The 108716-nt window shown below is 41.7% G+C and overlaps 2 protein-coding genes across 3 annotated transcripts; one reads left to right on the forward strand and one right to left on the reverse strand.

The window, feature by feature from the left end:
- Positions 1-5068: 5068 nt before the first annotated feature.
- Positions 5069-41141, reverse strand: DTL (denticleless E3 ubiquitin protein ligase homolog). Of its 2 annotated transcripts, XM_038761253.1 has the most exons (16): positions 41063-41141; positions 37052-37177; positions 35338-35436; positions 34674-34735; positions 34435-34555; positions 33299-33364; positions 31946-32061; positions 28768-28841; positions 27644-27747; positions 27175-27279; positions 22772-22884; positions 15757-15846; positions 12398-12533; positions 11099-11158; positions 6084-6925; positions 5069-5174 (listed from the first exon to the last, which is right to left on the reverse strand). In XM_038761253.1, exons 1-16 carry the CDS (start codon positions 41112-41114, stop codon positions 5076-5078), a joined length of 2265 nt encoding a protein of 754 aa, XP_038617181.1. In that variant the 5' UTR covers positions 41115-41141; the 3' UTR covers positions 5069-5075. The 2 variants fall into 2 exon arrangements, with proteins under 2 accessions (XP_038617181.1, XP_038617182.1); XM_038761254.1 differs by lacking the exon at positions 11099-11158.
- Positions 41142-41465: 324 nt separating this feature from the next.
- INTS7 (integrator complex subunit 7) lies at positions 41466-88826 on the forward strand. Its single transcript, XM_038760750.1, has 20 exons — positions 41466-41559; positions 45266-45395; positions 46683-46829; positions 50625-50762; positions 52740-52786; positions 54455-54654; positions 57305-57427; positions 61063-61180; positions 62182-62316; positions 64172-64269; positions 65548-65787; positions 67237-67374; positions 68365-68571; positions 72995-73189; positions 73997-74100; positions 75393-75461; positions 78010-78142; positions 81211-81309; positions 83951-84136; positions 87706-88826. Exons 1-20 carry the CDS (start codon positions 41466-41468, stop codon positions 87991-87993), a joined length of 2889 nt encoding a protein of 962 aa, XP_038616678.1. The 3' UTR covers positions 87994-88826.
- The last annotated feature ends 19890 nt before the right edge of the window (positions 88827-108716 follow it).

Here is a 108716-nt window from a genome sequence, read left to right on the forward strand (position 1 = left end):
AATAAAAGGAAATACTTCATAGCTGGAACTTTTTATTCATTTCCACAGGAAATTGTGCCCGCTGACAATACCAGTTGTTTCAAGGAGTTGGATAAATTCATGGGAAGGCCCTAATGAATTATTAGGGGGAAAGTTAGAAACATTAGACTGGACATTGCGTATAGCCACCACAGGGTTTCTCTAGACCTTCTGCTGCCAATGTTAGCAGGAGGACAATATCCTGGATGGATAATTAATAATAATAATAATGATGGCATTTGTTAAGCGCTTACTATGTGCAAAGCACTGTTCTAAGCGCTGGGGAGGATACAAGGTAATTTAGGTTGTCCCACGTGGGGCTCAGTCTTCATTCCCATTTTACAGATGACGGAACTGAGGCACAGAGAAGTGAAGTGATTTGCCCAATGTCACACAGCTGACAAGTGGCGGAGCCTGGATTTGAACCCATGACCTCTGGCTCCCAAGCCCGGGCTCTTTCCCCTGAGCCACGCTGCTTCTATTGGGAGTGCTACACTAGGCTACATTCTCAAGCAATGTAACCTAGTGTTAAGAGTAGAGGACCTGGCTTCTAATCCCAGCTGCCATATGCCTGTTGTGTCACCTTGGGCAAGTCACATAACTTCTCTGGGCCTCAGTTTCCTCATCTGAAAAATAAGGATTTGATATCTGTGTTCCCTATGTCCGAACAGATTTATCTACCCTAGCACTTAGTACAGTGCTTGACACCCTAGTAAGCATTTAATAAATACCATCATTATTATCTGATCCAGTAATCGTAGTTTTTAAATGTTCTTAGGAAGAGATGAAAATGCATCTTCTTTCATGTCTCACACCCTCCTTTTAGAACACACCCCAAGGTTCTAGGCACTACTATTGCTTCTATACTCTTTAAGGAGGTTTGAATCCAAATGGAATAAAATTGGATAAAGCAAATGTAAAAAAAATTCTGGGTAGGGAGCATGAGTTATAGGAGTAAGGGAGTCTAGTCATGCATTCCTGAAATCCTCCCTCCTGGCTTAGGCTTTCGGGAAAGAAGTTAAAATTTGATCCAAGTTTGTTCATTTTTTACTGTTCAACAATATCTTACTTCTGCACTGCTGCTGTGCTCAGGAGTTCCAAGCAACCAAAGTGCACAGGATACACTCAGTTCTCCTAAAACATGGGGTGGGGTGATGGTTTGCAAATTCCTTATTAAAAAACAAACAAAAATCCCCACTATAGTATTCTTGGTGCCCAGTGCTGTGCACACACGTACAACCTGTTTCTTCTGATACTGCGGTATCCTGCTTCTAAGCAGGCTCGTGTTGTTGGATGAACACTCCCTAATTCCTTACCAACAATCTAGCCAAAATGCGCAGTGAAAACATGTGTTCTGGCAGAACTGGGTGTATTCTCTTGTTCTCTTGGTTCATAGCTGTCCTAAAGCCTTCCTCAACACTGCCCACAGGTTTCTGTGTTCAGTCAAAATGCAGCTCAGAAGAGAGCTGACCCAACAAGTTTTTCCACTATGCGGGTAACAAATAATTATCTTCGCAACAAGTCTGATTTGGAAACTGTATTCCAGGCACCTGATGCAATGAGGCTTTAAAATGTGCCGTATACCGAACCAGTATCCAGGCACTAGACTTGTACAATTTCTCCTGAAGTGACCATTCTAATACTTAGAGACCAGGTATATATAGGAAACACTTTAGTGGGAGGCCGTGAGGCTTAGTGAAGAGAATATGGGACTGGGACCCAAGAGACCTGGGCTCTATAAACCCCCCTCCAGTACTTGCCTGCTGCATGACTTCTCAATACCTCAGGGTCATTATCTGTAAAATGGAGATTCAGTACCTGTTTTTTTCCTCCCTAGCTTGTGAGCCTCATACGGTACAGGGCTGTGTCTCATCTGATTAATTTATATCTATCCCAGCATGGCACTATACCAAGTGGTTAATAAGTACCACAGTTATTATTATTACTAGTGCTAGTGCCCTGGCAGGAGAGGTGCATGGATGTATTTTGTAGCTCTCTTTCAAGCGAACTTCAAAACAAACTAAAGATAAAAAACAAAACCAAAAAACCCACCAACAAAAAACTAAGCAGCTCGGAACAGTCGAAGCAGGCTGAAAACAGGGCTATGCATCCTGTAAGCACTTGTTGACTGAATAAAATGTGCAGGCAAGATGAAGTTGGGCTTCCTGAAGAGAAACATTCTTAGACACTAATTAGTGGCCCTCCTGATAAGCTAATTGGTTGTCAAGTGCAGCCAGGAGGAAATTCTAGCCCAAGGAGGCAGAACTGGGGCTTGGAATGGCAGAGTTAGTAAGGGAAATCCTTCCCCTCACCCTCCAAATATTTCAGACTGAGTTGGCCTATATGCAAGATACATTTTCTGAATTCTTGCTTGGGAACAAACTTTACTCCACCATAACCAACAGCAAGGAGGAATGGACGATGGTTCTGTACAGCAAACTGAGGATAATATTTTCCAAATCCAACTAGGCAATCTTCTGAAAGCAGTACCAGATAAAGTATTTATTATGATCATTACTCAGGACCAACAAAAAGTTTGATTCTTATACATCATCTGGTAACAATTATTTCATGACATTTGATCTCTGGTACCCCTTTTAAAGCAGTCTTTTTTTTCCATGTGGGACAGATTAAACCTTATAAATTGCAGGCAGCTTCTGAGTTATTTCATCGAGCTCACCCACCCTCTTCCCTCCAAAAGTTTTTCTGTTGGCCTTCAAATCAACACTGGTGGATCGTATCCCTGGCGGGTGAGTCATAAATAATACCTTCCCAGGCCCAGACATGCTATCTTAGTTGCCTTTTTGGGTATAACAGGAAAATTGTTATTCAGCAACCTGAACAAACAGTGATATATATGCATACAGTGCCCTCCAACTGTTCTTTCTGCATGTCATGACAGCCTGATGTTTCCCCTTATTTACAACCTGGGTCCAAAGCAATATCGCTACCATCTTGTACTGATAAAGCATCACTGTTCCAGGTGGTTCAAAACACTTTCATGCGTGAAAATGCATACAATTCACCAAATTGTATGTCTGTTCACCAAAATGCGTGAAAATGCATGAAAATCTTCACCAAAAGTAGAGGTCAGATCATCTGTATTTTACAAGTGGGAAAATAAAGAAAGCAAATGATGTCTTTGACCAAGGTCAAATCATGAGGGAATGGTAGTACGTAGGAAGTAGCTCTCTTCTCCCATTTGAAGCCCTCCTAAAATCCCACTTCCTCCAACAAGCCACATCAATTTGGGCACCTCTAGCACTTTCATTTTTTTTTTTTTTGCCTCTCCTCAACACTTGTGCATGCACGCTAAGTCAATTATGCATTTTGGCTACTCTATTTGTAAGATTTTTTAAAGTATCTGCCTCCTTATTAAAATTTAAGATCATTGTGGGCAGGGAACAACACAGTTTATTCTTCTGTTAGATTTTTCCAAATTCATTATACCAGAAGGTGCTCCATAAATGCCATGCTACTACTCTCTTTACTACATTTGAGGCTGAGATTTACCTCTCCACAGAGCTATCCCAGAAAGAATTAATCTGGGATAAACAATTCAATCTCTCCGAATGCCACGTAGCCCCATACCTGTGTGAGTATGAAAGCTCACTGCTGCGCACTGGCACTGACTCTTCCTCTGGAGCATAGTTTCCAGCAAGCGGAAGACAAGAAGACTGATGAAGACCCAAGGAGTCACTGACACAAAGACACTGGATATAGAATATAAAAGATGCCATTTGCTTTCAACTTGCATTTTGCCTATTAGTGCTAATTCTCTCCTTTTGGACTTTAAGATCTCTCAGAGCAGGGCATATTCCTTCATCATTCCTCACATCACCAAGAACGAAGAATATTCAAGACTAATGAAATCACTTTTACAAGTACAGAAAACATTAGAAATATAATTTAAGAGATCCAGTTGTGTGGTTAGGCTATGCAGGAGAAGAGACACATTTTGTAGGGGCTGGGTCTAACCTGTGGATCTCTAGACTGAATGGGATGGCCGGTTGGCTTCATGGCCCTTGGTTTAGAGGTAAGTTAAGAGCAGAAGGGCAGTAGCTTCCTGCTACTCTGCTATGGCTGGGACCAGGATGAACCACGATGCAAGGCTACGGGTGAACAACCCCAGAAAGGAGGCCTGGGATGCTTGTTGCTTCTATCAGGAGTCCATTTGGAATTTGATTCTCTGAAGTGAAGCAGGAAAAAAAAAGTCAAACATATGCACCTTGCCTTCATCACTCACCCAAGAAAGTGGTGTATATATTCATCACCATCCTTGTAAGTGCACAGTGACCAGTCCTAAACATTTTCACTAGCCAACTCTTTCTGCAGAAAGAACGCTGTTAGTAGAATAAATGAATCCAATACACATATATCCTAGCCCACTTACTGGAAAGGATGACTTTTAAGGTATTTATCAGGGAATAAATGAACAACAAAATGAAAACATCTTTCAGAGTATATTGAACTATTGTATTTACAAGTAGCCACTTTACAAGATTCTTGCTTAAAAAAATTTAAAAGATCAGTGCTGTACAAAGGAATATGATAAATCCATCTAATGTGAAAAGGTTATGACATCAGAGAATCTTTCCACACTGCCCTATTTTGCTGCTGAGCTTTATGTGCTTGCTTTGATCTGCGGCAGCAAGGAAGGGGAGAACTGAGCTCCCTATGCCTAGATTGAGCTATTTTGTCCTTACTGTAAAGCTGACAACCTGCTTCCTAGGTGAAAACTGTAATCATTCTGAATGCTTTATAAAAAGTCATCAACCGGTACTTTGTGAATTTGCATCCTAAAGCAGCAGCATCTAATTATACTCCCAGAGATGAATCAATTCCATAGCATTTCATGCTGAATTGAATGAAATGAGCTAAGAAGAATGGCTTTTAAAAATTAAAAAAAAACCCTCCAAAAACCCCATGTTACCTTTATTAAAGACCCCTAAAAGTATGAGCTCATTTCTGTTGCCGCTTCCCTCAAAAGAAGCAAAACTCAAGTGTCACATCCCCACCCTCCTCCCCCCGCCACCCCCAAGTTCTCAGATTTAAATCTACAATTCCTTTGACTGCTCAGGGCTACCATAGTCGTCCTGGGACTTTCGGTGGAAGTAGGTACAGATCTTCCTCATGGAAACTGGAGTGGTTGCAACCTAAGAAAGAAAGCAAATTTAGAATTTAGATTAAATAAAACATACTAAGTGGTTGTATTGTCTGCTTAAATCACTTGCCCAAATCAAGTATTATTAGCCTGATTCTGATTATATTAGAGTTTAAGCTTTGGTGGAACTACTGTTCTGTGGGGAAAGTCAAAACAGATGGGTGGCACTGGGGATGAGCCCAAGCCCTGCTTTGGGAATTTGGTCTAGGAGGTCACTGGCTTTGCTCTCAGTGGAATCACTGGGTCAAGTCTGCCAAACAAACAACTCTGTCAAGGGATTCTTTTCAGGCTGTCGTCCCTAGTCCATGAACAGATACCAAATCAGTGCCCTTAGTTAGCCTGGCCAGGTGTTCCTTGAGGACACTGCATAATCTACTTGATTTTGGGTCACTGGAACTTAATGCTGTGAGCGCTTGGATGCTGATTAGATCGATCGATCAATCAGTGGTATTTATTGAGTGCTTATTATAAGCAAAGCACTCTACTAAACTCTTGGGAGAGTATACTATAACAGATGATCTGGTACCTAAAGTCCACTACTTGTATTTGAGACAAAAATTAGACAGCTGGGTAAGCAAGCTGTTGTTCTTGCTAGTGTAGAGAGGAAAGTTCCTTCTTAGTTTTTGGTGAGGTTTCAGTTAGGCACCCAGGACAGTCACCCAAGTGATCAATATACATGGGGGACATTTTCTGTATGTTGTCTCATCCCACCTTATACGGTGGGCTCCTAAAAGGACAAGGGCTGTGTCATTTTTAGTTCTCAGGATTCATTTAAACAACGTTCCTCTACTTTGTAGGCCAACAGATCTTGAGAAACTAGTAGCTCTTTCCTGCCACTGAAAACCCCGTCTCACAGCTCACAACACACTGCATATATAAGACCTCCCTCTGGTTTACTTACAGGGCCTGGCGAATTCTTCCCATCCTGCCGTCTAGCATTAGGGGTCTGAGAGGAGGAAGGACTGTTGGAAGATGGACTGCGGCTTCCAGCTTTCTCAGTTCGCCGTTTTGCTCCCATGGCAGCCAGCCAATTGGGGGAACTATTTTCCTTGTCTGTCACTTCAGTCCCTGTTCCACGAGGCGATTTGGAAGGAAGAGTGGGTGAACTAAAGTCTGTCGGGGAAAGGGGACTAGAAGGAGAGGAAGGATCCTGCAAACTCTGGCTGGTTCCTTCAAGTCCATTTAATTGAGTGAGGCTCAGACGGTCCTCCCCACTGCCTTGGTTCCCTGCCAGGCAACACAGATCTAGCTTGGCTTTCTTAACCTCAGCATCAAGCTCCATCACACAACTGCAACTTTTTAAACACTTTGGCTCATCGCTGTCCGGACGGCTCGAGTCCAACCGCCTCTTGGCTTTTGTTCCAGATGGAGTGGCTGCCTTGGGGACGGTCACCACCTGGGACAGAGTCTGGGTCACAGGGATGAGGATTTTTCTGGGAGACGGCGTCTTTGTTTTAGTCGCAGGCGGAGTTGAGTAAGGAGTCCGGGTCACCCAATTTCTAATTGACATCTTGGAGGAGGAAGGTGGCTTGGGAGAAGAGGCGGAGATGGACTCCCTTCTACGGACTGGAGTCTGCGTATTGGCAGGTGGAATTCTGAAGCTGGATGTGGGCGTATTGGATGAGAGAGGGAGGTCCCCAGTACAGTTTGGAGCACAAGCTGCGGACCGTGGCGAGGAAATGGATGGACTGCTCTCCACCCGGGGGGCTTTGGCCGGAGTGCTCTGGCTGCTTGCTGTTGTTTCTGAAGAAGAAAATGAACAGGAATGACCATAGGAAGTGAAATAGCTTCCAGGAAAATAGCAAACTGGTAGCCAGCATCTGGATTTTTTTCAGCCTTTTGCTCGCCTCCTTTTTTCCTTCTGTAATCTATCTTTTGGCCATTTCCCTATTCCCAATGACTTCAATCAGAGAGAGCAGGAATAAGGAGAGAGGAGAAAAGGTGGAGCATGATGAAAAGGTGGGTAGGAATTAGGTTTTTGGACTACCTACGTACTAAGAACTGCTTATGGAAGATCAATTAACTTCCTACAGTACACAGTTACCGAGGCCCCTAAATCACAAAGCCCCTCATTTTGAATGACAGATTAGCCACATAAACAGTCTACATTGCTGAGTTTGAATGGCAAAAGAAAACACAGTGCTGGGTTTTAGAGCAGAATCCCACACAGACAGAAGCCTGCAAAACCTTTTATGAACTCACTCCAGTCATATATGAAAATGAAAAATTTGAATGCACACCAGTTTTTATGGTGGAAGGCCCATGTCTCCCTTAAGCGAAGCAAAATTACTCATGTGGCCAAATGTCATCAGGGATAATATGGACTTCCACCTTCAATCCGAGAACTCTGCCTGGGCCAGATACAGTCTAGAGTTCTGTGAGACTTAAGCAGGAGTACCTGGGTCAGGCCAACACAAAACTAAACCCACCTCATCCAGGCTGGGGAGGGCCCCGCTCTCAGGCCAGCCTTGGTCACCAGCAGCCAGAAACAAGGCTCCATGCAGGGGCTGGCAGTGGGGTGGTACGGACTGACACTCACTGGGAAAGCCGGGGGGTGGTGGGGGTGAGCTCCAAAGTGGGGAAGCATCTATAGACAACACTGCTAGGAATGAGGACTGCACTATGCATTCCTTGCCGCCACAGCCTTGTCCACTTGCAGTCGAGGGGATACTCCAGGGAGGAGGAAGGAGACCTCGGGTCAAAGCAGGAGGGACTTAGGCAGCTCCTACATCCTTTGGGCAGCCTGAAGTCTGTGGGTCTGCAAACTCTGCATTTATGGGGAGAACCATCCCAGGGGCAGTTTGGAGCGGGGAGAAGGGTGAAAGGGATAGGGGCCTTTTCTGGAGTCTGTCCCCTGATCAATCAATTGTATTTATCGAGCGCTTACTGTATGCAGAGCACTGTACTAAGCGTTTGGGAGAGTACTACGCAATAAACAGACACATTCCCCGTCCACAGCGAGGTAGAGGTGGTGGAGAAAATGACTTTGGGAATATGGCCCAGCACGTGACACCATCATGTTTGTCATGTGCCCAGCGTGAGACCATGAGCGTTCCGGGTAGAAATGTTTTTAAGTTTCAGCACTGCCATCAAGTAACAGGAAAGAAACTCAAACAGCTCTCTTGCTAAACAGGAAACCTTTTTAAAATGTTTGGGCTTTGGGCAGGCCAGACCCCAGGCCAGGTCTGGAAAATCTGTCCTCGATTCCCAGTGACCCAAAATAATAATAATACTGGTGGCACTTGTCTCACACACACACCAGGTTACACTTATGAAATGCAATACCTTCAGGTCAGCTGCCTGTAAATTATAAGGAGGCAAACATAAGACACCACAGCTTTTAAGATTTCTGGAGTAAGACAAATTTTGGGGCCTTACATATCCACCTTACCCCCACGGCTAAGGTCAGTCCTCCCTCCGTCAAACCTCATCCCTCCTGAGTTCCCCAGAGTTCACACGGCCAGGCTTTTACCATCAAACACTGCTACAGCCCAGAACCCCTCCTTTCATTCTGTGATAATGAGCCTTCTAGAGTGAGGCTCCACTTATAACTCAGCTTTACTACAGAATTTGATCGTCCACATTTAAGGAAGTTCAGGGCAGGACCATGATTCAAGTGTGGCCCCTAACCTTGCCCCCAAATTATTTTTCAGGGCTGATCTAATTCAGGGACTCTGTTTTCCTGAAACCCAGTGCTACTTGTGGCTGAGGCAGTGCTGCTGCAAATAGGAGGATTCTTCCAATACCCACTCTGCTCTCATATTCTTGTTTGCCAGAGGGAAACTGCTGGTGACTTGGGCACAGGAAGAGAGATGAGTGGGCAATAAAGTAGGAGAAAAAAAAATCTATAGAAGTCTACAAGAAAGATGGAAATGAAAATTAACAAAGCTCATGTCCAAAAACCACAGATCAGAAAGCAACCTGCATTTTGTTGCCTCAAGTGAAATGAAGCTCTTTAAATGGGAAGGAGTAGGGAGAATTAGTGATTCTAATCACTGGAAAAAAATTTTGTCATACTTCCAAGACTCAGCTTGTTCTGTCTACTTGCAACTCTTCTTCTGGATTAATTAACCTAAAGCCCAAACCTCTCCTTCAAGCTATAAGGGAAGATGTTAGATCAACCGAGAGCGTTAGCTAAAAATCCATTTAATAGCAAATGCACATGCACTATTATGTTAAAAGAGTCAAAAGTTATCAACAACCAGATCCACAGAATTTCCTGGTTATACAAGGCTGCTTCTCACATTCACGTCTGGGAGATGTGTGCAGTTATTATTTCGGGGGAAGGAAGTTTTCCTTTGCTGGGAGCTTCAGTAGAGGTCAACAGTCACTGCACAGCCACAACAGTCATTTGTTCCATTCGAGAGGGTGGGAGGCAAGCTGGATGCAGTTAGGCAGCTCTGAAACATTACTGAGTTGGACAGTTTGCAGCGTGGGGAAGGAGAAGGGGGGTAAAAAGAGAAAAGCCAGGAGAGATACAGCTCTGACTTACAATTCGCTGATGTTATTGCAGCGTGCTTGATGTTTCCATATTCAAGGTTAGCAGGAAATCTGTTGTTGTGTTTACAAGCTTGGGGCATTTCCTTTCCTTTGGGGAGTTTGAACGTAGTGAGAATGGGGAGGGAAGAGGGGTAAGGAAAAGCAGGGAATGAGAACATTTGGCCTAGAAAGATTGTAAAACCTAGATTAAGAAAAAGAAAAGAATGCTGGCCTGAATATATTGATATGCTGCTTGACTTTCCAACCACCAGACTCTCCCAACCAACTCACTGACCCCAGATGGGGAGTGACCTCCAGAGCTGAAAGAACTGGCACAGGCTGAGCTATTGTCCTGAAGGCTTCCTGAAACGCAATTCCCCACTGGTAAAAGAGAAAACTCACATGTTGCAAGGAGGCAGCCTTCCACTCCTTTCTTGGGGAAAGACAGGGAACTGTGAGAAAAGTATTTGGAAGCAGGAAATTTGACTAGCGTCTCAGCTTCCCCCCTTCTCTGAAGCAACAGAAAGGACCTGGGTTCTAATCCCGGCTCTGCCATTTGTCTGCAGTGAGACCTTGGGCAAGTCATTTTATTTCTCTGACTTGACGGCATTTGATGATGATGATGTGCCTCAGTTCCCTTATTTGAAAAAGGGATTAAGATTGTGAGCCCCATGTGGGATTTGGACTATGTCCAACCTGATTATCTTGTATCTTAGTACAGTGTCTGGCATATAGTAAGCACTTCACAAATGCCCATAAAAAAACAATATATATATATATCTTGCAAGCTGCAAAATTAGGATCTCTTAAAAATGTACTATCACTGAAACAACAGCATTTATTCAGTGCCTACTATAATAGTATTTATTAAACATTATGTGCCAAGCAGTGTACAAAATCTGGCGTATATTCACAAGATAATCAGGTCAGGCAAAGCTCTTGTTTCACATGGGGCTCACAGTTTAAGGTGGAGGGAAAACAGGTATTTAATTTCCATTTTAAATATGAGGGAACTGAGGCAAGGAGAAGTTAAGCGAATTGCCCAGGGTCACACAAAGTCACTGAGCTGGGATTAGAACCCAGGAACTCTCACTTCCAGGCCTGGGCTCTTTCCATTAGGCCATGCTGCTCCTCATTAGAGCACTGAACTAAGCTTTTGGGAAAGTATAACTGAGTAAGAGACCTGGCCCCTCTCCTCAGTTTTATTTTAAGATTAATTGTGTTACTTTACACAAAGATCTAGTGGACTATGGACGATTCCAAGCCTCACTGGTGCTCATATCAGTCGTTTTTACTGAGTGCTTACTGTGTGCAGAGCACTATACTAAGCGCTTGGGAAAGTACATTACAACACAGTTGATATATATGTTCCCTGCCCACACCGAGCTTACAGTCTAGAGACTCATATACGTGCATTCTACTTCATACTAGTCTCACCTTCTAAAACAGGTTCTGCTCTCAGTCCTGTGACGTCCTTCCTTATGTGTCCTTCCTTCACTGGAAAATTGAGACCCTGATTTATCTCTCATAGGGAACTTGTTTGAATTAGCTCGTTATCCTTAAATAAAATATATTTACACACACATACACACCCCCACCCCCCACCATTTACTCAAGACCCTTGTAATAATCTCAGACCAAAGCAGCCAATACCACAATCAACCCTTCCCCCAAGGTGTACTCATGAATTGCAATAGACTGTAATCTCCTTTAATAAATACTGGCTGGTGATCTAACATTGCCAGTGCAACTCACTGAATGGCTGCAGCATCATGACAGTTGGCACTTCTAAATATTTACAGAGACAGAGAGTTTAGTAGAGAACTCTGTGGTATGAGACAAATAAAAGCCACACTCAGTTAAGCCACAAAGAATGCTATGAAGTAGTTGGGTTCCTTACACTGGAGGCCAGGAGCTGCAGTATAAGGGACCAAACTACTTGAGCATTCATTGTGGTTCAGGACCTGCTGGAGAGAACCCCCCCGCCCCCTCCTTCTCCAGTCAAGAGGGAGAGGAAGCCAAGGGGAAAAATGAGAGTCCACAGTCAGCCCTCTCAATCTGTCAGGGGTATTTGAGAGCTTACTGTGTGCAGAACACTGTACTAGGCACAAGGGAGAGTACAATACAACAGGTTTGTTAGCACGTTCCCCAACCACAGGCTTACAGTAAGAAGGGGAGACATTAAAATAAATTTTAGGTATGGACAGAAGTGCTGTGGGGCTGAGGGTGCAGTGAATATCAAGTGCTTAGAGGGCATAAATCCAAGTGCAAGGGTGATGCAGAAGGGAGAGAGAGTGATGAAAATGAGGACTTAGTTGGGACCTGCTGCCCAGGAGAGAGGCCATTCCCCACAGTAGTGGAACTCTCATCAGCCTCTCCTTCTCCATCTCAGAGTAAGGAGCAGTGACAGCGTGCTTTTTCAACTTTTGGAAAATTGGGAAAGCCGTGACTGCGGACCCTAAGCTGTGAGAAGCCCCAAACTCTGATCCTATAGCCCAAACATCCTATTCCTCTTGTTATCTTTATTCTTGTCCTTTATATTGTTTTTGTATTTTTATCATTTTATCATTCCTTGTTTCTGCCACCCACCTCCTCTCTCATTTTCATTCTTAAGATTGTGAGCCCCTTGGGGGCTAGGAACCATGACTAATTCTCACCCATGTATTTTTTTCCCAGCACTTAGTACAGTGCTGTGCACACAGTAAGTGCTTAGTAAATACGATCACTACTACTTACCCAATTTAGCTCTCTCCTCTGCTTTCTTTTGATAGGCCCAACCCACTAAGGCGATCTTGCCTGGAGTCAGCTTCTCTTCATTGCCACGTTTCAGGCGCCAAACCCTCATAGTATTATCATCAGAACATGTAGCAATCTGGGAAGGAAAGTCAACAAGGGGAGAGAGTTGTTAGAGTGTGCTTTGTGCAACAGACAGTGTCTACAAAACAATGCAGCTATCAGGTCTTTGATTAAAAAATGAATAGGGTTAAGCCCTTTTGGGCCAGAGGGAGCCTTAAAAAATAATAATAATAATTTAAAAAATCGGTGCTTATCAGCCTTTTGGGATGGGAGTATACCTAAAACATAAGTAGACTCTGAGTTCATTATGGGCAGGGTAGGTGTCTGATAATTCTGTCCCATTGTACTCACAGTGCTCTGCACGTAATAAGTGCTCAATAAATACCATAGATTGATTGATTAGTGCATGGACACTTTCCTCATCTCCCTGACTGCTAGAAGTCATTAAGGGAGGGGAAGAGATAAGAGGTGCCTAAAGACTGTATGTCATGTGTGGTCTTTTTTGGCCTACTGCTATTTTTAATTTGTCAGAACATAAACTGATAGTACTATTATTTTATTAAAATTATTAGGTGCCTACTATATGTCCAGCACTGTTCTAAGTGTTGGCCTAGACAAATTAATCAGGTTGGACACAGTCCCTGTCCCACATGGGGCTCACAATCTACGTAGGAGGGAGACTAGGTATTGAATCCCCATTTTACAGATGGGGAAACAGGCACAGAAGTTAAGTGACTTGCCTAAGGTCACACAACTAGCTATTGGCAGAGCCAGGATTAGAACCCAGGTCCTCCCAGCCCCATGCTCTTTCCACTAAGCAATGCTGCTTCTGAGATTAACCCTTACGCAAGGGAATGTGCCCAGACATGTTCCCTGAACTAAAAGATGGTGACATTCTCAAGTACTTTGGGGGAACACGAGGAGATTCTCAAGTCACACCAGTATGTTGCAGTATATCAGTTGGGAAGTTGTTGGTTTTTTTTTTTAAATGGCATTTGTTAAGCACATACAATGTGTCAGGCACCCTATAAGCGCTGGGGTAGACACAAGATAACTGGGTTACACACAGAACCTGTCCCACATAGGGCTCACAGTCTTACTCCCTATTTTACAGATGAGGTAACTGAGGCACAGAAAAGCTAAGTGACTTGCCCACCAGACAAGTGGTGGAGCTGGGATTAGAACCCAGTTCCTTCTGACTCCTAGGCCTGTGCTCTTTCCACTTGGCCATGCTCTTTTTCTTCCATCTCTTCCTTCAGCAAGTCTACATCTAAAGCATTCTGGGCATTTGTGAATCCATTACATTTTATAAAACCTTTTAAAGACCCCTAGAAGTCGATGCCACAGCTTCTTTCAGTAACCCTGTCAAACTAGTATCAACACATTGTGGGAAATTCTTCTTTCTATCTAACTTTTATCCTTCAGGGTGCAGTGTAAACTCATTTCCTCTTGTTTGGCCACATCACAGATAGATAACAGTTGATCACCAGCCTTCCAAATTCTTTTCAAATATATGAAGGCAGTTAACAAGGCATTCCTCCACCCCTTTTCTAGTTTCTTTCAACTTCTCCTTATGAGTGCTATATCCAAGTTATTGAATCGACTTCATGGGTTTTGACCAAATCTTCTCCTCTTCCCTCTTAAGGATGGTAGTTCAGGTAAGCACTTTGATACTCACCCCAGCAGCACAGCACTTACACCTGTGTCCTTATTGTTTACTATTTCCCCTACCTGTAATTTATTTTAAATGTCTGTCTCCCCCACAGACTCTAAGCATCTTGTGGGCAGGGATTGCACCTACCAACTCTCTTGTATTGTACTTTCCCAAGTGTCAAGTATAGTGCTCTGCACATAGTAAGTGCTCAACAAATACTACTGACTGATTGATTAAAGGTCTGATTGGGGCAGAATAAAATCAGAAGATTCACTACTTTCTCCCACTAAAGGTACAAGAGCAGTCTGAGAAACAAAGTTGCTGGCTTTACCCCTAAGAAAATTTAAAAAAACAAACCATGCCCCTTTAAAAATATCTGATTTTTCTATAACCCAGGCCTTTTATGGCAGAGAAAGTCAAGTCTGCTGTTTTGCCCTTGTGGAGTGTGAGGCAATTGTCCACTTTTTTTTTAAACAGTTTTCATAATTCAATCATCTAAAAAACTCCACATGGGCTCCAAAGTTTTGGCTCCCAAGGGACCATTTGCTTTTTTCTTTCTCTGCAAGGGGACTAGAAGAAGATAAAACTCAGAATGGCCTGCTCTGGAAATAATACCTGGTAGTTCATCATTCCCCTCCCTACAAGAGCCTATATCTTGGAATGAAATATTGTCAGTGAGCTTTGCCATGGTGGGGACCAAGATTCACAGAAGTATTTAAAAAAAATTAAAAAGTTGAGAAGTGGGGGTGGGTGCAATGAAGCATTCCGCACTGCCTTGATGAGGGTCTTTTGAATACATTATGACAAAAGTAATTCTTTTCAGTAGTTAATTCTAGAAAGTTGATTATTAAATATTGTTGAAAAGAGATCTGTTTGCTTCGAGCCTAGTGAATTGTCACTAAGATCCTCTCCAATATACCCACAATAGTAGCTGTTCTACTTTCTAGGGACCTTCTGACCACAGAATCTCATCCGAAAGGAAGAATGTTGCTAGGCAATCATGTTGAATAGCAAGGGAAAAAAAAAGATAAACTCAGCTTTAACATAAGACAGCTAGCAATGCATTTAGACTAGATGGGTGTACTGGGTTTATTATACTCTTCTCACACTCGCCACATTTTTAAGATGTGCTTGAAAACCTAGTTTGGGTTGTAAACAATTGAAATATCTCACTGTACTTTTTCCAAGTCCTTACTACAGTGCTCTGCATATAGTAAACACTCAAATACCATTGAATGATTGATTAATGGTGTCACACAGACAATGTGTGGTAAAATGCGGGGGTGTGTGTGGGGGAATCACCACTCTGGGTTATGGTTCCAAATGTCTAAAACGTATACTAGGACTCATAATATTAAAAAATAAAACTGGCTTCCAGCTTTGTCAACTCTTAAAGACACTTGTATTTGTTTTGTAAATGAATGGGAAGAGGCATAGAAATTTATTCCTGTTCTTTGTTGGGCAATAAATCAGTCAGGTATATGAGCAGTAATAAAATCTTTCCATAGGTTGTTTACACAGCTCTAGTTCAGATCCTTCATTACTCTTTTCATAGAGAAGTGGATGATAAAATTAAGTTTAAGTAACCCCTCAATTAACCCCATGACTAGTTTTTAATGATATTTCCAGAAAGTTTGTTACAAACCTTAGTAAAATCTGAAGGACACCAACACACCGTTGTAACTTCTTGAGAATGGCCCAGGAGCAAAGTAGGAGGATGCTGGGGCTCCGAGATCTATTCTCCAAAACATAAAAGAAACAAGTTAAAACAGAAGTCTTCTTACGGGCTTAATCTTAGCATTTTCTCAGCTTTGATCTCTTGACCATGTCCTCCCCTTAGCCCTGGAAATCCCTCCCCATTCATAGCCAACAGTTCATCACTCTCCTCACCTTCAAAAACCCTCTAAAAATAATATCTCCTCCAAGAAGCCTTCCCTGATTAAGCCCTCATTTCCCCTATCTGCTCTCCCCTCTGCGCTGCCTATTTGGCTGTGTGCCCCTTAAGTGCTTTGTTACATACCTGACCCCACAGCACTTATGTGCATATCCTTATACTCTACTTTTTCCCCATCTGCTATTTATTCTAATGTGTCTTCTCCTGCAGACTGTAAGCTCCTTGTGGGCAGGGGTTGCAACTACCTACCCTACTGTAATGTACTTTCCCAAGAAATTAGTACAGTGCTCTGCACATAGTAAGTGCTCAATAAATATGATTCACTGATTTCAGATTCAGCAACTGCAGCCTATCATCATAGGCAGAAATCCTGGAGCACAGCCTGACTTGAGCTATTCCCCACAGTGTGGTCCTTAACCCTATCCAACCTTACCCTCTTCACAGGAGAAGGAGGCTCAAGGAGAAGGAAGGGAAGAGTAACGAAGAAAAAAAAATAGATAACATCTAACTTCTGTTCCTAATTTTGGGAAGAGAATGAACTTCACCCCATTCGATTTCATCTCAGATAATAATAATAATGATGATAATAGTAATAATAGTGGTAGTTGTTGAGCATTTACTAAATACCAAGCACCAGACGAGGGGATCTTGCAATGAATTAGTATTCTCAGAATGAGTACCTCAACTAGAACAGTAAGATGTACACTGCAAAAGAAAACCTTTCCTCACATTCTCTAGGTCAGAGCTAAATGGTTTGGTAGGGAAATTGGAGGGAACTTGGCTCTGCTTCTGTAGAGGCTGTCTATTTTTACGTGCTCTCCAACAGCTACTTTTATGAGCACAAACCTGACACAAACTCTCTTAGGAAAACTGGAAGCCATGATGCTCTATCAGTTTGGAGGGAACAAAGTACTGTAAGCTCCTCCTCTAGACTCTACATTCCTGGTGGGAAGGGAATGTGTCGACCAACTTGGTAGACACTTATACTTGTGTGACATTGTCCCACGTGCTTAATATAATGCTGTGCACACAGTAAGTGCTTAATACCACTGACTGAGGACCCAGATTTACTGATTTACCTCCCAGCCCACAATCAAACTGAAGTTTTGAACCTAGAAATGGTAGGGGCTGCCACTTTCCCACTGGCATCTTAAGTTCTTCCTACCCAAGTTAGAACACTTCCATTAAAGTCCTTTCTGACCATTGGCTTACCAGTGTTTTTAAGCCAACAAAATGCCAGAGCTAAACTCGAGTGCAGTCCAAAGAGAGTTGCATTCCCCTTGTATGCAAATCCACACATCAATTAGGAAATTTGGCTCCTTCACCACATTGGGTACTATTTGTGATGCATCCAACATAGATCATGGGAATAGAAATTAGCACAACTCAGAGAAAAACCGTGATTATTATTATTAGCCTTTTCAATTTGCAATCACAAGTTGAACTAGGTGGGGTTAAGGGCAAAGGAAAGAAACAGAGTTTCCTCTTTCATCATCCTGAGGATCTGAATCACCCCTTACATCGAGAAAGTGGAGGTGACTTTGGAGGGGATATTTGGGATGATGATTAAACAAATACATTTCTCACCTCATATTGAGAATGACTTTGCCCACAATTCACCAAATTATATTTTAATCAGCTAATTTTTTTGAGGAGATGGGGAGGCAGGGATGGGACTTGATCAATTTCCCCACTCCGTAAGTCATGTATCCAACATGTATCATGTATCCATAGAGCTACAGATGGGAGTTAGAGTTAAGAATCCAAAGATGGCTAAAACTAAAGATAACAGAAGTAATTTATTGCTTAGCAGTGTTAGTCAGTACACACCCATTTGAAAAACATCCTCATTGCCAAAAGTCTGCAGAGCCATAGAAATGGTGATACCATTTCTTTCCCATGGTTTCTTCAGTGAAGTGTGTGCTGGACTAATAACCACTTATTTCTGTGCAATATGGCATTTAAGAATTTATGAGAATTTATGAAGGAATAAAAATATTATTGCTTAAAAAAAGAAAGTCCAAATTGGACTGTTTATATTGTCCTCATCTTAAGTTCCTAAAGACACAATTATTTGTCCTTTAGCTAATTCCAGCGATGTCACCAGAACCCTGACAAGTGGGTGCCACCCTGGAAAGCAAATGACTTACCCATTTAGGCCTATCTCTGGAATGCTAGGTTTGGCACTAACCCAAGAACAAGCCAACTTGCGGCAATCAGACTCAAGGGCCTTTTAAAAACAATTTATAGAGGGTGGGGGGTGAAATTCATTACAGTAAACCCTTTCCCTCTACAAGAAAACTCAAACATTTTTTTTAACAAGACATATATTTACTCCCCCAAATAGTTCTGGAATATGCTAGAGGACATGACTGGAGGGAATCTGTAAAGAACCTTTAGTAATCAGATCAATCAACCATATTTATTGAGCGCTTACTGTGTGCTTGGCTGGGTACAATATAACAATTTTGGAAGACATGTTTTCTGCCCACAAGGAGCTTATGGTCTAGAGGAGGAGGCAGACATTAATATAAATTACTCATATGTACATAAGTGCTGTGGGGTTTAAGGTGGGGTGAACAAAGGGTGCAAATTCAAGTGCAAGGGCTATGCAGAAGGGAGTGGGAAAAGAGGAAACGAGGGCTTAGTCATTACAAAACTCTGAAGAGAACATTAGAAATCAGAGATTCAAATCCTTAGTACTGTTCAATCGTGTAAGGGGTTTTCCCTGCTCTGACTCTAGTCGACAGACCTTCTCAAATCACCTTTCATTCTTGAGCATATAAAATCAGCACCTACAACCTTTTAAGCCTGCCCAGTTTGAAATCAAGACTATTCTTTATTTCTGCTGTGAGATCATTTACACAATGTTGCCAATCAGTGACAGAGTCTGCAACGGTGCCAAAGCCATTTATTTATAGTCACATCTATACTACTCAATGGCTGCACTGGAAAAGAGTCTTGCTTTGAAAAAGTAAAGGAAGCGAGAAAAAGCTTCCACAATTTGCTGATGAACCCACTTACTCTTCTGGGGACGGTTAATATTAAAAAGCAATGCAAAGATTCAAGTTTCCTTTAAATTCCTGGTTCTAGAAAGCTTTCATAGTGTGAAGAGTCTATCAATGGTCAAGGACCCTTAATTTCTGGAATTTCAGATTATGGAGACAAGTCAACCAATATCCTGAAACAGCTTGCCCTATATAGTGTTTGCTTTTGCAAGTTTCTGACCTCTTCTGATCTCCTATGACCTAATTAGACTGTGAGTCCCATGTGGGACAGGGACTTCTTCCAACCTGATTAATCTGCCTCTATCCCAGTTCTCAGAACAGAGTTGACAGAAAGTAAGCACTTAATAAATACAGTTATTGTGAGAAAAGAAGAGAGAAAAGACACACCATCTGCCACCCAACCAAGCAGGTTCAATTTTAAGAGCCGCAGCAGCAACTGTGCCAGGGTCTCAAGTATCAGAGACTGCATACTGAGTTATGTGTGGACAGCAGGGCAAGCATCATGTCTGAACCACGTCATTCAACACTGCCATTAGATTGAGCCATGGAATTAACTAGGCAACACACAAGGTTGCTGGCCACTGATTGGAGGCTTGGAACCAGGTCACATGAGGCACAGGCATCTCCTAAGAAAATAGGTTTCCAACCCCTATTCTCCAGGAGACAAATAAATAGGCCTATGGCTCAAACTTTTTGAGAGCAGGAAAGAAAATCTGGCTGGCAACAATCCTGAGCAGACTGGGAGCCAGAATAAGGAAATAAAAGTGGGAAAAGGAATGTAGATAAGATTGAGAGGGGGAGGGAGAAAGCAAATAAAAGGATAAGATAAGATGGCACAAAACTAAGTTAGAAACTCAAATGATAAAAAAAGGGCCCAGAGGAACTGCTCTTGTCCTCTCAAAGTGAGAGAGAGAGAGAGAGAGAGAGAGAGAGAGAGAGAGAGAGAGAAGGAAGAGAGGCACTAAGCAGAGGTAGGCTGGGCAAAAGCTCAAGTCAATGGTGAGAACCCATTTATTCTATAAAATTTAATTTCAGGTGAAATGAGAATTTTACAGTAACTTAATTTATAATGAGTACGAGCATTAACAAGGAAAGCCAGGACAGCCAAACATTCTCAAGTTTTTGCCTGAAGCACACTTTTCCCCCCAACTTACTGGAGCAGAAGTAACCAGAGTTAGTGAAAACAGAAATTGATTTTGCTGCCACTACAGACATCTCCCCAGAATTCCTGCTTCTAGGGCTTTGGAATCCTTATTCCCAGCAGAGGCATGAACTCCCCAGTGGCTGTGGAAGTAGGAAAGGATTCTCTTTTCATCTGTTCCAGTTATTGCTAGTCTGCTGAACTCCCTGGAGTTCCTGTCTCCTTATGGCACCAGCAAGAAGCTGTTCAGTAGCAGCAGGAACCACTACTGTCAATATTATAATGGCCAACCTCCCAGAATCCTCTGAAGTATCCTCAGGGAGTTTGGGGATACCACTGTCAGAAACTGCTGCTCTTAATATCATTCTAAAGTTCTTCCACCTGTTCCTCACAAGCCTCATGAATTTTCCACATTTATAATGGGAAGAAAACCTAATAGGACTTCAGTCTGTGACTTCAGAAAAATTTAGACATTTTCAGCAGTTGTTTCGTCTATTAACCTTATTCACCTTAAATGTTTTATTGGGGGGTGGGGGAGAGCCTCCTCATGAAAGTAATCTAAGAAATTATAAGACATCCTTGGCTGAATGTTCAATTTAGTTCTCAAATAACCAGTGCCTCAATCAAAAGCCATCAACCACAAGTAGGACAAGGACTGTGTCCAACCTGTGTCTACCTCAGTGCTTAGTACCGTGCTTGGCACATAGAAAGCGCTTAATATCATGATAATAGCGGTAAATGACACGACCCCTCTCCTCACAGAGTTTACAATCTAACATGGGAGACAAATAGAAAACCCTTTACATATAGGTGGAAGAAGACAGTGGAAAAATGGGTAAGTGAACAAATAAGTAAATAAGAGAATGTAAATCAATATATTAAAAAAACTTATGGGTGCTTAGAGGGCATAAGGGCTCATATGGTTGGTAAGAGGACATGACTTTGGGAAGAAAATTGACTGGGGAAAGCCTCCTGAAGGACTTGAGATTTCAGAAGGGCGTTAAAAATGGAGAGGGCTGAGGTTTGGTGGATTTGAAGAGGGATGGATTTTCAGGTAGGAAGGAGAAAGGGCATGAGCAACAGGTCAGGAGGCAGAACAAAGCACAGTAAGAAGGCTAGCTTGGGAGGAAGTGAAGAGGGTGAGCTGGATTGTAGTAGGAGAATGGAACGGATAAGAGGGGGAACTGATGCACTGCCTTAAAGCCAATGGTCAGAGTTTCTGCTTGAAAGAATGGGTATTCATTCCAGATTTTAGAGTAGAGACATATGCAGAACAACTTCCCATTCCTTGAACTCTCTGACAGATCTGGAACCAATTTTCCTCTCCAAATCTTTTTCTCAGCAGCCAGGAAATGTTCGTCATTTCGTGGCATTTGTATTCTCTCCACAGGATGTCAAATGGCCTTAAGCTTCTCAGCTGTCAGCAACCCATTTGGAATTGCTCCTTTATACAAAAGCTTTACTCTAAACTAAGCAGGAGAAAAATCTTAGAACTTATAAACTGGGTGGGGGCCAGGAGGTTATATCCCTTACAAAATATTAGAGAGCTCTAATGTTTTCTGTTGCTATTACAAATGAAATGAGGGCTCTCCTGGATGCCAAAGGATGCAGAACAGAGAATGTTTCATGCCCATTCTAACAGTTTGAAGGGATACCATCTCTCTGTGCCTCAGTTACCTCATCTGTAAAAGGGGATGAAGACTATAAATCCTGTGTGGCTCAGGGACTGTGTTCAACCTGATTATCTTTTATCTATCCAAGTATTTAGTACAGTGCCAGGCACATGGTAAGTGCTGAACAAATACCATCTAAGAAAATACCTCATTTGTAAAATGGGGATTAAGACTGTATGCTCCATATGGGACATGGATTGTGTCCAGGCTTTCCCAGTGCTTAATAAAGTGTATGACATGTAGTAAGCGCTTAACAAATACCATAAAAAATGCTGAGTTCCCTGAGAGCTCCATATATTGAGGTCACAAGTCACCTTACAGATCGAGCAATAAAAACAAGAAATGATGTTATTTTATAAGCATTTATTAGGCGCCACTAGTATTCTAAGCACTGGAATAGATACAAAGTAAATCAGATTTTATCCCCATTTCACAGATGGGGAAACTGAGGCACAGAGGAGTTCAGTGACTGGCCCAAAGTCACAAAGCAGGCAAGTGATGGAACCAAGACTAGAATCAATTCTCCTGACTTCCAGGCTTGCGTCCTCTTTCCACTAGGCCACTCAGTATGCTGCTGACTAATCCCTACACCATTTTTCTATTCTTCTAACTCCTTGCCACTCTTGAAAAGCCCCTGTGAAGCATGTAGCATACCAAGCAGCTCCAGAAATAGTTAAAAATCGGACTGTGCTCGAAGCAAGGGGCAGGCTTTGATTAATCCATAGTTTCATATGTATGGGAATTCTACTAAGAGCAAAGCATCACATTTATAGATGATAGACTGTAGTTTCAATTTTATAACCCTCTACTGCTCTGAAAGTAAGGGTCTTGAATGTAAAAATGGCACCAATTCTTTGGGGCAGACCCCAGGACAGTGGTCTGAACCTTTTGGGTCCTTGATAACCCTTCTTGGTAGCTGAATTTTCTGGCAAACACACACTTACCTTCCAGATATAGGCAGCCTCATCACTGGAACCACTGACCAGGAATTGATCATCGGGGCTAATACTGGATTTCACGTAAAAGGTGGAGTTCTGATGTCCACTGAAGGTTGCCACTGCCAAAGGGGGAAAAAAAAATGAATTCCAGCCTCTGTTCATTCTGGGGCTCTTCTGGGTGCACAGTCCATATTTATCCTCCAAAAAAGTAGTTTGACAGGCAATTATCCCAAACGGTGTTGCTAAACCAGTCTCCCCACCTCTTTAATGTGAACAATTATTAGGTTCAGTTCAGTTGTTCAAGTATAGATGTTGGGCTTCTTACTACTAGTTTTCCTATCTTCCTGCTTTCTTGGTTCTTAGTTGGGCCAAGCCATCTTGCCTGGCCTCAATTAAATGGTATGGGTCGGAGATAAAGGGCCTCAGGACACACTTTCTGCCCCATGTATGCCAGGTGAAATTAATAGTACCAGCAGCAGCAAAAGTATCTATTGAGTATGCACTGGGCACAATGCACTGTGCATTTCTGGAGGTGAGCCAGGTGGAAATAGAAGGTGTAAGGTTTCTCAATGTTGAATCTGTGGGCAGGGATCCAATCTACCAACCCTGTTGTACTGTACTTCCCAAGTGCTTAGTAGCAATCAATGTTATTTATTGAGCACTTAATGTGTGCAGAGCACTGTACTAAGCACTTGGGAGAGTACAATATAATAGACATGTTGGTAGACATGTTCCCTGCCCACAATGATAGTGCTCTGCACACAGTAAGTGCTCAATAAATATCACTGATTAATTTAGTGACTGGACCTGGAGGTCCTGGGGGCTGAGTTGATTGGGGAGGGGGGCACCATCGGAGCAAAGGTGGCTTAAAGCCCCCGGGGTCTCAGGTGAGTCCGGTCACTTGGCTGGTGGGAAGTGGCTCAGTGGAAAGAGCCTGGTCTTTGGAGTTAGAGGTCATGGGTTCAAATCCCAGCTCCGCCACTTGTCAGCTGTGTTACTTTGGGCAAATCACTTAACTTCTCTGGGCCTCAGTTACCTCATCTGTAAAATGGGGATTAAGACTGTGAGCCCCCCGTGGGACAACTGATCACCTGGTAACCTCCCCAGTGCTTAGAACAGTGCTTTGCACATAGTAAGCGCTTAATAAATGCCATTATTATTATTATTATTGTTACCTGGAGATCCATGAAAAATCAATTTTTGTGGCAGGACAGAATACTGAAAGAATCTCTTTTACCTCTACAGATTTTACTAGCCTTGAGGTTGGCTCTTTTGCTACTGGCTGGATGGCTCACTGAGCATAATCTACTATGTTTTCACACCCTCTTCAACCAAGGTAAGAAAACTGCATTCTTTTTATTTGTGTTTGCACCACTTAGTTTTAGGATGTAATCTCCCTGAGAACAGAGGCCATATCCTTTTTGATGAATTCTGTATGAGGCCTAATATACCCTATATCGGGACACTCAAGACTCACTCAAAACCAAACTACTATAGGTGCTAAGGCAGGGCATCAAAGTTGTTTGATTTTCCTGTTCTCATAGGTGAGAATACTAGTTGCTCAAACAGAAGCAGAACTGGAAGGGCAAGAAATGGACTCTAGCCATGAGAGCTTCATGTTTTGACATTTTCATTAGCTGGGTGTGGAGAATGAAGGCTCAGGAGCAAGGAGCAGGGGAAATTTTTATTTTATAATTAAAGCCTCAAGAAGAACACGTTCTCAAACAAATGATGAAGTGGATTATTTCAATTTTTTTAAAAAAGATTTATTACCACCACATTTAAGATTCTGAAACCTCTTCAGCCTAGCTAGAACTCTGACAAACAACAGAAATACCAACACTTATAGGAGAAATGGAATATTCAAATAGGGCCCTCAAACCAGACCAAGCCAGGTCTTCAGGTGCTGGACTTCTTGCTTTCCAGGATGAAGGGTTAAATGACCCAATTTAGCACCAGCGTGTAACTGGTCCTTCTATTCCCAGGAGTACGATCAAGGTGGCACACTATCAGGAGACACCAAGTGGTCATATTAACCATTTTTGGAGGAGAATTTAAAAGAGCACTTGATTTTCACAAGGCAATGAAATGACTGAAAAACTATCTAAAGATAGGCTGATATTATTTTTGCTGAAAACTAGGGCATCAGGACCCCATTCCATGGCTGCACGCCAGGAATGAACTCCAACCTGCTGGGATCCCACGCATGGGGTAGATTTAGTTGCTCCCCATTTTCTTTTTAATAATATTAACAGAAAGAGCCATACAACTTATCTTGGAAGACAAAATGTTGCAACCTTCCTGGATACTGTTCCTAAATTGGGGATATTTGTCATATAATACATGATTTTTTTTTTCCTATTTAAAGGCCCCTTAAGTGTAGCTGATTTAGCTTGTACCTAAATCCGGCACTGCTGCATATTTCCCAGCCCCCTTTCTCTTAACAACTAAGTGAAGGGAAAGGGAAGTATGGGACCTAAACTGAGCATGCTCCTGCCTGAATGTCAAAGTATTTAAAGTGAACAAGAGCACCTGGGCTTGAGGCAAGATAGGCTGGCCAGTTCAGCTGGGGCTGGTTCAATCCTAGCCAGTTGCAAAATTTTATAAAATTGCTCAGGACAGTCTTAAAAGATACGGTTCTAAGGCTACTTCAAGATCTTCTTTTCAGGCAACAAAGATTATTTCTTTTTAAGGAAAACAATAATAATAATAATGGTACTTGTTAAGCGCTTACTATGTGCAAAGCACTGTTCTAAGCACTGGGGGGGATACAAGGTGATCAGGTTGTCCCATGTGGAGCTCACAGTCAATCCCCATTTACAGATGAGGGAACTGAGGCACAGAGAAGTTAAGTGACTTGCCCAAAGTCGCACAGCTGACAATTGGCAGAGCCGGGATTTGAACCCACGACCTCTGACTCCAAAGCCCGGGCTCTTTCCACTGAGCCATGCTGCTTCTCTAAGGTAATGGGTAATAAATAGGTAATAAAGTTGCAAAAACACCCCAGAAGGGAGTGTGAAAAAGAATCAAGCGGGATGTTAATCAATCAGGTACACACAATACAATTAATGGGACAGAGATCACCACTGAAAACAGGCTCCTTCCTCCTAAATCATCCTGAATCCAGTCTCACCCCCTACCCCATCTATGTCTATTCTCTAAACGTGATCCCAGGGAGCATATTTCCCAGTAAGCCTACAAGGGTTTGTTGCCCTCTGCTGTTTTAGAAACAACAGTCTTTCCTCTAGAGTTCCAGGTTAACCCGTGGCTCTGGAAAGGAGTTTTAAAGACTCCCCAATCAATTCAGAGAGGTTTAACACTTTTGGTTGTGTTCATTTCCGAATTTCAGGCTAGTATTAATATTCATAATTTACCTTCGCTAGCATAAAACACAATTATCAGGGCCTTATTTGTGCACACAAACACAATTATCTAGGCTTTCTTACAGGCAACAGAGCCAAATAAATGACTTCAGGCATTCAGGGGCCCCCTTTAGCCATGGTCTAAGATGGGGTCTGATGAAGGCAGGAAGGATAAACTAAGGAACCAAAGTCCTTTCTACTGTTATGTGACTATGAACGAGGGATGAATCAGAGCAGTTTTACATGATGAAGCTCTATGTGGAGACCAGATTATCTGAAAAGCCTAATAATAGATGGTTCCTCTTATAAAATTAGAAATTGCTACAGATTGAAATTCCGGTTCTATTCAGGGCGCTAATCAAATACTCCCACTTATTTCGCGTCTCCGTGTATGGGCAACATTAGATTTATATCAGGCCATCTGAAATGCTTTTTGAGACAATCAAGCCCTAAATAACAGCTTGGGGGGAGTCTCCACTGGAAACTTTCATGAGTTCAGCTAAAAATGCTCAAGTTCCTTGCTATTTTAAGGCTGCTTGTTTATCGCCATATCTGTCTTTATTTTTGGTGGGGAATGAGAGGCTCTGGGGATTCATAAAGGAATTCAGATTCTTGGCTCTACCGGGCAAATGAATAGTGACTAGATGCCTCACACCTAGTGCCTGTTGAGGTGGGATTTGGTGGTCTTGCTTTAGTTTCCCAGAGTGCTGAGGGAATTGATGCTTTTATGACTTGGACATCAGGTTCCTCTGAATTCAGCAGTTCAAAACTGGAGTTGTGCACCCTTGCCAAAAAAAAAAAAAAAATCTAAAGTTTGGGGACAAAGAATCCCTAGGGAGGTATCATTCTCCAAGACTTCAGCTTGAATACTGGTTTAGGGAGTAAGGAGGTCACGTGTATAGATTCAGAGCAGACGTTACAATTCCTGCATGTAACAGCCAATGATAAACTTTGTCCTCAGTGACTTTACTCCATCACTTCTGAGCACCCAATGCTTTCTGCTCTTTATAAGTGACAGCCATTTCATTAAGGACTTCAGTGTCTTACCTGGAGTGGTCTGTAAGCCTGTCATATTGAACATGTAGATATTGTCATCTGTGCAGTTAGCAAACAGAGTGGAACAAGTGGAGTCCATAACGAGACTTGAGTATCCTGGAGAAAAGAATTCCAAAAATATCAGTGGGGCGAGGGGACAGGCTGAATGGAGCTGATTGGGTGACAAAAATATAAAATGAACAATAAGAATCAGATATTCTCTTTGATCAGAAAAGGCCTAAATTATTTAACCTGGAAAGATGTCTAAACTGGGATATCTATAAGCTTGTTACACACTGGTCTTTTTAGGGTTCAAAAAGTACACAACCAGAAAGTCCCACTCAAAGAACAAGCTGGCTTTTCCCAAGCAACAGTTCTTTCTTTTCTCAGTATCGGGGAATGGACAAACATTGTAGAAGATGAGAGATCAATTTCCACCTTACCACCCCCAAAAGACATCACCATCCAAGAAAATCCTTACCTAGTTTGCGAGTGCTGTTACCCGGGTATGAGAAGGACTTGCAGGCTACTGGCTCCTGCTTATGGGTGGTGTAATTTTTCCGCAAATCCCACACTTTGATTATTCTGAAAACCAAAGGAGGGAAAGTCACTTTTCAGTGTGGTTCCCTGCCCTGCCAGGGATGGCTTTCAGCATCCACTGGTACTGGTACTGTCACAAAGAGTATCTTCCCTTAGTAAGGGCATCTCACTGGGAACGGCTGAGGGTTACACCAATGTGATACACTGTGAGGCTTCCAGGTTTGATGGAAAGGAAACAGATGGGCTCTGACCCAGGGTGATCAGTTTCCAAGAGGAGGAAAAAGGAAGGAGAAAGCTGCTCTTGACCCCACTGCCCAATTTCCCTGCTAGACTCATCATATGTTACTCAGCATTCAGGGGCAGTGTGTCACAAAGTTCTAGGGCATTAGAAGGAAATTTAGCAGTTCGCCTTAAGTCCCTCCTACTTAGACAGTGAGCCCCATTTGGGACAGGGACTGTGTCCGACCTAATTAACTTGTACCCACCCCAGCACTCAGAACAGTGATGCATAGTAAGTGCTTAACAAATACCATTAAAAGGAAAAAAAAATAAACAGTAAAAACACTTGCATTGTTAATACAACTGCCTCCCGCAAGTCAGGACTTCGAATCCCAAAAGTGCTACCTACAGGATCACCAGCCATCAGAAGGGCCAAGTTGAGACCCTAAAACAGCTAAATTTACTTTGCAAAGCCAGAAGCAGCCAGGAAGTGCTTTTATTTATCATGAGCACGCATTTTACCAAGTCAGTGTAAAAAAACTGAACTCTCAACTCTTCCACTCTAGTTAAGAATGCCTCCATTAAAATTCCAAGACAAACTAAATAAGTAGTCATATTTGGCCTTTCCTCATGTGCGGCATTGAAAGGGACCTGCTATGCATAGTACAGAGGCAGCAGCTCAACCCCATGCTGAAATAGCTGCTTGCCTGAACATTTACTATCCTCTAGTCACTAGTTATAACCAGAAAGGATATAATCAACTGTAAACAAACCATAAGGAAGGACCTTAAGCGGTTCTCTCCCACCCCACCCACTGTTCAAAGGAAAAGAAATGCCAGTTCTTACCCATCCACAGCTCCTGCTGACACCAGCGTGTGCTCATCTTGAAAGACAACCACAGTCACACTCTGCTGGAAATCCTAAAATGGCAAGACAAGAAGAGATCATAATTTTATTGCCCAAGACACCTTCGAGATCCAAGTGTTAAAAACTAGCTGGGAGAGTTTTAACACTTAAAATGAGATATAAAGGGTAGCCATCTAATTGTATGGCATTTGTTACAGTTTATTTATGTGTGCTTTAGGAAGGATAACAGCATACCACTACTCCAATCTGCCTACTGACTTCTGAGTGCAATTCAAGTGTTGGTTTAGTTAATAAAGCCCTAGTTAAAGAGAGTCTTTTTTTTTCCTTCTGTCTCTTCACCAGTTGAGATCAACCAGGACTAGGATGACCATATTTGCTTTGTGATTTTAAGGGACTGGTCCTTCAAAAAAAAAAAAAAATGAGACTATAAAAAAATTTAGTGGGATTTTAACTTAGAAATTAATACCAAAAAATCATCTAAAATAATACTTTAAAAAGGTATTTTCAAAGTGCCACATGTTGCTCAGCTTTTTTGTTTTTCTTTATCCACCCCACCTACTCCACTTGTTCTTTCAACTCCATGGTTCTTTTAAACCTCCATCCCTATGGCCTCCATGTCTCCCTTCCTTTCCCCTTCACCCATCTATCCCCAGTGGGTGGAATTGAGTAGTTTTCATTAAAAATGTGGGACAAAATGCATTTCATACTAACTTCCTATGGACTGCAAGATATCCTGGGACATCCCAATTTTGGACCAATTGTTCCCTATGGACACATATTTAAAAAAAAAATTATGAGGAGGTGGACTGCTGTATGTAGGGACAGGGACAGGTACAAGAGATTTCCCAGAATTTTTCAAAAAGGCAGGCAAAAAAAGCTGGGGAACCAGAGGAATGTCAACAGATCCTGAGATTCAAAGGAAATAGGTTTGAGATGTGGTTTTTACTTGAATAATTATAACTGTGGTATTTGTTAAGCATTTACTATGTGCCAAACACTGTACTAAGCAGTGGGGGAGATACAAGAAAATTGTGTCAGACAGTCCCTGTCTATACAGAGCTCACAGTTTGAGTAGGAGGGAGAACAGGTATTTAATTCCCATTTTAAAGATGAGAAACTGAGGCACAGAGAAATTAGGTGATTTGCCCAAGGCCACACAGCAGGAAGTGTTGAAGCCAGAATTAGAATCCAAGTCCCCTTACTCCCAGATCCATGCTCTTCCCACTAGGCTTCACTGCTTCTCAAAGAACAGTGAAACTCGATTAGAAGCTCCAGGGCAGGGACTAAGCCTTCTACTTTTATTACACTCTTCAAAACACCTAGGATAGTGCTCTGCACTGTAGGGGCACAAAAAAAAATTGAAAATGGTGATGATGATCTTACAAAGGCTTAATATTTTCCACACCCCACTGAACAAGCACTGCAAATGAGATAACTGGGACTTGGGAGGTGTACAGTAAATACCTATTTTAGGAAACCTTCCCAGGCTAGGTGGCTTGGGTAAAGATTCTTTCCACCCCCAGCACTCTGTTTAGCAATTACTGTTCCCCAGCGTGTTGGCTGAGTCTAACTGAAAAGAGTTGGAAAACCAATTAAGACCTTGTGGTGCACATAATGTGAGTCATGCCACTTTAGAATGCAACTCTTAGAAGGCTGGAACCATTCTTGGGGTTTATTGTATTCAATGCCTGACAATCAGTCAATCAGTGGTATTAACTGAGTGCTTACTTTGTGCAGAGCACTGTACTTGGGAGGGTACAATATAGGTGTTGACCTGTTCTGGCCCTCTTCATATCCGATAGATGATCGCTCTCCCCACTTACTAAGCCTTATTAAAAGAACATCTCTTCCAGAAGACCTTTTCTAACTAAGTCCTCATTTCCTCTTCTCCCACTCCCTTGTGTTTGCCACTTGGATCTGCACTCTTTATTCACCCCCTCCCTCAGCCCCACAGCACAGCACTTATGTACTGTGGAACCATAGCGGTCAGGGCCTTGCTTTTGCCTCCCTTCTCTCTCTAAAACCAACCCCTCTCACCTGTAGGCCTCTTGACTGCTTCATAACAAGAAAACCACAAATACTGCCAAGCTTGCCACCCAAAGCAAGCACACACTACCCTCTCGTTTATTCACCCTGCCTGTTTTATCACAGAGATTGGCATATTAAGGGTCTCAAGGTAAGATGGAGTTATTCCTCCTTTGTCAAGGCAAAGGCCCACTGATCAGATCAGATCAGAGGCAGGGAGTGGCACCTGCTCACTTAGCCTCTATTACAGCAGAACAAAGCAGGGACTGGTAATCGCCCCAGGGAAGAATTTACTGCTGCCTGTCTTAAAATCTGTATCATGTACTGTGCTTTCAGTAATTACACCAGCTGTATATAAGAAACTCTGTACTGTGTGAAGCCGAGCTGATCTTGACTAGCAGGGGAAACTCTGTCAACCTTCACTTCCTACTAGAGCTAGTAGAAATGAATTTGTCTCTGACATACCCGCTTGAACATAACGCAGAGTCTGTGAAGTTTTCTTTGACATTACGAAGCCAAAATGTATTTATTCATATTTAATGTCTGTCTCCCTCAATACACTGTAAGCTCATTGTGGGCAAGGGATGGGTCTACCAACTCTGTTATACTATACTTTCCCAAGTGCCTAATACAGTGCTCTGCAAATAGCGTTCAATATGATTGACTGACTGTTGATAAGATTATAATAACAATGGTACTTGTTAAGAGCTTACTATGTACCAAGCACTGATGTAAACAAGGTAGTAAATACAAGTTAATCAGCTTGGAGGCAGTCCCTGTCCCTCATGGGGCTCACACTCTTAATCCCCATTTTACAGACGGAGGTAAGGGAGGCACAGAGAAGTAAAGTGACTTGGCCAGGGTCACAAAGCAGACAAGTGGCAGAGCTAGGATAAGAATCCAGATCCTTCTGACGCCCAGGCCCGTGCTCTATCCAGTAAGCCACACTGCTTCCTGCCCTCAAGGAGCTGTTGTGGGGACTAAAAAACATTCAGCAACAAACTGGTAGTACGTCAGAAATACAATTTGGTAAAGCTAGCACCCAGACCTGTTTTATCTCAGATGATAACCTCCTAAACTGATCTGCAGGGACAATGATTTTCATAGACAATTTGAATTTTCAAGCCCATACCACTGAAGGAGCAAGTCCTCTCACATTCGGCTTCTTCTTCTTAAACTTCATAGGAGTCTGCTTATCTGAGATGTTGTGAGCACCACTGATTTGATTCACTTGCCTGTAAAATCCATCTGAAAAATATTCCAGTAAATTTCAGTTAGGCTCCAGGGCTTGATTTTGTGCCATGTTTTATTTTTTAAAAAGATTGGAAACATTTTATAACCAAAGCCTCTGAATGAGTTCCTTGGTGTTCAAACTGGACTTTTTTTTTTTTTTAGTGGTATTTGTTAAGCGCTTACTATATGCCAGGCACTGTCCTAACTGCTGGAGTTAGTGCATAAATTAATCAGGGTGGATATAGTCCCACTTAGGGCTCACAGCCTTGGTTCCCATTTTCCAGATGAGGTAACAGAGGTACAGAGAAGTGAAGTGACTGCCTAAGGTCACAAAGCAGACAAGTGGCGGAGCTGGGATTTGAACCTGGGTCCTTCTGATTTTTTTTTTTAATGGCATTTGTTAAGCGCTTACTATGTGCAAAGCACTGTTCTAAGCGCTGGGGGGGATACAAGGTGATCAGGTTGTCCCACATGGGGCTCACAGTCTTAATCCCCATTTTACAGATAAGGGAACTGAGGCTCAGAGAAGTTAAGTGACTTGCCCAAGGTCACACAGCAGACATGTGGCAGAGTCGGGATTCGAACCCATGACCTCTGACTCCCAAGCCCGGGCTCTTTCCACTGAGCCATGCTGCTTCACTCTTTTCTGTAGTGGGATGTGCTTTTATTACCCAAAAGGGCAGGTAAGATAAACAATCATCCTCCCAGCTTTTTAATCTAGTTAGTGATTTCTTCTGCAGCCTGAGCAGAGAGATAGACAAAATTAATTATGGGCCTTTCGGCTTGGTGGTGTCACTGGGTAATTTGACCCTGGATTTAATTTAATCAAAAATTCTAGAACCAAAATAATTTGATTTAAAGTTAACCCAACCCCGTTCGTTTCCTTGATGACTTCAACTTAATCAGTGGCTTAAAATGTTGCCATTTCATTCATTCTGAATGAAATAAAAAGCTGGAAGCTGAGACGTGTGTATGAGATCCTTAGGAGCTCTATTATTTTGTTAGTATGTTTGGTTTTGTTCTCTGTCTCCCCCTTTTAGACTGTGAGCCCGCTGTTGGGTAGGGACTGTCTCTATATGTTGCCAATTTGTACTTCCCAAGCGCTTAGTACAGTGCTCTGCACATAGAAAGCGCTCAATAAATACGATTGATGATGATGATGATGACTATGCAAACTCATACGCCCCCTAGTGGTTCATGGTAACAACACCTTTCATTTCACTCAAGATCCTCAGGTTTTCTAAGTACTCACCTTTCTTGTTGCATCTGGTGTCCCAGACCATAATGTTGCCATCTCTTCCTCCAGTACAAAATACGGCTGTAGGAACAGAATTATACACTGTCAAAAATTTGATGATGAGCCTCTCAGGGTATCACAAACCTCTAAGCCAAAAGCCTTAAAAGAAAAAAAAAAATCAGGCTTCAATTCCGAAAGGTAGTCAACTCTGCCTTTTGTCTGGGGGTGATATGTGTTTGAGAGAAACTCAGATTCATTTGGCTTGCAGGGTCTATTTCTATGAAGCACTAAAATGGGAATTTGTGTTGCAATAAAGGTAGTGAAGTAGAAAGCGGGACCATTTTTGCTAGTCAAAATTAGGTACTAATAATAATAAATAATAATAATGGCATTTGTTAAGCGCTTACTATGTGCAGAGCACTGTTCTAAGCGCTGGGGGTGGATACAAGGTGATCAAGTTGTCCCACGTGGGACTGACAGTCTTAATCCCCATTTTACAGATGAGGTAACTGAGGTTCAGAAGTTAAGTGACTTGCCCAAGGTCACACAGCAGACATGTGGCAGAGTCGGGATACGAACCCATGACCTCTGGCTCCAAAGCCCGGGCTCTTTCCACTGAGCCACGCTGCTTCTCGCCTCTTACTAGCCTCTTTCTGTTGAGATTCTTGTGGAACTTTGCATCTGTGGAGGAGATCTAAGTGTATCTGACTGCAGGTGCTTAAAGCTTCTCATTATATCCACCCCAATGCTTAGTATAGTGCCCGGCACTTAGTAAGCTCCTAACAAATACCACAATTATTAAGTCAGAGCTTAATTTTTGAAGGCCCAAATTCCTTTTTAACCTAATTGCCAGGCTATAATGATTTTTTAAAAATTTTAATCAAACTCGACATAGCACTGCTATGCAGGACATTATTTAAGACTTCCCAGTCACCCAGAAACAAGAGCCAAGTTTATAGTATTGAGCCTTAAGGCCAACACCTCTGGATGTTAGGCTTGTAAGTAGGTGGGAAGGTCTGTTGTTTGATAGCGAGAGGGTAAGTTGGAAATAATGGCAGGTGACTTCTCTGATGTTACCTAAGAAGGTAGCTGAACCCAAGAATGTTTAAAGGCACACATGCATGCAAAGAAACATACTCCCTCTCTCTCACCTTTCTGAAATTTAGAAAAGGCAACTGACTTGAGACTGCACTGATGACCTTTACATGCTCCAATCAGCTCTCCGGCTTTGACATCCCACAGTCTGGCTGTCTGATCTCCTGATGCTGTCACCTTCCAGAGATAAAGGAATCTTGTTTAATCATCCGCCTAATGTTTTTAAATAATCATCCATATTAAATAATGTGTCTGTGGACAATTGATCACACCTTCCCAAAGAAAAGCCACTTACAAGTCGATGTTCTCCAGGAACCCAAGTCAGGTCAAAGACAGCATTGGAGTGAGCCATCCACTCTGCACAAAGCAAAAAACAGGACATTAGCTAAAATGGCTAATGTAAGTCCACTTCTTGAGCCACCATAGTGTTTAGAGCAGGAGTTGGCAATCTCTTAGTGCTGAAGAACCAGACAAAATGAACCCTTTGAGAAGTTGGTCTGCGAAGAATCAGTCATACAATTTACATACCCATTAACAACTTTCTTCATCATGAATTGATTAGTCTCCTCTCCCCCTCCTCAGCTTTTAACAGCCTCATTTAGTTTCAAGAGCCAGATGAATCCCAAGTCATATGTGCAAGACCTGAATTTAAATGGCATTAGATGGAAGGCCCTATTACAGCATATAGGACTAGAAACCATGGGGAAAGCAAGGCGGAGTGCGTTGCTCACTGCAACAAAATCAGCCCCAACTAGGCTACTTTGGGGGGGAAGCAGGGTTCAGTTCTCAGTTAAAAGGCAGACTCAGTTACTATAGTCAGTGAATTTACAGGATGACACATGGTCTAGCTGACAGAGCTCGCAAACTTCATTTCTAACCCAGTAAACCCCGGAGCCTCCAACTAACTGGTCTGACTCACTTTCCCCACCTAGGTCACTTACATGCCCTGAGAGATTTACCTTTGAAAAATTTCTTTCTGCAAGTGCGGGATTCTGTGTTGTACAGGCTAATGAAGCCTTCTTCATTGGCAACTGCAAGAATATGCTGTAGGTTGGGGGCTGAATGGAAAAACACAGTGAAATATTCAGAAAATAATATCATGAGAGGAAAAAAAAACCTCACCAATCAAATCCTAAAAAGAAAAACTCGCTGTTCAGTGCCAAGATGCACAAATAAGACTACTCAGTTATGGATCAATAGAAAGAATCGGGATGAGCATTTGGGACTTGTTTGAAATGACAGAGAGAAGAGCCCCATTCTACTGCACTATTAAGAGTTAGTTCATTTAAAAGCTGAATGCTTTTCAGATTGAAAATGTCCTGGCCTAATTCAGGAGTTTGAGAGTACCTGTGGCCTAAAGAGTAGTTAGAACAGGGCAGGGATTCTTCTATTTATCACAGTCCCTAGGACTGAAACAACATCAAACAAATGTAGAAATTATATTGCTTCTTGGGAGAAAAAGAAAACCTGCTCACTGAATCATCATCATCCTCCAAAGCGCTGCCTTGAAAACATATTACTACCGAAAATTATAATGTGAATGATTAAGGGAGCTAAGACTAAACTGCCACAAAGAGGCAGAATTTTCAGAACTCCTTCTCTGATCCAGTTCTGGGGTCTCGTGAGGGTGAGAAAAGAAACATGGGAACAGCAGTGTCTCATTGGCAGGGGGCAAGAGGTGACGTCAACACTTCAGTTTCCTTCACTTTCAGTTCCCTTCTGGCCCCACCCAAAAACGCTGAATTCCTCTGGCCCCCATGGAGTTGGTTTGTATGATGTTGCAAGTCCTTTTCCCTAAGTGCAGGAGTTAATTTGGAGGTGGAGTGTTGAGGAGCTGGGGAAGCAGGGGAGATGGAGGAAAAAAGAAAAGAGTAAAGGGGAAAAAAAAGTGAAGGAGACCAAGAGACAAAGTGCTTGCTATCAACTGCCAAACCACATCCTCCTCCATGGTCATTATTGTCACTAGTCAAGCAGCAGTAGCTACAGAGCCAGCCTAGGACAGTCCGGATGAACCGGAGTCACCGCTGCTTGGGTGGAGGTAGCAGAGGATGCCAGCTCCAAACCTGGAAGAGTTGTGATGATGGCTGTGTCAACTGACTCTGCGGGGTAGCAGCTCTGGAGCCCAACCTCCTAACTTGGGCATGCTGAGGTTGAAGCGGGCAATAGCTCATCCTCACTAGCCTCTGGGGCCAGGAGGAGAAGAAAGTCTGTCTCCACCTTGGAACCCAAAAGGGGTGAGCAAAACGCCAAAAGAACTAAATATATCTACCGGTTCAAAAACTGAGTCAACAACTAATGGTTTTGTCCCCTGGTTGCCAATCCCATGGTCAGTCAATTGTTTTATTGTGCAGAGCACTGTACTAAGCGCTCGGGAGAGTACAATACAGTAATAAACAGACACATTCCGTGCCCACAGCATGCTTACAGTCTAGAGGGGTGTGTTAACTCCCTTCGTCCCCAGGTCCTGTAATTCAAAAATCGATATGCAATTATGAATGGAGGCTAAGGAAGTCTGTAGTGAAAAAAGTGCAAGGATTTCAGTTGCTGAAGAATTACCTGAGCTACCTTTCCATTGAAATTAGATCTGGCACAGTCAGTTCTTGATCGTGAATGTGAAACTGCTATCTGGGCCTAGGTTTGCCTTAATTACTTCAGAAGAGGCAAAAAACTTACCAGTAGAAAAGGTGCATCCGAAAGGAGGGACTGGAACGCCCATCTCTCCATAAGAAAGATGATCATCTTGGTAACTGCACTGGTAGCCAGCTAAAAGTGACTGGAGAGGGTACTGTGAAAACCGTCCTAAAATAAGAAAGATTACTTATTGAGTTCCAATTAGGTCGTTATGTAAAGATACTGCAAGCAATACATTTAAAGACCTTGAATAAATGGAACGTGAGTCTATTCACTTTATAGCAAGACATAAATAAACAACTTGATTCATTCTTTCATTCATTCAATCACATTTATTGAGCGCTTACTATGTGCAGAGCACTGTACTAAGCACTTGGGAAGTACAAGTTGGCAACATATAGAAACAGTCCCTACCCAACAACAGGCTCACAGTCTAGAAGGGGGAGTCAGACAGCAAAACAAAACGTGTGGACAGGTGTCAAGTCATCGGAATAAATAGGAATAAAGCTAGATGCACATCATTAACAAAATAAATAGACTAGTAAATATGGACAAGTAAAATAAATAGAGTAATAAATCTGCACAAACATACAGGTGCAGTGGGGAGGGGGAGGAGGTAGGGCGGGGGGATGGGGAGGAGAGGAAAACGGGGGCTCAGTCTGGGAAGGCCTTCTGGAGGAGGTGAACTCTCAGTAGGGCTTTGAAGGGAGGAAGAGAGCTAGCTTGGTGGATGTGGGGGGCTGGGGGAGGGGGATTCAGCATTGGGAGAAATAGGGGTGCACATATTCATGGCTTCAGTCACAGCACAGTACTAATATGCTTCCCAGTCTCTATCTTGGGCTTTCTGAACTGCACCACACAGGTCTTCGTTACTGCAACTTTTAATTATTGAATATGGTACAGTAACAATGGATGGCAAGGTGTAAAGCATTATGCCAGTGATGGGCATACTATAGGAATTTCATTTTTTTAAAAAAGTCTGTTAAAGTGGAATCTTCAAACTCTTTAACCCATTAATTCGATGTAATGCCATTTTCCTAGCACATTCACCTAGGGGAACATTTATTATTCGCGAAAGTCAAACCGAATCTGTATATAATTCATATGAAACGACTCATTACCCTCATGTGGATAGTCGACTTTACAGTGCATTCTGCAAAGTTCACGGGTAACTCCCAGTTTGGGTTTAGATAAGGAAAAGCACAAATAAAGTTACGTGATTTGCCCAAGGTCACACAGCAGGCTGGTGGCGGCTCCCTCCCACCCTTCCAAGTCCTTGGGAGGGAGCCGCGTGTCGGGCAGGGCCAGTGGCCGATTGTATGGCATCTGCCAAAGCCCTTAGCAATCAATCAATCAATCAACCAATCAATCGTATTTATTGAGCGCTTACTATGTGCAGAGCACTGTACTAAGCGCTTGGGAAGTACAAATTGGCAACACATAGAGACAGTCCCTACCCAACAGTGGGCTCACAGTCTAAAAGGGGGAGACAGAGAACAAAACCAAACATACCAACAAAATAAAATAAATAGGATAGAAATGTACAAGTAAAATAAATAAATAAATAAATAAATAGAGTAATAAATATGTGCAACCATATATACATATATACAGGTGCTGTGGGGAAGGGAAGGAGGTAAGATGGGGGGATGGAGAGGGGGACGAGGGGGAGAGGAAGGAAGGGGCTCAGTCTGGGAAGGCCTCCTGGAGGAGGTGAGCTCTCAGCAGGGCCTTGAAGGGAGGAAGAGAGTAAGCGCCAAAAAATAAATCACCCAATTACCATTACTGTTATTATTGTTAATAACAGACACCTACAAGGAACGCCCTACAAGGAACGCCCCAAACACTAACGGTTAGCATGGCCGAGGGCAAGGTCTTCAGGAGATTGACCTTCTAGACTGTGAGCCCGTTGTTGGGTAGGGACCGTCTCTATATGTTACCGACTTGTACTTCCCAAGCGCTTAGTACAGCGTGGCTCAGTGGAAAGAGCCCGGGCTTTGGAGTCAGAGGCTGTTCTAAGCGCTGGGGGTGGTTACAAGGTGATCAGGTTGTCCCACGTGGGGCTCACAGTTTTAATCCCCGTTTTACAGATGAGGTAACGGAGGCACAGAGAAGTGAAGTGACTTGCCCCAAGTCACACAACCCGACCGTTGGCGGAGCCGGGATTTGAACCCACGGCCTCTGACTCCAAAGCCCGGGCTCTTTCCACTGAGCTACGCTGCTTCCCATAGCAGCATTATTATTATTATAGCGCTCTGCACACAGTAAGCGCTCAATCAATCAATCAATTGTATTTATTGAGCGCTTACTGTGTGCAGACCACTGTACTAAGCGCTTGGGAAGTCCAAGTGGCAACGTATAGAGACAGTCCCTACCCAACAGTGGGCTCACAGTCTAGAAGGGGGAGACAAAACCAAACATATTAGCAAAATAAAATAAATAGAATAGATATGATTGATTGAATAATGAATGAAAGAGAAGGGTCTGGGGGAGGGAAATAGTGGGTGAGCTCGGCGGCAGTTGGGAGAAGGATGCAGGTGTGAGCCCACGGTTGGGTAGGGACAGAAGCAGCGTGGCTCAGTGGAAAGAGCCCGGGCTTTGGAGTCAGAGGTCATGGGTTCAAATCCCGGCTCTGCCAATTCTCAGCTGTGTGACTTTGGGCAAGTCACTTCACTTCTCTGGGCCTCAGTGACCTCATCTGTAAAATGAGGATTAAGACTGTGAGCCCCCCGGGGGTCAACCTGATCCCTTTGTAACCTCCCCAGCGCCTAGAGAAGCAGCGTGGCACAGTGGAAAGAGCCCGGGCTTTGGAGTCAGAGGTCATGGGTTCAAATCCCGGCTCTGCCAATTGTCAGCTGGGTGGCTTTGGGCAAGTCACTTCACTGGGCCTCAGTTCCCTTATCTGTAAAATGGGGATTAAGACTGTGAGCCCCCCGGGGGACAACCTGATCCCTTTGTAACCTCCCCAGCGCTTAGAGAAGCAGCGTGGCTCAGTGGAAAGAGCCCGGGCTTTGGAGTCGGAGGTCATGGGTTCAAATCCCGGCTCTGCCAATTGTCAGCTGGGTGACCTTGGGCAAGTCACTTCACTGGGCCTCAGTTCCCTTATCTGTAAAATGGGGATTAAGACTGTGAGCCCCCCGGGGGTCAACCTGATCCCTTTGTAACCTCCCCAGCGCTTAGAGAAGCAGCGTGGCTCAGTGGAAAGAGCCCGGGCTTTGGAGTCGGAGGTCATGGGTTCAAATCCCGGCTCCGCCAACGGTCAGCTTGTGTGACTTGGGGCCAGTCACTTTACTGCTCTGTGCCTCAGTTACCCTATCTGTAAAATGGGGACTGAGACTGCGAGCCTCACGTGGGACAACCTGATCACCTTGTAACCTCCCCAGCGCTTAGAACAGTGCTTTGCACGTAGTAAGCGCTTAGCAAATACCAACATTATAATTATTATTAGAACGGCGCTTGGCACATAGTAAGCGCTTAACAAAAGCGCTCACCTCCTCCAGGAGACCTTCCCAGACTGAGCCCCTTCTTTCCTCTCCCCCTCGTCCCCCTCTCCATCCCCCCCGTCTTACCTCCTTCCCTTCCCCACAGCACCTGTATATATGTATATATGGTTGTACATATTTATTACTCTATTTATTTATTTTACTTGTACATTTCTATCCTACTTATTTTATTTTGTTGGTATGTTTGGTTCTGTTCTCTGTCTCCCCCTTTTAGACTGTGAGCCCACTGTTGGGTAGGGACTGTCTCTATGTGATGCCAATTTGTACTTCCCAAGCGCTTAGTACAGTGCTCTGCACATAGTAAGCGCTCAATAAATACGATTGATTGATTGATTGATTAACAAATACCAACATTATTATTAGAACGGTGCTTGGCACATAGTAAGCGCTTAATAAATGCCATTATTATTAGTAGGGACTGGCTCTATATGTTGCCAACTTGGGCTTCCCAAGCGCTTAGTACAGTGCTCTGCACACAGTAAGCGCTCAATAAATACGATTGATGATTGATTGATCGATTGCAGGAGGGAGGGACTGTACCGTTACTCACCGGTCCCGGTGCCGCCCTGCCGGGGCTGGCAAAAAAGCGAGCGGAAAAGCATCTCGACAGGGAAGGGGCAAAATGGAGGGAGCGATCTTGGTCCTGAGGTGAGGCGCGGACGAAGCCCCGCGTAACTCCCGCCAGCCGCGGCCCGCGCCGCCCGAGGAATCCCGCGCCAAAGTGACGTTCCGCGCGCTGATTGGCTCAGCGCTCCCCGGCCACTTCCTCCTCCAATAGCCGCCCCCCTCGCCGCCGCGGGAACCCCGCTCTCGGGCGGTCGTGCGCCTGCGCGCGCCGGCCCAAGGACGGGGCGGGGGGGGGGGGGGGGCGCGCACGAGAGGAAGGAGGCGGAGGCAAGATGGCGGGCGCGGGGCGCCTGAGGTGATGAGGGGACGGGCGTCGCGTCACCGCCATGGCCTCCAACGCGACCAAGTCGTTCCTGGCGGATGCGGGCTACGGGGAGCAGGAGCTGGACGCTAATTCGGCCCTCATGGAACTGGACAAAGGTATGGGAAGGCCTGGAATGCCCTCCCTCTGCCCATTAGACTGTGAGCCCTTTTAGACTGTGAGCCCACTGTTGGGTAGGGACTGTATATGTTGCCAGTTTGTACCTCCCAAGCGCTTAGTACAGTGCTCTGCACATAGGAAGCGCTCAATAAATACGATTGATGATGATAATAATAACAGTGGTGGCATTTGTTAAGCGCTTACTGTGTGCAAAGCACTGTTCTAAACCCTGGGGGGGATACAGTGTGATCATGTTGTCCCACCTGGGGCTCACAGTCTCAATCCCCATTTTTACAGATGAGGGAACTGAGGCTTAGTGAAGTGACTTGCCCAAGGTCACACAGCAGACTTGTGGTGGAGGCAGCATTCGAACCCATGACCTCTGACTCCAAAGCCCGTGCTCTTTCCACTGAGCCACGCGGCTTCTCTAAGCTAGCTCTCTTCCTCCCTTCAAGGCCCTACTGAGAGCTCACCTCCTCCAGGAGGCCTTCCCTGACTGAGCCCCTTCCTTCCTCTCCCCCTCGTCCCCCTCTCCTTCCCCCCCACGTTACCTCCTTCCCTTCTGTGCTGTGCTCAGCGCTTAGAACAGTGCTTTGCACATAGTAAGCACTTAACAAATGCCGATTATTATTATTATTCCCCACAGCACCTGTATATATGTATATATGTTTGTACATATTTATTACTCTATTTATTTATTTACTTATTTATTTTACTTGTACATATCTATTCTATTTATTTTATTTTGTTAATGTGTTTGGTTTTGTTCTCTGTCTCCCCCTTTTAGACTGTGAGCCCACTGTTGGGTAGGGACTGTCTCTATATGTTGCCAACTTGTACTTCCCAAGCGCTTAGTACAGTGCTCTGCACACAGTAAGCGCTCAGTAAATACGATTGATTGATCTGTTCTATTTATTTTATTTTGTTAGTATGTTTGGTTTTGTTCTCTGTCTCCCCCTTTTAGACTGTGAGCCCACTGTTGGGTAGGGACTGTCTCTAGATGTTGCCAACTTGTACTTCCCAAGCGCTTAGTACAGTGCTCTGCACACAGTAAGCGCTCAATAAATACGATTGATTGATTGATTAATTGATTCCTCCCTTCAAGGCCCTACTGAGAGCTCACCTCCTGCAGGAGGCCTTCCCTGACTGAGCCCCTTCCTTCCTCTCCCTCTCCATCCCCTCATCTTACCTCCTTCCCTTCCCCACAGCACCTGTGTATATGTATATATGTTTGTACATATTTATTACTCTATTTATTTTACTTGTACATATCTATTCTACTTATTTTATTTTGTTAGTATGTTTGGTTTTGTTCTCTGTCTCCCCCTTTTAGACTGTGAGCCCACTGTTGGGTAGGGACTGTCTCTATATGTTGCCAACTTGTACTTCCCAAGCGCTTAGTACAGTGCTCTGCACACAGTAAGCGCTCAACAAATACGATTGATTGATTGATTGATTGAAAGGGAGGGCAGAGGCGGGAGGCGGCGAGGGTTGGAGCATACACCGTTCCCCGCCGCATCTACTCCTCTCCCCGGCTTGGGGGTCCTCGGGAGACTGAGAAGTTGGTGCTCGGGGGAAGCGTTTATCACAGTGTCCTGCGCCCTGTTCTTAATGGGATATTCATCGATGGAGAAGCAGCGTGGCTCAGTGGAAAGAGCACGGGCTTTGGAGTCATGGGTTATGGGTTCAAATGCCGCCTCCGCCAACTGTCAGCAGTGTGACTTTGAGCAACTCACTTCACTTCTCTGGAAACCTCATCTGGAAAATGGGTATTAAAACTGTGAGTCCCCTGTGGGACAACCTGATCACCTTGTAACCTCCCCAGCGCTTAGAACAGTGCTTTGCACATAGTAAGCGCTTAACAAACGCCATCATTATTATTATTATTATTATTATCCGAGGAGCGGGTCGCGAGCTACCAATCGCTAAGGTTTTAGGGGTAATTTCCTCATAATAATAATAATAATAATAATGATGGCATTTGTGAAGCGCTTACCATGCACTGTTCTAAGCGCTGGGGGGGATACAATGTGATCAAGTTGTCCCACGTGCAGAGCACTGTACTAAGCACTTGGGAAGTACAAGTTGGCAACATATAGAGACGGTCCCTACCCAACAGTGGGCTCACAGTCTAGAAGGGGGAGACAGAGAACAAAACAAAACATATTAACAAAATAAAATAAATAGAATAGATATGTGCAAGTAAAATAAATAAATACAATCCAGCAATAAATGGTGACATTCCTGCCCCCTGTTTTCTATTCCAGAAGCTCATTCTTAAAAAAATATGTAGACGGTACAGCATAGACTATGCAGTACAGTCCATGCCCACATGAATCTATCCCTCCAAAAAAAGCCAGAAAAGCATGATTTTTATTATATTTTATGGGATTGTTTCTAATATTTTTTTGTGTAGGGATAGAGAAAATAGGTGTTTTTTTCTAATAGTAATTACAGCATTTGTTAAACATTTACTATGTGCCAGGCACTGTACTAAGTGCTTGGGTGGATACAAGCAAATCAGGTTGGGCACAACCCCAGTTCCCTTATCACAAATGAGGTAACTGAGCCACAGAGAAGTGAAGAAACATGTCCAAGGTCACACAGCAGACAAATGTTAACATTTATTGTGTTAATATCAAAGAAAGAGTCATTCAAGAAACTGAAAGAACCACCCAATGTATAAATATTTTATGATGAGTGCAAAGCCTCATATCCTTGACTGAACTTGCCCAAGTTCAAAGCTAAATTGTTAAACTGTGGTGGGAAGTAATATGTTCTATTGAAAGTTAAATTGGGATCAGTCCTATTTTGGGTTGTGATCTTACTAGGGCCTTTTTGTTTAGTGATGTTGTAGTAGTATTAAGCTCGCACAGTGTGCGGTGCAGAGTTCATACCATTGGGACTGAAGCGCTGCTTCTTGCTCTGCTTCTAGCAGAGGTGTGAACTCCAGGAAGTCAGCAGCAGAGGTGACAACAGTGACAGTTTATTGTTTTACCTGCTCCAAATTTTTCCCTGCTGTACTTCTTGCTGGGCTCCCCAATTTTTGTCTTATCACAGTGCCCAGATGTTGCACGTGTCACAATGACTGGACCTCCCACAATATTTTGAGTACATATCCCAACCCAATCAGTCATGTTTATTAATGCTGAAAATCTCCATAATAAAACAAAAAACAATGAAAATCCCTGAAGCATACATACTAAAGATTTGAAACTTTATATCCTTCCTTGGTAAATTTGCATAGGATGGAAGTCTGCCTAATGCATTCAGTTTTCTTATAATTCAGGGTATTACTTTCCTGATAAATCCTGTATTATGCTCAAGCGCTTAGTACGGTGCTCAAGTGCTTAGTACAGTGCTCTGCACGCAGCATGCAATAAATACCATTGATTGGTTAAGGCAAACACTTCGCAGTGTGTGTTGACCAGAGTTGGGCACATGCAGCAAAACCATTTCTTCTGACATCGTATTAGGTTCTACTGTATAGAAACACATTTTGGGAAATGTATAGAAAAACAAATTTTTGTATCTCAAAACTGTATTGTCAGTTGATTTATTTAATGGTGTTTCCTCCCTGTTTTTTGAATATCGTGACTTAGAAGCCTTTGCTTTAAAATATCTTTTCGAATATATAGTTTCCACAGTAAAACGCCTCTCTATTGATCAAGCGCTCTGCCATCTTCTGTACTTGATTTTTCCTAGGGCTCAGATCTGGTAAACTGGGTGAACAATGTGAGGCGGTTGTGCGATTTCCCAGGCTCTTTCAGAAATATCCATTCCCTATTCTCATCAACTCTGCATTCCTAAAGCTGGCTGATGTGTTCCGAGTTGGGTAAGTACAGTCTGCTTCATGAAGAGCAGCAGGGTCAGTTGAATTTTATTCAAAATTCTCGTCTGTTGAAGAACATTTTCTCCTTTACTTTCCTGATTGGGGACTCCCAAAATATGTTATTTTTCCCATAACTTGACAGCCACCATTCAGGGTGCCTCATGTTACAATTTCCATCAAGTGGAAGACATGGTGAGTTTTTTTTTTTATGAGGGAGGAGAAGGGTGGTAAGGAGAACCAGCAGTATTTAATGAAATGAGGAGTTGATACCCCCATGGAATCACCGGATTTAAAAAAGTTACTGCAGTTTTAGGATCTTCATTCTAATTTATTTCTATATCCAGCAATTGAAAGCAATATTAGTTTTCATCTTCACATTCCAGGAATCTTTGAGAGTTTATTGATGTGTTTAAATTATAAAGGTAATTGAGAAGGATGTTCACAACACCACCAGTACTTTATTACCTAAATGCAAGCACCCACTGGAGTCTAAAAACATATTTTGAATGGGATGAATCCAATAAGATCTCCTTTAATGCTTTGTTGGCTAGTTTTTTCAGTAGCCTTGTCAATGAATTTAGAGTCTCTTCAAGCACTTATGACTTCCCTTTTATCAATCAGTGGTGCTTATTGAGGACTTTCTATTTGCAGAACGCTGTACTAAGTGCTTGGGAAAGTACAGTATAACAGAGTTGGTAGGCAATTTCACTTCCAATTTCATTTTTAAATGATGTCATGAATCATGTGGGTGGAAAGTTGCAATTACATTACCTGGCATAAACCTGAGTGAAATAGCAAATATTTAAAGAAGATTTAATTTAAAATGAGTTTCATAATGCTCATATCTGTTCTATACCAAATAGAATCTTAATAAAAGAAGGAAAACAAATTCATATCTGAATTTTATAGGATGAACTTCATCCCAAAAATATGCATGTTAGTTTGTAAGCTCATTGTGGACAGAGATCTTGTCTTGTAAGCTCATTGTGGACAGAGATCTTGTCTTGTTCCTCAATTGTACTCTCCCAAACACTCAGTGCAGCAAATAACAGACACTCAATAAATACTATTGAATGATTACATTTCCCTATGTCAAAATATATGACTGAATTTCTGATAAAGTGCACATTTCTATATGTTTTTTCATTTACATGTTAAGGTAGCTGAAACCAGTTCCTTCGTATAAAATAACTTATGATAGAAGGTAGAGTAACACGTTTAATTATATTCTTCAGTTAGACTTTATTAGCAGTAAAAGATTTGTTGTTTTTTTTTTTTGTCTCTTCATAGAAACAACTTCCTTAGGCTATGCGTGCTGAAGGTTACCCAGCAGAGTGAAAAACATTTGGAGAAGATCTTGAATGTGGATGAGTTTGTGAAGAGAGTCTTCTCTGTAATTCATAGCAATGACCCTGTGGCAAGGGCCATCACACTCCGGTAGGATAACTTCACCCTAAAATAATTAAAGTTAAATAACATGAGTACATAACAAATCAGTGGTATTTATTGAATGCTTACTCTTTACAGAGCCCTGTTCTAAGTGCTTGGAAGAGTACAATAGAACAGAATCAGCAGAGTCGGTCCCTGCCCATAATGAGTTTACAGTTAATGTAGCATTATTCTTTTTTCTGTTTGAATATTTTAAATTTGGGAGTAATTCTAAAGCACAAAGTGGAAGACAGAGTAACTGTCTCCCTCTAGATTGTAAGCTATTGGTGGGCAAGGAACTCTGTTGTATTGTACTCTTCCAAGTGCTTAATATAGTGCTGTACACGGAGTTAAGCACTCAGTAGATATCACTGATTGACTGGTCTGTAGCTTCTTGAAATCTGGAATTTGTATCTTATGATGCTGTTTTATTCTAAATGCCTATGTAATTTGTATTTAAAATTTTTTCTCTGAGCAGGTACTCTTATTAAAGTGTTAAAATTTGGTAACTATTCCAAATTTAAAGGAATCATATCCTATTGTGTCCTGATGTACTTAATTGATTTTTGTACTCTTCTGACCCTCATTTCCCTGTGGTTGGCAGGGAAAGGGAGGTGCAGTGGCTCAAAGTTGGGGAATTCCCACTGGGGCTGTACCACCACTATTTATTTTATTTTGTTAATATGGTTTTTTTGTTGTCTCCCCCTTGTAGACTGTGAGCCCGCTGTTGGGTAGGGACCGTTTCTATATGTTGCCAACTTGTACTTCCCAAGTGCTTAGTACAGTGCTCTGCACATAGTAAGCGCTCAATAAATACAATTGAATGAATGAATGAATGACTGGGGCAAACACGAGGTGGGCAGAAATCCTCATAATAGCTGGAAAGCATGGGTGGCAGAGTCTGCAAAGGTCACGGTTTATGGCACTGTGGCACAGCTGTGGCATGAGGCGGTCATCATTTTGGCTGTAAATGGACTCTGCGTTCTTGGAGATTTAACTGGTATTTGGAGTTTCAACATATTCTGTGTATGTGTGCGCTCATCATTTGATGCATGGAGCACACTCCTGTTCATCTTAAAGAGAGACATAGTTTGGTAGCCTTTTCTGGAACATGTTGATAATGTCAGTTTGAGTTTAGTATTCTAACAGTATAGTACATTCAAAAGAAAATGGAAGGTCATATTGATGTCCTAGATGTGCACTGTAGGCAAGTTGAGTTGAGGAAAATTCCTTTCAGAGTTTCCAAGAAATACACTTAAACCTAGGAGAGATTGAGTCAGATGGCTAATCAAGCCTGAATTGAATTTTGCCCTGAGGGCCAAATAATAATAGTAATAATAATTGTGGTATTTAAGTGCTTACTGTGTGCCAAGCACTTGTACTAAGTGCTGGGGTGGATTCAAGCAAATTGTATTGGAGATGGAAGTGACATGCCCAAGGTCACACAGCAAACGGCGGAGCCGGAATTAGAACCCATGACTTTCTGACTCCCAAGCCTGTGCTCTGTCCGCTATGCCATGCTGCTTCCAGGATTTTAAAAAATAAATTAGCCTAGTGGTTATTTTTTTTGGTTTGGACTACAAATCATTGGTTTGTGACATAGTTGCCCACAATTTGATTCTATTTATTCTTAATCTCTTCCGTGGCATTTCTTTAATATTAGATTTCATTGATGGTAGAGAGGATGGTAAATTAATAGGACAGGCAAAACTGATGTTTGAAAATAGGAAGATATTCAGAACCTCTGCCTCAAAAATATTGTAACGTTTCAGGGAAAGAATACAACGAATTCCAGTTATGATGTAATAGTTGGTGGTTTTAAATGGTTCTGAGAAGAAGAATTCATTTACAGAGAGAAAAAAACTCCACAAATACAATAAGTCGCCAGGGGAAATTAACCACAGTTAGTTGTGGTGTTTATTGAGCACTCCATGCAGCTATAAAACTGTTTAAACAAGGATGTGCAAAGGTTATGATAAAGTTGAAATATGGTCATCCCGTTCCCTTAGGAACACTGAATCAAGCAATCAGAAATGCAGACCCATATTTAAAAAAATGACAGATTGATGAAAATGTACAGAAAGCAAGAGCTTTTCCAAAAGCATGTAGGCATTCATTTTCTTAAAAAAGTAGTTTATTGTACAGCTGTTTCAGTTCTTATTAATATAGCCTTAAGAATGGAATTGTCAGATTGGAAGAGCTGGACAATAAGAAAGACTGCACCATTATGCACTTTATATATGGCTTCAACAATTCTGACACTGTATTGTGTATTTTTTGTACAGCCAGCCCCATTTAGCCTTAACTCTATAGCTTTTTAATTTTAATCCTGGATTTTTTATAGTCTCTCTCCCTTTGAAGTAAACCTGTAAGTTTTACTTTGGCTTAAACATTTTCCTTGGGTTCTCAGTCTTTGAAACATTTTGACTAGCTTGAAGAGAGTGATTAAAGCCTGTATTGAGCATAGATAATGGCAAATTGAAGATAGAAGGTACCTCAGTTACCCCTCTGTAAAATGGTATTAAGACTGTGAGCCCCATGTGGGACATGGACTTTGTCCAACCTGCTTATCTTCTATCTACCCCAGCAGTTAGTACCATGTCTGGCACATAGTAAGCACTTACCAAATACCATTCAGAACAATGTACATAAACTAATAGGGCATATAATTGGGCATGCAAGAAATGTACAGTAAGTGCTAAGGGACCTTCAACCTCAAAACAATTCTCTCCTAATTAAGTAGAACATCCTTTGTTCCACTTTACTCCATTCAGCTAATTAACTACGTATAATTATTCCAATAAAATTTCATTACTGTCTCATTTTGACTTCACCTGAATAATAGCAAGCTAAAAACAAGGAAATGAAATAAAGATTTTGTTTCATACCTTCATTATTGTTTGAAAAGAATAATATTGCACAGTATTGACCTACCTGGTTGCAATCCCTGGTAGTGGAGTTTTACTCACTGTCTTTTGCTGGGAGCCTTCCATAGACATTGAAAGATTCCCACCATAAGGCCAGACCTGTGGGAATCTACTATAGAACCAGCTTCAGGGAGGGAGAGTTCTGATTTGTCTCAATTCAACGTAATGGCTGTGCTCTGTCAAAACTATCCACTTCCTTCCCCCAGATGATCCTTACTAGAGATGCATCAAAGTGATAGATCCGTAACAGATTTTTGTTCAAAATAGTCCTTTGCGGTGTAAAGCAATAGGCAGAAATCACATGGGGGATTATAGTCGGATCGGTACCAGTAAAAATATTGAGCTGTTGATATTTTATTGTAACAGTGTGCTGGGAAGCAGCCTGACGTAGTAGAAAGAGCGTAGGCCTGCAAGTGGACTTGGGTTCTAATCCTGCTCTGCCAAATGCTTGCTGTGTGACCTTGGATGAGTCACTTAACTTCTCTGTGTCTCACCTCTCCTGTTTTCCCTCCTACTTAGACAGTGAGCCCCACGCAGGGCAGAGATTGTGTCCAATCTAATTAACTTATATCTACCCCAGTGCTTAGAATAGTGTCTGACAAACAGTAAGCGCTTAACAAATACCACTTAAAACAAAAATTAAAAAAATCAGGCCTACCATTCCTTACACCAAATTACAGAATATTAAATGCTTTGTTGTTATGGGCATCATTTTTTAAAAAATTGTATTTTCTTGGTAAACTATAGATAAGCTAATAGTATAATTTTCTGGCATCTGGAGATACGTTGTTGGAAGGCTATTTTGCTAGTTGTGTAACCAAACTTAAACTCCTGCTTGTGCTTTTCCCACATCTGCCTTATTGCTGGCTTTCCCAAGGATGTTAGGAAGTCTGGCATCCATCATTCCAGAGAGGAAGAATGCTCATCATAGCATTCGTCAGAGTTTGGATTCACATGATAATGTGGAAGTCGAAGCTGCTGTTTTCGCTGCTGCCAACTTCTCTGCACAATCAAAGTATGTATAAACTTCTGCTTTTCTTTTGGTTTAGACTATTTTAAAGAGTAAAATCTCCTTTCTTCTATCTGTGCCAATTTTCCCCCAAAGTTTTGACTTTTTGCATGGCTTAGTGGAAAAAGCACGGGCTTGGGAGTCACAGGTTGTGGTTTCTAATCCTGGCTCTGCCTCTTATCAGCTGTGTGACTTTGGACAAGTCACTTAACTTATCTGTGCCTCAGTTACCTCATCTGTAAAATGGGGATTAAGACTGTGAGCTCCATGTGGGACAACCTGATTACTTTGTATCTACCCCAGCACTTACAACAGTGTTTGGCCTATAGTAAACACTTAAATACAACAAATACAAAGCAATTATTATTATTCTCCTTTTTTGCTACTTTTTTCTGGCATTTGTTAAGCGCTTACTATGTGCCTGTCACTGTACTAAGTGCTGGAGTAGATATAAACTAATCAGGTTGGACCCAGTCCGTGTCCCACTTGGGGCTCACAGTCTTATTCACCATTTTACAGATGAAGTTACTGAGCACAAAGAAGTTAAGTGACTTGCCCAAGGTCATACAGCAGACAAGTGGCCGGAGGCAGAATTAGAAACCACAACCTGTGAATCCCAGGCCCGTGCTCTTTCCACTAGGCCACACTGCTTCTCTATTCCACCTAATCTCACAAGCAAAGCAGAATAGTATTGTCAATATATGAATTAAAGCCAATTTGCCCGTAGGCCTTCATTTTATAAAGAGAAGTCAGTCCCTAGAGTCCTCTGACTAATTCCTTTGCTGGGACAATGCCTAGCATTGGGACAAAAGAGCAAATACATACATAACTGTGGTAAATAAGATCACTCTAAATTTAGTCTAGTGGCACACATTTCTTACTGAGGGAGTACCTAAAATAAGGTAAATTATCTTCTGTAGTCACAGCAGTTCACATAACTGTACTTGCCTTGTGATTACTACTTTAACAAGAGACTATGCAAACAGAACAAATCAGCTCGAGCTGTGATTTTTCAGTCTTTCTAAAAATATTTATAAAGGGCATACATGATATAGTTAAGTATGAAATCTGAGAAGTTATTGGTTATTTTGTTTTAAATAGTGAATGCTCAGTTCTTCCTTTCCAGTATTATATTTAGAGCCCAATTTTATTTCACCTGTGCAACTGGAATTGCCACATTGCCCTGGAAAATGAATGAAGCTACAGAAACTTTAACTTGACACCTTGTAAAACTAAGTTGGTGTTTAAAGGAAAAGATGGTGATTTATTGATCATTTAATTGACTATATTAGGTATAATTCCAAACATCCCATACTTTTACACCAGCAGGCTTAGTTCTCCTTTTATTTTGAATAAAGGTTAAAATGCAGTGCTTTGGGATTGCATTTCCCAAAGGAGTTGCTTCTGCCAACCCCTGAATTTGCCCAAACTTCAAAATAAGGAGGAATCAAACTAGTTAAGCCATCATTGAACCAATGAAATAACATCAGCAGGGTAGTTTAGCGAGAGCAATTGGCATTGTTATGTAAAAAAAATAATTTTTTAAAACTACAAAACTTTGTCATTTTGTTTGGCAAAAACTCTGATAATACAGTTGTGGCTATTGGTTTTGAACGTCCTATGCAACACTGACATTGCTTAACTAATTGTAAAGAAATCATTGGAAATTGAGTCCAAGATGCAATGCACGAGAATGTAGTTAACCTAGAGACATCTGGAGCAGGAAGGGAGGATGGGTGTGGATAATGAGGGGCGGGAGGGTGTGACAAATATGGGTAGAGCCAATAGATTTCTGGTTACCGGAATTACTAAATTAATGTTACCTTTTTAATCTCAAATTTATTTCACACAATACCAGTTGCACTACATTTCTATAAAATTCTGTAAGTCTTAAATTCATTGTTCAGTCATCTGGCAAAATGAAAAAATAACTTTTTTCTAAGGTTAATTCTGAGGGGTTTTTTTTATCTTTTTCCTTTACAGAGATTTTGCTGTGGGAATTTGCAACAAAATCAGTGAAATGATTCAAGGTGTGTATGCCATATAATTCTAAGAAGCAAGAGTTATTTTTGAGTGGACTTAAATGTTCCCTTTTTCTTCAGACTTCTGCAGGCATTTGGACCATTTTAGGTCCATGTTTCAAAATAGCTGTGCTGTAATTATGTAGTCGTCCTTGTTAAAGCGGAGCAGCAGCAAAGTTCTCACTACTTCTCCTCCTAAAATTGTTAGAAACTGATGGGTTTTATTGGCAAAAGAGAGAAATAAGCTTCTGAAAATACATTATCAGTTGACCCCTTGTCTGCCAAGAAAGGAATCTCCTTCTTTGTATCTCTCCAAGTCAATTAGGCACCAAATAAAAATGAACAGAATGCAAATATTCAAAATTGGTAGTCACTGAAATCATTTGAAAACAATTCCCTTCGAGCTGTCCAGGAAATCCACTGCTTTGGGGAATAATTTCAAATAGGGTAGCATGCATGTTTATACTAATGCACAATAGCAGTTTTTTTCTAGATGGAATTGCAGTTAAAATTGAAATACATTAAAACGGTCTTTAAGTTTAACTTCAGTTCCATCTAGAAAAAATTGCTAGACTGTTATTATGCTTTTAATTAGGAAGCATTTAGTTACCTACCTCCTTTCTTCCCTACCTTTTCCTCACCATAGCTTTTTCATCTTTCTCACAAGGTGCACAAGGAGTAGAGTAAATGAAGTCATCCTTCTTTGCTGCTTGGCCAGCATAAATTATTCCTCATTTTGGGTCATATCCCGCCCTTTATAGTGTGAGGGAACCCAGATCGTATTGAGGCCAAGCCACTCACTCTTTGGATCACTCTGGAGGATACTGTGGAGGCCACCTCAGAATTAGCTATGTGCTGTGTATCAACCCACAGAGCCTGGAACTTCTGGCAGGAAACAGGCAGCAGAGAAACCTATGTTAATCTGGATACTTGTTTTGTTTTGTTGTCTGTCTCCCTCTTCTAGACTGTGAGCCCGTTGTTGGGTAGGGGTTGTCTCTGTCTGTTGCCGAATTGTACTTTCCAAGCACTTAGTGCTTGGAATAATAAGTGCTCAATAAATATGATTGAATGAATCTTTTGCCTAATAAAATTGTGTCATCTGATTCCCTCAAGACTGTAAACTCGTGGTCAGGGAATGTATCTGTCAACTCTGTTATATTTATTCTCCCTCTCCCAGGTGCTTACTGTACTCTGCACACAGTAAGCACTCAATAAATACATCTGCTTGATCAGTTGATCGTAGTCAAGAGAAAACAGGACATTAAGATTTCCCCATTCCTCCGGAAGAGATGGAAATAAAAAAACACTTAGAGCTCATTGAGTGATTGCCTTGATTTCATAAAAACATGTTTTCCATGTTTTCCCCCTTTTAGACTGTGAGCCCACTATCGGGTAGGGACTGTCTCTATGTGATGCCAATTTGTACTTCCCAAGCGCTTAGTACAGTGCTCTGCACATAGTAAGCGCTCAATAAATACGATTGATTGATTGATTGATTGATTGATTGATTTCCAAAAATGTATTAGCTCTACTGGGTGGGGCTTTACAGAACCCTGAAGTTTTCTCTGTTCTTATTGCAAATTCAATACTAGTGGATTAAATGATCATACTTTTGAAATAGGTGGTTACTTGTAAAAGGGGATCTGGAAGTTCTCTGAATCTTCTTTTTGCATTTAGGCTTAGCTACACCAGTGGATTTGAAACTGAAGTTGATCCCCATTTTACAGCACATGCACCATGATGCAAGCCTGGCCTCCAGCTCGCGCCAGCTTTTACAGCAGCTGGTTACATCGTATCCCTCCACCAAAATGGTTATTGTTACTCTGCACACTTTTACCCTTCTGGCTGCTTCATCTTTGGTTGACACTCCCAAGCAGGTAATTTTTATTTTCCTTCATTTGTTAAGCGAAAAGAAGCCAATAGACATGCCTTTCCTATGCCACAGACATGGTGAAAGTGGGCACTAAAATTCAACTTTGTAAAAAATCTCAATTAGGTGGATTTTGGGATAATCTGGCCCTTGTTTCATTTAGCACATTTAGTTCAGTGCTTCTCTCCAAGAAAACAGGCTGCTCTAAACAGCTCTAAGGTTTCCAGGAACAGTCCCGCCACCCCTCAATTCTCAGAAATTGTCAGTGGGATTAGGATCTTGTAAAAATGGCTTGGTTTTCTCCAGAAGTGTAAACACTGCCGCTCCTCATGTATCTAGTTCAACCTCCAAGAAAACCTGTGCCTCTTTTTTTCAAGCATATAATCCCTTTCCATGACGTCTTTACTCATTGACTCCTGGCTGTTTGACTTAATAGTATAGGTACAATAAAATATTTCTTTGGATAATCCAGATTATTGGTTATTTGAATTGTGCCTGGTTTTTAGTGAGTCCTATTATAAATTCCTTCTCTGGGTATTGAACTAACATAGCTGTTCACAAGCCTTACTACAGAGTATTTGTGTTTATGGAGACTTTTAATTAAATCTACTTCCTTCAATTCTTTCATCCCTCTGCATTTTTTCTGTATTCTTCTGGCTCCTGAGCCATACTGATGAAGCCCAAACAAGGTAAAGGAAGTGAAAGTGGATCCCAGTGTGCCCAATTGAGAATCACCTCTATTTCAGAAGCACTTTATGTATCTTCAGGGACTATAGTGACACAGTTGTAAAAGATGTTAATCCTCCCCTTTTCCTACCATTACTCAAATCTTCTTGTATTTTTATAATAATCATGGAGGAAATTAAGGAAGCAGCATGGTCTAGTGGTTAGAGTATGGGCATGGAAGTCAGAAGGTCCTGGGTTCTAATCCCAGCTTCACCACTTGTCTGCTGTGTGTGACCCTGGGCAAGTCACTTAACTTCTCCGTGCCTCAGTTACCTTATCGGTAAAATAGGGACTAAGACTGTGAGCCCCATGTGGGACATGGACTGTGTCCAACCTCCTTACCTTATATTTACCCCAGTGCTTAGAGCACTGCCTGGCACATGGTAAGTGTTTAACGAATACCATAAAAAAAGAAAAGACTGAATGAATTTCATTTCTATTTACAATTACATATATATATGGAAAAGCAGAGTGGCCTAGTGGAAAGAGCACAGGCCTGGAGGTCAGAGGAATTTATTTCTAATCCCAGCTCGGCCAGTTGCCGACTGTGTGACCCTAGACAAGTCACTTAACTCCTCTGTATCTGTTTTCTGTAAAAAAAGATTAAATATCTGTTCCCCCTCCTACTTAGACTGTGGGCTCCATATGGGAGGGACTGTGTCCAACCTTCTATCTACCTAAGCACTTAGTACAGTTCTTGTCATATATATATAGTAAGCGCTTAAGAATACCACGATTATTGTTATATAGTGTGCCCAGAAAATGTGGCTGTATTGTGAATGGTCACACTGTGGGATATATTTTCCCGAAGACTCAAATGCAATTAGGTTCCATTCCAGAAACAGCCCTGACGTGGCCACCAAACCCTACCATTAAATTAAAAATTACATTGCAGATTACTACTTGCTTCTCCCGCCCCTTCATCCTTTCCTCTCCACTGTTCCTAGAGACTTTCTTGTCCCTGGTGTACCCAAAACTTGGCTTCCACCACTCTTTTCTCTGGTGGGGATTGGCAGAATAAACCAGGGAGTCACATACGCACTCAAAACCTCTGACGCAGCCAGTAGATGGAAAGTAAGAAAAGGTTAGTGAGCAGACGGGACCCCAGTTGCCAGATACCCGAAACTTGTCTTCACTTCCTTGCCCCAATCAGTGGGGAGGTGCTTTGGTTTGACCCGCCACCATTGCCTATTGTCTCTTTCTGTTTGCTCTGACTTCCTGCCTGTCTAAAGACAGAGAGCTAAGAATGAAGCCTAAATGGAGCTTACCAGAGGAAGGGTCAGCAACCCCCTTTCAAGTCAGTGTTCCTTCCCCTACTGTCCCTGCCCTGGAGGCAACACAACTGAGGCAAGATGGAAAGGGTAATTAGATTGTAGTTAATGAGTGGGAAGCAGGGAGAGGGGAATGGCTGAGTTGGGAGTTTCTGCTTTAGTCTAAAATAGCAGAGTCAAGGTGGGGGAAAGAAGGGTTAGCCTAAATTAGCCTAGCCTGTGATCTCTGTCCTTTCCATCTGACCCTATCTATGCTGCCTCCTTCCCAACACCCTGGCCAGAGCACATCTGGGCTTCACATCTGTCTTGGGAAGGGCGGAGATGGAAATGGGGAGAGAATTGACTACCCTTGCAGCAGTTGTATGTAACATTAAGCAGGGTTTAGGATCCTGGACAAATAGGTATCTGCAATTCCTATCTGTGGATTTTTTTGTATTTATGTTAGAACAACATATATGCCAGATTATTAAAACTCAGAATTTTCCAACTCCTCATACATTAAGCCTTATAGTTTTTAAGTTAAGAACACATAAATATTTAATGCTATTTAGTTTTTCAGTTGTGCAGTTGGGAAAAAATATTCCATCAGTGATCAGAGAAGCATTATTAAATCTCATATGTGCTTATTGTAATTTATGAAAGTGGTTTTTTCCCTTCTAGATTCAACTTCTGTTGCAATACTTGAAGAATGATCCAAGAAAGGCTGTGAAGAGACTTGCTATTCAAGATCTGAAGTTACTTGCAAACAAGACACCACATACCTGGAGTAGAGAGAATATTCAGGCATGTAGAGCTCTACATCCTAACATTTTTACAGAAAAACTACATAAACAGAGTGTGTCTTTAATAATATGCGACAGATTTTTTTTTTAGGCAGTTGTGGTAATTTTATTAAGGTCCAAAGCATTTGCAGCACTATTTTGTTCTTATAGAAACCACTAATTTGACAAAAATAAATCAGACACCTCAGGACAGGTTAATGTTTAGGCATGTTTTCATGCCAATATCTTCCTCTTTCATGGCCTAGAGTACCGGGGAGCTCTCTAAACACAGTTTTACCGGAAACACAATTTCTGAGGTGGTGGATATCAATTGATGTTCAGAGCACCAAATGAAGTCCTCCACCCCATTTAGAAGAAACTTCCACCTGCTTAATGTCCATAGAGCAGATACAATTTTTGTTTTTCAGGTTTCATCGGAAATTCAGTCATTTTAAAAAGGTTTTTAAAATTATCTAGCAAAGGGGTTTGGCTTGAATATGTTTCAGAAACATGAGGTGACTGATTTTAATTAGCCATTGATGGTAACTAAATTGCTTAGTGTTATTATTCATGGCCCAGGATTTATTTTTTAAATTATTTTCAACTATAGCAGAATAAAATGATTTTCTGTTCACCTTTAAAAATATATTTTGTGCATTTAAAATTTGTTAGATTTTATAATTCCCCTGAGACTTGCTTCTCAGTTAAATTTATTGGTACCAATTGATTTTTCAGAATTTGAAACATAAGATAATACTGCTGTCCATTATGTTGCTAACTTGATTGACGAAGTTTCAAGAAGGCAAATTGAATTGTAGACTCCAGTTTTCATGATAGCAGATGCTTTCTAAATGTAATTATCTATTTTTAAGAGGTTAATGAAAGCCATTAATTGAGATCAAAGCAGAAAATGTAATAATTGAGGTAGACAAATGTAGAATTAATTTCATCTAAGCCAGAAATGAATGTTTAATGTGTTAATGGACTTTTTAAAAAATTTGTCTGCTTCTAATCTTCACAATGAGTATCCTGTTTAGTCTGTCCCTTAATGTGAAAAAATGGTTTTGTGCCTCTTAAGCAATATATTGCTAATGTAGTCTGCCTTGAAAAGTGTAGTTATTTAGACTCCCTATTATGAGGTGAGAGATGAAGATAGAATTGTTTATGGCCTGCGGTTGTGGGGTGGTAATGAGTCATTTTTGCCTCTGGTCCTCTTAACACATTTTGTAAGTGACTAGGCTTTCTTGTAGTGAAGAGCAGGTGGGGAAGAAGGGTTTAAACCCCAGAAGTCTAGCCATTTCTGCCTGTGGCAGCTCCCTCCTGAACTAAGCTAACCCCAGGTACACTCAGCAATCTCTGTAAGCCACTAGACTTAGTCACAATGGGCCAAGAGGCTACTTTTTGTGTCTGTGGCTGGAATGACTGAGGCAGGAATTTCTGTGGGCAGAATCCGTTGGCTCAGAATCAGCCTGTATCCAGACCTTCTACTGGATTAAATCACTTTTGCCTATCCTTGGTTTATGGTGAGGGTAAGAGTTTTCTCAGTGGTTTATTATTCTGGTAGTATTCCTCTTAGACCATAGTCTAAGAGCATTGGCTGTAATATCTGTGATGTAGAGTGAGTCAGATGAGAAACAACCAGTTTAGCCCAAGAGTTAGGTTTTTACAGGTATCTACTTATTCATAAGCATGACATTTTCCTCCTTCCACTTTGGTATCTGAAAATGGCACTGTGACTGTTTTAGGAAAGATAGGTTTCTTTTAGAAGGAACAAAATTGAAGTGAATTATTTGCTTCTACTGTTTCTTGGTCATTTCTCTGATACTAATGGAATTACTTAAAACCAGTTCTAATGAATTTAAATAGTTTCAGTTGTGCCCTTTGCGATTTTAATGAAGAATTGAAAACAGAGTTGCTTCATCTCTCATTCCCCTCGATACAGTATCCATGGAAGAGACCCTCAGCTTTATAACCTATTCACACCCAATTGAGAGTTACATTATTGTGCTTCCTTATTTTTCTAAATCAGGTAATGAAAGCATGCATTAGAGCAAAAATGACTAAATTTGCGAAGTTGATGTTATTTCCATCTTGGTCCACCAGCAGCTCTGATTGACTTATTGCTAATTGCTCTCTGAGAGGTGGGAGGGGCAGGAGCCAGAACAGGGCAGGAGCAAGGGAGAGGGAAAAGGAAAGGGAAGAGTGGTGGAGAAGAGGAAGAAGGAACTGGGGAGGAAGAGGGCCAAGGCCTGAGAGCCTAGAACTATTAAAAGTTAGTGAAAAGAAGAGCAACAAAGCCAGCTCCTGAGAAGTGGGTCCTACTTTAGGTGAAGCATGAGGCAAAGACTTCTGCAGGAGAAGGAGCTTTGGCAGGGACTCAGTGGGTCGAAAGCATATGGAATTTGTTTCTGCAGAGAGAAGCACACCATGGCCTAGTGAATAGAACATGGGGAGTCAGAAGGACCTGAGTTCTAATCCTGGATCCACCATTTGTCTGCTGTATAATCTTGGGCAAGTCATTTAACTTCTCTGTGTCTGTTACTTCACCTGTAAAATGGGGATTAAGCCTGTGAGCCCTCTGTGGGACATGGACTATGTCCAACCTGATTACCTTGTATCTACTCCAGCGTTTAGAACAGTGCCTGACACATAGTAAGCGCTTAACAAATATGATTTTTTTTAAAAAGAGAATTAGTAGGTCTCAGGAGGACTTTGTTGAACTCATGGATGAGCAATCCAAAATGGGTTACTAGTAGGAAAGTTAAGGGTTGTAGAGGAGTTATAGCTATTAGATGGTGCATCCATAACCATTAGGTTTGTTATCAAGAGTGGTCATTATTCTATTACTTTTAGTGGCTTCTGACCCAGCAATGACAGGAAAGTAACAAGGACAGGGACACCCAGTCCTAGATGAGTTGTTCCAACTAATATTAAGTGTATTGAAAGCTTTCCCTGTGATAGAAAAGCATTGTGAGAATTTAACACATTTAAAAATGGAAAAAAAGTCTTTTTCTTTGAAAATCTCTACTTTCTTTTGAAGTGTTGTTGCAGAAGAGAGTACTGTCAACAGTGTTATTTTAAGAGTCTCTTGAAACATAGACTCTTAAATTTACTAAGCCCATTTTTTTCTAGCACCAAGTTAACACCTGGCAGTAAATGAGTCACTTAAGAAGAACATTAACTCTTTCTTATTCCACAAAAGGCCCCATTTAAGATATTTCTGAGTTTTGAAAAGATTAAGGCTCCTCTCCAAATGCTAATTTACTACTAGGGAGTAACTGTAGGCACTGGGTGATTTGGGCTTGCTCATTTGAATGTTTGATGTATTACCTCTTGACTGGTTCAGAATTTTGTTTCCAGAGCTTGTGCAGTTTTTAGTACTTTGCAGCATCACTCGTTGAACAAAATATATTTTATGATTACATGATAGGTTAAAATAGCCGTTTCCACTTACAAGCCAAGTTGCTGATAGATGGTATTCATTGTCACAGAAAGTAAATCACAGACTTAATCCAGTTCTGAAGGCGTTGTTTTTCTCTCATATAAAAGCCACTGACTCATACATAATATATCTGAAACCTTGAAAAATGAGACTAAATAGAGTTTGTAATGACAGCCGTTTTTAAACTGCAGATTCTTTTTTCTCTTGATTTTCAGGCACTCTGTGAATGTGCCCTTCAGACTCCTTATGACAGCCTGAAACTAGGAATGCTGTCTGTTCTCTCCACACTGTCAGGGACGATAGCCATCAAACACTACTTTAGTGTTGCTCCAGGTAAGCCACGAAAGACAGATAATTCACTATGGCAAAAGATGGACCTCCAGTTCTTTTAAAGTACTTTTATTAGACAGCTGAATTTTGAACAATCCTAGTCAGTTTATTAAGGTCAGAGTTCTCAAAGGGAAAATTAACTGATAATAAAGTTTTAAAATAACCAAACATTTCCCTTTAGAGCATTTTTTGTTTGTTTCTGGGACCTAACTTTGTGAGTTGTGGGAGCGAAACAGAAATTTTTGTCAGTGCTTAAAATTTTGCTTTTCCCTTGTATGACTTCAAAACCCGAAGTGCACTGATCATCTATTTTTAAGTGCTTTTCCGGGTAAACTGCCTAGAAAGAGCAAATGCTATGTACTTTTAGAACTGTATTACCTCTTTTAAATTCCTCTTTTTAAAAACTGGTTAAATTAGAAGAACACCCTAGTGAATTTTGAGACGCGTGCTGCTTCTAAGCAGCAACATGGCCTAGTGGATAGAACACGGGCCCAGGAGTCAGAAAGACCTAAATTTCTAATCCCTGCTCCACCACTTCTCTGTTATGTGCCCTTGGGCACGTTATTTAACTTCTGTGCCTCAATTACCTCATCTGTAAAATGGGGATTAAAGCTGTTAACTCCCAAGTGGAACATGGACTGTGTCCAACCTGATTAGCTTAGAGTGCCTGATTCATAGTAAGTGCTTAACAAGTACCCCCGTCACCCCAAAAGTGAATTTATATGTGTCAGATGTTTGAAGCACCCCTTTCCTTGGCTCCAGGAAACTTAGAGGCCTGTTTGTAGGGGCAAATGCACTACTGAGGTTGAGTCCCCGGGTTTTTGCACCCTAGTGAATGAGGAAGAACGGTGTTCAGAAGTTTTCGTATGGAAATGTGGGAGAAACTGAAAGCAGGGGTTTCATGAAAAATGTGGGGAAAGGGCAGCTTTTCTGTGAAAAATCGGGAATTTGTTCCTTTGTATTTGATAGACATCCTATAACATCTTTTATGCTCACTGATTTAGGAAATGCAGTTTCTTCAGCAAGATCCTCTGACATAGTCAAATTAGCCCAAGAATGCTGTTACCATAGTAATCGGGGCATTGCAGCTCATGGTGTGAGAGTCCTGACTAATATAACTGCTTCTTGTCAAGAAAAAGGTAAGTTCAGTCAGAGACGTTTAGGTCCATAAGCTCTCATCTCCATAGAAGTTAGGAAATGTGTGTGATTCCCTCAACTCATATTGGTGCACCGCATCAAGGGTCAAGCTAACAAAGGGTTAAAGGTGAAAGACTGAGGAGCACCGACACAGGGTAAAGCCTGGGCAACACCTACTTTATTTCTTGCTGCCAGAGGAATGAAATTCACTTTCAAATTTAGGAGGAAGCTGTAAAATAAATAAATATGTATTTAGAAAACATGTGTGCTGGTAAAATAACACTTCTCCTCCCCCCGCCCCAGCCCATCACTTTCCAAATGCAGTGCTTTATCCTTAGATGACGTAGTGTTCATTTTTGTTTGGGCTTCTTATGTATTTCTCAGGTAAGTCCCAAGACTAAAGAGTAATCCTGGCTGAAGCACACTCTACTAATACCGTCTCCAACACCACCTTCTTCCAACACCTCACCTCCACCAAACCCCAAGTCTGTCCCATTCATTTTTCTGAAAGTTACATGGGGATTCTGATTCAAATGAACAAGCCACTGTCTGTTTGTCATAGTGGCCCACCCTTTTGAAGACCATTATCTAACCCAGAAGGCTACAGTTGCTACATGCTTAATGAACCACTTCCAAGTTTCTCAGAGCAAGTGTGGGAGAGGAGTGTAAAGAAGACTGAAGGGCTATCTTAAAGAAACAATGAACCACATCCTCAGATAATGTGGACTGTCCAAGCATATCTGAGAAACACCTACAATGGCTAGAGCAGCCTGCCAGGAAAGGGGTGACTCCCTTGAGAACAGAAGTTTCAAGGAGATATTATTATCAAGAGGCAAATTTGAAAACAAGATTAGGAAACCACAGGTAGCAAGTGGGTTAGGAATCCAAGAGACAGACATCACACAGAGTGTAGATGGGATTGTTAATTTTGCCTGTTGGGCTTTTCAGACAGTCTGCCCCTGTGCCTAAATATGATTAGACTCTTTGATCCCCAAAAACTAGTATATGACACACTTTCTCTACCGTAGAGCTGGAATTCTTGCTGTTATCACACACCTCTGACCGATGATGAAATATGTTATATAATTCCATTGTTAAAGCCTATATACTGCATAATATAATCTATCATTTCACTGTCATCTATACGTAAGTCCATTTATCCATTCAGAGCTGTTTGAGAACAGCAAGAATGCCTGCTCTAAGATGGTGAAATAATATTATTGAACTTGAGGATTTATTTCTTGAAGTTAGGCTTTAGCAGTAGATGAGATTATTTGTTTTTGTGTGTCTTGGCACACCATTTCCTAAAACATTTTAGCCCTAGTTTAAAGCTTTCTTTGTTTTCTGTGAGAACTGCATTCACATAGAAGGTCAGTGGAATGAATATAGTGTTTGTGTAGGTCTAATAGCGGAGTGGGGTATGTGTTTTCATTACTATATAATTTTTTTGAATCTTCATTTAATGTATTTTTTTCATAATACACAGTATGTTGTTTGTACTCTCCCAAGCCCTTAGCACAGTGCTCTGTGCACAATTAGCACTAGATAAATATGACTGATATTGAAAAGTTGTATAAACTAATAAAGGTAAAGCACTTAGTACAGTGGCTGGCATATAGTAAGCGCCTAACAAATGCAATTATTATTGTTAATAATAACTCTGAAACTAGTCTTAATTTTTCAGAAACATTGGCACCTTAATATTACTCCTCAGGTAGATTGTTTTACACTTAGAACACTGAATTTTTAGGTAGTATATAAATTCTGTAGTATAAATTACAAACTCTTTAGGCCATTTGTTACAAACTTCAGCTGTCTTTGTGTACACTGCTCTGATTTTTGTTTTTCTCCTCCTAGATCTTTTGCCATTGGAACAAGATGCTGTCTTTGGCCTAGAGTCTCTTCTGGTGCTCTGTAGCCAAGATGACAGTCCAGGTGCTCAAGTAACCTTAAAGGTGAAAAATCAACCATTCATGTTTATTGAGCGCTTACTCTGTGCAGAGCACTGCATTAAGCGCTTGGGAGAGTATGATATAACAAAGTTGCTAGTCACATTCCCTGCCCCCATTTAAAATAATTTACAGATTGGAGGAGAGTGAAAATGGGGATATATGAGTGAGTTAGTGCTTAATAAGGTGTTTATGGAGATTATAAGTTCACAAATGTTCAGAAGTAGTTAGGTGGCTGGGGCGAGTGGAAATTTATCATTGAAGGCCTCTTGAAGGAGTCGTGACTTCAGATTGGCTTTGAAAACAGGGACTTCTGTAGTCTGTCAGACTTGAACAGTGAGTGAATTCCAGGTAAGGAAAAGGGTCATGGACAGGAGGTCAGTGGTTGGGGACATGAGAATGGGGCACAAGGAAATAGGTTGCTTGAAGGAATGGAGAGTGTGAGCTAGGGTGTGGTGGGAGAAGAAAGTGCCTAATAGGAAGGAGCAATTTTATTGAGTGCCTTAGACAACAGGAGTTTTTTCTAGGTGCCCATAGGAATGGGTCTCCACTGGAAGTTTTTGAGGAGTTAGGTATAGGAAGAATGACTTAGAAAATGATCCAGTTAGCAGAGTGAACTATGAAATGGAGAAGAGTAAGACCTGAGGCAGGGAGATAAGGGAGGAGGCTAATGCAGTAGTCAAACAGGATATTACAAGTACTTGGACCAGTGTAGTGGCCATTTGGATGGAGAGGAAGGAGTGGATCCTGAAGATGTTATAGGGTGAGAACTATCAAGATTTGGTACTGGTGAGTGTTGAAAGAGGGGAAGAAGTTGAGGATAAAACTAAGGTTGTAGGCTTCAAAGAGGGTGAAGGTGGTAGTCTTATCAAGTGTGATGTGGAGGAGATGATTTGGGTGAGAAAACAAGGAGTTCAGTTTTGGATGTTAAGCTGGAGGTCCAGGAAACAAGAGGGAAGTTGGGATTATCGAGGAGGATTTGGGAGTCATCTGCATAGAGGTGGTTGTTGAAGCCTTGAAAGTGGATGAGTTCCCCAGCACAGTGAGTGTAGAGTGAGAAAAGAAGGAGACCTAGAGTAGAGAAGGGAAGCCTGCAGTTAAGGGAAGGGAAGCAGAGGAAGAGTTAGTGAAAGAGACTGAGAGTAGCACCAGAAGGGGACTGTACTAGTAAGTAAACTTAACAAAGAGAGCTGTATGCAAAATCTTTACCCTCATCACTTTCAAATAATTGTCTGCATTTAGGAATGTGAAAAATTGACCAGTGTGGTTTTTTTTGAACTACAGATTGCTCTCACTTGCATGGTGAAGCTGGCTAAATGTCGACCCCACTTGAGCCAGTCAGTTGTGGAGCCTTTGTTGACTCAACTTCACAGTGCCCAGGATGCTGCTAGGATTCTCATGTGCCATTGCCTGGCTGCTATTGCCATGCAGCTGCCTGTATTGGGTGACGGAATGCTTGGTGACCTAATGGAGCTCTACAAAGTGATTGGCCGATCCGCTACTGACAAACAACAGGAGCTTTTGGTGAGGCCTGGATTTTTGGAATGAGCTTTTGTTAAGATTTAGCCCATCTGGAAATGCTGGGAGAAAGGACACTGCCATTTGGCTCTGTTGCAGTAAAAGCTGATTCGTAGGTTAGGCCCAGGGCTGAAGGAAATTGATATCAGAGCTGGAATTAGCCCAAAAACCTCGAAGCTTTGGCTATTTTGCAAGTATCTTAAAGCATTGCCTAGATATGTGCATGAGGTGTCCACCCAATTTTTAATCCAAAACAGAAGTTAACTATTCTAGAAAAATATTCTGGGGTGTTGGGACCCAGCAAGGGGTTCTAGTGGTTCTTACCTTCATCCATTATCTGGCTTTGTGTGAACCCGGCCTCTATTGTTCACCTCTGGTCTGGAGATCTGAGTGATCAGAAAGAATAGAGAAAAGAAAAGTCTAGAAACAACAACTCTTAGAATGCAGAAATAAATCGTAACTCTAATTGACTGAGGAAACAATTTCATAGCCTATAAGGGCAGATGCAAACCTTCTAAAAAGACTTGCCTTGCCCTTTGCATTTCATTCAACTGGAAAGACAGAGAAGAGATTATAGCCTAAAGGGGAACTAATAATTGTTTAAATGGTATTTGTTAAAGGGCTTATTATGTGCCAGGCACTGAACAAGCACTGGGGTAGATACAGGCTACAAGCTAATCAGGTTGGGCACAGTCTGTGTCCTACTTGGGGCTCACAGTCTTAATCCACATTTTACAGATAAGGTAACTGAGGCACAGAGAAGTTAAGTTACTTGCCCTGGGTCACAAAGCAAACAAATGGCTGAGCCTTTTGACTCTCAGGCCCATGCACTATCCTCTAGGTCATGCTACTTTTCTATAAATTAACAAACTTGTGCTGTACACCATTTTTAGCTTCACTCTCAAAACCTCTTACATAGTAGAGCTACCTTCATACGTGAAGAAAATTATATACACAGTAGTTATATTTCATATACTAGAGGGCAGTGGCTACAGACACCCTTATCAGTTAATCTGTGCTTTCACCAAGAATTGTTGCACTAAAATCATCAATCAATGGTATTTATTGAGTGCTTATTCTCTGCAGAGCACTGTACTAAGTGCTTTGGGAAGTACAATATAACAGAATTAGCAGACACATTCTCTGCCCATAATGAGGTTTCAGTCTACAGGAGGGGGAGCTTACCATCTGGCACTGCTTAAATGGTAAGATAAGTGACTGTGCGCAGCAATTTTCAGAAATTATTATTAGAGGTAGCCCACTAAGTTCATTTCTAACAGAAATAAAGTCTTTTTGGAGACAGCTAAAATCCCTTACCTGCTTTTTGTTGTGTTAATCATATTTGAGTGTTTACTGTGTACATTAAGGGGAGTGCCATACTGAAAGGGGAAGCTGTGGAGTACCTAGAACTTGTGAGATTGTTTTTATTGTCTCATTAATATTGTTTTGAATCAGGTGTCTATGGCCACTGTGATTTTTGTTGCCAGTCAGAAAGCATTATCTTCCGAAGTTAAAACGGTTATTAAGCAACAGCTTGAGAATGTCTCCAATGGGTGGACAGTTTACCGGATTGCCAGGCAAGCATCCAGAATGGTATGTAGATGCCTGTTTACTTGTTTTGATGTCTGTCCCCCACTCCCCCAGCTCCCCAAGACTGTAAACCCAGTGCAGGCAGGGATTGTCTATCTTTATTGCTGAATTGTACTTTCCAGGCGCTTAGTACAGTGCTCTGCACACAGTAAGCGCTCAGTAAATACGATTGAATAATAATAATGGCATTTATTAAGCTCTTACTATGTGCAAAGCGCTGTATGGAGCATTGTGGGGAGTCCCATGTGGGACAGGGACTGTAGCTGATCAGTATCTTATACCTAGCCCAGCTCTTAGTATAGTGCTGGGCATATAGAAAGCACTTAAGAAATAATAACAGTAACATTATCTTTATTGTTAGAAATCAAATACTACTCTCCTGGAGTGGGATTGTCTGCCACTGTCATTACTGAGGGTAGTGGTAAAACCAAAGGAACATTTGTTTCGGGTGTTGATGAAGGTGTGAGAACTGTTTCTACTTAGAGGTTCGTCAGCTACAATTCTTTACCTAATTGTAGGATAGGTACTTTAAAATAAAATTGATGTATCTCAGACAGAATATTAGGTAAGAATTGGATAAGTGAGCTTCTAGACAGCGTAACAAGTTTGTCTCAGAGTACATCCAGTTCTATATTGCAGGGATTGTTTTTAAAACAAGCCCTAATGTTAAGGTGCTAATAGTAGTAGTACTAAAGGTATTAATGAGAACTCACCAGGAGCATTGGATTGTACTAACTTTGGTAGTACTCACTATGTCTGATGCAACATGCATGCCCACAAACAGTATCTTTCAACACCTCTACGTAATGTATCCAAACAGACTCATGTTATTGGACAAAAGTTTCCTATTACCCTAATAATGCTCTAGCCAAAACATGTAGTGAAAACACTTATTTTGGAAAAAAAAAATTGCGTTTCATAGTGTGAAGTGTTTCAGCATCTCAGATTTTTTAACTCTGGCTTTATTATGTGTCTCTTCTTTTCCTTTTTTAGGGGAATCATGACATGGCCAGAGAGCTTTATCAAAGCCTGCTGACTCAGGTGGCTTCTGAGCATTTCTACTTCTGGTTAAACAGTCTGAAGGAATTCTCCCATGCCGAACAGTGCCTCACAGGTTTGCAAGAGGAAGACTACAGTTCAGCCCTTTCCTGCATTGCGGAGTCGCTAAAATTCTATCACAAAGGGATAGCTTCGTTAACAGTGAGTCCATTTACACTGCTCTGGATAATGGTCACTGTGGAAGATAACAGTTATCCCTCTTCATTTCCAATTCTTTATGTCTTAGCAAATCTGTTTTGACAGTAGTCTTCAGCAAGCTACCTATCTCTAGTTGGAGTCTGCTCATCTGTGTATTTAAGAGGTGTCCCATCAAAATGATGATGGTAATCATTGAAAACCCCTTTTTATTCTACATAGATTTTCAGTCAATCAGTGGTATTAATTTACTGCTCATCTGTGTATTGAAGAGGTGTCCCATCAAAATGATGATGGTAATCGTTGAAAACCCCTTTTTATTCTACATAGATTTTCAGTCAATCAGTGGTATTAATTTAGCACTTACCAACGGCAGGCAGAGAGGATAAGTGGAATGGATTTAACATCCTTTCTCTCTTACCCCTTCTTGCCAACCGGCTCCATGTCTTTATTATCATCAGATAAGTACTATTTGATGATACCCTCTTGGCCTGACAATGCATTTGTTAGAGAGTTACCAAAGGACCCATGTGAGACAGTTTCCTGGGAGAGTCTTTCCTGAAAACAATGAGGTAAAGAAAGATTAGTGTTGTGGATTTTCTTCCTCTGTCTCTTCCTCTTTCTCCCACCCTCCCTGTATCGGGAATGTGGGGAGTATTGATATGAAGGCAGACTCCTACAGTTTCTTTTGCTCCTTTGAGCTGGTCCAAGTGCATCCCTGGGGTAACAGGCACAGAGAAGTTAAGTGACTTGCCCTAAGCCATGCTGCTTCCCCTAAATGCCATGCCAATTAGGACTGGGGAAGAAATGCAATTGAATGGATTGCATTTTTCTTGTTAATTTCTTCCTCACTATTAGCTTCCAAGCTCTCCATCACCTTGCCCCTTCTTCCCACTCCTTCTACATTCCAGCCCACACACTCCGCCCCTCTGGTACTAACCTTCTCAGTGGGCCTCATTCTCTCCTGTCCTGCCGTCGACCCTTGGCCCACGTCCTACCTCTGACCTGGAATGCCCTCCCTCCTCACACCCTCCAATCACTCTTCCCCACCTCAAAGCCCTACTGAAGGCTCACTTCCTCCAAGAGGCCTTCCCAGACTAAGCCACCCTTTTCAGCATGGCTTAGTGGAAAGAGCCCGGGAGAGGTCATGGGTTCTAAATCCCACTCCACCCCTTGTCAGCTGTGTGACTTTGGGCAAGTCACTTAACTTCTCTGTGCCTCAGTTACCTCATCTGTAAAATGGGGATTAAAACTGCCCCACATGGGGCAACCTGATTACCTTGTATCTACCCCAGCGCTTAGAACAGTGCTTGGCACATAGTAAGCGCTTAACAAATACCATTATTATTATTATTGGAAAAGATCTCAACATCCTTCCATTCCCCCTCTCTGATTGCAGCCAGTATTACCTTACAGTTTTCACTTTTAATTTTTAAAAATAAAATGTACCCCAGAAATCCTATGTAGACTAACACGGAATGTGATTATATTGCCCTTATATATCAGCATTTATTGAGTCCTCACTGGGCACAGAGTTGTCTGAACTAGGACTAGAACTGACCTAGGAACAGAGGGGCATTGCAGATAGGAGAGAGATAAATTCATAAGCATCAGAAAAGCACTTTTTAAAAAGCTTTAGATGATGTTTCACTGCTTTTAAGATTTGAAATGTCCCCAGTTGATATTTCTTAGTGTCTATCACGCTTTTGCTGATGAGCCATTCCAAAGTGAAAGGTACGAAGTGAAGTGGAAAAACATACGACAGTCATTTTATCTCCAGACCACTCTAGATAATAATAATAATAATAATAATAATGATGATGATGATGATGGTATTTGTTAAGCGCCTACTATGCGCAAAACACTGTTCTAAGAGCTGGGGAGGTTACAAGGTGATCATGTTGTCCCACGGGGGGCTCACAGTTTTAATCCCCATTTTATAGATGAGGTAACTGAGGCACAGAGAAGTTGTGACTTGCCCAAAGTCACACAGCTGACAGTTTGTGTAGCCAGGATTTGAATCCATGACCTCTGACTCCAAAGGCCGTGCTCTTTCCACTGAGCCATGATTTCAACGTGATTTGTTCAAGACCATAATGAAGAAATCAGTTTCATAATTTTTGAAAGTAGAATTCAGGGCTGTATAATTTAAAAGATTCCGGGAGCGGACATGGAATTTCTTTCTAAGACATCCTTTTGGTTTGAGATGAAAAGTAGAATGTCATTGACAAAAGCAATGCAGTTGGTTGATTGCATTATCTCATTAAGTGATGTTTGTGGAATTCTGTTTGCTCAGTAGGAAGAGTTTGTCAGTTCAAAGCAAGCAGAAAGATGACCATGTGTAGTTTATATGGAGCAGAAAATCATTTTAATTGCTCAGTGCAATGAAAATATTGGGAACTGTGACCCAAACGGATTATCACAGTGAAAGGCAATCCACAGTAGTTATTTAAAAGTAATTCTGCTGGGCCCTGTTGTCACTCTGGTTGTTATTTTTTTAAACTATTATTTACAAGGGTGTTTTTTCATGAAACTTACATGTTTGTTTTCTTAAAATTCTAACTCTTCAATTAAAAACATAGATTTTTGCCCAGTGTCTTTGGACTGAAATTAAAAGAAACTACCAGTTTTCTTCCTTATAATAAAGCATCCATACGTAGAAAAGCACAACTATACAGATTGTGTTCTTTAACTGCTTAAGTCAAAAGAACAGAAAAAGTGGAGAATTTTTGTAAACATTGCATGTCCATCCTTCCAGCAATGTGATTTGATGTTCTTGAGAAATGTCTTCATGGTTAATGTCCCTAATCTTCCATATCTTGGCCTGTCTTAGTCTACTTTAAAAGACATTGTAAGTATATAGTCACCATATTGGTGCTGCTTGAGAGGCATGGAGTCTTGCCTCAGTTAAGCGGAAATGAGTAAATAATACACTTGGGCTAAAATGTTAAATAATGTGCTTTGATTGAATTTTTCAAGTGATAGTTTTTGTAGTCAGGTTGCCCCTAGCAACAATTAAATCTTTTTATTTTTTTGAATTTAGGTGTTATTTTGGGGGGAGGGAGAGAGAGAGAGAGAGAGATATTAAACTGAGCCAACCTTTTAACTGGCTTTTCTAGGAGATTTTCTCTTTCTAGGAGGAGAAACCAAAGAGAATTTCCAGGAGAAGGGAGAGGTCAGCATTATCAAGAGGTCAGGGGTAATTAGGATAGAGAAGAGCCCATTAGATTTGGACAGGAGGAGATCACTGGTGATCTCAAAGAGTGTGGTCTCAGTAGATGAAGGGGATGGAAACCAGATCATAAAAGAACAAGAAGGAGTTGGAGGAGAGGTAGTGAAGTATAGGGAGCAACACCAGGCCTTTCTATACTATTGCCGAAGACCTTTCACAACATCTGACACCTTCAATCTCGGCTCTAGCACCTCCGAAGTAAATTTGGCTGAGCTGAGAAGTTCAAGACCTTCATACTTCATGATAGCAAAGCCTCATGTCATAGCTAGGGTGCCCTTTCCAACCTATTCCTTATCATCAGAAGGGTAAAAACCAGGTATATACAAGGTGAGGTTCTATTCTGTTTATTCTTTACAGCTCCATTTGAAGTTGTAGCAAGGGATCAAGGCTAAAAAATTTTTTATCAGGCTACCAGCAGCATAAAAACTCTCTAGGCATTCATTTAGGAATTGCTCTACATGGGTGATTATGCTTTAGAGGTATAAGGAAAGGTTCAGAGGACTGTGAACTGCTTGGTAGAGTCACTCCAGTGCTATGGAAAGGCAGTAAGCCTAAAGAAAATCGAGATAATGTACTAGCAAGCACCAAGGAAACTACACACAACAAATGATATTTATTGACCTCATGGAATGGAATATTGTAACGGAAGTCTACTTTGAAGCCAGCAAACTCCCCACTGATGCACTAATAGACAAGAAGAGTTAAGCCAAAATACAATGGCTACCATAAAGCCACCTATATCTGGTCCAGTCAGTAGTTAATTTATTTGCATGAACCTGCTTTTCTATAACCAGAAAGAGTGGTTTGTTAGTGTTTGAGGAGGAGGAAAAACTTGATTAACCTTTCCCATCCAAAGTGCAGACTATTTTAAGTACTTTGGAGAGGAAAGAACCAGAATATATAATTTACTTCATGACTTAGATTAACAGCAGGATACTTTCTCAAGTATAGACTAAGTCCAAGTGAATAGGAATAAGAACTGCCTCTGGTTCTAGGTCTCTTCAGTGTTCCAAAGTTGATTCTTAAACAAGTAAGCTTTCTTAATGCAAAGTAATTTCCGTTTTACAGTATGTTTAGGCATTCATTCATCAGTATCAGAGCTGTTGTTTCTTAAGGTCCATGACAGTTCCTGGGTGTGAATCAATATGGTGTGAAATTTTCTTCTCACTTAACCAGTGATTTTTTTGCTTTTTCCAGGCTGCCAGCACACCGCTGAATCCTTTAAGTTTTCAGTGTGAATTTGTTAAACTAAGGATTGATCTTCTGCAAGCCTTTTCTCAACTTTTCTGCACTTGCAACAGCCTCAAGACAAGTCCCCCTCCTGCCATCGCCACAACTATAGCCATGACCTTGGGAAATGACCTCCAGAGATGTGGGCGCATCTCCAACCAGGCAAGTGTCAGCTCTTTTTTCAATACAGCATTAAATGTGAATTTGAAAGTATGTGGGGCATTATTTGTAAGGACTGAAACCTTGAAGTTGAGGAACAATTTAGCAGGATGAGTATTAGAAATATAAATCAGAAAGCATATGGGTACCAAAACTCCAAAAGTCTATCTTTTAAGAGAATACTATTTAATGAATATCATTTTTAAGCCTATTTGTTCAGCTGAATTTAGAAAACAGGTAAAAATGTAAAACATTTTTGTATTATCATTGTTATAAAAGTGATGGTATATATGCAGCATTATGTGCCAAGCACTGTGCTGTACTGTGAGTAGATTAGGTGTGATCAGATCAAACATAGTCCCTGTCTTACCTGGAATTTTCAGTAAAAGAGGGATAAAGAACGGGAATTTTATCAGATGAAGGAACAAAGGCTCAGGGTCAAGCAGCAGAGAAGTGGCAGAGCTGGGGCTAGATCCCAGGTCTCCTGGCTCCCTGTCCTATGCTCTTTCCATTAAACCACACTACCTCCTATCATAGCTACGTGTGCGTCTTCATAAATTACTGGGTTCTTAGAAACTTATGTGAATTACCAGTTCCTTCCACTATGGATTGCATCCTAATGTGTAGTTAGTGCCATTTCACTTTGCAAGCTTTAGAGAACTGAACAGTGGGAAAAGGAAGAAATTCACCAACATATCCATGTATTTAATCCCTCTGTGGGCACGTATTTGGTTTGAGGGGAATGGAAAGTTTGGTTTTTCATTATAAAATAGCTTTGCTGTTTGATTTTTGGCATTTTTTTCTTGGTAGATGAAACAATCAATGGAAGAATTTCGAAGCTTAGCGTCACGTTATGGGGATCTATATCAAGCATCTTTTGATGCAGATTCAGCAACTTTACGGAATGTGGAATTGTATCCTGCTACCCAGAAACATTTGTAGGCTTTTGTAGCATTCTTTAAGTACCCACTGGTGATCAGTAGTGTTTGTTTAACAAATGGTAAGTCTTGTCACTTAGCAAATTGGATAAAACTAGGCTTTCAAGGTCTAAACTGAAATATGCAGATTTATATAGCGATTAAATTCTTAAAGCTGTAGAATCATAAAGGATTGAAATTGAAGGTCACATAATCTGTCCCTGCCTTGATGCATAACTTTAGCTAACCCATTCCAGACTTCTGAAAATCCTGTTTTTAAATACTTCTCAAGATGGAAATTCCACTATTTTCTCAGTACTCCATTTCAACGTGAGACAACTTTCACTGTCTAAAAATTATTTCATATGCCTTCTCTGTATTTTCTTTCGTATTTTTCCCTCTGGAGGTGAAGACCATGGTGCACATTGCCATATGCATAGAAGTCCCTCATATTCTTGCAATTATTAACTCATCCCACAGCCTTCTTATTTTTACGCTAAATCCCAGCTCCTTTAGCTTTTCTTCTTCTTTGTCTTTTTATTTTTTTGTGGCTGCCTGCTAAAATTCCCTCCCTTCTCTTCATCAGTTTTCCATTTTCCATTAATAATATTTTCCTCTTAAATATTTTTATTATGTTGGATAGGTTTTCATTATTCCACTTTTGTTGAATTGCTTGGAATTGAACAGTACATTAATGCTATTATGTGGGAGGCTCGCCCTCCCAATATTAACTTTCCAATCTCTACCACTTTTTAGATTGATTGGGGGGAAAAAAACTAAATGTTTTTGCCTTTTTTTGCATTATACTTTAATATGTTTCCTTTTTCTTCCTCTTTTATTTCTACCCTATTTAAACCACTTTCTCTATTTCTCAAGTTTTTTCCAAGTTTCTTCTTATTTCCCATTTTAAATTTTATAATCTTGCCTCTTCAAGCCTTCTGAATTACATTTACTCCATTATTATGATATGGTATTACCGTTTATGTTTCAGATCCTTAAGCCATTCTTTTCTCTGCATGGAGATAATATTTCCTTCTGTACTTTCCTGCATGACCTCTTCAGGTATTAATGGTTTTGTTGGTTTTGGCTGTCTATGTTTATTTCATACTCGCGTATTTCCAAGAAATGAAGTAATCACCCAGTCTCTATTTTAACCAAAAAGTTGTGCAACTTCTTTGGGGCATTTTTGGATAGTGTCCTTTTGTTTCTTAAGTTGGTTGTTCCAACAGCCAGAGGCTATGTATGATTCAGTAGATTACTGTATTTGAATACCCTTAATGTTACCCCAGACAACAGCAGAGCTGCCTCCTGATCTCTCATGCAATAGAAGCTCTGATTCTGGATCCAGAATCAGCAAGGTGAGTTGAATTTATAATTTTCCATATTTTCTGTCAACAGTTAACTGGGGGAAAATTGTTATTAAATATTTCCTTCCTGCTGTTTATACTTCTCACATGTAGGAGACCCTTAATTTAACATTCTTTCTTGTTTCCCATTTTCTTTTCTGAATTATCTTTTTCCATGAAATTGAGATCTAAGAAATGTTCCTTTTTCCTATCTTTAAGGGCAGTCGTGTTTTAGAAAATGCATCTAAAACTGTTTCTCACTCCGTAAGCAATTATTTTCTTACTGTTCCATGATAGGCTTTCTTTATCCAAGAGAGTGAGAATGATCATTGACAAAAAGTTTAACAGATATGGACCAAAAGCTTAACCCTATTATTTTCTGGTCATTCACCAGGTCCCTTCAGTTGACTTCACTTGGTTCCCCTTACGCCCTGTTTACCTTCCCTTCCCCAAATCCTGAAGGCACATTTAATCCTTAATCTTTATATGAATCCTGTTCCTGCTTCCAAGCCCCCATTCTCTTACTTCGTATCTTATTCCTGGAACGTCTCCATTCTCCCTTCCATTATTTACATGGTTTCTGGAATTCCTCCTCCATCCTCCTCCATTAAGCCTTTCTCAAACAACTAGTAATGAGATGGTGATTGTTCTTGTTTGCACCGTGTCTGATCATGTAATGACTCTTCATCATACAAATGCACTCACTTTATTTTTAGTACTTAGAGAAGCAGCATGATCTAGTGGATAGAACATGGTCCTGGGAGTCAGAAAGACCTGGGTTCTAATCCTGACTCTGCCACGTGTGCTGTGTGATACCTTGGGCAAGTCACTTAACTTCTCTGTGCCTCAGTTACCTCATCTGTAAAATGGGGATTAAGGCTGTGAGCCCTGTGTGGGACATGGACTGTCCACATCCACATTGATTAACTTGTCTCTACCACAGTGCTTTGTACAGTGCCTGGCACATAGTAAGCACTTTACAAAAAAGATTTCTTGTACATTTCGTGCTTTGAAATTTTCCCTGGCCGGATTATTGAAAATAGGAATGTCAGGAAGATCTAAGCAGAAAAGAAGTCACCATTCTAAACATCCCTGGAATACTTGTTATCAGCAGGTCATCCTGGCATAAAGAGTTGAAAAGTAGAGGTTCCAGTATGTTGCAGTAATATGGAGTCTACCCTTTTGAACAGGGGCTAGCAGTACCAGTAAATTTACTACCAAGAATCATAACCCCCAAGAGTGCTAGGCAAACTCAAAATCCTGCCCTGTTTCAATCTATCTCTAGTTATTAGTCTAGTCTGTTAAACTCCAACTCTAGCCTAAAATGATTGTCAGCCAGGAGTAAATTGATGATTAATTTTGAAATCTGCTGTATTATGTACCTTCAGTGCTTATATGATGAATGTTCAGTGTTTGAATGACTTTCTCTGCATGTGTTTTTTATGTCTGTGTTGGTGGTATCTCTTTTTGATCGTATACTCCTGTACAAAGCAAATTAAAAGGTGTCTACCCTTGCAAAGGCGGTTTAAATTTCTTTGTACATTGCCAAGTGCAGGTGAGTACTTGCAAGGAGAAGTGGTGTGGTCTAGTCGATAGAATATGGGTCTGGGAATCAGAAGGACCCAGGTTCTAATACCGGCTCTGCCACTTATCTGCTGTGTGACCTGGATCATGTCATCACTTCTCTGGGCCTCAGTTACCTCATCTTTATAATGGGGACAGATTGTGAGCCCCATGTGGGACAGGGACTGTGTCCATCCCAATTTGCATCTGTCTACCCCAGCGCTTAGTACAGTACCTGGCACAGAGAAAGTGCTTAATAAATTCCACAGTCATTATTATTATGATTATTATTTGATAAATATCTGTTGTTTAGGGTGGTGACTACCAACACTATCTATTGAGGAGGATATTGGATCAGAAACTAAGGGGCTTGTGTATCATGTTTTTAGCTCTGTAACAGTCTTTTTGCCTTTGAACAAGTCTCTCAAACTGGGACAATACAACTACTCCATTATTAGAGAATCAGTGAGATTCTACCCATAGCACCATCAATTTCTCAGAAGGAACTCATTTTTTCCATTTTCCTTGAGTGGAAAAAAGAGTAGAATTGTCCTAGTGTTCTTTGTTGCTCTGTTGTGCTTTGTCCCGAGGCATTTGGTTTCCCCTCTAGGTTCCTGCTGCTACTCTCATAAAATACAGAGCAGAAAAGGAAAGGATCCTTTAGCAGCCATATAAAACTGGGATGAACAAGTTGCTGTAGACCCAGTTCCCTTCTTTTAGCAAATCACTTTGCATTTTCTATGCTTGCCCTAGCAACAGAGGAATGTTGCTTTTTGCTGCAATTCTTGAGTTTGGGGGTTTTCCTTACAGTTCATGGTTTAAATGGAGATTGCAGTCTACAATTTAACCTGCTTCCAATGGACACCATTTTTCAGCCAATTCATTTTGAGTCCTGTTTAAATGAGAATTTTAAATTTTTCTACCTTATTCCTTCTTCTAAAAATATTTAGAGAAATATACTTTGGATATTGACTTTTGTAATAAATAGTGTCTTCAGTTTTCAGGAATATAGTTCTAGTGGAGCATTGCATGCTGATAGTGAATATGAAAGAAGAATGATGTCGGTCTATAATCATGTCTTGGAGGAAGTGGAGTCACTGAACCGGAAATACGCTCCTGTATCTTACATGGCAAGTTGCAGTATTTTAGTATATATTTTGAGAAGAGAATGTAGGTTCTTTGTTACAGAGATAATTCACTCTCAAATACATTTTCGATCAACAAGTTTTTAATGAACAGGTGCATAGAATTTTACTGGGTATTTGAACACATTCAAAGAATAGGCATAGCCCTCCAGAGACTTACTGTATAATAGGTACATGCAGTGTTACGTTCCCATGGATACTAATAAATATTTATTCTTCCTGATGAAACTAGGCTAATATAATCAGTATAAAAGCACACATATTTGTGTGTGTGTGTGCATATGTGTATATCAATCCACTCACAAGAGTGGATTGGAGGTGAGAAGTGGATCAGAGATTGTCCTAGTGTCTTCAGGAAAAGGGAAACAAGGATTCTTCCATGGAAGGCCTTTTCCTGGAATTTCGTGGTCACACTGGTATCACAGACCTCAGATCTTCTGACTCAGGCGTTGGTGCAAGATTTATAATTTATAACTGGTGTTTTAATTTACTCATGTGAATGTTTTTCCAGCCATCCCTGCTGTTTTATATGTTCTAATTAATATTTTTGAATTTTCTCCCTCTTTCCCTATAGATATTTAAAACTAGGGGAAAATAAAATCCATCTCTGATGGATGATAATTCACGTATACTGTTTCTGTTGTACTTTCGCAAGGGCTTAGTCCAGTGCTCTGCACTCACTAAATGCTGTTGACTGATTTGTAGATCTACCTGGAGGCAAGATGGGGCAGGACCAGATCCCTACTGAGATTCCTTAATGTGTATTGGAATTATAAATAGTCTGATCAGTATGTGTAGTCCCCTATTCAGCTTTTCCCCACTACACATCTTTTCTCCCTCTACCACCTCAGTCTTTTGCAAGTTTCATATGAGTTAACTAAATGCCTTACCAGGCTCTCTTGCCACTGCTAAAATCTGTATATTGTTCTGGTAAAAGATACCATTTGGTTAACATGTGCATTAGGCACAAATTTATTGTACTTGTGAAAAGCTGTGTATTCCAGTTTCAGCAGTGACCCAACCCCCATGCTGATTGCATTTCACAGGTATAATGTGTCTGTAATCAGTACTGGTCATCAGAGAATACAAGCAAATACAGGCCTGATAATGCTCATCTGCTTCTTTTCAGTGCTATCTTCTTGACTGTTTGTTTCCTCTGGACTTCAATAAACAAAAGCACAAATTAAATTGGAGCTTTAAACAGAGTACTGCATAGTTAATTTTATGGTCACATAAGATCTGCTATCTTCTGTAGGTCTCAAACTTTTGACCTCATCTAAAGTTTCTAAATTGTTTGATCTATAAGATGATTAGCATCTCTCTAAATTGAAAAATTAGCTAAACAATTTTAGTTCATCCTCAAGGCAGATACTGTTTTCACATTATTAACTTACTTGCCTGCAACCACAAGCTTCCAGGCTCTATGTCCTTTTCTCTTTCCATCCCAGTGATATAATGAGCTGGAAATATTTAAAAGTCATATTTTTGACAGCATTATTTTGTTTTGTTGTCTTTGCTTGCTGAACTTAACAGTACCCCTTCCCCCCACCCAACCTTTGTTGTCTCTGTGCTCCCAAAGTAAACTCTAACCCTATTTCTTCCTTTCCTTTTAAGCCCCTTTTATACACTAATACTCCTGCTAGTTTTTCAAGTGAGGTTGTACATTGGAGACCAAAATCCAAAAACCTGTAGTGCATTGTAAAATTTATGTTTAAAAGACCCTTAAATTTAAGGGAAGCTCCAATTCGTATTTTTGCACCAATACAGATTTTGGAAAAAAGACTAATAATAGTGTTTTAGAGTGCCTACTCTGTGCAGAGCACTATTCTAAGTGCTTCACAGAGTATAATACAGGAAGAAGTCATAAGCCCTACCCCCAAAGAATTTACAAGTTATCTGAAGGATTTTGTTACTCGAGCTATTGCCAATATTAGGACTGAGGCATAATAACCAATATGCACGGTGTATTTGCATATACCTAGATTCTTTGAAAATCTGTATAAATGACAAAATCAAGTTATGAGTTCTCCCTACATTTTTTAAAGCTAGCATCTCAAACCTAAATTACATTTTTATTCCATTTGGAAATCTGGAAAATTCTTTGACCTGTAGTTGCCTCTCTGCACATTTTTAAAGATTCAAGAATTTTGCTGTCTGTCAGTTGGATAAGAGACCATCCTGCCTAGAAGCAGGGGTGATGGTGAGACTGTGGAGTTGGAGAACTAGATGACTCCTTGTCTTACACTGTTAAGTCATCTCCGACCTACAGCGACTGTATGGACACATCTCTCCTAGAGTGCCCCACTCTCCATCTGCGATTGCGCTGGTAGTGTATTTATAGAGTTTTCTTGGTAAAAATACGGAAGTTGCTACCATTGCCGCCTTCTGCGCAGTAAACTTGAGTCTTTACCCTCAACTCTCTCCCATGCTGCTGCTGCCCAGCGCAGGTGAGTTTTGCCTTGTAGCAGATTACCTTCCACTTGCTAGCACTGCCCAAGCTAGGAATGGAATGGGTATGCCTCTGCTTGACTCTCCCTCCCATAGTCGAGACTGGTAGAGTACTGGAAACTTCAGATGCCATCCTGAGATGGGAGATGACTCCTAGCATTTTTATATTCAGTTCACTTCCACCCCAGGGCATCTGTGTACGTATTCTTATTCTCTGTTGCTTTCTTACTCTGTGATTTTATTGTCTTTCCCCCTGCTAAATTGTAAGCTCTTTGTGGGCAGGAATCATGTCTGTCAACTGTATTATACTCTCCCGAGTGCTTAGTGCAGTGTTCTGCACAAGGTAAGGACTCATTAAAATACCACTGTTTAATTGATAACCCTTTGAGAGCAACTACAGTAGTCATGTGGTAAAAATTAGTTGATCAAAGCTTATTTTTCTCAAACACATTTAAAAAAAATAAGATGCTCTTGAAATCAGTCCCACTTAAGAATTTTGTCAAAAATGTAATCATTCATGTTTACTGAAGACAATTTTGTATAATTGTAAGGCATTAATGCTGGAAAGATTGATCGTTGGGGCTTGTTGGTTTTCTTTGTTGCAGCATACAGCTTGCCTCTGCAATGCCGTCATTGCTGTGCTGAAAGTTCCCCTTTCATTTCAAAGGTATTTTTTCCAGAAACTACAATCCACTAGTATTAAGGTAAGAAATAAAACCAAATCTCGGAGAGTTAGGGGAGAATTTCTTAGTCGAATGTCTTTCTACGATTAGTAGGTGACTCTTCTACAATCCCCCAGTACAGATAGGGGGCATGGGGCACCTCTACCATAATCCCCTTCTCTCCTTATTTCTGATGTTGCAAGGTGTGTTGTGGGGAGAGTAAAAGGCTAGGTAGACCCACTTTTGCTTTTTCATGCCATCTGACACAACACCATGATAAATGCCTGGCTTTAAAGATGCAGCACCTCTCACAAACATAAGCCTCTTTCTTTCCAACTAAGCCATAGAGGAGAGAGTCTAGAGTGGATTTAGCATCTCTTCCAAGATTGGGCCAAAGCCATGCCGGCTTTGAGGGTATGGTTGGGACTGCCCTTTCCTCTCACTGTGATAATTCATCTTTTTCAACAAACGATCACATGTTGCCTCCACTCCTATGCCTCACCTCACTCTTGACCCAAAGACCTGCCTTGATTTTAGGTTTAAACATCCCAGGACAAAATCTCAGTTTTATCTATTTTCACTTTACCAACATTTAAGGCCTTTGATGATTTTTTTTTCTACTTAAAAGTGATGTCAGCCTCAAATTTTACCCAGTGCTGTCTTCAGATACAGTTCACTTTTCCTACCGCTCACCGAAAGTGCTGTTTTCCTGGAGTGAGCACTATCCCAAGAGAAGCCTCTGCTGTTCCTATGTGTTGTTGAGACAGGAAACACTAGAGTTTGAGTCGGGCAAGCTGAGCTATTAATAATGCACTGGCATCACTCAGAAATCCCAATAATAGCCCCAGTTTAAAGAATGAGATTTATGGGAGAAAGAAAAAGAATAAAACTTCTGAGCAATAGATGGATGATCTAAAATTGATTTCCAGGGCAGGCCCTGTCAGTAAATATTTTTCACACAGATTCTAAAAGGCACAGGAAATACAATATTTCATAATGCGTAAATATTTTGAAGATCTTTATGTTTTCTTTAAAATAGTCTATTTGACTAATTTTATCAATAATATTTGATAGTACTATGCAGCTCTTAAGAGATTGAAGGAAAAAGAAAGACTTTCTCCAAGATTGCTTCTCTGTTCTTACCTTTTAGAAGTGTGTGTCCCCTCTAGATTGATACTACTTATGTAGTGCAAATTCAGATGGAAAGCAGACCGTGTTTTCAAAGTACTCCTTCAGTTCAGGTTTAACTCAGAGATATCCTCCTGCTTAGGCGAAATAACCCTATCCCAGGGCAGCTAATTTTAAGACATGGCCTCCCCCAAGCTGTTATCAAACCAGGGTCTGTAGCACCTAGCATCTTCTGGCCATCAAACTGGGCTTTCTTATGTTTTTTCTCTCCCAAATCAGTCAGGTTTGATCTGAGGAGGTAGCCAACCAAGTGGCAAGGGCATGTGTGGAGAGTAAACTCCTGCATTGGCCAAAGCCCTGAGGCTCAGCCTAGCCCAAGCTGAACCTCAGGACTTGTGGATCAAACATGGCCTGAAATTCACCAAAAGGGCCTGCCCTCACTTCTCCAGGTGGGCGAGACTGCATATGCACAGGGTGGCACTTCTGCAACAATGGCACTGAAAGCTGATGAAACTTGTAGTCTCAGGGAGCACACATGTTCTTCTGGTATGCATGACAGCACCCTACTAACAATATTGCCTGAGAGCCACCATCCACCCCTATCTGAGATGGTCTGAAATAGCAGAGCCTGAACTGCCTGTTCCTAGCTCACCATTTGTTGGCCTGGGCCTGAGCCATTTAGTGAAAGAGACACATATTAAAGCATCCTAGAGATCGAAAAATTCTAAAACCATCAGTGCCCTAACCTCTATAAATTTCTGTTCCAAAAGGAATACTAATTTGGCAGAGGTTTTTAGATTTGGCTTTCATGCGTTGGAAGATCGTTGGGTTTTTGGCAGTTAACGTTATGACATTTGGTAAATCTTGGCCCAACTTATACCGCAACAGGAGGAGTCCTTGGTTTTAACCCATTGAACATAAGCATGCTCTAGCTTATTTGAGGGTGTTAAAACTGACATTTGAGTCACCTACTTGTCTTCTGTTCTAGAGTGATTTAACTGGAAGTAATCCTCCGGTCTTAAGTCTATTTGCAGTCATTTAAAGTTTGTGTATATAAAATTGTGAGAGACAAAAAGTAGGGCAGCTGAACATGGAAATGCATGTAAACCACTTGCTTCACCTTTGAAAAGCCTGAAGTAGAAAATGGCATACCCCTGAAGAGTCAGTCCCTGAAGAAAGAGAGTGAGAGTGCGTGAATGTGTATGTATGTATATAGGCTGAGGAGGGTAGCTTGGTTTGGAGAAGGGCATCTGAGTTCATTCACCTTCTAGCAATGTACTCTGCTGACACTCACAGGAAGGACAGGTGCCTTGCTTAGCACTGTATCCTTCCCTTTTGGCTAAGAAAGTTAACCGCTAATTAACAAAAGGGGGACTGAGGAAAGGATCTTTTGGTTTTGTGGGTAGCCCTTTGTGGGCAGGGATTATCAAGAGAGAGTCGCCATTTCCTTGGCTGCATTTTTTTTTACCGGCAGCAGATGACCAAAGTTAAGCTCTCTCTGAATAGAGAAACTAGCCATCAGTAGTTGGAATTGATCCCAATGTTTGTGTTCCAGCTGGCTCTGTCACCATCTCCCCGGAACCCTGCAGAGCCAATTGCTGTCCAGAGCAACCAGCAACTGGCTTTAAAAGTAGAAGGTGTAGTTCAACACGGAACCAAACCAGGACTCTTCCGTAAAATTCAATCAGTGTGTCTAAATGTGTCTTCAACTCTACAGAGCAAATCTGGACAAGACTATAAGGTAAGGTGGAACAGAAACACTAACATTAGGGAGGTTGTTTTTAGACTCATTGTTGTTGAGCAAAATATGGATTTTTTCCATTTTTCTTAGTGCACAATTTACCATTACATCACTTCCCAACTGGAACGGTAAACATTAAAAAAAATTCCTTCCATAATAACAATAATAATGATGGTATTTGTTAAGCGCTTACCATGTGCCAAGCACTGTTCCATCTTATGAAATTGTTCTTAACGTTTTCGAGATGAAAATGGGATTCACTGATGGACTGAAGGTGAATGCTGTGGATTCTTCCTAGGGAAAGATGTTTGTTTTTTTGCCTATTTTCTTTCATGTGGACAGCTCCCATGTAGTTGTAACTTGTCCTCATTTTGTGGGTATTTGGTGATGTAGACAACTTCTGATATTTAAACAGTTGTCTGTTTAAATATCAATAAGATTATTTCACCCACCCAAGCCACGGTGTTGAATGCGTGACCTCCCAAAGTGTATCCTACCAGATCACGTTATTTGCCCCAAGACATCTTTTGCTCAGTTCCATATAGATTCTATATGTGACTCTAATGTGACTCTAGATGAAGTGGAGCCAAGGAGCAAATGCTGTCTCTATTACTAATTCAATTCATTCAAATGTATTTATTGAGTGCTTACTGTTCGCAGAGCACTGTACTAAGTGCTTGGGAAGTACAAGTCGGCAACATATAGAGACGGTCCCTACCCAACAGCGGGCTTACAGTCTAGGAGGGGGAGTCAGACAACAAAACAAAACAGGTAGACAGGTTTCAGAACAATCAAAACTATTAATTTCTTAGAAATTGCAAGTGATTCAAGATTAGTTAGGAGGAGGAATAGACAAATGGAAAGTGATGAACAGCGAGAGGTGGAGAGATGGGCACTGAAGGACAGGCAGAGAGAGACACGTTCAGACTGAAAGCCCAGCAGGAGCCTCACATACTGTAGTTTGTCCTCGGATGATCTCAAACACCCAGTGTGATACGTATTGAGCACCCTTAGCACAGCACACAGTACTAAGTTTTGAGGAGAGTAGAAATGTCAGAAACAGGCAGGCACAAATTATTTACAATCGTGGGAGTGGGAGAAGGAATAAGGTTACCACTGGTAATAATGAGTATGGAAGAATGAAGTAGATAAATGAGTAGCTCAGAGAGACAATGACTGCAGTAACAGAAGCACAGCCAAACCCGCTATTTCCTGTCCATCCCAGCTTGGAAGAAAGACTTATGCAAGGAGTCTACTCTCTGGGGTTTTTGGAGTTGGGGGACTGCAGACAGAATGTCAGTACCCCCAGAAGCTCGGAGAGCAGCTCCCCAGCAGTGGCAGCCCCTTCACTTGAAGCAGGAAACCAGATGGCTGCCAGCTGAGGTGGGGGTGAGGCAGGCTTGGCTGAGATTCTCCTCCCACTTCCCTGCTGTGACAGTTCACCATGGATTGCAGATACCTTCACAGGATTTTTGAGCTTGACATGCTTGCTGTAAAGATGGAAAGAGTTTTTGTATTCCCCGTAATCAAGGCAAGTGATTTGTGAAAGGAGAAGCTGCTACTGCTGCAGTTACCCTTCTTCAACCTGCAAGACTCCCCTCATTGCAACTCACCAGATCCTATTGGTTTGTCTAGGATATCTAGGATCTGCCCCTTCCACCCCATCCAAACAGCCACCAGAAACGTATCCCAGTTTGACTATTGCACCACCCTCCCAACAACCACTGTTCTCCTTGCCTTCAGTCTAGCCCCTTACCATCCCAAACTTTACTGTGCTGCCTGGGTCAGTTTTCTGATTGGAACGCCATCCTCCTGCAAATCCGACAGACCAAAACTCTCCCCATCTTCAAAGCCATAGCCCTGGTTTAATTTCTGTTGTTCTCAGGTTATATCCCCTCAAATATCAGCATTTCAGAGTCACGTAAACACTAAATACTCAAAACCTCACATAACACATGTGTACTTATCTTACCCTATTAAGCACTAACTCATGTGTGTATCTCCTTTCCTTCTCTTTAACTTATGTTAGTATGTCTCCAAGTGCTTAGTACAGTGCTCTGCACACAGTAAGCGCTCAATAAATACGATTGATGATGATGTCTCCCCCACTAGATTTTAAATTCCTCAAGAGCAGATGTCATCATGCCTTCTAAAACTATTTGTACTCTCCCAAGTGTTTAGTAAAAAGCTCTGCACACGTCACACACTTAATTAATACTATTGATTGAAGAGAGTGGTTTTTGAAATCTCACTGAAACCATTTATTAGAAAACGTTCACTACCTTCACCCAACTTATCTTTTCGTCTGTCGCACAGAATATTTGCCTTGGTAGACGTGGGCTAAAGAAGAGATGTTAGCAAGGAAATTCATTTAGCCCTTGACTATTTTGTTCCTTCTATAATGGTAGTTACAATGATTTCTCTAAAGTTAATTAAGGCCCTGTCACTTTGCTAAAAAACCAGTGGCCAGTTCTTTGCTCATCTTGAGTGCCAACTTGGGGACAGGGCAGTGGGGATGATCACTCCCATTGAAATAGGGACCCCCCAGGCCCATGCTATATCAACTAAGCCATGCTGCTTCTCTGATTGATTCAATGGAGGTTTCCAGGCATTCCCACAATTAAGTGCACAACAGAAACCATTTATTTTTTAAAAAAGAGAGATCTTCCCCAAATTAGTTTGTATAACAATCTGAGAAGAATTTTTCTTCCTATCACTTGCCAAACTTTGGATAAACAAATGGTCTTCATTCCCTAGTCAGAAGTCTAAGGCCTCAAAACTAGCCAATTCAGTTAATGACTCCTTAAATCTTTGTTTCCAAGTGGTGAGCTACAGGTCAGTCTGAAACAGGTGACCAAATGTGAATTGAGAAATGGACAAATATTAAAGTAGATTAAGAAAAAAAGCTTTACAGTTATTGTTGAAATAACTAAGACAAGAATGGAACTTCCTTCTTACCTCCACTTAATCACTGTACCACAATCTTGTCTGTCTTGCTGCTGACCCCTTGCCCACATCCTGGAACTCCCTCCCTCTTCATGTCCAACAGACCATCACTAAAACCTTATTCAAAGCACATCTCCTCCAAGAGGCCTTCCCCACTAAGCCTTCATTTCCTCTTTTCCCAACCCGTTCTGTGTCACTCTTGCACTTGGATTTGCACCCATCAGTCACCCCTCCCCTCATCCCCACAGCACTTACGTGTATATCCGTAAATTAATATATTTGTAAATATGAATGTCTGTCTTCACCTCTAGGCTGTAAACTTGTGGGCAGGGAACACGTTTACTGATTATATTATATTTTGCTCTCCTAAATGCTTAGTATAGTGCTGTGCACACAGTAAGCTGACTGATTGTTTGACTCCTAGAAAATATGTGTCGTGTAGTGTACTTTATATTCTTGGGTTTTTCCAGCCTCAGGTAGATTAAACCCCCTGAGAGTCAGAGTTGTTTGTGTCCTGACTTTTAGGACTGTTTTCTTTAACCCTAGTTAAAATCAAGGGCCACATATCAGGAGACTGGTAACAGGTTATTTCCAGGAAGAGTCTAATGGTTCTTCTATTCCAGATACCACTCGACAACATGACCAATGAGATGGAGCAGAGGGTAGAGCCGCACAATGATTACTTCAGCACTCAGTTCCTGCTGAACTTTGCTATCCTTGGCACTCACAACATCACAGTGGAGTCTTCAGTGAAGGACTCCAATGGGATCGTATGGAAAACTGGGCCCAAAACCACCATTTTTGTGAAGTCTCTTGAAGATCCTTATTCCCAGCAGGTTCGCCTACAGCAACAGCAAGCCCAGCAACCATCTCAACAGCAGCAGCAGCGAAATGCCTATTCACGGTTTTAGCTGCCAGTTGAATGTTCCATGTCCTTTAAGGAGTTGGATAACTAAGCTAGCAATTGGCTTCATGCAGATTCAGATGCAAAAGTTACAGTGCAGCCCAACCAAGAGATGTATGTGATATCCATAAACGTGTCCTGAAAATACCCTACAAAGTCCAAGTGAAATAGTAATGCTCCAACCATGAATGCAAATACTCCTTTTGTTGTGAATGCAAATACTCCTTTTGTTGCCACCTCTCTTCTTTCCCGGCACCAACTATTTTTGTTTCGGTGCCTCCCTTCATTTCCTGTGAGGTTGATTTCTGTTACTATGCTTTTTTTGGTTAGTTTGTCACTACCATTCATTTTTCCTACAGAAAAGGAGTCTACAGATTTGTCCAACAAATACTGAACAAGGCAGGTCCCTTACCATAATCCAGCCTCCACTACCCATGGGGCAGAGTTGCTTCTGGCTTTGGACAAAGTAGCAGAAAAAGGTTAAAGATGGTTATTTCTATGCAGGACAAAGGAAAGCTGAGTTTTCTGTAATAGAGCAGATGAGACACCTCCAATAGCCTCCTGGCTGATGAAGAATAGTTGTTCCAGGATTTGCGACAATTAGCATATCTCTTGGGTGGTTTTCCTAGGTGGAAGCAGCTAGAAAAGAGATGGAGAAATTGGTGGTTGTGCTGATTAATGCCTATTTTTATATTCATTTTAATAAAGATTTTTGTTCTTAGAAACTTTGTTTCTTAAAGTAGTTTAGTCACTTTAATTTGCATTTTACCTGTTAGATTGTTTGTTGTGTTTGTTTTGTAATTCTGAAGTTTATTAAAAGCGAAATCTTTTACTCAGTGATTATGCCCTCTGAAGGCAGTCATCATCATCATCATCAATGGCATTTATTGAGTGCTTAGCAGAGCACTAGAGTAAACGCTTGAGAGAATACAACAGAGTTGGCAGACAGATTCACTGCCCACAGTGAGCTTACAGTCTAGAAGACGGGTGAGAATTATCTTCATTTGTTGACATATAATGTCCCTTTTTTTAAAAAGGAAAGATTTAACCGCTCAGTTTTGAAAATAAATATGGGAGGTATACCAAACTCTTTCTAATAAATGATTCTTCCAAGATAGAAATTGGGGTACTGATTTTTCAATTTGATTGTAGAGGCAAACTAGGGGTGGGCCATCAAGGGTAGAAGGGGCAGGCGTTGGCAGTGGAACTTCAAGGGACAAGGCTAATAGGCAACCAGGGAAAAGGAGAGGTAATGAAGAGGAATCATGGAGGTGAAGGGGACATAGAGGATTGGGAAGGAGAGAAAGGGGAAATGGTGGGAGAAGCCCAAGATGGGCCTAAGTATTCACTGTGTTTTGGCTTTCCCTCAGATGGGGCTCTGGAGCCTCATATGGGAAACCATCCTTCTATCCAAGCTTATCCTAGACATCCAGGACTCAGGGATCCACATGGGGTGAGGTGAAGGTTGGAGCTCCAGAGATGTAGAACTGGCCCAAAGCCCATGTGGCCACAGTGGTGGACATAGCCGCCAGCCTGGGCTTACTTTTACATTGGAGCAGAAATTGCTGTTGCCAGGGCAATGGATGCCTCATCCCCATTGGGCTTCAAGTCGGGGGTGAGAAGAACCTCCAGCCACTTAATTCCCTGAGGATGAAAAAATCAACAACTGGAATAACTGGGTGGCCTTTCAAATCTTAGAGGCTGAAACTAGGAGCATGTGTAATAGGTTTTTTCCACCTTATGTTCAGGATTTCTTTTTTGAAGGAGAAAGAATATGAGACTGCAAAGCAAAAGTGTAGGGCCCCAAAGTCAAAATAGCATTAGTTGCTGAGGTTGGAAGTGTTGCACTTTGCTACTGATTGGAATGTACATTGGCATCAAGGGCTCATAATAGGAGAGAGACTATTTGTAATATTTTTATTTCATGCGACTTCCAGGAACAGGAATTAAGATAGTATGACAGCAACAAGCAAAGGCCAAAAATAGAAGTTAGTGATTTAATATGAATTAATGTTTTGGGGAATTTTTCAACATGAAGAGACTTTTTGAATACCAGTTTTTCAGGCTCCTGGTTTTTTTTTTTTTTAGCAAAATAGCAAACCATAGGCTATTTTAGGTCACAATAAAACTGTCTTATTCTCTGTGGGACTTAGTGTCTGCCACTTTAGAGTTCAATAATAATTTGGAAAAAAACCTATGGTCTTTCACCACCCACATCCAAGGAAAGAAATAAGGAGAAAGGTGAGGTAGGTTGTCAGTAATAACTAAAATAAGATGGTGATAAGCTCTTGTTGTTTTTAAGGTGACCTCATTGGCCAGCTCCGCAGTTTCCCAAAACTGAGCAATGTCTAAGCAGCACATGACTTATGCTGTTCCATTTTTGAGGCTGATGATTTAGGGATTTTTTTTTTTTTTTTTTTTAGGAATTAGAACACTTTAGTATTCTGGCTATGATCAAGGGATCTGTCCCATGTCCCCGAGAGAACTGGCTTTTTCCAGGACAGGCTAACGAGAATGGCAGGTGTTTAGCAGGAGGTGAGTACAGGTCACTTCTCACATTTCTCACTTTGAACTTCTCACAGTTCAAATCCCAGCTCCAGCAATTGTCAGCTGTGTGACTTTGGGCAAGTCACTTAACTTCTCTGTGCCTCAGTTACCTCATCTGTAAAATGGGGATTAAGATTGTGAGCCCCCTGTGGGACAACCTGATCACCTTGTAACTTCCCCAGCCCTTAGAACAGTGCTTTGCACATAGTAAGCGCTTAATAAATGCCATTATTATTATTATTATTATTATTATTTCTAATCAAGCAAGACATGTATTATATTATCTGATACTGGATACAAAATAAACACTAAACAAGCAAGATGATAGAATGGATTAAGCATTAGAGCAGGACAAAGCAAGGCAATTTCCACATTTTCAATAATTAGGATATTTATGAAGTGTTTACTATGGACCAAAGCACTATTAAGTACTGGATAATCAGATCGGACCCAATCTCTGTCCCACACAGGGCTCACAATCTTAGAAGCTAGGGAGAAGTGATAGCTCATGTCCATTTTGCAGATGAAGAAATAGGCCCAGAGAGGCCTGACTTGCCCAGGTGTCAGGCCAGTAGCAGAGCTGGGACTCAAACTCGGGTCTTCTGACTCCCAGCTCCATTCTCTTTCCATTAAGCCACACTGCCTCCTATATACCTAGCCTCCATAGATACACTGTGGATTTTCTCTGTGGCCAATCAAAAATGATTTGACCCTCTTTACGATGGGAAAGACAACTCTCACCTCCCTCACCATGATTAGAGCGAATGGTAAAGTACAGTCATGTCTGTTACAACATAATTCATTATGCAGTTTGGAGGGAACATACTAGAATGGTAGCTGTAACTTGGCTATAGTGAATTGGGAGTCTGGTAGGAAGGGTGTTTCCTACAGATGTGTGAAAAATCCATTATCCATACTTAGGATTTCAAATAGCATGCATTTAAAATTAATTGTTTACAGGCATACCCCAGGCAGCCGAGCTATATTCTTCAAAAATATGGCAGTCTTGTGGACGATTGATCGGGTGGTTCATTGTCCTTTAGCCCTATAGGCAATTTGTTGGGTTCCAATCCAGAACCAGCTCCTCAATCTGTGGGTAAGTAAAATTCCCCATCCTTCCATTCCTTTCCCCTTTCCCCAGTTGTTCCAAGCAACTTTCCTGACCATCCCCTCCTAACCACATCCTGAGCTCAACGTCCTCCTTCCCTGTTCCCCAACATCCCCCAGAGCTCCAGGGTTTTTTATTCATTAGTTTGATCTTTAGTCATAGCAGTGGCTGTTGCTGCAAGGGCAGCTAGTGCTGTCTTGCCACCTTTCCCCTCTCCCTTCTAGCCCCACCTCATCTCCACCCCAGCCTCAGCTGTGGCTAGCCAGCCTGTGGGAGACGAATGGTGATGGCGGTTTTGCTGCCGCAACTGCTGTCCCCCATCGTGACGTGGTCTGTTCCTGCTCTTAATGCCACAGCTGGAGCTGGGGGTAGGGGTGGGGGAGTGGTGCAGGAGGTGGGTGAGAGATACAACGAACAGGAGAAAGAGAAGGGAGCATGGTTGGTTGAAGAAGGCACAGAAGAAACTGATGATTGGAAGGAGCTTTGGGACATGCCATACGTCTACTAGGGTAAATTGACAGGCTGTATCCCCAGGCTGCCCATATTGTGAGGTGGCTGGATCCCAGAGTATCCCTGTAGTAGAACTGATTTTAAGTAGTGGAAATAATGGGCATCCATTACAGAGAAACGTCAGCGAAACAAGTAAAATGCAATTTGTACTTCCCCAGTGCTTAGTACAGTGCTCTGCACACAGTAAGCGCTCAATAAATACGACTGAATGAATGAATCAAGGCAGTGGAGAGGAAAAAAAACAGAAGGAAAGCATTGTAGAGCGCAGGCTAAAAAGTAACTTTAAAATCCACATCTGAGGGTGGCAATCTGCAGAAAAGCCTGAGGGCCAGTGGACCAAGTTTCTGGGATCTATTGAACTATGCATATCCAGTTTTGAATTCTTGTGTCTGCTCATGAATGACCTGCTCTTTGCCCACGAGCCAGTATACCTGGACAGGGGCTGCGTCCACATCCACATGTCTGTCTTTGCTTTGCACAGTGCCTGGCATGCACTGTATAAGATGAAGGCTAAATAAAAACCTTCTAAGAAATTAAAAGCCGCAACCTGGAAGCCTGAACAGCTGCGGTTAAATCTTCCTGGGTTGCATTAGCCTTGCTCTCTCTAGAAAGAAGCCATGTAGTTTTACTGCTCAAGTGCTGGGCTGGGAATCATGGAACCCATGTTCTATTTCCAACTCTAAGGGTCACTGTATTACTGCCCCGTTTGCCTAAATTTCTCCATCTGTGAAATGTGGTTCATCGTGCTCTCCATCAGTTGTAATTAAAAAGCTCTTAGAGATTCTTGAAAAGACTATTAGTGCTCTGCAACACAAAGGATTACACAGTAATGGAAAAACAAGACAAATATGTGGGCTAGGAATAATAAGTGCACTTATCCCAGAAGTACATTGACTAAACTGCAATAGTTCTATGGAACATAATTTAAGCGTTGTCAAAGCAGGAACAATCAACACCTCCTGTGAGAGTGGGTCATTTCAGGCTAAGCCAGACCGGAGTTGACAGAAAGGTTTTGCGTCACCTGTGTACTTGGATCTGTGCACTTGAGACTTATCCCATTCTCAACCCTGCAACCCTAAATTAACATCCATAATTCATTTTAATATCTCTCTCCCCCTCTAGACTATAAGCTCCTTGTGGGCAGGGAATGTGTCTACCAACTCTGTGTATTGTACTCTCCCAAATGCTTAGTACAGTGCTCTGCACACAGAAAGCACTCAATACATACCACTGATTGCATCCCAAGTGGGTTTTTTTAAAGTATTTAAGTGCTTACTGTGTGCCAAGCACTATCCTAAGCTCTGAATTCATTTATTCATTCAATCGTATTTATTGAGTGCTTACTGTGTACAGAGCACTGTACTAAGCACTTGCAAGAGTACAATATAACAAATACATTTCCTACCCACAATAAGCTTACAGTCTAGAGGATTCCTTGCTGCTCTAACATATACCATCTGTATAACAAGCCCCATGCTGCTGTCCATGTTCTGTAGGGGAACGTCAATCCTTGTGAGTTTCAAGCACCAGGCATAGAGATGTTCAGCACAGCTCAGCCCACTTTTCAGGTCTGTTTGAGTGTGGGTGCAATTCTGACATTTTCTATGTAATATCTTGGTCTCTGCTTACTGGGACAATAACCATTTCTTATATCAGTAAAACACCCAAAGTGTGATGTAGTTCTGGGGACTTCTATGAAGTGATCCTAAGCCTATAGCCTTCATTAATAGAGTTGGAGAAATACCATTCTGATCTCTGAAAAAGTGGAGGTGATCCTAAGAAGGGTTCTATCTACTATACTGTATACTACTATATCTATCCTATAACCCCAAGACTGTAAGCTTGTGCGCAGGGAATGTGTCTGTTACATTGTTTTGTTGTATTCTCCCAAGCATCTAGTACAGTGCTCTATAAATCTGATTGATTGGGAACCAGAGCAATTATTGGTTTGTTTCCAGGCATTAAAATGAAATTCTAGACTGGAAAATTCTAGTAGTTATTCCTAAAATTCAGTGACTTGCCCTTCCTTACCTTCCTGGACCAGGGGCAGGTCTCAGACTTGCCCGGTAGTGAGATATTTAAGTAATACAACTCAGATCCCATCTTTTCCCTACATAGGACTCTTAATCTACTCTCACCTGATACTATGTATCTAACAGAGTACTGAGTGAAGGTGCTGTTCTGATCATTATAAGGTGACATAATAGCAAATATATAAAATTACACAAATATATAATGCACATTTCTAGGGTTAATTTGAGCCTGGAGTTTGGCTTTTAAATCTCATTTTTTTCTTTCATTACTTCATTGTCTTCTGCTGTAACTTTCTACATTTTCTTAGAAGATTGGATGGACGCATCATGGTGGAAATAACCTGGCACTGACCTTTAGGGAAAGAAAAATCAACGTAGAATCCCCTGGTCTGGGAAGCCTACCTGCAGGAGATGGAATTGGAGGAGAAATTGGGAGATGAGCAGCAATCCCAGTAATAAGAAACAGCCTGGAAGTCTGTTTCCTTTTCCTTTGAGGGAAATGCCTGCTCTCTATGAAATGCCCATTCAGCTAAGAGTCTGAGCTCACCAGAATCACTACTACCCAAAGAACAGCTGAAGTGAGGCAGCTATAAACTAGGTAAGCAAAAATAATTTTTTAAAGTTGTACAATAGTAGTAGTAGTAGTAGCATTTATTGAGTGCTCATTTGGTGAGGGGCACGCTCTAGGCACTTGGGGAGAACAGAATAACAGTATCACCAGAAAGTATTTACAAAGCACCCTCATGCATATGGATCTGCTCTGGGTACTCTACAAGATCAGGCAAATGTACAGTTCCTGTCTTCTGGGAGTTGATAATAATGAGGCAGGCGAGAATAAGGAAGGCAACTAAAGGAAAATCGATCCAGTATATAAAATGGAGTAAGTAATTAAAATGTCTACATATTCAGGCATGGTTCCAGGTTCCTATTGTAGAGATCCCAGGGGTGGTTAGAGCAGAATGTGCGGAGACTGGAGAACAGGGTGAGTGAGGGGTGGGTGTCCTTGCTAGTGAAGGGGTGCTTCCTGGAGACAGAGAGTTTAGGTTTCAGGGAAGATTTAAATGACAGAAGAGTTAGGAGAGCTAGGTGTTCAGGCAGAGGCTGCAGTGGGGGAGAAGGCTCAGAGTCAGCTATGGATGAAGAGGCAGATGGAGTGACAAGAAGCCTGGGAGGATAGAAGTGTGGAAGAAAAGGAAAAAAACTATCAGCAAGGCCTTGAAGCATTTCTTTGATTAATGGAAAGCCACTGAAGAGTCTTAAGAAAGGAAAATGATGTTGGGAAAGGAAAGAGGAAGGCAATTCTTTGCCAAAAGAGGAAGCAGGCAACAGGAGCAGCAGCAGCCAGAATTCTGGCCCTGAAGTTATAGCAACGTGGGGGCAGTTGCAAAGCCCCAGGCCTCCTAGATCCAGGCTGACACCTCTTGTGCCATCCAGTTCAACCTGAATCCCTGCTGCTGCTGCCACCACCACCTGCCGCCTCTTACCCCAGGGCAACACTGAACTGCCAAGGAACTTCAAACCCAGTTTAGAGTGGCAGCACAGCTTTGGGAGCCAGTGGAGGTACAACACAGTAGTACAGCTGAGGGGCTAATCACTCCTCTCTTCCATGCAAGATTGGATGCCTCAGTTTTATGTAATCAGCATGGACTCAATCTGCTTCAAGAACACAAATGAAAAATGCTTTAGATCTACCCCTGGGATAATACGGTCAACAGGAAGAATAGAAAGCTTCATCATGATGGAACCTTTGAAGGAAGGGTCCTGGGGGTGGAACAGGTGGAGTAAATAGCCCCGTGATTCTTTGGAAGAGGTGACTATAGGGCCTGAATTTGCACTTTAGTTGTGGGGATGGAGAAGAGGGGATGGATATTTATCTTTCCTCTCTATCTGGAGCACTGGGAATAATTCGTTAGCAAGGTTGTGACTTGCCCAAGAATTGGGCTTGTTTCTAGGGCCAAAGTTGTTCAAAAACATTTGAGAAGTGTTCAGCTAATACCACCAATCCAGTGGGAAGTTGTATTTACTTCCTATTTGTTAGGCCTCCTTTTGTTAAATGGATAGACAAGTGCCATCTTGTTGGCAAACATTTGCACTTTTAAAAAAGTTTGAGGGTTGGGTATAATTTTTTCAAACGTCCCTTGGCTTTTCCCCATGAGGAAACACCCTTAGAATCAGAGGGTAGGAATCTTCATCCCAGATCTGCTGATTGATTTCCCAGTGTGACCTCAGTTGATCACCCTTTGTTTGTTTACTCCTTTGAAAATGTTCTAGGAGCCGTTAATACAGGTAACTAGTACAGTGACGGCCCATCTTAGGTGCGTTTGGGGCATTATGGAAGCTACAGGGTCCACTTTAGATATGATTCCTGCCCCGAGTTCATGATTTAATACTGGATATTAGGCAGAAGAGCATGTAATCAACTGTGTATGTGTCTGACTCTCTCTCTCTCTCCATCCCTCTTTCTCTCCCTCCCCATATAAATATATATACACACACTGTTTACCAAGAAATTCAGTAATCATAAATTAATATGAGTGTAGGGTGGGGGAAGGGTGCACCAGAATTTGAGTTTGTAAATTAAAATGCTTTTATTTTATCAAAAAAAGCTTCCTTAAGGAGGTAGGTTGTAAACTCCCAGACCGATTCCCAGTAGCCGACTGTCAGCTGCTTACGTAGTGCTACGTAACCTGTGGATTATCAGTAAATAGTTTCTCCGTGACAAACACATGACTCAGGTCATTTCCAAGTGCCCAACAGCCCTCTTTGGGCTGACATGTAGATGGCATTAGAGGGTGCACCACCAGCCTCTCTCCCTACTGTACTGGAGGGAGCTCCCCTCCTCTGTCCCGTTCCTGGTGACTCCCTCTCCTCCCACACTGCTCCAACCTGTCGGTTGACGCCAACAGGATGGCTCCTAGAACATTTAGGAGTTATCAGTTCTGTACATCACGTGCCAAATGCCAGCCGTAGGAGGTCAGCCAGCCAGCTGGCTCAGCCCACGCACTGGCAAGTCTGCCTGGGAAGGCCTGGCCCTGGACTAAGGGCTGTGAGATGTGACTGCCAATTGGGCCGCTGCAGCCTGGCTGGTTTGTATAGTCAAAATTCTTCCCAGCTTTCCAGCCCTCTGATTCTGGTCTGGGTGGAAAGCGTGGACCATCTCTGTGTGTCATTTCCTTTCTGGATCTTCGTGCTGTTACTGGGAACCTGTGCTCAGGGGGGCAAAGTCCAGAGAGCTCTTGAGCAAGGCTTATCTCTACTAGAGGTCTCGGGGAAGAAAGCAGTGAGCTAAGAAGTAGCTGGCCTCTGTTCCCACTCTAGGGTTCTAGGCCCAGGACAGGGTGTGGGGCATGCCCCTGACTCGTCCATCCTAGAACTCTTGTGGAGGGGGCATCTGTACCAATTGGTAGTGGATCTCAGAGTCCCAAACTGCTGTTGGTGGACTGCGGGATCTATGAACTCTGAGGAAAAATGGCATTTCTGAGACCATGGTTTAGCCAGCGGTCTCTAGATAATTATCCTTTCCTTTTCCCCATCTGTACTTCCTGGACACTGCCATAGGATGAGTGATCCTTATGGCACGGCTGACCAAACCTGTTCTTATGAGGGGTCCTGTGCCTGAAGGCGGGCGGGAGAGCCACGCAAGCAGAACTTTCTCCTTGAACATATGGTAGGAGAATGCATGCTCCCCAAGGGGCAGGGACTGTGTCTAATTTCCACTTATGTATTCTCTCCCTGTGCTTAGTATACTGCTCTGCACACAGTAAGTGCTAACTACTAGGAGAGGCCACTTCCTCCCATTCCCCTTTCACAGCCATTTCACAAGGCCGCAGGTAACATTTAGTAATGTCAACAGAGCACCGTACTAAACACATGGGAGAGTACAGTGGAGTTAGTAGATACGATCTCTGCTCTAAAACTTCTTACTCTCCAGTGAGGAAGACATATACCAAAATAAACCTCCCTCGTCCCTTCATAGCTCTGCCATAAACCAGGTTAACCCATTTCATGCTCTACAGTGCCTTAGCAGGGAGACACTAGAGACTTTTGATGGTGATGTCTTCGGGAGTAACATGAATACCCACTGGCATTCAAACTCTTAAGGACCCTGATCATACTGTCTTTTGCCCACCCTCAGGAACAGTAGTTTCTGGGCTGTCTAGGTGAATACAGGAGAGAAAGTAGCCTTTCTTGGGTTGCTTAATCCTGAAGGCACTCACCCGTTTTCTGAACAAGAAAAGGTAGCTGGCTGTTGCAGAAACTGACTCCCAATTTATTAACTGAGCCAATGTGCATTTCCAGATTTGTGGGGTCTGAGTGAATAGATGATGGCAGTAACCTCTAGATCACTGTTGCCATTTCTGGCCTTGCTCCTGAATTCCCTTTGAATCAATTAATCAGTAGTATTTATTGAGGGCTTTACTGTATGCTGAGCACTGTACTAGGCAGTTGGGTGAGAACAGTCCAGTAGAGTCAGTAGACATGTTTCCTGCTCTCAAGAAGCAGTGCGGCTTAGTGGAAAGAGCGTGAGTCAGAGAACCTGGGTTCTAATTCAAATTCTGCCATTTACCCGCTTTGCGACCTTGGGTAAATCACTTTTCTGTGCCTCAGTTCCTTTATCTGCAAAATGGGGATTCAGTTCCTGTTCTCTCTCCTGTTTAGACTGTGACCCCCTTGGGACCTGATTGTTTTGTATCTACCCCAGCAGTTAGTACAAAGCTTGGTAAATAGTATTAGTAGTAGTAGTAGTTGTAATAACAATAGTAATAATAAGAAGAAGTAGTTCACAGCTTAAAGGGGTGGGAGGCAGACATTAAAATGAATTACTGATTGGGGAATGGAAGAGTATAACAATATTTACATATGTGCTCTGGGGCTGGGTTGAGTATCAAGTCCTTTGAAGTCAGTACAAATGGTCCAACCAGGGCAGCATGGGTCAGCAGAGAGAGAGGACCTGTCCCTGTCCTTCTTTTCCCTCCCTACTTCATTCTAACAGTATTTGGGATAAACCACCACCGGAGATGCCAACCCTGACAGCCATTCCACCCACATGTGGTTACCCCTGCACAGCTCTCTGTGTTGGCAGTGTGTCCCTACTAGTCAGGATGCTGCCCTGATTAGAGGCAAAGTTGGACTAGTTAATCTCTTGGATTCCCTAAAAGTCTAGAATCTAGGGACAGATTCCAAGCTTGGAAGATGGGCAGTCACAGTTGAGGGTACGAAGACCTTGACACAGCTATGCAAGAAGGATAGTTCACCAGTGCTCAGAACAACTACAGTAAAATAGATTTTACCTTTCTCATTCTGGAGAAAGTATCTTGAATGTGTCTGTTTATTGTTATAGTGTACTTTCCCAAGCAATTAGTACAGTGCTTTGCACACAGTAAGAGCTCAATAAATACAATTGAATGAATGAATCATCATCATCATTGGTGGTATTTATTGATCATCTGATGGGTGTGTGGCTCTGCCCTCATGGAGCCTTATTATACAAAGAAGTAGACACAAGTTATTTTCAAATAGTGGGAGCAGGAGGAAGAACAAGACAGTCATATTGAAAAACATAATGGAGGTTGGACCCAACATCCTTTATTAAATCACCCCCCCAAAAAAACTCAATAACTCGCTAGTCAAACCTCAAGTCTTTAAAACTGGTCCCGCATTTCCAAAAATGAGGAGAAAACTTTGTAATGTTTGAATAAGCCCCAGGCATTGTGTTGTGTCCTCTCTTCACCAGAGGAGAGAACCACCGGAAGGCTGTGACAGGGGTTAATTTGGCTTGCTTCCTGAGTAATATCTTTTATTAGGGAAACTATGTGTGGGCATGCAAGATTTATTGGCCAGTGCACTACCATGATTATACCTTTATACTAGGACAACTCTTAGCTGTCAGCTTCTTTGTTTTCAAGAAAAGAATCCTGGAAACAGGGAGCAAGAGTCCTTGGTGAAGAGAGAAAGAAAGGCAGGGTACTTGAAAGGGACTGTTGCTGAGATTTTGCCTTTATTGAGAGTAATTAGTCTGCCCAGTGGTATGTTTAAAATTGGCAAGACCTAGCAAGGGGGTTCTCACTAGCACATCTATTCCTCCCACCTCCAGGTTTGGAGCACTTAGCTGCTCTGGAAATGCCAGGGAGGGTGGAGGAGAGCTCCGGCCTCATGTTCTCCATGGATCTTTCTGCATGGGGTGTGGGGGTGGCGTGGGTAGAACGTGTACCTCAAGGCCTGGCTGAAAGCAACAGCAGGGATGTTAATCACATTTACATAGATGCTGGGTCCCCAGATACCGTTGGGTGTTATTTCTTTCCTTCCCAGTGTCAGTTGCACCAATTCCCCAAAGTCAAACTCCATTGTGAAATGTTTACTTAGATCCACTTAGACCAACTAAGACCACTTGGAAGGGGAAATCAATTATTAAAAACCATTCAAAGTAAAATTGATTCTACCATTCATTTTTGTTCAATCCAGCCTGATCCTGTCATCTATGGCAACCACAGCGACAATCCAGTAGCATTCAGAAGGCTCAAAACACCACAAAATACAGCCAGTGTGTCAAGGAACTGGTGAGTACCATTGTGATAGAGCATTACTAGTATACAGGTAATTATTTTTTTTTGTTTTTTGTGGGGGGTGTTGGCTCAGAGTGACTAGGAAGTGCCGATTTGCAAATCCTATGGTTACAAGCATGGTTGGAATCAGTATCTTTAGCACCCCCTCTAAATGCCCCCCAACCTTTCCTTTGGAAATTCAGTTATGGTTCTTCACTGCTGTCAAGGAGGTGCCCTGTGAGGCACAGAATCATGTATGAGTCAGTAAGGGCCCACTACTCTCAGCCCCTTCCTATAGGTGGGCCCTTTCACTCATCATCAAGCGCTTAGTACAGTGCTCTGCACACAGTAAGCGCTCAATAAATATGATTGATTGATCTGGGAGCTGCGGTGGTGACTGAGGAGGGAATGCAGGTGAATGAGAGACCTCCCAATCAATCAATCAGTGGTATTTATTCAGCTTCAGCACTTATTATGTGCAAAGCACTGTACAAAGTCCTTGAGAGAGTACAGTAGAGTAGGTATAGACGATCCCTGCCCACAAGGAGCTTAGAGACTCTAGTGCCTTCTAGCACTCCTTTCAGGAGTCAAAATTACCCTGCTGGAGCAGGAAGAAAAAGCCCTGGGGCTTGGAGGGGAAATACAGAAATCGGAGTTTAATCACAGATCCAACAGGGTCAGTTCCATCTGTGCCTATAGAAATCACGAGTATATCAGAGTCCATGTATCTTTTGGAAACTTCAGATTTAATCCAGGAAGATGTCTAAGGCCAGGTCCAGATCTCTGGGGTTAACTGACAGTGAGCCATACTGCTGGTCATTTGCTCTGTGAAAGCCCATTCCAGTCCCTATGCAGTTCCTGCAATTTGATGTCATGGTCTCCTGCCTCTGGTTTTGTCACAGCAGACTGAACCAGGGAAACCAGTAAACTTTTGGATTGCAAGATTTTAGGGTCCAATGTGTTCCTGCCCTTCTGGGCTGATCCAAACACTCTTAGGAGAAGAGGCAAAATGGAATTGGATTTGACTTTTGTATCCTTCCAACATGACCGTATCTGGGCTATGGCTAAAACCTTTCTCATAAGCCTCCATATCAGTTACTTATGGCAAATACCTACTTTATTTCTGAGCTTTGGCCCTGCACTCTTCCTACTTATTTTTTCCAGAGAGAGGAACCTCCCCCAAGCTCTTATGCTGCCATGTGAATAGCAGGGGAGAGAGAGCCTTATGCATGTACACCACCCCCATTATACTTCCAGTAGTTCTAATGGGACTTCATTCAGGCACATAATCTCCTGAGCATTAAGAGAATAGGCCTGTTAATATTTTTTCAGCAGCATTTTTCTTTTTTAATACGCTAGATTGCATTCCCCCTGAGATCAGCGTATTTGTGATCTGACCTGAGGTTAAGTGCTTAGACTGGAGTAATTCCAGGGAGTCATGCCAGTCATGAAGAACCATGGCCCTGCCCCAACCCAAACCGGCTTTGGCCTTCTCTGATTTGTAAGCCTGGGCAGAAGCAACTTTCCTTATTCTGGCTTTGTGGTCGTGCAGCAGGGAACAGGGAATCGGGAAACGGGCAAAGGTGATTTTAGATCACCAGGGTCAATGCATGCAAAATGAAAATGTGTTGGCAGTCACTTTGTGACAGCCAAGTATAGTTTGCATTGTTAGTGTTAACTAGCCCTACCTGATCTCTTACACCACTAGCCACTCCACTTTACCCCCTTTTTATGTTTCCTGCTTATTCCACTTGGGTATATCTTGGATATATCGCTGTACAGCTGAACTTGTTTGTGTATTTGTGTACAGCACTTGATTGTTTACTACCACCAGTAATAGCTATGGTGAAGAGATAACTACATCATCTGAAGTATTGTTAAGGTCAATAATCTTTGATAGGAAAGAAAAAAGAGGGAAAACTGATAGGTGCAATTTGGGGTGATGTAAGAGCTCTGACATGCTTCCTGATAACAAGTTGGTGATTCAGTAAAGTCTTCCACCCTTCTACTTCCTTTGCTAATCCCCAATAAAACCAATCTAAAGTGCTCTCTAATGGCTAGTTTAAATAAAAATAACAACACCTTGGATTTTTTTCCAGTCCCTTTCTTCTGAAGAACTCAAAATGCTTTCACTAGCCATATTTTTAATAATAATAACAGTGGTATTTGTTAAGCGTTTACTGGGGTGCTACAAGTTAATCAGGTCAGATACAGTCCTTGTCCTACATGGGACTCAGAGTCTAAGTAGGAGGGAGAACAGGTATTGATTGAATCCCCATTTTGCAGATGAGGCACAGAGAAGTTAAATTACGTGCCCAAGATCACACTGCAGACAAGTGTCAGAACTGGGATCAGAACCCTGGTCCTCTGTCTCCTAGGCCTGTGCTCTTTTCACTAGGCCATGCTGCTTCTCGGTGTCTTTTAGGAGGCACATTCCTCATGTGTATCTGCCCTCTGAAGGGACAAGGATGATAACCTTGTTTCCTTCTTAGTACTAAATTGCACTAAGATGCATGTTCCCATTGGAACAGGAAAAACTTACCTAGAAAGGAAATTCCCAGACCCCCAAGCAGAAAAAATGGGTATCACACACTGCTTGGACCGTAGAAAAATGAAAAATCATTCAAGTATCAGTCAGAGAGAAGCTGTTGAGAGAACATTCAACAACCTCTCCTCTTAGTCAGTAATATTATTTATTGAGCGCCTACTGAATGCAGAGCATTGTAGAAGGTGCTTAATATGCTTTTGGACATCAGTCAGGTCATTTGAAAAAATACCACTGGGAGGGACATAAGCTAAGAGTATCTCTCCCACTGTACAGACAACAGGAGAAAATTATGTTACTCTCTCACAAAATTGTTGAACTAATTTCTGGAATCTTAAAAATCCTGAGGCCATTGAGGGCGAGAATGTGGCAGTTCAGGCTAAAGCAAGGATCAGGGCTAGAAGGAATTGCCACAGGCTAAGTGTCTTGTAGGGAGTCAGGTGAAGCATTTTAAAGGTAAAAAGGGAAAATTAGAAGTAAAAGATGAGATCCCTACCCTCAGTTTGCAATATAATAGAGAGAATAATAATAATGTACTTTTCCAAGCGCTTAGTACAGTGCTCTGCACACAATAAGCACTCAATAGATACCATTGATGATGATGATGATGATGATGATGATGTCTGTTTTCTCCTCTAGACTCTAAGCTCCTTTTCATTCATTCATTCAATCGTATTTATTGAGCGCTTACTGTGTGCAGAGCACTGTACTAAGCACTTGGGAAGTACAAGTTGGCAACATATAGAAACGGTCCCTACCCAACAGTGGGCTCACAGTCTAGAAGGGGGAGACAGGGAACAAAACCAAACATATTAACAAAATAAAATAAATAGAATAAATATGTACAAATAAAATAGCTCCTTGTAGGCAGGGAATGTGTCTACCAACTCTGGTATATTGTACTCTTCCAAGCACTTAGTACAGTGCTCTGCACACACTAAGTATCCAATAAGTGATTGATTGATTGAGGTATTTAAAAGCTTTCTATGTGCCAGTGAGGGAATTGAGATACAGAGAAGTTTAGTGACTTGCCCAAGGTCACATGGTCAGTGGAATCAGGATTATAACCCAAGTCCTTTGATTCCCAAGCCCATGCTTTTTCTACTAGGCCACACTGCTTCCTGAATGTATATATATGCTATTGTCCTGCTAGTGAGAGGATATACCTATCCTCCCTTAACCACTGGTGTCTAAGCAAAGCTCACCCTGAATGCTAAAGGGTTTGAAATGTTGTGCTACTGTATTTTCATTGATAAAGTGTGTCAGTATGCAAGAATGCCATTCACATTCATAGATAAATATTCTCCATTAGCTGTGACATCTTAGAACTGTAGGACAACTCTACTACTATTATAGACATGAATAATGGATATATAAGTAAATAATATTTATATAATATGTACTTATATATGTGTATATATGTATATATTTGTTTGTAAACAGATAAAGAGTAACGGCTAAGGTGATGTATGGATGGTTTGACCTCAGAGGGGATTATCAGAGGATATAATTCCTGTAGGACGTGATTTTTTAATAAAGATTTTAAAGGAGGGGAGGTGGGAAGGTGTTCCCAATAGAGGGAAAGAAGAGGAATGATTTAAGGTGGGAACAGTGAAATGAGAGAAAATTAGGAAGTTTTCTTGGGAGGAACAAAGAGAAGGAACTGGTATTTGGTGAAGAGAACAGAAATACTAGGAGTTAGCTGGTGAAGAACCTTGAAACAATGAGGAGTCTTTGGATGTGCTTGAAGAGAGTACCCAATCAGCATTTAAAAAAGATGATCCCTGCAGCTGTAAACCTGAAGGAAAAGAGGCAGGAGGCAGATAGTTAGGGGGGCCAGTGATGGCACTCAAAAAAGTAGGACCCCAAGATACTCCCATGTGTTATGCTGGTACAAAGTGTGGTGAGGCAGTGTCATACACACACCATTTTGTCAAGGTCAAAATCATGCTCATACCCATCCAAACCAGTATACCCTAACACCTACCCTCACAAGTTGCTCCAGAGTAATTGCAGTCCTCTCCCAGGACCATATGAACCTGTGCACCATTTCTGGGTTGGGGAATTTAGAGGCAGGAGCCAAAGGACTCAGTGGGGACAAAAAAAAAATATTGCGAATAATCTTGTCCGGTGCTATATTCCCTGTCCTCTGTCCACATTTTACTGGGCCAACTGAACGACAGTAATATTTGGGATAAAACCAGGCAACTGAGCCCCTACAATAGATCAGTTAAGTAATCCAATCTGGAGGTGGTGAGAGCATATACCAGGATGGTGATAGTAAGGACAGAGAAAAAGAAACAGATCTGTGAAATATTTTAAGGGAAGAACTGGCAGGACATAGAGACATACTGCGTGTGGGTGGTAAATGAGAAGCATCAGAGATGGCAAACATATTCACACCGAGAAAGAGGAACTTATACCAACACAGTAGTGGGATGGGTAGAGGCTGGGGTTCCACAAGTATCTTCACTTCTTCTCTCTCACCTTAGGCCTCCCCATCAACTAGAGATAATAATAATGATAACAATAATAATAATGATGGTTTTTGTTAAGCGCTTACTCTGTGCCAAGCACTGTTCTAAGCGCTGGGGTAGATACAAGGTAATCAGATTGTCCCACGTGGGGCCCAGTCTTAATCCCCAGGTTACAGATGAGGTAACTGAGGCACAGAGAAGTTGAGTGACTTGTCCAAAGTCACACGGCTGACAAGTGGTGGAGCTGGGATTGGAACTACGACCTCTGACTCCTAAGTCCGGGCTCTTTCCACTAATTCTTGCTGCTTCTCTAAAAAAAATTTTTAATTTTAGGGCTCAAGTCCAGCCTGATTTGCAACTGTCCTGAACTAAACAAGCATATCACTAGACCAAACCACACTGTCCTCTACTCTTCTTTTATTCCTGGCCCAGTTTGGCTTCCTAACCCTGTCTGCCTTGGCTTGGAACTGAGTGAAGGGCTGGAAACAGAAATGAACACATTGGCAGGAGAGTCTCTTCTTGTTCCTGGCCTGTTGTATTTTCCCATCTCCACCCAAGAAGGCCCTGAGCAGGTCTGACATGTGGGGAAAATTGGTCACCTTATCCCAGTCCTAAGCTAGTGTCTGCCTGACCTGCAAATCAGGTCAAGATCCACAAAGACTTGTACCATCACTTGCCTCTGAATGCAGGAATTGTGAACCAAAGGTATAACTGTTCATGAGCCCTGGCTGGGGTGGGGGTCGGAGGAGGGGGCAGTGGAGGGGAAGGCCCTGGCATCTGCCGTGGCTGGAAGTATGACACCAGAGTATTGTTCTTGGGTACCCTGCCCTCACTGCTGTCAAAGATAGTAAACGCTTTCCAGAAAATCCAGACATAAACTTCCCAATTGGTTTGCATACATCTGTTCATCTATTTTCCTAAATTTGCCTAATGAATTTAAAAAGTCTTTACTCCAAAGATGGAAAATAAAGTAAAATACATAAACCAGTGCAATCTGTGGTCAGTAGATGAGGTGGGGTTAACAGCGGTCTATGGGGAGCCCTCGTTCCCTGAAACCTGGGAAAATTCTGTAGTCAGTACAGTCATTGATGAAAGGATGGTCCCTAGAAAATGGCAGCACTTTTTCAGTTCCTCAACCTTCTGGAGTTGGAGGGTCACCTCACCCAGTGAAAAACATAGCTGCCATCTTCTAGACTGTGAGCCCACTGTTGGGTAGGGACCGTCTCTATATGTTGCCAACTTGTACTTCCCAAGCGCGTAGTACAGTGCTCTGCACACAGTAAGCGCTCAATAAATATGATCGAATGAATGAATCACAGTGACAAATAAAATTGTGGTGTTTTTCCAGAATTTCTTGGAAAAGCAAATTAAAATGGGAAAGTCATCCTATATTGTGTATTCCTTTCCAATTTGCCATAGCCCCAGCTGGATGTGCATTCTCTCATTTTAGCAGTTGTTCTCCCTTCTGGGAGTGAGCATTTCCCTCAGCTATTTGAAATGTTTTTTTTTTTTAATTATGCTCTCATTGCCATCATCATCAGTTGTATTTATTGAGCGCCTGTTGTTGTACAGAGCATTCTACTACATGCTTGGGAGAGTATAATGCAACAAAGGCGTTCCCTGCCCATAATGAGTGTAAAATCTAGAACCAGTTTCACAGCAGTAAATCCTGATTTTGGATTGATGGTGATGATACTCCTGCTGTTGCGGATGATGATGGCAATTACGACAACTGCTGAACATTTGCTAGGGGTCCATCATATCCAAGGTTAATAGCACCCAGAAAGGGGCTTCTATTTGCTTTTTCTTCCTCTTCACCTTCCTCTACTCCCCATTAACCCCCAAGCTTTCTCCTCTGAGTACTTCTTCAATTTCAAGTCAGGGAGTGGTTTTCCTATATAAGAGTTGTGTAGAAAATGGAAAGGGATAAAAGCAGCAGTTCTTGAATTTTCTCAGAAAACTCTTTTAAATCTCAATGGATCAATTAATGGTATTTGCTATCCCTCTTAAGCGAGTAGTAATGTACTAAGCACTTGGGTGACTACAACAGGAGCAAGACACAAGTTACCTATAATAATTCACAAATAATAATGGCATTTAAGTGCTTACTAAATCCTCAGCACTGTATTAAGCATTGTACAGAGCTTTGAACTTAGTAGGTGGTCAGTAACTACCATTGCCTGAAATTCTTATAGATATTGTTGGGGAGAAGCAGTTGCAAAACTTTAAAATTTGTGTGAAGAAAAGTCTTATTCCTCCCTAGGCCTCACCCATGCCAAAAATAATGTAAGTTGAACGGAAAGTTTTGTAATAAACTCCTCTATGACAAAACTTCCATGCAATTAAGTTTGCAGTTGTTCCTAACAACCTATGGCAAAATAGAGTTCTAAATGAACATTGTACTCTCCCAAGTATTTAGTACAGTATTCTGCATGTAGCGCTCAGTAAATAATAATAGTAATGATGGCATTTGTTAAGCGCTTACTATGTGCAAAGCACTGTTCTAAGTGCTGGGGAGGATACAAGGTGATCAGGTTGTCCCTCGTGGGGCTCACAGTCTTCATCCCCATTTCACAGATGAGGTAACTGAGGCACAGAGAAGTGAAGTGACTTTCCCAAAGTCACACAGCTGACAATTGGTAGAGCCGGGATTTGAACCCATGACCTCTGAACTCCCAAGCCCGTGCTCTTTCCATTGAGCCACACTGCTTCTAGATATGCCTTCTAGATATCAATCTAAATATGATTGATTGAGAAACTCTGCTCATTAAAAAAATCCCCTCAATTTGGCTCCTTCTGCTTTCTGGTTTTATTTGAAATGAAACATTCCATCAATCCAGTTTGCTTTGACATGGGTTGTCATTTTCTTAGAATTTTTTCCTGTTTTTCAAAATTCCACAGGTAGTTTGTCAGTGCTTCTGTGGCCTCTGTCACCCAAGTCTAGACGAGAGGGACTTCAGCAGAATAG

The sequence above is a fragment of the Tachyglossus aculeatus genome, chromosome 19 (assembly GCF_015852505.1).
Source record: "Tachyglossus aculeatus isolate mTacAcu1 chromosome 19, mTacAcu1.pri, whole genome shotgun sequence".
Lineage (NCBI taxonomy): Eukaryota > Metazoa > Chordata > Mammalia > Monotremata > Tachyglossidae > Tachyglossus > Tachyglossus aculeatus.

Coding starts and splice junctions, on each gene's coding strand:
- DTL (XM_038761253.1), bottom strand. CDS start 41,114: ATGCTTTTCCGCTCGCTTTTTTGCCAGCCCCGGCAGGGCGGCACCGGG. Junction 32,062..33,298: donor CACCAGATGCAACAAGAAAG/GTGAGTACTTAG, acceptor AATATTTTTCAG/ATGGATTTTACAGGCAAGTG. Junction 12,534..15,756: donor GTCCTTCAGATTTTACTAAG/GTTTGTAACAAA, acceptor TTTCCTTCCCAG/ATTGCTACATGTTCTGATGA.
- INTS7 (XM_038760750.1), top strand. CDS start 41,466: ATGGCCTCCAACGCGACCAAGTCGTTCCTGGCGGATGCGGGCTACGGG. Junction 41,560..45,265: donor CCTCATGGAACTGGACAAAG/GTATGGGAAGGC, acceptor GATTTTTCCTAG/GGCTCAGATCTGGTAAACTG. Junction 67,375..68,364: donor CCAGGCAAGCATCCAGAATG/GTATGTAGATGC, acceptor TTCCTTTTTTAG/GGGAATCATGACATGGCCAG.